The following is a 144,179-nucleotide window of genomic DNA, read 5'->3' on the forward strand; positions in this document are numbered from 1 at the left end:
TTCCCGGTGAGTATGCGCGACAGTTTTCGCGTAGGCGGTTTGATAGAGAGGTGAGGAGGGTGAGGGAGTAGCGGATTCAACTTACTTACTGCTGGAAAGGTCGGGCTATGCGATTTGATGATGCATTACTGCTGGAAAGACTTGTGATATGACTACTCACTATAGTCATGAATTACTGGCGCTACGACTGGGGTGATGCCCCCTTCCGTTCTACATTCTATTCTGGTGCATGACACGTTGACCCAGATGCTGGCTCTCCCACATGTCGGCGAAGTATGTAGTAAGAAGGAGCAAAGAGTCATGCGGTATATAGTAGTACTACTACTCACGTTGGAGGAGTGCGAACCATGATAGCCCAATGAACCAGCAGTTTGAACCACGACTGCCCAATGAACTAGCAGTAGAAAACAAATGTGGTGATATGGCCATAAAAAATAATGTGCTACGGTCCAGACTGTAGCATGTACAGTACTACTCCACTTTTTGTTTGGATCCCTGAGTTAGAGCTAGTGTGGGTTGAAATAGCCTCAAATTATCCAAACAGGAGGGGTTAGTTTGAGCTAGTTTGCTCTAACCTAGCTAAAAAACTAGCCCAGTGGAGTGGTTCTAATTGGGTTAGTTCTTCTTGGTCCCACTAAAAGAGAACAAAAAAACCCCCTGCCCCCACCAGATCGCTCCCTCCGCCCCCTCGCACGACGCCTCTCTGTTCCCCATCGGGCCGCCCGCCCAAGTGCCGCTCCGCCGCTAGCCCTCTCTCTCCTCCGGCCACCCTCTCCCTCTGGCCTTCGAAGCTCGCCCTGCTCCCCCTTCACCGGTCGTTTTTCTCCCTCTGTCGTGCGCAGCAGCGATGCATCTACCAGGGAGGTCACGAGAGGGGTGAGTTTGTTCATTCCTTCTGTCTCACAGCCATATCATTGATCTTGCTCGCTCTAGCGCTAATTCTGATTTGGAAAAGTAGATCCTGATTAAACTTGGTAAGATTTTTGGTGCATGCATGGAAATGTTTGATGCTGCTTGAGGAGGTAATAAATCTTTCTAGAGGCCCAACAATTCAGTTCACCTTTCTAGGTATTTTAGTTTTAGGCTTGCATTATTTCTAGAGGCCCAAAGATTCAGTTCACCTTTCTAGGTGTTTCAGTTTCAGGCTTGCATTATTTCTAGAGGCCCAAAGATTGGGTTCGCAGTCGTCGGCAAGCGGCCCTGCTACCCATGCCAGTGTCGACCTCAACTCGCAAGCGCCAACGTCGGAGGGGTTCCCGGGGCTTGGGCTCTACAAAGCCTTCTTCCAGAGCGACGATGGTGAGCTCCTTCCTGGGTGCTTGAGGGGCTCCGGGCTCCCTCCCTATTATGAATGACTTCAGTGATGAGTTAGCTCATGCTTTGTTTCATGGAGCGTATTTTTTTGTGAAGCCTGATTGCCGACATGTATGTTTAAGTGGGATATCTCATTTGTATGGACAACGTAAAATTTATCATGTTTTGCATGCTTGATTTGCAAAGATGGTTCGTTTATGTCAATTGTGAGCAGGAGGAGGCCACTCAAGAGCCGGCCATAGCAAATCCGGTAGGAAAGAGGGTCCAAAGTAGTCAAATGATTGAGAAAGAGAATTTATTGTCAATCTAACCCTGCCATCCATACACCTCTTCGGTTTAGAGTTAGTTCAAGGTTAGTTCAGGGTTAGAATCTAACTCTAACCTCTAACTGAGTTGGAGTTCTCCTCGTCTCGGTTCGTCGCCATCATACTTTCCCCATTCCTATGTTTTCAGTATCCTGCGAATCAAAGAGGCCCTTTGACTGGTTTAGGTACGGTCGTTTTTTATAAATGCGTTATGTCCAAAATTTATTGAACGTGCTCTGGTTTCTATGAAAATAATCCGGTTTCATGTAGTAATTTATTTATTTATTATGTGGGGGTTTGCATGTAATTCGTGAGGTCTGAAATGTAAAGTACCCCAGCATATGCTCCGAGTCATGCATGCACTACGACCCAAATGCTCTATGTCCCACATGTCGGCGAAAGGGAGCACATGGAAATAGCCTAGGAGTACATATAGGAGGATAAATGCGTGAAAACAATATGTACTGTGAAGCGTAGCTGCGGTTCGAAAAGGAGACCTAAAGTGATGACAGGTATAGGTCCCATGCACCCAACTAGTGGTACTAGACATACAACTACTTTTTCCCTCAAAAAAGAGGTATGAGTGCTCAGTACTCCTATTCTATCAACACGAGTCCCATCTGACAACAGCGTCCGTGCTACAGCTAGCTCGTCTCCCTCGTTTCTCTCGTCTAATTCTAAATTGAGCCGACACCCGGTGGGCGGGGTGGGGATTTGCCGATGGTCGGTTTGCTCAACTGCGCCCCCACCTCATAGTGAAAACGTTACAACTGGAATAAAAATGCCATATACTCCCTCCGTTCCTAAATATAAGACTTTTTAGATATTTCAAATGGAATACAACATACAGATGTATGTAGACCTATTTTAGAGTGTAGATTCACACATTTTGCTCCATATGTAGTCACTTGCTAGAATCTCTAGAAAGACTTATAGTTGGGATCGGAGGGAGTACTATACTAATAAAACATTAAGGCCACAAGGTGATGCAGTGGTGGTTACAAGACGCAAGAAGAAGAGATGCATCCATCGACGACGTCCACCTCCTCGAATCAGGGTGCCGGCCCACCAAACTGAAGGAAATATGCCCTAGAGGCAATAATAAAGTTGTGATTTATATTTCCTTATATCATGATAAATGTTTATTATTTATTCTAGAATTGTATTAACCAGAAATTTAGTACACGTTTGAATACATAGACAAATAGAGTGTCCCTAGTATGCCTCTACTTGACTAGCTCGTTAATCAAAGATGGTTAAGTTTCCTAGACATGGACATGTGTTGTCATATGATGAAAGGGATCACATCATTAGAGAATGATGTGATGGACAAGACCCATCCGTTAGCTTAGCATAATGATCGTTTAGTTCTTTTGCTATTGCTTTCTTCATGACTTATACATGTTCCTCTAACTATGAGATTATGCAACTCCCGAATACCAGAGGAACACCTTGTGTGCTATCAAACATCACAACGTAACTGGGTGATTATAAAGATGCTCTACAGGTGTCTCCGATGGTGTTTGTTGAGTTGGCATAGATCGAGATTAGGATTTGTCACTCGCAGTATTGGAGAGGTATCTCAGGGCCCTCCCGGTAATGCACATCACTATAAGGCTTGCAAGCAATGTGACTAATGATTTAGTTATGGGATGATGCATTATAGAATGAGTAAAGAGACTTGCTGGTAACGATATTGAACTAGGTATGATGATACTGACGATCGAATCTCGGGCAAGTAACATGCCGATGACAAAGGGAATAACATATGTTGTTATGCGGTTTGACCGATAAAGATCTTCGTAGAATATGTAGGAACCAATATGAGCATCCAGGTTCCACTATTGGTTATTGACCGGAGATGTGTCTCGGTCATGTCTACATAGCTCTAAAACCCGTAGGGTCCGCACGCTTAACATTCGATTATGATTTATATTATGAGTTATGTGATTTGATGACCGAAGTTTGTTTGGGGCCCGGATGAGATAACGGACATGGCGAGGAGTCTCGAAATGGTAGAGAGGTAAAGATTGATATATTGTAAGGCTATTCGGACACCTGAATGGTTCCGAGTGATTCGGGTATTTTTCGAAGTACTAGAGTGTTATGGGAATTCACTGGGGGATGTTAATGGGCCTTATTGGGCTTTAGTGGAGAGAGGGAAGAAGGGCCATGAGGTGGCACGCGCCTCCCCCGTGCCCAAATCGAATTGGAGAAGGGGTGGGGGCGCGGCCCCTCCTTTCCTTCTCCCTCTCCCTCCTTTCCTTGTCTCCTACTCCGAAAAGGAAAGGGAATCCTACTAGGACTTGGGAGTCCTAGTAGGACTCCCTACATTCGGCGCGCCCCTAGGAGGGCCGGCCTCTTTCCCTCCATCCTTTATATACATGGGTAGAGGGCACCCCAAAGGCACTCCAAGATTTGTCTTAGCCATGTGTGGTGGCCCCACTCCATAGTCACACACCTCGGTCATATCGTCGTAGTGCTTAGGCGAAGCCCTGGGCCGGTAACTTCATCATCACCGTCGCCACGCCATTGTGCTGACGGAACTCTCCCTCGTCCTCAACTGGATTAAGAGATCGAGGGACATCATAGAGCTGAATGTGTGCTGAACGCGGAGGTGCTGTACGTTCGGTGCTAGGATCGGTTGGATTGCGAAGACGTTAGACTACATCAACCGCGTTACTAAACGCTTCCGCTTTCGGTCTACGATGGTACGTGGACACACTCTCCCCTCTCGTTGCTATGCATCTCCTACATAGATCTTGCGTGATCGTAGGTAAATTTTTGAAATACTACGTTCCCCAATAGTGGCATCCGAGCTAGGTCTATGCGTAGATGTTATATGCACAAGTAGGACACAAAGAGTTGTGGGTGATAATAGTCATACTGCTTACCACCAACCTCTTACTTTTATTCGGCGGTATTATTGGATGAAGCGGCCCAGGCCGACATTACATGACCGCGTTCATGAGACTGGTTCTACCAATGTGCGTCGCACACAGCTGGCTCGCGGATATCAGTTTCTCTAACTTTAGTTGAATCGAGTTTGACTATGACCAGTCCTTGTTGAAGGTTAAAACAACACACTTGACGAAAAATCGTTGTGGTTTTGATGCGTAGGTATGAACATTCTTGCTAGAAGCCCATAGTAGCCACATAAAACTAGCAACAACAAAGTAGAGGACGTCTAACTTATTTTTGCAGGGCATGTTGTGATGTGATATGGTTAAGATGTGATGAGATATAAATTGTTGGATGAGATGATCATGTTTTGTTAAAGTTATCGGCAACTAGGAGGAGCCTTATGGTTGTCTCTTTGTTGCATAAGATGCAAGTGCCATATAATTGCTTTACTTTATCAAGATGTGATAGCAATAGTTGGCGAGACGACCATGTGGCAACACGTTGATAGAGATCGTGGTGTCATGCTGGTGACGATGGAGATCATGACCGTGCTTTGGAGATGGAGATCAAAGGCACAAGATGATGATGGCCATATCATCTCACATATTTTGAAACATGTGATGTTTATCCTTTATGCATCTTATTTTTCTTAGTACGGTTGTAGCATTATAAGATGTGTCGGATGTGGGGTTCCGGCAAACCCTTAAGGTTCGAACACTGCGGTGCGCACGAAGTCTTTTCCTCCCACCGACCTATGCCCTAGCTCACTAAGATCTCGCGGGCGAACTCGATGCACTTGCAACATAGAAAGACACAAGATGTATACTAGTTCGGGCCACCGTTGTGGTGTAATACCCTACTCCAGTGTGGTGGTGGTGGATTGCCTCTTGGGCTGATGATGAACAACAAAATGGGAAGAATAGCCTCCTGAGGTTGAGGTGTTCTTGTGCTAGGCTAACTTGTGTGGGTGAGAGTGGTCTACGATGTCCCCTATGCCTATGGTGGTGGCTAGTCCTACTTATAGAGGCGCTGGTCCTCTTCTCAAATACTGAGCGGGAAGGGAGCCAACAATGGCTGGAAAATTTGAAGGGGGACAACTAGTACAAGCTATCCTGACAAAAGGTGGTCTGCGCTTGTGAAAGGCTCTGGTGATGATGCCGTCTTGGGCTCCACAATGACCTCCGTCTTGCCGTCCTTCTGGTCTTGATCTTGTTTCCCCAAAATGGCAACCTTTACCTGAGGCCTCGGTACTCCTCGCATGCGCTGGTTTCCTTAGCACCAAAGAGGAAACAAGGATGCTGCACACGCTGGCGCCCGCCTGGTGTCGATCGTCATGGCTCACGTCATGAGAGCCTCGTGAGGTTCGCCTCGCCTTGATATCTCTGCTCCTCGTGAGCCTGCCCTACTACGCCACTCCAGAGGAGGTCTTGTGTTATCCGCTTCGCGAGGCTTGGCCCCTCGCGAGGGTCTTGGATGCCTTGTTGGTGAATATGGGCCATACGTCCTGCTAGCTTAGCCACGCCGCGGGCCGCAGGCAAGCAAGTCTGGGGACCCCCGTTCCCAGGACGCCGACAATAGCCCCCGGGCCCAAGGTGCGCTCGGGCTTGGCTTCGCGGCGAAGCCAAGGGTCAAGCACGGATCATCGCGGGCCCCAAAAGCCTACGGCCTTGGTTGACGCCTGATGGTTAATTAGACATGGGCGTCTCTGCTTCCCCACGCTGCCTCGGCAACTCCACGACTTGACGAGTCCCTGCGACATGCAAGGAAAACCATCATTACCAGCAATCGTGGGAGGTGCCAGTTGGCCTTCTCTTGCTATAAATGGGGAGGGGGGGCGGAGCCCCTGTTGCCCATCTCTTCCTTGCTTGCCTGCTTCTTCCTCCTCGCTTTGTTGCTAACACCAATGGCGCCTATCAGAAGGTTCTCCGCCGAAGAAAAGGGGAAGGCCCGGAGCAACTTCCGCCGAAGAAGAGGTCGATCCATCGCCGTGAAGAAGCGGCGATGCAGGTGGTGACGAGGCCTTGGTGTGAGCGGCCTCCCCCAGGGTATCTGCTACCCTTGTATGCCCAAGCCGAGGACTCAGGAAGGCGGAGCGACGAGCAGCGCCGCCGGTACCGCACCCGAGGTCGCCGTAGACTCCTCGCGCAAGATGGTGCTGTGGGCGCCGATGCCGCCAAGGGGGCCTCTTGAGCTCTGGTTGCAGAACGCTGATTGAGGAGCTCCGGCAACGGGAGTAGAGATCGAAGCGGTCCCCACCGGCAAAATCTTCATGACTCGCGGCTGGGGCTAGATCGCGCGGGTCTGCCTCGCGAGGGGTGCCCTTGCAATCCATCTTGAATACGACGGCGTCTCCACGCTCTTCTTCAAGATCTTCGATGCCGAGGGGCCCTGTCACATCCCTAGTTGTGGTATGACCTAGGCTATCCTTCTTGTGAGCATCATGTTTAAATTTCATTTAAATTTGAAATGGGGATTTGTGAAACCCTCAGAAATCATTTATGGAAATGATCCAGATAAAAATTTCTCCAAAAGGGTCCAAGAAAATGTTCATGTTGCTCCCTGAAAATATTGGCTAGAGGTAAAATTCAAACCAATATTTTATTGAGCTCATAAATATTTATTTTGGCCATTTGGAATTAATGCAATACTTATTTGCATTGGATATATAAGTGTTATATACTTTATATATGTTCAAAAATTATGCTAGTTGATGAGGAGCTCTGGAATAATATCAGTAGCTCCTACAAAAATTGGCATAAGTAGATAAATTAGTTTGGTATTGTTTTTAAATCAAACAAATGTCAGAAAAATTAGAAAAGAAAACAAAAGAAAGTGAAATACTTACCTGGGCCTCCTACCTGGCAGCCCAGCGGCCCAGCAGGGCAGCCCAGCCAGCTGGCCGCGCCAGACACCCCCTACCTCTCGCCAGGAGGCCAGGGGCGCGTGGTCACCGTGCGCACGCATGCGCTGCGCCACCTCCTGCTTCTGCCGACATCTGGACGAGGGAATAAGCTTCCCCTTGCGTCTGGATCGCCCCCACCTCCTCTGTTCTTCTTCCCTCCTCTCTCTCGCTCTCTCCCGCGAATGCCCGAGCGCCGCTATCGCCACCGTTCACTGTTGCCGAGAGGCTCCGCCACGTCTCCGTCTACCTCTCCGCCGAGCCACGCGCCTCGGGAGGCCCTGGAGCGCCGCCATCGCCATCGTCTTCGTCTCCGGACACCCGAGATTGCCGTCACCATTCCGCCGCGTTCGGCCTCACCGGGGGCTAAACACCGGCGGGTTGGCTGGGTTTGACCCCCCAGTTGACCAGATTTGACCCGTATGCGTCAATGACATGTGGGGCCCGACCTGCCAGGTGATTAGCTTAAGGCTATTCTGTTGGAAATATGCCCTAGAGGCAATAATAAAAGGATTATTATTATATTTCCTTGTTCATGATAATTGTCTTTTATTCATGCTATAATTGTGTTATCCGGAAATCGTAATACATGTGTGAATACATAGACACCAACAAGTCCCTAGTAAGCCTCTAGTTGACTAGCTCGTTGATCAACAGATAGTCATGGTTTCCTGACTATGGACATTGGATGTCATTGATAACGAGATCACATCATTAGGAGAATGATGTGATGGACAAGACCCAATACTAAACATAGCACAAGATCGTATAGTTCATTTGCTAGAGTTTTTCCAATGTCAAGTATCTTTTCCTTAGACCATGAGATCGTGTAACTCCCGGATACCGTAGGAGTGCTTTGGGTGTACCAAACGTCACAACGTAACTGGGTGACTATAAAGGTATACTACGGGTATCTCCGAAAGTGTCTGTTGGGTTGACACGGATCAAGACTGGGATTTGTCACTCCGTATGACGGAGAGGTATCTCTGGGCCCACTCGGTTATGCATCATCATAATGAGCTCAAAGTGACCAAGTGTCTGGTCACGAGATTGAACGAGGTATTGGGATACCGACGATCGAATCTCGGGCAAGTAACGTACCGATTGACAAAGGGAATTGTATACGGGGTTGCTTGAATCCTCGACATCGTGGTTCATCCGATGAGATCATCGAGGAGCATGTGGGAGCCAACATGGGTATCCAGATCCCGCTGTTGGTTATTGACCGGAGAGCCATCTCGGTCATGTCTACATGTCTCCCGAACCCGTAGGGTCTACACACTTAAGGTTCGGTGACGCTAGGGTTGTAGAGATATGAATATGCAGTAACCCGAAAGTTGTTCGGAGTCCCGGATGAGATCCCGGACGTCACGAGGAGTCCCGGAATGGTCCGGAGGTGAAGAATTATATATAGGAAGTGCAGTTTCGGCCATCGGGAGAGTTTCGGGGGTCACCGGTATTGTACCGGGACCACCGGATGAGTCCCGGGGGTCCACCGGGTGGGACCACCCATCCCGGAGGGCCCCATGGGCTGAAGTGGGGAGGGGAACCAGCCCATAGTGGGCTGGTGCACCCGCTTGGCCCACCCCCTGCGCCTAGGGTTGGAAACCCTAGGGTGGGGGGGGGAGGGCGCCCCACTTGCCTTGGGGGCCACTCCACCCTTGGCCGCCGCCCCCCTAGGAGATCCCATCTCCTAGGGCCGGCGCCCCCCCTTGGGGAGCCTATATAAAGGGGGGGAGGGAGGGGCAGCTGCACCCTTGAGTCTTGGCGCCTCCCTCTCCCCTGCTACACCTCTCCCTCTCGCAGAAGAACGGAGAAGCCCTGCTGCGGTGACTCCTGCATCCACCACCACGCCATCGTGCCGCTGGATCTTCATCAACCTCTCCTCCCCCCTTGCTGGATCAAGAAGGAGGAGACGTCACGCTGACCGTACGTGTGTTGAACACGGAGGTGCCGTCCGTTCGGCGCTAGGATCTCCGGTGATTTGGATCACGTAGAGTACGACTTCCTCATCCCCGTTCTTTGAACGCTTCCACGCGTGATCCACAAAGGTATGTAGATGCAATCCGATCACTCGTTGCTAGATGAACTCATAGATGGATCTTGGTGAAACCGTAGGACAATTTTTGTTTTTTGCAACGTTCCCCAACAGTGGCATCATGAGCTAGGTCTATGCGTAGTTCGTTTTGCACGAGTAGAACACAATTTGTTGTGGGCGTAGATGTTGTCAACTTTCTTGCCGCTACTAGTCTTATTTTGCTTCAGCAGTATTGTGGGATGAAGCGGCCCGGACCAACCTTACACGTACGCTTACGTGAGACCGGTTCCACCGACTGACATGCACTAGTTGCATAAGGTGGCTGGCGGGTGTCTGTCTCTCCCACTTTAGTTGGAGCGGATTCGATGAAAAGGGTCCTTATGAAGGGTAAATAGAAGTTGACAAATCACGTTGTGGCTTTCACGTAGGTAAGAAAACGTTCTTGCTAGAACCCTATTGCAGCCACGTAAAACTTGCAACAACAATTAGAGGACGTCTAACTTGTTTTTGCAGCAAGTGTTTTGTGATGTGATATGGCCAAAGTTGTGATGAATGATGAATGATATATATGTGATGTATGAGATGTTCATGCTATTGTAATAGGAATCACGACTTGCATGTCGATGAGTATGACAACCGGCAGGAGCCATAGGAGTTGTCTTTATTTTTGTATGACCTGCGTGTCATTGAGAAACGCCATGTAAATTACTTTACTTTATTGCTAAACGTGTTAGCCATAGTAGTAGAAGTAATAGTTGTGATGTTTATCATGTTTTTGCATCTTGTTTACTTAGAACGACGGTAGTAAATAAGATGATCCCTCATAATAATTTCAAGAAAGTGTTCCCCCTAACTGTGCGCCATTGTGACAGTTTGTTGTTTCGAAGCACCACGTGATGATCGGGTGTGATAGATTCCAACGTTCACATACAGTGGGTGTAAGACAGATTTACACATGCAAACACTTAGGTTGACTTGATGAGCCTAGCATGTACAGACATGGCCTCGGAACACAGAATACGAAAGGTCGAGCATGAGTCGTATAGAAGATACGATCAACATGAAGATGCTCACCGATGTTGACTAGTCCGTCTCACGTGATGATCGTACACGGCCTAGTTAACTCGGATCATGTTATACTTAGATGACTGGAGGGATGTCTATCTAAGTGGGAGTTCATTAAATAGATGAACTTAATTATTATGAACTTAGTCTAAAATCTTTACAGTATGTCTTGTAGATCAAATGGCCCATGTTGTCCTCAACTTCAACGCGTTCCTAGAGAAAACCAAGCTGAAAGATGATGGCAGCAACTATACGGACTGGGTCCAGAACCTGAGGATCATCCTCATAGCTGCCAAGAAAGATTATGTCCTAGAAGCACCGCTAGGTGACGCACCCGTCCCACAGAACCAAGATGTTATGAACGCTTGGCAGACACGTGCTGATGATTACTCCCTCATTCAGTGTGGCATGCTTTACAGCTTAGAACCGGGGCTCCAAAAGCGTTTTGAGAGACACGGAGCATATGAGATGTTCTAAGAGCTAAAAATGGTTTTTCAAGCTCATGCTCGGGTTGAGAGATATGAAGTCTCCGACAAGTTCTTCAGCTGTAAGATGGAGGAAAATAGTTCTGTCAGCGAGCACATACTCAAAATGTCTGGGTTGCATAACCGCTTGACTCAGCTGGGAGTTAATCTCCCGGATGACGCGGTCATTGACAGAATCCTTCAGTTGCTTCCACCGAGCTACAAGAGCTTTGTGATGAACTTCAATATGCAGGGGATGGAAAAGACCATTCCTGAAGTATTTGCAATGCTGAAATCAGCAGAGGTAGAAGTCAAAAAGGAACATCAAGTGTTGATGGTGAATAAAACCACTAAGTTCAAGAAAGGCAAGGGTAAGAAGAACTTCAAGAAGGACGGCAAGGGAGTTGCCGCGCCCGGCAAGCAAGCTGCCGGGAAGAAGCCAAAGAATGGACCCAAGCCCGAGACTGAGTTCTTTTATTGCAAGGAGAGTTGTCACTGGAAGCGGAACTGCCCCAAATACTTAGTGGACAAGAAGGCCGGCAAAATGAAAGGTATATGTGATATACATGTAATTGATGTGTACCTTACCAGTACTCGTAGTAGCTCCTGTGTATTTGATACTGGTGCGGTTGCTCACATTTGTAACTCAAAGCAGGACCTGCGGAATAAGCGGAGACTGGCGAAGGACGAGGTGACGATGCGCGTCGGGAATGGTTCCAAGGTCGATGTGATCGCCGTCGGCACGCTACCTCTACATTTACCTACGGGATTAGTTTTGAACCTCAATAATTGTTATTTAGTGCCAAGTTTGAGCATGAACATTGTATCAGGGTCTCGTTTAATACGAGATGGCTACTCATTTAAAACCCGAGAATAATGGTTGTTCTATTTATATGAGAGATATGTTTTATGGTCATGCTCCGATGGTGAATGGTTTATTCTTAATGAATCTCGAGCGTAATGCTACACATATTCATAGTGTGAGTACAAAAAGATGTAAGGTTGATAATGATAGTCCCACATACTTGTGGCACTGCCGCCTTGGTCACATAGGTGTCAAACGCATGAAGAAGCTCCATGCAGATGGACTTTTAGAGTCTCTTGATTACGAATCATTTGACACGTGCGAACCATGCCTCATGGGTAAAATGACCAAGACTCCGTTCTCAGGAATAATGGAGCGAGCAACCAACTTATTGGAAATCATACATACTGATGTGTGCGGTCCAATGAGTGTTGAGGCTCGCGGTGGTTATCGTTATGTTCTCACCCTCACTGATGACTTGAGTAGATATGGGTATGTCTACTTAATGAAACACAAGTCTGAGACCTTTGAAAGGTTCAAGGAATTTCAGAGTGAGGTTAAGAATCAACGTGACAGGAAAATCATGTTCTTGCGATCAAATCGTGGGGGAGAATACTTGAGTCACGAATTTGGCACACACTTAAGAAAATGTGGAATAGTTTCACAACTCACGCCGCCTGGAACACCTCAGCATAATGGTGTGTCCGAACGTCGTAATCGCACTCTATTAGATATGGTGCAATCTATGATGTCTCTTACCGATTTACCGCTATCATTTTGGGGCTATGCTTTAGAGACTGCAGCATTCACTTTAAATAGGGCTCTGTCAAAATCCGTTGAGACGACACCGTATGAATTATGGTTTCGGAAGAAGCCTAAGCTGTCGTTTCTAAAAGTTTGGGGATGCGATGCTTATGTCAAGAAACTGCAACCTGAAAAGCTCGAACCCAAGTCGGAAAAATGCGTCTTCATAGGATACCCTAAAGAAACTATTGGGTATACCTTCTACCTCAGATCCGAAGGAAAGATCTTTGTTGCCAAGAATGGATCCTTTCTAGAGAAGGAGTTTCTCTCGAAAGAAGTAAGTGGGAGGAAAGTAGAACTTGATGAAGTATTACCTCTTGAACCAGAAAATGGCGCAACTCAAGAAAATGTTCCTGAGGTGCCTGTACCGACTAGAGAGGAAGTTAATGATGATGATCATGAAACTTCAGATCAAGTTTCTACTGAACTTCGTAGGTCCACAAGGACACATTCCGCACCAGAGTGGTACGACAACCCTGTCCTGGAAATCATGTTGTTAGACAATGGTGAACCTTCAAACTATGAAGAAGCAATGGCGGGCCCTGATTCCAACAAATGGCTTGAAGCCATGCAATTCGAGATAGGATCCATGTATGAAAACAAAGTATGGACTTTGACAGACTTGCCCGATGATCGGCAAGCGATAGAAAACAAATGGATCTTTAAGAAGAAGACAGACGCGGAAGGTAATGTTACCATCTATAAAGATCGACTTGTCACTAAGGGTTATCGGCAAGTTCAAGGGGTTGACTACGATGAGACTTTCTGTCCCGTAGCAAAGCTGAAGTCCGTCCGAATTATGTTAGCAATTGCCGCATACTATGATTATGAGATATGGCAAATGGACGTCAAAACGGCATTCCTTAATGGTTTCCTTAAGGAAGAATTGTATATGATGCAGCCGGAAGGTTTTGTCGATCCTAAGAATGCTGACAAGGTGTGCAAGCTCCAACGCTCGATTTATGGGCTGGTGCAATCATCTCGGAGTTGGAACATTCGCTTTGATGAGATGATCAAAGCATTTGGGTTTATGCAGACTTATGGAGAAGCCTGCGTTTACAAGAAAGTCAGTGGGAGCTCTGTAGCATTTCTCATATTATATGTAGATGACATACTTTTGATGGGTAATGATATAGAGCTTTTGGACAGCATTAAGGCCTACTTGAATAAGAGTTTTTCAATGAAGGACCTTGGAGAAGCTGCTTATATATTAGGCATCAAGATCTATAGAGATAGATCAAGACGCCTCATAGGTCTTTCACAAAGCACATACCTTGATAAGATATTGAAGAAGTTCAATATGGATCAGTCTAAGAAGAGGTTCTTGCCTGTGTTGCAAGGTGTGAAATTGAGCTCAGCTCAATGTCCGACCATGGCAGAAGATATAGAAGAGATGAGTGTCATCCCCTATGCCTCAGCCATAGGGTCTATTATGTATGCCATGCTGTGTACTAGACCTGATGTAAACCTTGCCGTAAGTTTGGTAGGTAGGTACCAAAGTAATCCCGGCAAGGAACACTTGACAGCGGTCAAGAATATCCTGAAGTACCTGAAAAGGACTAAGGAAATGTTTCTCGTTTATGGAGGTGACGAAGAGCTCGTCGTAAAGGGTTACATAGACGCTAGCTTCGACACAGATCTGGATGACTCTAAGTCACAAACCGGATACGTGTATATTTTGAATGGTGGGGCAGTAAGCTGGTGCAGTTGCAAGCAGAGCGTCGTGGCAGGATCTACATGTGAAGCGGAGTACATGGCAGCCTCGGAGGCAGCGCATGAAGCAATTTGGGTGAAGGAGTTCATCACCGACCTAGGAGTCATACCCAATGCGTCGGGGCCGATCAAAGTCTTCTGTGACAACACTAGGGCTATTGCACTTGCCAAGGAGCCCAGGTTTCACAAGAAGACCAGGCACATCAAGTGTCGCTTCAACTCCATTCGTGAAAATGTTCAAGATGGAGACATAGATATTTGTAAAGTACATATGGACCTGAATGTAGCAGATCCGTTGACTAAACCTCACCCTAGAGCAAAACATGATCAACACCAGAATTCCATGGGTGTTCGATTCATCACAATGTAACTAGATTATTGACTCTAGTGCAAGTGGGAGACTGTTGGAAATATGCCCTAGAGGCAATAATAAAAGGATTATTATTATATTTCCTTGTTCATGATAATTGTCTTTTATTCATGCTATAATTGTGTTATCCGGAAATCGTAATACATGTGTGAATACATAGACACCAACATGTCCCTAGTAAGCCTCTAGTTGACTAGCTCATTGATCAACAGATAGTCATGGTTTCCTGACTATGGACATTGGATGTCATTGATAACGAGATCACATCATTAGGAGAATGATGTGATGGACAACACCCAATCCTAAACATAGCACAAGATCGTATAGTTCATTTGCTAGAGTTTTTCCAATGTCATGTATCTTTTCCTTAGACCATGAGATCGTGTAACTCCCGGCTACCGTAGGAGTGCTTTGGGTGTACCAAACGTCACAACGTAACTGGGTGACTATAAAGGTATACTACGGGTATCTCCAAAAGTGTCTGCTGGGTTGACACGGATCAAGACTGGGATTTGTCACTCCGTATGACGGAGAGGTATCTCTGGGCCCACTCGGTAATGCATCATCATAATAAGCTCAAAGTGACCAAGTGTCTGGTCACGGGATCATGCATTACGGTACGAGTAAAGTGACTTGCCGGTAACGAGATTGAACGAGGTATTGGGACACCGACGATCGAATCTCGGGCAAGTAACGTACCGATTGACAAAAGGGAATTGTATACGGGGTTGCTTGAATCCTCGACATCGTGGTTCATCCGATGAGATCATCGAGGAGCATGTGGGAGCCAACATGGGTATCCAGATCCCGCTGTTGGTTATTGACCAGGGAGCCATCTCGTTCATGTCTACATGTCTCCCGAACCCGTAGGGTCTAGACACTTAAGGTTCGGTGACGCTAGGGTTGTAGAGATATGAATATGCAGTAACCCGAAAGTTGTTCGGAGTCCCGGATGAGATCCCGGACGTCACGAGGAGTTCCGAAATGGTCCGGAGGTGAAGAATTATATATAGGAAGTGCAGTTTCGGCCATCGGGAGAGTTTCGGGGTCACCGGTATTGTACCGGGACCATCGGATGGGTCCCGGGGGTCCACCGGGTGGGACCACCCATCCCGGAGGGCACCATGGGCTGAAGTGGGGAGGGGAACCAACCCATAGTGGGCTGGTGCGCCCCCTTGGCCCACCCCCTGCGCCTAGGGTTGGAAACCCTAGGGTGGGGGGGGGGGCTCTCCACTTGCCTTGGGGGCCACTCCACCCTTGGCCGCCGCCCCCCTAGGAGATCCCATATCCTAGGGCCGCCGCCCCCCCTCAGGGAGCCTATATAAAGGGGGGAGGGAGGGGAAGCCGCACCCTTGAGTCTTGGCGCCTCCCTCTCCCCTGCTACACCTCTCCCTCTCGCAGAAGAACGGCGAAGCCCTGCTGCGGTGACTGCTGCATTCACCACCACGCCGTCGTGCTGCTGGATCTTCCTCAACCTCTCCTTCCCCCTTGCTGGATCAAGAAGGAGGAGACGTCACGCTGACTGTATGTGTGTTGAACACGGAGGTGCCGTCCTTTCGGCGCTAGGATCTCTGGTGATTTGGATCACGTCGAGTACGACTTCCTCATCCCCGTTCTTTCAACGCTTCCGCGCGTGATCTACAAAGGTATGTAGATGCAATATGATCACTCGTTGCTAGATGAACTCATAGATGGATCTTGGTGAAACCGTAGGAAATTTTTTGTTTTCTGCAACGTTCCCCAACATATTCACCACTTTGCTAACCACCCCTAACACTGACAGTGGGCCCGGCGCCCACTAATCCTAATTAGACCAAATAAAACCCCCATGTTAACTAACTGAGTCACTGACGTGTGGACCCCACACGCCAGGTTTGACTTGGTCAGCGACATTGACCTGCTGACGCAAGCTTGACGCTGTGCTAATGCAGTTATTCATTTTCTGGTTTAAAAATAAATCAGGAAAATCCAGAAAATGATATAAACTTCTAAAATTCATAGAAATTCAACAATAGCTCAGATTTAAATAATTTATATATGAAAAATTATCAGAAAAATTCAATCTATCCATCTGTACCAGTTTCATGCATGTCAAACCAAGTTATACCTGATGTATATGTGAAAACACATAAATGGCTTTTAAAGAGAGTTAACTTGGAGTTGCATTTGAATTATTGGTTCAAATGCATTAGCTCAAACAACATCACATATCAATGCCATGTTCATACATCATATTGTTGCATATGCTTGTGTTTTGATTGCTGACATCGTTCCTTCTCGATAGGTCCTGCTCCGGAGAGTGTTCCAGAGTACCTGTCTGAGAAGCAATGCCCCTCTGTTGATCTACCAGGCAAGCAAACCCCCTTTGTTCATTCCAATACAATCCCACTCTCTCGCTCCTGCTCTATTTATTGCATTAGGACAACATCGATTGAACTGCTACTTTATGCTGCGGTAGTTGAACCCATTCCTCTGCATGACCTGTCATTGCCACAGTAAATAGTTGAAACTCACTTGCATGTGTATGAGTTGATTGAGCCATGTTGTGTTCCTACCATGCCATGCCTGCTATTGCTTAGAGTTGTGTCAGGTCTAATTCTTTGGGAATGAATTGGAGTGTTACGATATGTTCTGGTGCTGAGAGTTAAGTGTGTGAACACAATTTGGTAAAGGTAGCGGTGAGAGGCCATGTATGAGTACATGGTGGGTTGTCTCACTGGAACCATCCTTAAGCACTGAGTTCTGTGTATGTTGTCCAATGACTAGCTACTACCACACATTGGAATGCTTAAGTGCCCCTCTCGACTTATTAACCAACTTGATCTCTGTCCAGGAGTTGCAACTAGTTTCTGGTGTTTGTATGTAGTGTTAGTAGTCTACCAAGTGGCACCCGACCAGGTGGGCTTGGGACAGACTAGGCACAAGTGGCACGGTGTACCAAGCATAGATCCATCCGGCGAGGTGGGCTTGGGAACCCTGCACACATCATTTGGGGCCGTGAGTGAAACCCCGGTTGGATCTCCTTGCGGATGGAACCCAAATAGGCGATAAACCTGGACTAGAGTCTTGTGTGGTTAGTTAGGTCATGGCCGACTCCCTCGCCAGGCTTCCGCTTGAAGGTTGCCGAGATACATGATGTGTACATGGCGGTAAGTGGCGAGAGCGTGTGTGAAGAAGTACACCCCTGCAGGGTTATCGTGATCTATTTGAATAGTCGTGTCCTCGGTTATGGACTTCTTGGATGCTTACGTGGTGCATAGACAACTTGAAGTGGATACTCTAAAATGCTCAAGACAAGTGTGAGTGCTATGGATGGCCTCCTCGTAGGGAGACGGGAATGAATCCATAGTAGAGTATTAATGTGGTGATTAGTGGACTCGTGTGCGCTGCCTCACCTCAAAGAAGTTTCTCGTAGTTGTAGAACAAGATAGCCACTGAGTCAAAGATGGCTTGCTGCAACTCAACCCCACATTGCCTCCTTGATACTAATGCATGCATGATAGGATCTGATGTAAGTCTTGCTGAGTCCCTTTGTACTCATGTTTGCTTTATTTATGTTTTGCAGGTGAGACATCTGTCTCACTAGTAGTACCACTTGGACTTCGACGAGTAGCTTGTTACCTCAGCTACGATCTTGTACCCTTGGGAGGGTCTTGTAGATAGTCAGGCTTATCAAACTTTTTCTTTTGTACTTGTCTGTACTCAGACATGTAATGCTTCCGTTGCTTGTATGCTTTGAATGATGGGTCATGAGACCCCTGTTTGAATTAAATGCTATGTGGCTCTTCTGGGCCTTTATCTATATGAGTTTCCATTATGTTGTGATGCCATGTTGTACAGCACATACTTGCATGTTATGTGTACGTGTAACGTGTATTGCTATGTGTGGGATCTGACAACCTAGTTGTCTATCCTTGGTAGCCTCTCTTATGCGGAAATGTAGTCTAGTGCTTCCACCGAGCCATGGTAGTCCGCTACAGCCCGGTTTACTGGAGTCCTCCTAGCCCAGCATTACTGCTTTAGAACACTTAGACTGGCCGGCATGTGATTCACTTCGTTCCTGTGTCCATCCCTTCGGGGAAATGTCATGCGGTGACTTCCGGAGTCCTGCTAGCCTGCTACAGCCCGGATTTCTGGAGTCCTGTTAGCCCAGTTGCTACAGCCTGAATTCACACGCTGATGATCAACATGCTCGATGTTGTTTCATGTATGCCTGTTCCCGTAAGTTAATGCCACTTTGGGTTCACGACTAGTCATGTCGGCCCGGGTTCTCTGTCATATGGATGCTAGCAACACTATCATATACGTGAGCCAAAAGGCGCAAATGGTCCCGGGCCAGGTAAGGCGACACCCGTGGGAATACCATGCGTGAGGCCGCAAAGTGATATGAAGTGTTACATTCTAGATCGGTGTGACTTAGAATCGGGGTCCTGACAGCCGCCACCTGGAGTGCTACTCCGGAGAGGAGCGCGAGGCTGATGCGCACTCCGCTCACGACCACTCCAGCAGCAACAGCCCTTGGGAGTCCAGCAGCTCTCCTGAGCTCTACGAGACTCCGTAGATGAGCGACGACAGCTACGTGCCCCTGAGGTCTCACCGCGCTCGGAGCAGTGCTACCGCGTCCGGCCGTCGCCGCCGCTGATCTGGATGGGGTCGGCGCCAGCCTCCCGTGGCCCACTGTTGATGATGGAGTCTGCCACGGGGGGGGGGGTGTAGATAGGATCCTCCTTTTGTTCTATCTTTTGTTTCGTGTGAAGAATCTGAAGCGCCCCGTGGGGGCATGTAATGGTTTGTAATGTATTTTGTGCTTATCTTCCCTATTATGAAGATTTGATGAACACGCGTCCTGTTAAGGCTCGGTCCCCCCTTTCTTTCCTTGCGATAGCTTGTTGCTCTACGCCAACAGGTCTCGGTCCCTAGGCAGGCTACAGCCGTCGCTGGTATGCCAGGTCACGTGCCGTGGTCAAGGCCAGGAGGTGTGCAGCCCGAGGTCCAGTAAGAGCCCCTGAGGCGCGATGCTCAGGAGGTCCCCCTTAGCGCCCAAGCGGCCATGGTAAGGGAAGAAAGGGAGTTGACATGGCCGCAACGGGATTGCGGCAAGGCATGAGTATCCATAAGGCCCAGACATTTAGCCTATCCGAGGGTGAGACTTATCTTGTGAACTTTGTGGCGATTCCTGACGTTGCGCTGGGGCTGCGCGCCAACTTGTGCGACATAGCCAGGCTAGCCCATACAAGTTTCCCTCCTCCCATGCTCTCCTTAGTGCTCTACGTCCTCAGGTCCCGGCCCTCGAGCGAGCTTAGCTGCCGCTGGTATGCCAGGTCCCGATGCCGTGGTCAAGGCCAGGGGGTGAGGGCTGGAGAGCCAGTAAGAGCTCCTGAGTCGCGATGCTCAGGAGCCCCCCTTTTAATGTGGAAGCGAATTGCACGAGAGAAAAGGAGACTCGCGGTGCCGCCTGCTATCCTCCCCACAGGGTCCCTGTGAATAGGCACAAGAAGAACATGGTTTGCCGTTACAGCCGTCAGCCTGCCGCTGGTTGGTCCGGATGAAGTGAAGGCACTGAGGGCCTGGTGAGGTGACGTGCGCGGGGCATGCCACGAGCCAGAGCTCGACCGCTCAGATTTGTCGACGTGGCAGGGACGGACCCATGGACCAGCGCCGTGCCTGTGAGGAGGCCCCATGGGAGGCGATGATCAAGCAGGTGATAAGCATGGGCAGGTTAAGGAGGGAAGGCAAATCAGCTTGGGTAAATGCAGGAAGATACATGCCACTGGGTCCGGCCCTAGCGGCTTGGGGATGATGTAGCACAAGGGGCGCCCCCAGCAAGGTAAGCTAAAGACATAAGCAAAAGGGATACATGCCGTAGGGACGGACCCACACGGCCTGGGAATAATGCAGCCCAAGGGGCGGTCCCAGCTTAACGAGCTTGGAAGATGTCACCTGGTTCTGTAGACGAAACAGAGTTGGTGTAGCTGAAGGCATGCGTCGAAGAAATGACTCCTCATGAGCAACCGGAGCCCTGATCCTCGGGAGGCTCTGGGGGCTCAGGAGGCTTCCTGAAGACCATCTCCATTCCCTCCAGGACGACATGGTACCTGGCCTCTTGAGCTGCTAGGTCATGCTGCATGGCGCGCTGATAGGCCGATGCCACGCTCGGCAAACCGAGGGGCATGTGAATGTAGCTGTGTGGCGGACCCTCGCCACAGCCCACACGCGAAGGCCAGAAGCGCTCCTGAGACGCGACCCTATTGAGCCCCGGGACATCGATGCAGACACGCAGCTTAGCACCCTCGCGTGGGTGGTGAGCCGCGCCCTGTGAGCGGCTGTCTCCGCGCATGGCTCTTGTGTCTTGCAGTTCCTGTGTGGTCTTGGTGATGAACTCCTAAGTGGTGGGCACCCCTTGCCCTGCGTTCTCCTGAGGAAAACATGCCGCATGGCATGCCTCCAAGTGGCGCCCAAGCGCCTCCCTCATGAGGTTGGCAACGCCTGAGGCCCTCCACAAGAGAGCCCCCGAGCCCTGCGCGAGGAGGGCGCTGGGCGCGCTTTCCTATGCGATGGAGGGAGGCGCCCCTGGGACGGACGCTGATCCTGACGAGGCTCCTATCGCGATGCCATCCTCTTGAGATCTTGCATGGCGCAGCTGCTTCCTCTTTGGGGATGGCCTCTGGAGGTCCCTCACTTCTACTGTCGGGTCGTCGATTGCTGCAGCTTGGAAGGCGCGCTCGAGGGAGCACACCGCATCCCTTCCTTTACACGGGACCGTGATGACCCCACCACTTCCAGGCATCTTGAGGACATTGTAGCAGTGGTGGGTGATCGCCATGAACTTTGCCAGGGCCGGATACCCGAGGATGGCGTTGTACGGCAGGCAGATGTGCACGACGTCAAAGTCGATGAGCTTGGTGTGGTAGTTGTCACGCGTGCCGAAGGTGACAGGCAGGCGGACCTGCCCTATCGGTGTGGTGAAGCCGTCGGTCACTCCTAAGGAAGGTTTGGTTGGTTGGAGCTGCTCATATGGCACTTGGAGGTTGTTGAAGATGTCGACGGACAGGACGTTGAGCCCTGCACCGCCATCGATGAGGGTCTTGGTAACCTACACATTGCCGATGACTGGGGAACACAACATCGGGAGGACGTCGACGGTGGCCGCGCACTTGAGCTGATCTGCCGAGTCGAAAGTGATGGCGCATTGGGACCACTTGAGCGGGCGCGCGGCCTCGAGCTTGGGGAGCGCTGCGTTCACCTCGCGATTGAACCGTTTGAAGATGCGCTGAGAGGGTGGGGCCTGGGCCCCTCCCAAGATGCAGGCAATTGCACGCGGCTCCTGGAAGCCCCCAAACCCCTCGTCCTGATGATGGTCCTCGTTCCTTCTTGGTGGCGGCAGTGGAGGAAGACCTACCTTAGGGGCGATCCTCACGCGGCTGGTCCCTCCAGGGCCCCTCGTGAGGATGGTCCTGCCAGCGGTCCTCACGAGGCCTATCGTGCCATTCCTGGCGCGGGCCACGGTCGTCCCAGCGTCCGCCTCCTCGTCCTCCTCCACGGCCGTAGCCCCGATCGCTGCGCTCGGGGCGTCGACCATAGCGCCCCTCGCGTAGGGCTCGGAGCTCTTGGCAGTCGCTGGTGTTGTGGGTGTTCAGGTTGTGGAAGGCGCGGAACGGTCGGCTATTCTTGGGCGACTCGGGCTGATCTCTACCCCGTTTGGTGTCGGGCTCCGCAGCTAGCACTATCGCTTCCTTGCGCTTCACGTCCTTGGCCTTGGCTTACTTCTCCTCTGTGCCTGCGGCTGGAAGCTCAAAGAGGGAAAGGCACCCCTCCTCAGCTCTTGTGCACTTGGTCGCCAGGCTGAACAGCTCCTGAGACGTGCACAGCTCCTCGTGGATAGCAAGCTCTTCCTTCATCTTGACATCACGGACGCCGTCGGAGAACGTGGAGATGATGGCCTCATCTGTGACCTTGGGGATCTTGAAGCGGGTGTTGTTGAAGCGCTGGATGTACTTCTGGAGGGTCTCCCCTGGATGTTGCTTGATGTGGCGCAGGTCGTTCGCGGCTGGCGGGCGGTCACGAGTGCCCTAGAAGTTGGTGAGGAAGCGGTCGCGCATCTCGTCCCAGGAGGAGATCAAGCCGTGTTGCAGGTTCAGGAGCCAGGTGTGGGCCCCATCCTTGAGAGCCATGGGAAACCAGTTCCCCATGACTTTCTCGTCGCCATTGGCTGCTTCGATCCTCAGCTCATAGAGCTGCAGGAACTCCGCGGGGTCCGCGGTGCCGTCATAGCGAGGAGGCAGATCCGGCTTGAACTTGCTTGGCCAGGCTACGCTGCGCAGCCAGAGGGTGAAGGCGCAGCAACCGGCCGTGGTTACAGGGGCCCGCCTTGGAGGTGGAGCTTGGTCTTGTCGAGGTACGCGCGGCGCCGCCGCAAGCGGCACACAGTCTTGACGAGGCGGTGCAGGAAGTGCGGGTGCAACTTCTCACGGTCGTGGGATTTCTTGGCAGCTTCTCTCTTCGTGCGCGGGCATCGGGCGTGGTGGATCGCACCGCGGGGCCGCACACCTTGGTGCCAAGGTGCTGTCTTTGGGCTGGGGTGGTGGAGGCGCGCCTCGGGCCTCATCGCCCGTGGCTGGCTGAGGGTGAGGCCGAGAGAGGGACGGCGCCAGGGAGCCCCCTATTGCACAGACGAGCTCAGCGACGCGGTCAAGCCACTCGTCGTAGAGGTCGTCGACTGGGCGGTAGCGCAAGAGCTCGTTTGCGGGGAGGAGTGTGGCCCGTGCCTCCACGGGAGCGCGGTGTGCATGAGACGAAGAACTAGCTGGGGCTAGCGATGGAGTGGCGGTGCGGCCGTCCTGCCGCTCCAAAGGATGCAGCGAAGACGCTTGCTGCTCGTTCCCCACCGGGCCGGTGGAAGCTTTGGCGGCAGGAGACGGAGAACGACATGGTGGCCCGCCGATGGGAGCCGTCTGAGCAACGCGGGCGGTGAGGGCAGCCCGATGCTCAGCTCAAGCACGGCGAGCGTCCGCCATGGAGATGATGGAGCGACGGAGCGATGAACTGATGGAGGGAAAGCTACGGCCCACCCCTACCTAGCGCACCAAATGTCGGATGTGGGGTTCTAGAAAACCCTTAAGGTTCGAACACTGGGGTGCGCGCGAAGTGTTTTCCTCCCACCGATCTTGTGGGCACCCCTGTGAAAGGCTCTGGTGGTGACGCCGTCTTCGGCTCCACGATGACCTCCGTCTTGCCGTCCTTCTGGTCTTGGTCTTGTTGCACCAAAATGGCAACCTTTGCCTAAGGCCTCGGTACTCCTCGCCTGCGCTGGTTTCCTTAGAACCAAAGAGGAAACAAGGACGTTGCGCGCGCTAGCGCCCGCCTGGTGTCGATCGTCATGGCTCACGTCACGAGAGCCTTGTGAGGTTCGCCTCGCCTTGATATCTCTGCTCCTCGTGAGCCTGCCCGACTAGGCCACTCCAGAGGAGGTCTTGTGTCGTCCGCCTCGCGAGGCTTGGCCCCTCGCGAGGGTCTTGGATGCCTTGTTGGTGAAGATGGGTCGTACGGCCTGCTAGCTTAGCCACACCACGGGCCGCAGGCTGGTAAGTCTAGGGACCCCCGTTCCCAGGACGCCGAAAAGATGACCCTCACTAAATTTCAAGGTATAAGTGTTCTCCCTGAGTATGCATCGTTGCTATAGTTCATCGTGCTAAGACACCACATGATGATTGGGCGTGACAAGCCCTACATTCACATACAACAGGTGCAAGCAAGTTTTGCACACGCGGAATACTCAGTTAAACTTGATGAGCCTAGCATATGCAGATATGGCCTTGGAACACTGAGACCGAGAGGTCGAACGTGAATCATATAGTAGATATGATCAACATAGAGATGTTCACCATTAAAAACTACTCCATCTCACGTGATGATCGGAGATGGTTTAGTTGATATGGATCACGTGATCATTTAGATGACTAGAGGGATGTCTATCTAAGTGGTAGTTCTTAAGTAATATGATTAATTGAACTTTAATTTATCATGAACCTAGTCCTGATAGTATTTGCATATCTATGTTGTAGATCAATAGCTCGCGTATAGCTCCCCTGTTTTATTTTTGATATGTTCCTAGAGAAAACTATGTTGAAGATGTTAGTAGCAATGATGCAGACTAGCTCCGTGATCTGAGGATTATCCTCATTGATGCACAGAAGAATTATGTCCTTGATGCATTGCTAGGTGACGGACATATTGCAGGAGCAGATGCAGACGGTTATGAACGTTTGGCAAGCTCGGTATGATGACTACTTGATAGTTTAGTGGCCCATGCTTTACGGCTTAGAACCGGGACTTCAAAAATGTTTTGAACGCCATGGAGCATATAAGATGTTCCAAGAGATGAAATTGGTATTTCAGACTCATGCCCGAGTCGAGAGGTATGAGACCTTTGACAAGTAGTTTGCCTACAAGATGGAGGAGAATTGCTCAACCCAGTGAGCATGTGCTTAGAATGTCTGAGTACTACAATCGCTTGAATCAAGTGGGAGTTAATCTTCCAGATAAGATAGTGATTGACAGAGTTCTCTAGTCACTTTACCGAGTTACTGGAACTTCGCGATGAACTATAATATGCAAGGGATGACGAAAACGATTCCCGAGCTCTTCGTGATGCTGAAATCAACGAAGGTAGAAATCAAGAAAGAGCATCAAATGTTGATGGTTAACAAGACCACTAGTTTCAACTAAAAGGGGCAAGGGAAAGAAAGGGAACTTCAAGAAAGAATGGCAAGCAAGTTGCCACTCCCGTGAAGAAGCCCAAAGCTAGACCTAAGCCTGAAACTGAGTGCTTCTACTACAAAGGGAATGGTCACTGGAAGTGGAACTACCCCAAAATACTTGGCGGATAAGAAGGATGGCAAAGCGAAAGGTATATTTGATATACATGTTATTGATGTGTACTTTACTAGTGTTCATAGTAACCCCAAGGTATTTGATACCAGTTCAATTGCTAAGATTAGTAACTCGAAACAGGAGTTGCAAAATGAACAGAGACTAGCTAAGGGCGAGGTGATGATGTGTGTTGGAAATGATTCCAAGGCTGATAAGATCACCATCGCCACTCCTTTTACCTTCGGGATTAGTGTTGAACCGAAAATAAATGTTATTTGGTGTTTTGCGTTGAGCATGAATATGATTGGATCATGTTTATTGCAATATGGTTATTCATTTAAGTCAAAGAATAATTGTTGTTCTGTTTACATGAATAAAACCTTCTATGGTCATACACTTAGTACAAATGGTTTATTGAATCTCGATCGTAGTGATACACATATTCATAATATTGATGCCAAAAGATGCAAAGTTGATAATGATAGTGCAACATACTTGTGGCACTACCATTTACGTCATATTGGTGTAAAGCACATGAAGAAACTCCATGCAGATGGACTTTTGGAATCACTTTATTATGAATCACTTGATGCTTGCGAGCCATGCCTCATGGGAAAGACGACTAAGACTCCATTCTCCGGAACAATGGAGCGAGCCACTGACTTATTAGAAACAATACATACTAATGTATGCGGTCTGATGAGTGTTGAGGCTCGCGGCGGGTATCGTTATTTTCTGACCTTCACAGATGATTGAGCAGATATGGGTATATCTACTTGATGAAACACAAGTCTGAAACATTTGAAAAGTTCAAAGAATCTTAGAGTGAAGTGGAAAATCATCGTAACAAGAAAATAAAGTTTCTATGATCTGATCGTGGAGGTGAATATTTGAGTTATGAGTTTGGTCTTCATTTGAAACAATGTGGAATAGTTTCGCAACTCACTCCACCTGGAACACCACAGCATAATGGTGTGTCCGAATGTCATAGTCGTACTTTATGAGATATGGTGCGATCTATGATGTCTCTTACCGATTTATGACTATCATTTTGTGCTTATGCATTAGAGATAGCTGCATTCACGTTAAATAGGGCACCATCTAAATCTGTTGAGACGACACCGTATGAACTATGGTTTGGCAAGAAACCTAAGTTGTCGTTTCTTAATGTTTGGGGCTGCGATGCTTATGTGAAAAAGCTTCAACCAGATAAGCTCGAACCCAAATCGGGGAAATGTGCCTTCATAGGATACCCAAAGGAAACTGTTGGGTACACCTTCTATCACAGATCCGAAGGCAAGATATTCATTGCTAAGAATGGATCCTTTCTAGATAAGGAGTTGCTTTCGAAAGAAGTGAGTGGGAGGAACGTAGAACTTGATGAGGTAATTGTTCCTTCTCCCGAATTGGAAAATGGTTCATCACAGAAATCAGTTCTAGTGATGTCTACACCAATTAGTGAGGAAGTTAATGATCACGATCATGAAACTTCACATCAAGTTACTACCGAACCTCGTAGGTCAACTAGAGTACAATCCTGTCAGGACCCCAATCTTAAGTCACATAGATCTAGCATGTAACACATCATATCACTTTGCGGCCTCACACATGGTATTCCCACAGGTGCCACCTTACCTGGCCCGGGACCGTTTGCACCTTTTGGCTCACGTATATGATAGTGTCGCTAGCATCCATATGATAGAGAACCCGGGCCGACATGACTAGTCGTAAACCCAAAGTGGCACTAACTTACAGGGACATGCATACATGACCCAGCAACGAACGTGTCGGTCATCAACGTATGAACCCAAGTCATAGCAAGGTACAAGGACTTAAAGGAACAACGCGTGACATTTCCCCGAAGGGACAGACACGGGAACGAAAAAGGACACATGTCGGCGAGCCTAAGTGTTCCAGAGTAGTAGCAAGCTACTATGGCTCAGTGGAAGCACTAGGAGACATTTCCCAGCAAGAGAGGCTACCAAGAATAAACAACTAGGTTGTCGGATCCCACACATACCAAGCATTTTAGAATCATACACACAATATGCTCGATATGTGCAAATACAACATGGCATCACAACAAAACTCTATGACTCAAAGTATTTATTCATTAGGCTCCGAGGAGACAGATATTACAAACATGGGTCTGATGACCCAGCATTCAAGTCATACAAGCAATAAGCACATGCAGAAGCTTAACTTATCTGAGTACAGACAACTACAAATGAAAAAGGCTGAGAAGCCTGACTATCTACAAGGCCCTCCCAAGGGTACAATATCGTAGCTGAGGTAATAAGATAAATGTCGAAGTCCATGCGGAACTACTAGTGGGACTGAAGTCTCCCTACAAAAACATAAATTAAGCAAACGTGAGTACAAATGTACCCAACAAGACTTATATCAGAACTAGCTACATATGCATCAGAATCAACAAAGGGGTGGTGGATTTTAACTGCAGCAAGCCAGCTTTGACTCGGTGGCTATCCTGAACTACGACTGGAAGTAACTCTTTTGGGGTGGCACACACGAGTCCACATATTCACCATATCAATACACCACTATGGATGCGCTCCCGTATCCCTACGAGAAGGCCATCCATAGCACTCACGCTTATCTTGCGCATTTTAGAGTATCCACTTTCACTTGTCTATGAACTGTATAGGCAACCCAGAAGTCCTTTACCGCGGATGCGGCTATTCGAATAGATCATGTTAACCCTGCAGGGGTGTACTTCTTCACATACACTCTCACCACTTATCGCTGTTTACACGACATGTAGTCGACAACCTTCAAGCGGAAGCCCAGCGAGGGTGTCGACCACGATCTGACTAACCACACATGTCTCTAGTCTAGGTCTATCGCCTATCGGGTTCCATCCACAAGGAAATCTGGCCGGGGTGTCCTCAACGACCCCAAACGATGTGTACAGGGTTCCCGGGTCACCAAACGGGCCACTCGGTACACCGGGCCACGTGCCTACCGCATCACAGCCCACCCCTCATGTCAGCGCTGCATACAGCCTCCAGCATACTACAAACACCAAAAACTAGTTGCAACTCCTAGACAGAGATCAAGGTGATTAATAAGTTGAGAGGGGCACTTAAGCATTCCAATGCATGGTAGTAGCTATTCATGGATCACATACACAGAACTCGGTTCCTGAGGACGGTTTCAATGAGACAACCCACCATGTACTACTACATGGCCTGTCACCGCTACCTTTACCAAATCGTGTTCACACACTTAGCTCTTAATAGTAGGACATGTTCACCACATTCCAATTCATCCATGATTAATCAGACCTGACTTAACTCTAAGCAGTAGCAGGTATGACAACAAGCATGAATGAGTTTGCACAGCAGGGCTCAAACAACTCCTACTCATGCTAGTGGGTTTCATCTATTTACTGTGGCAATGACAGGTCATGCAGAGGAAAGGGGTTTAACTACCGCAGTAGGTAACAGTTGAAGCGTTGTTGTCCCAATGCAGTAAAAGAGAGCAAAATCGGGAGAGTGGGATTGTATCGGAATGAACAAGGGGGTTTTTCTTGCCTGGCACTTCTGAAGATAGTAATAGCTCTTCATCGGTGTCAATGATCACAATGTCGGAACAACGTCCTCTAAGAGGGAACAACACCAGCAAACACAGAAGGAACACAATCAATGTAATGCAACAGTATGATGCTTGATCATGGTATGTATATGTGATGTTGTTTGAGCTAATTAAACTAGCATTCATGCTGGATAAAGTTCATTTGAACCAAGCGTTCAAATGCAACTCTAAATAAATCATTTATAAATGCCATTTATGTGTTTTCATATGTTCAGTAGGTATAACTTGCTTTCTCATGCATGAAAATGGTACAGATGGATAGATTGCATTTTTCTGATAATTTTTCATATATAAATTATTTCAATCTGAGCTACGGTTGATTTTTTTTGAATTTTTGAAGTTTTGATCATTTTCTAAAATTCATAAATCATTTCTAATTTATCTAAAATCCCCAAAAAATCAATTATTGCATCAACACTACCTCACAGTGATGTCAGCAAGTCAACAGGGGTTGTCCAGGTCAAACCTGGCCGGTGGGGCCCACTGGTATGTGACCCATTTAATTAGGAGTGCTATTTGTGTTAAATTAAACATAGTCTAGCTACTGTCAGGTGTCGGGCCCACCTGTCATTGGCATAGGGGAGGCCATTAGCGCTAAGTACCTAGGGATTAGGCCGGTGGCTGATCACCGGTGTGGCCAGAGGCGACGATGGGGCTTGGGATTGTGCTACGAGGCATGGTTCGAGCCGCGGCTGGGCGCGTTGGAGAGCCCTCACTGGCGCGCGTCCAATGGTGGTGGTGGCCAGGCCTGTGGTGGCCAGAACCAACGATGACGAGCTCATGAGTGGCGGCCGAAGCTCGGGTGGTGCGGGGTTTGTGCTGCGTTTTGCAAACGAGCCGACTGTCACGCGAGAGTTGATCTATGGGACATTGTGAGTGCAACGGACGCACGCGCATGACCAATTGGTCAGTGGGGCTTCGCGGCGACGAGCCCGTGCGACGGTGCATCGTGGTCATTATGGGACTGATGTCTATGACACGAAATTAGCCACGGGGTTAGGGGGATCGGAGGAGGAGCTCACTGGGAGTCGGACTAGACGATCACTGGGCTCGGGGACGGCTTGGTGACGGCGAAACAACGACGGTGATCTCCGGTGGCCAACGAGGAAGAAGACGGCGATGGCGGCTCCATAGGGCATCCAGGTTGCGTGGCTTGGTGTCGGGGACGTGGACGTCGCGATGCTTCTCTTGGGCACATCGAAAGAGCGAGGGAGGCCGGTGGCCATGGTGAACGTGACGACGGCGACGGGCGTGTTCGGGTGTGCTTGAGAGAGCGAGATAGAGGAGGGGAGCGAGGGCGAGAGTGAGAGGGTCCCGCTTGGGAATGTGCGTGGTGCACTTAGGCGTCTCTAGTGGCGAGCTAGCAAGCAGGAGGTGGCCAGGCGCGTGCCAGCGCACTACGACCACGCGCTCATCCTCCTGGCAGGGGAAGAAGACGACAGGGGAGGCCTAGGTGGGCTAGGCTGCCAACTATAGTGCTGGCCCGCACTGTAGTTTACCAGGTGAGTCTCTCTCTCTTTTGTCTTTTATTTCTGTTTTTCTATTTCTGTAATTTGTTTTGGCTTTATTAAAAATGCCAGAGCATTTTCAAAAATCCTGAAAATGTTTGTGGGCACTGTTTGGATTATTTCCAACAGCCATCAAATGCTTTCAAGATTATTTGGACATTTAAAATATTTTATAGAATTTAAATGTCCAAATTCAAATACTTATGATTTAATTCAAAAATCCAGATTGTCCTAGAGAAGTGTGCACCATTTTTGGCAGAGGTTCTAGACCAATGCAAAAATGATGAACATTAATGAAGGGCATTTTAGGTTCATTGAAAATATTTCATTTGATCCTAGTCGGATTTCATTTGGTGATAGGGTTTGAAAAATACCCATTTCAATTTTCAAATAAATTTAGGCATGATGCATGGATGCTTGTGCAACTATTTGCAATCAAATTCTAGGGCTGTGACAACTTGTCAGGACCCCGATTCCAAGTCACATCGATCTAGCCGGTAACACCTCATATCACATTGCGGCCTCACGCACGATATCCCACGGGTGTCGCCTTACCATGGCCCGGGACCGTTTGCGCCTTTTGGCTCACGTATATGATAGTGTCGCTAGCATCCATATGACAGAGAACCCGGGCCGACATGGCTAGTCGTGAACCCAAAGCGGCTCAGGCCTATGGAGACAGGCATACATGAATCACATCGAGCATGTCGGTCATCAGCGAGTGATTCCGGGCTGTAGCACTAGGCTAACAGGACTCCGGGGAACCCGGGCTGTAGCAGGCTAGGCAGGACTCCGGATGTCACCCCGTGACATTTCCCCGAAGGGACAGACACAGGAACAAAGTGAAACACATGCCGACCAGTCAAGTGTCCTGAGCAGTAGTGCTGGGCTAGCAGGACTCCGGTGAACCGGGTTGTAGCGGACTACTATGGCTCGAGGAACACTAGACTACATTTCCCCATAAGAAAGGCTGCCAAGGATAAATAACTAGATTGTCGGATCCCACTCATACCAAGCATTTCAATCATACACACAATATGCCCGATATGAGTACATACAACATGGCATCACAACAAAACTCTACAGCTCAAGTACTTTATTTAAAGGCCCCAGAGAGCCATACATAACATGTTCATACAGGTAGGGGTCACATGACCCGACACTCAAGTCATACAAGCATACAAGCACAAGCGGAAGTAAATAGTCCGAGTACAGACACTATAAAGCAAGAAGGCTTTGAAGCCTGTCTATCTACATAGGGCCCTCCATGGCGAGGATAACCACCTGGGTGGCTAGTCACTCGTCGACATCAAGGTCTACATAAAACCCATCAGAGGGGGCGGTGTTGTCGTCTGAAAACAATAAATAAGCAAACATGAGTACAAGGTACTTAGCAAGTCTTACAATAGAACCTACTATACGTGCTCATTCTCAAGAAGGTGGTGGGCTTATTGCAGCAAGCCAGCTTTGACTCTTGGCTAGGCTATCCTACGGAACTCCACTAGTAAAATAGTTATCGCACACGAGTCCACTACTGACCAACACAATACTACACCGGGGATCCTCCCTCGTCATCCTACGAGAGGGCCATCCTCGGTACTCAGACTTATCTTAAGTCTTTTAGTAGTAACCATTAACTTGTCTATGAACTGTATAGGCAACCAAGTAGTCCTTTACTGTGGACGCGGCTATTCAAATAGTTTGATACCCTGCAGGGGTGTACTTCGTCACACATGTTTCCACAACTTAGCGTCTGCACACAACATGTGCTCGGCAGACTTCAAGAGAAAACCGACGTGGGTGTAGACCACGACCTGACTAACCTCACAAGTCTCTAGTCCAGGTTTATCGCCTATTCAGGTTCCATCCGCAAGGAAATCCAGCCGGGGTGTCCTCAACGGCCCCAAACGATGTGTACAGGGTCCCGAGACGCCAAACGGGCGACCGGCATACCCGGCCACAGTGTATCTACTGCATCATAGCCCATCCCTAGGGTCAGCGCTACGCACGGCCGCCAACACATAACCTACAAACACCAGAAACTAGTTGCAACTCCTGGACAGACGGCGAGAGGGGTCAGTAAGTCGAGCGGGGTCATATTTCAGGGCCCAATGTGTGGTAGTAGCTGAATCTTAAATCACGCATACATATCTCAGCTCTTATGGACGGCCTCAATGAAACAACCCACCATGTACTCCTACATGGCCTCTCATCGATACCTTTACCAAAACAAGTTCAACACATCCCTCACATTACCGACATAATCATTTCACTCTAGCCCATCACCCGGATGGACCAGACCTGACATAACTCTAAGCATAGCAGGCATAGCAAGGTAGGAGTCACATACATGGCTCAATCAACTCCTACACATGCTAGTGGGTTTCATCTAGTTACTGTGGCAATGACAGGTCATGCAGAGGATAGGGTTTAACTACCGTAGCACACAGCAGTTTGAATCGCGTTGTCTTAATGCAGTAAACAAGAGCAGAGGCGAGAACATGGGTTTGTATCGGAATGATCAATGGGTTGCTTGCCTGTTGTAGTGGTAGTAGGGTACCGCCCTTCAGACGGATACTCGGGGTTATCCTCGGAGGCAGAACCTACCACGAAAGACACACCGAACATAATCAACACATGACAATATGCAACAATATGATGCATGCTATGACATGGCAAAATGAATGTGTCTTGGCCTAATGCAAGCTAAAACAGGATGGAATGAACTCATTTGAATCAAAGATTCAAATGTTAGCTCATTTAACATGGCCTTATTAGTGCATTACCTTATTCTGCTTAAACAGCAAGGTTAACTTGTTTTGTCATGCATGAAACCATTACAGATGGATAGATTGAATTTTTCTGATCATTTTTCATATATAAATCTTTGCATTTGGAGCTATGGTTGATTTTCTATGATTTTTAGAAGTTTTGGCTATTTTCTACAATTTCCTATTAAAGAATAAATCCAGTAATTGAATTAATGCGTCAGCATGACATAAGTATGATGTCAGCGGTCAACTGGGTCGGCCAGGTCAAACCTGACTAGTGGGCCCTGTCTGTCAGAGTCACAACTAATTAACAGAATTAAATTAACACTAATTAGCTATCAATGGGGCCTGGCCCCACATGTTAGTGACTAAACTAACTAAATTTAGTTAAAACTAATCCTAAACTAATTAGCAGACCGACCCCACCTGTCATAGACTTAGGGGGGTCAACCTGGGCCCACACAGGGGTCAAACAGAGTCGAACTCGCCGGCGTCTAGCCGCCGGCGAGACCAGACGCGGCGGAGCAGTGGGGGATTTGCACTCCGGCAACCAAATGGGTGGCAGAGACTATCTACGTGATGCAGGGAGGAAGCCGCGTCGAGTGGTGGCAGTGGGTGGAGCTGGGGTGGCCGGAAACGTCGTCGGCGATGAGTTTGGCGGCGGCCGGAGCTCGGGTGAGGTCGAGCTAGTCGCTAGGGGGCACGGCGAGGGGCGTGCGGGGGTGCTACGGGCTCCTGTGAGTGCATGGAAGACGAAGGCGTGCTCGGTGGCGTCCCAACATGGCTATGGCCACGACGGCGACGTGCGGTGGCGGCAGCGAGCTTCGGCTTCGATGGCAGAGGTGGTTAGAGGACGCGGACGAGCGCGGGGAGAGGGGGAAACGGTGGCGGAGCTCACCGCGGTTCCAGGGGAGCGAACGGCGAGCTCGGGGAAGGGCTGGAGAGAGCGGGGCGGTGAAGGGGATATCCGGTGGCCGGAGTTGAGGACGAGCTCGGTGCAGCATCTCCGGGGTGAGCGAGCGCTCGGGGCTCAGCCTACTTGATGTAGTCGACGACGGCGGAGCTTCCTTGCATGACGGTGCAACGAATGGACGGTGGTGGCTACGGTGAAGCTTGTCGGCGGCGACGGCTGCGCTCGGCAGGAAGATGGGGAGAGAGCCAGAGATGGGGAGAGGCCACAGGGAGAGTGGGAAGAAAGTGAGGGAGACGTGGGGGTCGGCGTGGCACTCGTGGACGCCTCCAGGGCGTCGGCGGAAGCAACAGGTGGCCGGCGTGTGGCCACGGGCGCCAGCCACACGCTCCTCGTCCTCTTGGCGAGAGGAGGGGGACGACTGGCATGAGCCAGTGGACTGGGCCAAGCCGGGTGGGCTGGTGGGCTGCGCTAGGTAAGTCCCTGTTCTTTCTCTCCTTTTCTGTTTTTTTTATTTATTATTTCTGTAACTTCAGGGCTTTATTAAAAATGCCAAGGCATTACCAAAAATCATAAAATTAATCATGGCCACTGCTTAGAATATATCCAACAGCAAACATTTTAGTTTGTGATTATTTGAGCATTTAAAATATTTATAGCATTTAAATGCCCAAATGCAAATACCATAAGGATTAATCCAATGACCTTTGATGTCCTAGAAAAATGTGCACCATTTTTGTCAAAGGTTTTAACCCAAAACAAAAAGGGTGGGCTTTTTAGAAGGGCATTTCAGGTTCATTGGAAAAGTTTTTAGTAAACCCTAGTTGTTCTAGGGGGGTGCTGGGGGTTCTGTCTTCCCCATTTCAAATTTAAGAGGAATTTAAACATGATGCACACTCTAATGCTTGAACTAGCTAGGGTGTGACACAACTCACCCCCACTAAACAAGAATCTCGTCCCAAGATTCAAGAGGTGAGGTAAGAAGACAGAGGAAACACAAGCTATCACAATCTTCTCGATCCAGCTTCCCTGCTTGAAGATGTTGATTCAATGATTCAAATTGATCTTGACGTCCTTGCTTTCGAGATCTTCGTCCAACACGATGGCGATAGAAGGAAACTCTACATGAACTGATCTCCTTGAAGATCGAGCAACTCAAAATCAACTCATGGAATAAGACGTGGAAAACATCTCTTAAGCTGGGACACAAAACATACATCAAGATGGATGGATAGTAATAGATGACGAAAGTTCGATTTGGTAGGCAACAATTCCACGCTTAAGAAGATGGTGCACTAGTTCCAAAGTAGCAAGGAGATAATTGCCATGATTCCATAACAGGACACCTTGGGGAAGGTGACTGACAGAACTATTCCCTTAAGTGGCAAGAAGAATTAATTTTGGTACAAGAATCATTGAAACTCCTCATACCAACCTGAGGAAATCATAATCGATCATTTGAAGGAGTTCGAGAGAATGACATACTCGGACTAGGATGGATGATGTGGACTACCTTGTTGAAGACAACACAATGGATTTTTTTTGCTTATCATCGGAAATGGATGGGACCCATGGTAGGACGACTTTTGAAGATGATCTTGAACAGTAATTACTGAGAGGGCAGCCCATAGTAAAATGTCACAATGGTGGTGCAAGCTGGGGACAAAATGCAAATGTTAGGATTGTTCCAACCATCATATCTCCCTGAAATTCAGATCTGGTTGGTGTCAGGATATCTAGACCCAACATGTCTGGAAGGAAAGTTTGCAACACAAATCGAAGAGATGACGTCGCAAGATTCTCGGGAAATTGACCATGGTAGTAAGCTCCAAAACATGAACTAGATCTGCTACACACATGTGAACACCCTGTCCCAGACAAGCTGCCAGAACCCCGATTCCAAGCCACATCGATATAGCCGGTAACACCTCATATCACTTTGCGGCCTCACGCACAGTATCCCACGAGTGTCGCCTTACCATGGCCCGGGACCATTTGCGCCTTTTGGCTCACGTATATGATAGTGTCGCTAGAATCCATATGACAGAGAACCCGGGCCGACATGGCTAGTCGTGAACCAAAGCGGCACAGACCTATGGAGACAGGCATACTTGAATCACATCGAGCATGTCGGTCATCAGCGAGTGATTCCGGGCTGTAGCACTGGGCTAACAGGACTCCAGAAGTCTCCGCGTGACATTTCCCCGAAGGGACAGACATAGGAACGAAGTGAAACACATGCCGGCCAGTCAAGTGTCCTGAACAGTAGTGCTGGGCTAGCAGGACTCCGGTGAACCGGGCTGTAGCGGACTACTATGGCTCGAGGAACACTAGACTACATTTCCCCATAAGAAAGGCTGCCAAGGATAAAAAACTAGATTGTCGGATCCCACTCATACCAAGCATTTCAATCATACACACAATATGCCCGATATGAGTACATACAACATGGCATCACAACAAAACTTTACAACTCAAGTACTTTATTTAAAGGCTCCAGAGAGCCATACATAACATGTTCATACAGACAGGGGTCACATGACCCGACACTCAAGTCATACAATCATACAAGCACATGTGGAAGCAACTAGTCTGAGTACAGACACTAGAAAGAAAGAAAGCTTCTCGATGCCTGTCTATCTACATAGGGCCCTCCATGGCCAGGATCACCACCTGGGTGGCTAGTCACTTGTCGACGTCAAGGTCTATGTAGAACCCATCGGAGGGGGCGGTGTTGTCGTCTGAAAACAGTAATTAAGCAAACATGAGTACAAGGGTACTCAGCAAGTCTTACAACAGAACCTACTATAAATGCTTATTCTCAAGAAGGAGGTGGGGTTATTGCAGCAAGCCAGCTTTGACTCTTGGCTAAGCTATCCTACGGAACTCCACCAGTAAAATAGTTTTCGCACACGAGTCCACTACTCACCAACACAATACTCCACCAAGGATCCTCCCTCGTCATCCTACGAGAGGGCCATTCTCGGTACTCACACTTATCTTGAGTCTTTTACTAGTATCCATTAACTTGTCTATGAACTGCATAGGCAACCAAGTAGTCCTTTACCGCGGACGCGGCTATTCGAATAGTTTTATACCCTGCAGGGGTGTACTTCGTCACACATGTTTCCACCACTTAGCGTCTGCACACGACATGTGCTCGGCAGACTTCAAGCGAAAACCGACGTGGGTGTAGACCACGACCTGACTAACCTCACAAGTCTCTAGTCCAGGTTTATCGCCTATTCAGGTTCCATCCGCAAGGAAATCCGGCCGGGGTGTCCTCAACGGCCCCAAACGATGTGTACAGGGTCCCGAGACGCCAAACGGGCGCCCGGCATACCCGGCCACAGTGTATCTACCGCATCATAGCCCACCCCTAGGGTCAGCGCTACGCACGGCCGCCAACACATGTCCTACAAACACCAGAAACTAGTTGCAACTCCTGGACAGAGGGCGAGAGGGGTCAGTAAGTCGAGCGGGGTCATATTTCAGGGCCCAATGTGTGGTAGTAGCTGAATCTTAAATCACGCATACAGATCTCAGTTCTTATGGACGGTCTCAATGAAACAACCCACCATGTACTCCTACATGGCCTCTCATCGATACCTTTACCAAAACATGTTCAACACATTCCTCACATTACCGACATATCATATCACTCTAGCCCATCACCCAGATGAACCAGACCTGACACAACTCTAAGCATAGCAGGCATAGCAAGGTAGGAATCACATACATGGCTCAATCAACTCCTACACATGCTAGTGGGTTTCATCTAGTTACTGTGGCAATGACAGGTCATGCAGAGGATAAGGGTTCAACTACCGTAACACACAGTAGTTTGAATCGCGTTGTCTTAATGTAGGAAACCGGAGCAGAAGCGAGAACATGGTTTTGTATCGGAATGATCAATGGGTTGCTTGCCTGTTGTAGTGGTAGTAGGGTACCGCCCTTCAGACGGATACTCAGGGTTATCCTCGGAGGCAGAACCTACCATGAAAGACACACCGAAACATAATCAACACATGGCAATATGCAACAATATGATGCATGCTATGACATGGCAAGATGAAGGTGTCTTGGCCTAATGCAAGCTAAAACAGAAAGGGATGAACTCATTTGAGTCAAAGATTCAATTATTAGCTTATTAAACATGGCTTTATTAGTGCATTACCTCATTCTGCTTAAACAGCAAGGTTAACTTGTTTTTTCATGCATGAAACCATTACAGATGGATAGATTGAATTTTTCTGATCATTTTTCATATATAAATCTTTGCATTTGGAGCTATGGTTGATTTTCTATGATTTTTAGAAGTTTTGATTATTTTCTGGAATTTCCTATTAAAGAATAAATCCAGAAATTGAATTAATGCGTCAGCACTGCATCACTGTGACGTCAGCGGGTCAAAGGCGCCAGCCCAGGTCAAACCTGACTAGTGGGCCCCTTCTGTCAGTCTCTCAGCTAACTAACAGAGTTGGTTAGTGTTTAGTTAGCACTAAACTGGGTTAGTTAGGCTCTGGGCCCACATGTCAGTGAGAGAGGGGTAGTTAACAGCGTCATTAACCTCTAACAGAGTGATTAGCTCTAATTTAAACTAATCTAAATTAGTTAGAAGCCGGCCCCACACATCAGTGTCTCAGATGGAGTCAAACTGGGGTCAAACCCCTGGTCAGCGGGGCTAATCCCGCCGGCGTTGAGTCGCCGGCGAGGCCGAGACGGCAGAGAGCTTCGGATTTGGTCCTCCGGTGACCAAATCGCCGGTGGAGACGTGCTACGCATAGCTGGGGAGCTACCGCATCCAGTGGTGCAAGTGGTTGGACACGGGAACACTGGAAACGACGCCGGCGAGCTCGGCAGCGGCGGCCGGAGTTCGGACGGGGTTGGGTTCGACGCTACGGTGCACGGGAGAAAGAGCTGGTGGTGGCTATGGGCTCCTGGTGCTGCGCTGAGCACAACGGTGAGCTTGGCTTCGAGCCACTATGGCTCTAGCCACGACGGCGCCATGGCCGGCAGCGGGGAGCTTTCGGGTGCGGTGGAAGTGGCGACTACAGAGGCCAAACGAGCACGGGAGCTAGGGGAAGAGGAAGAGGAGCTCACAGCGGGGTCGGAGAGGGGGTCAGCGAGCTCGGGGAGGTCCTGGCGGCGACAAATCGACCGGAGACGGCTCGGGTGCCCGAGGTTGAAGACGAGGGCGAAGACGGCGTTCGGCGGCATTTGGAGTCGCGTGGGTCAGCGGAGAGGTCCAGGGCGACGAGGCGGATCTATTGGGCTTGTCGGAGGGGCGAGGGGGTGGCTCTAGTGACGTCTACGGCGAACGGCAGCGAGGATCGCGCTCGGCCATCGAGGGAGAGGGTGAGGGAGACGAGGGGGAGAGTGAGGGAGGATGAGAGGGGGACGTGGGGGTTGGCGTGGCATCCCTGGACGTCTCCAGGGCGTCGGCAGAAGCAGGAGGTGGCCGGCGTGTGGCCGCGGGCGCCGGCCACGCGCTCCTCGTCCTCCTGGCGGGAGGAGGACGACGACTGGCAAGGCCAGTCGGCTGGGCCGAGCCAGGTGGGCTGGGCCAGCACAGGTAAGGCCCAGGTGGGCTTCCCTCTATCTCTCTTTTTTGATTTGTTTCTGTTTTTCTATTTAACTGCAACTGTTGGGCTTTATTAAAAATACTAAAACGTTTCCAAAAATCCTGAAAATAAATGTGGGCTCTGTTTAGAATATTTCCAAGAGTATACATTTATTTCCAAAATTATTTGAGCATTTAAATTATTTTATAGCATTTAAATGCCCAAAATCAAATACTTATGATTTAATTCAATGACCTTCTATTGACCTAGAAAATTGTGCACCAATTTTGCCAGAGGTTCTAACCCAAGACAAAGAGAGTGAACTTTTTAAAAGGGCATTTCAGGTTCATTGAAAAATAATTTTAGTAAACCCTAGTTGTTTTCAGGGGGGTGTTGGGGGTTCTGTCTTCCCCATTTCAAATTTAAGAGGAATTTAAAAATGATGCACACTCTAATGCTTGAACTAACTAGGGTGTGACACAAGCATGGCCACATAGTAGCCTTACAACGAAACACTACCGAGTTCTGGCTAGGAACCATCATTGCGGATAACGAAGTCCTTAGATAAGTCATATGATTAGCTCTTATGAAAGAACTTCTTCTCCTTGAGCAAATCAATTAGTGGCTTGGTGTGCTACGGAATTCATATGGAACGAACATGATCAGTCTAACAGACCACATAATACTTTGCACACGCATGGCTGACTTGGGATGATTCCAGAGGAAGAAAAAACAAGATTTCTTGAATTCACGGCGGCGAATTGCATCAAATTCACATGAACTAGAGGAAGTCACTTCTTACATCAAAACATCTACTTCACGAGCTAACACAAAGATGATGCTTACAAAAGTTTCCAATGCTAGCTTTAATGTTCAAAATGAATCATGAGGAGGATAAACATGTTGCCGATGGGCTCGACAACAATTCATCAAGGCATGCATGTAGATGGAACTCCATAATTAGGTGAACACGGGGATAGCATTGGTCAGACCAAAAGATATAATGGTGTATGCCCCAGGAAACAACCACGAGTAAGACAACATTACGAACATCGTTGGTTTTGATTTGATTTGGCAATAGCCCACACTCAAATCAAGTTCTGACAAGACAATAGATCCAACAACTGATACGAGCACCAATTGATGAAGATGTCATCTTTCTTCAACACACACACAAAAAGATATCCCTTAAAATGAACTAAGTCAGAGAAGCTTTTATCTTCCAACTCTCCAAGTTGTTATTTGTCTTAACCAACTAGCTCAGGGGTATCCAACACAGATTCTTGGAGAAGAGTGGTTTATTGGAAAAACCTACTTGATCATGAACTCAACATATCGGGTCAGGGGACAACTTGGCGATACTTCAAAGAAGGTATTTGGAAAATCATGAACCACCGACATGTTATTAAGCTCAAGAATAATCTTGATTTTTAGGGCAAGATGATATGATCAAATGAGAGAGGATTTTACAAAATCCTAACTCATCAATCGAAGAGTGCACCAGGTGAGTGGACTAAGTAGCACGATCAATCTTAGAACGGTGATTCCGTAACCAACACGCTAAGAATGAAATTATCTTCCATTAACTCCCAAGCAACAAGGTTGCTAGGAGTATTGATTTCACACATCACGGTTCACTTGTCAGTATTCCGGTTGCAACAACACGGAAACCGAGGAATGAAAAATGATGGCAAGGAGTATCACTGCATCAAGAATTCATAAGAGATTTTGCAATTCTCACTTCATTCTTGATATGAAAATGCCGGTGTTCTAGGAATGGGGGTCCCCAGGCTTGCCTGCCTGCGGCCTACATCATGGCTCCTCCAGCAGCCCCTTATGGCCCATCTTCACCAACAAACATTCAAGACCCTCGCGAGGGGCCAAGCCTCGCGAGGCGGACGACGCAAGACCTCCTCAAGGGCAGCCTCTCTAGGCTGGCTCGTGAGGGGTGGAGAGATCAAGGCAAGGCAGACCTTGCGAGGTTCCAATGACGTAAGCCATGACGATCAAGACCAGGCGGGCGCCAGCGCGCATAGTGTCCTCGTTCCATCTTTGGTGCTAAAGGGGCAAGCGGAGGCGAGGAGTCCAGAGGCATCAGGCAAAGGTTTCCATATCGGTGCAACAAGACCAAGACTAGCAGGACGGCAGGACGGAGGTCATCGTGGAGCCCAAGTCGGTGTCACCACTAGAGCCTTTGGCAGGCGAGGACTACTTTTGTCAGGATAACTTGTACTAGTTATCTCCCTTCGAATTTGGCTGTTGTGGGATCCCTTCCCGCTCAATATTTGGGAAGAGGACCAGGGCCTTTGTAAATAGGACGAGCCACCAGCATAACATGGGACGGATCATCCAGATCATCCTCGACCACACGAGCTCACCAAGCACAAGAACACCTCTCCTCAGGAGGCTGTTCTTCCCTTGTAACTGTTCATCCACATCCCAAGAGGCAAGCCACCACACCACACTGGAGTAGGGTATTACACCACAACGGTGGCCCGAACCAGTACAAATCTTGTGTCTCATGTTCTTTGGGTCCGTGAAGCTAGGCCGTGAGATCGTTGAGTGTGCGAGCTAGAAAGGGGGGAGATCTTCGTGCGCACCGTAGTGTTCGAACCTCAAGGGTTTTGCCATGACCCAAAATCTGACATTTGGTGTGCCAGGTAGGGGTGCGCCGAAGTCTCCCTTTCGCCAGTCGATCCACCGATGCTCCACAGCTCCAATGTCCGGCGACCCCAGGACCAACACCGACCGGTCGGGAGCTTGGCCGGCCCGGGCGGCCTCGCCTGCCCAAGAAGACCTCAATCCCGTGCCCCAGGTAGCACGCGCACCGCCAAGCGCTATAGGGCACGGGTGGCACGGTCAAGCACCATCCACCCTTACTCCACGCCAAGTACGGGCAGCTGCAAGGGCTTCAGGCCACGGTGCGGCTACGACGCCGCACACCCGACGGGAATAAGCAAACATGAGGGCCACGCTCACGGTGGCTTGTGAGCTGCTGCAATGCCGGCTGATAGAGAGCGGCCGAGATGCACTGTTGGAGCGCGTCGCCGAGCTACTGGACGCCGCGACCTCGGGAGTGCCTCCCTTCTGCTCCATGCTTACACCTCAGGCCACGGCCGGATCGCACGGCGGGCCTCGTCGCGCCCGCGCGCCCCCAGGCACGCCTCTAGGCTCCATCGACACTGGCGTGGCCAACGACACCAGACGCCCAATCGCACCCCCGCCACCTCCAACGAGCGCAGGTATGAGCGTCGCCGCCTATGGCCCCGGTGGGATGCCGCCCTACCATCCTCTAGGTTGTGCACTGGGCCGAGCAAGATGGAGCGTCGGGAACTACGGCGAGGTCTTCAAGGCGGCGGCCTCGGAGGCCTATGTACCCCGCATGATGGACTAGGAGTACGCGCTGGAAGACGACCCAGCTCGTTCCTCGAGCCGTGCTGGGAGGAGCAGATGCTATAAACTAGGGCCTTCCAGGAGCCTCTCGGAAGCGTAACCAACCAGGCCAGCAACCACAGCTACAGGGTACCACTAATCTCTCAGGAGCAAGCTTACGCTAACCATGGGTCGCAGGATCAGGTCATGGTGGCGGACGGCAGCCGCAGCTCGGCGGCCCCCCTTCCGCCAGGGGGAACGCACTAGGGACTGTAGGGGAGGAGCCGAGAGCAAGGCCCCTCCTCGCACCGCACGGAGCAAGACATCCCCCGGAGGTAGGCCCTCTGCTGGGGAGGTGCCAGCGACCCTTCCCCCGGCAGAGGACCCATGGTCGCCGAGGGTGCCGCTGGCGTCCCCTTTTCCCCTGGTGTCCTCCTGGTTGCCGGTCGCTCCCAGTGGTGGTCGAGGGCGGCGCAAGGGGGGACCTCGTCTGGTGATATGAAGTAAGGCTCGCGCCTGTGAAGATCTCCGCTCGTGACAGTCTCACGTAATAATGTGTGGGGTTGTGCATGCCCCAGAGTCTTAGGAGTGCCGCCCTCGGGCCTCGGGGGCTCCCTCCCATGACTAGTGGAAGCACTTAGCTCCGTGCTGGTGAGAATACAAGAAGACTAGACTAGGTGCCGGATGCGGCTGTTTGCTTTCAATCTCTCTTTTTGTAGCCCTGTTTCTGGCTTTGGATTTAAGTTCAAGCTGAATTTTTGTTGATAAGCGCGAAGGGTGCCTTTTCTCGTTTGTGCGGTTTCTTGCGATTTGGCTCCTAGCCCTGGTCCGGGGTTCACCCCTGCTGCCTCCCCCCTCGAGAGCTCCTCGCGAGCGGGGGCTGGGCACAGCACGCGCGTGCTGCGCACACATCCTTCGATGGCTAAGCGATTGCTTCTCGCGAGGCCCCCTCAGGCGGATCGAAAGGCTCCTCTGGAACTCAAGATCTCGGGCCTGGTCCAGAACTGGCCCGGACAAAGGTAAACTACAGCATTAGGCTCATGGCAGGACTCACGGATTTATGAAAACACATCTTTAGCCTATCCTAAAGAACAAAATCAATAATCTATTTACATGAGGGGCTTCTCCTCCCAAAATTCTCTTACACCCTTCAGGGCTGTGCCCGAGCTTTCATATGGAGGGTCAATGACAAGGAAGCGCGGGTTCAATCGGACATATCGCTCACAATGTCCTCCGGGTCGCCCTCAGACGCGTTGCTGTCACCATCGCCGACGTCTCCGTCATCATTACCGGCATCGTCGCCGCCATCGCCGGCGCCACCCTCGCCACTATCCACCACGTTGCCTTCATTCGCAGCGACCACCATTGCGTCATCCTCGAAGGTGAGGGCCCTGACTAGGGCATACACATTGTCCTCAACCCAGCGCGCCAGGTCGTCCCGGATGGCCTAGGGCATAGGGGCAATGGCGGCGTCAAAGTCAAAGTTGGGGTAGGTGTTATGGAGATGGCTGAAGACGCAGGAGAACGCACGCTTGAGCAGGGCGCGACTCCTCTCCTCGACAAGCATGCGAGCCCTCTCAGATCGATTCTCCAAGCGCGTCACCACGTCGGTGAAGAAAAGGTGGTGACTGGCATAGTCATCTGATACGTCTCCAATGTATCTATAATTTTTTATTGTTCCATGCTATTATATTATCAACTTTGGATGTTTTATATGCATTTATATACTATTTTATATGATTTTTGGGACTAACCGATTGACCTAGAGCCCAGTGCCAGTGCCAGTTTCTGTTTTTCCTCATTTTAGAGTATTGCATAAAAGGAAAATCAAACGAGTCTAATTGACCTGAAACTTCACGGAACTTATTTTTGGACCAGAAGAAGCCCACGGAGTATCAGAGATGGATCAGAAGAGTCCCGAGCTTCCCACGAGGGTGGGGGGCTCGCCCCCCTACCTCGTGTACTGCCAGGAGATCCACCGACGTACTTCTTCCTCCTATATATCCATATACCCTAAAAACTTCGGGGAACACAATAGATCGGGAGTTCCGCTGCCAGAGGCCTTCGTAGCCACCGAAAACCAATCTAGACCCGTTCCGGCACCCTGCCGGAGGGGGAATCCCTTTCCGGTGGCCATCTTCATCATCTCGGTGCTCTCCATGACGAGGAGGGAGTAGTTCTCCCTCGGGGCTGAGGGTATGTACCAGTAGCTATGTGTTTGATCTTTCTCGCTCGTGTTCTTGAGGTGGCACGATCTTGATGTATCACGAGCTTTTCTATTATATTTGGATCCTATGATGTTTCTCCCCCTCTACTCTCTTGTAATGGATTGGGTTTTCCCTTTGACATTATCTTATCGGATTGAGTCATTAAGGATTTGAGAACACTTGATGTATGTCTTGCACGTGCTTATCTGTGGTGACAATGGGATATCATGTGGTCAAAATTATCCTTAGAAGACTAAGGAGATATTTCTCGGTTATGAAGGTGACAAAGTGTTTGTCGTAAAGAGTTACGTCGATGCAAGCTTTTACACCGATCTGGATGACTCTGAGTCAATCTGGATACATATTGTAAGTGGGAGCAATTAGCTAGAGTACCTCCATGCAGAGCATTGTAGACCCATTGACTAAACTTCTCTCACAAGCAAAACATGATCACACCTTAGTACTCTTTGGGTGTTAATCACATGGCGATGTGAACTAGATTATTGACTCTAGTAAACCCTTTGGATGTTGGTCACATGGTGATGTGAACTATTGGTGTTAAATCACATGGCGATGTGAACTAGATTATTGACTCTAGTGCAAGTGGGAGACTGAAGGAAATATGCCCTAGATGCAATAATAAAGTTGTTATTTATATTTCCTTATATCATGATAAATGTTTATTATTCATGCCCGAATTTTATTAACCGGAAACTTAGTACATGTGTGAATACATAGACAAATAGAGTGTCCCTAGGATGCCTCTACTTGACTAGCTCGTTAATCAAAGATGGTTAAGTTTCCTAGCCATGGACATGTGTTGTCATTTGATGAATAGGATCACATCATTAGAGAATGATGTGATGGACCAGACCCATCCGTTAGCTTAGCATAATGATCATTTAGTTTTATTGCTATTGCTTTCTTCATGACTTATACATGTTCCTCTGACTATGAGATTATGCAACTCCCGAATATGAGAGGAACACCTTGTGTGCTATCAAACGTCATAACGTAACTAGGTGATTATAAAGATGCTCTACAGGTGTCTCCGGAGGTGTTTGTTGAGTTGGCATAGATCAAGATTAGGATTTGTCACTCCGAGTATCGGAAAGGTATCTCAGGGCCCTCTCGGTAATGCACATCACTATAAGCCTTGCAAGCAATGTGAATAATGATTTAGTTACGGGATGATGCATTACAGAACGAGTAAAGAGACTTGCAAGTAACGATATTGAACTAGGTATGATGCTACCGATGATCGAATCTCGGTCAAGTAACATACTGATGACAAAGGGAATAACGTATGTTCTCATGCGGTTTGACTGATAAAGATCTTCATAGAATATGTAGGAACCAATATGAGCATCCAGGTGCCGCTATTGGTTATTGACCGGAGATGTGTCTCGGTCATGTCTACATAGTTCTCCAACCCATAGGGTCCGCACGCTTAATGTTCAATGACGATTTATATTATGAGTTATGTGATTTGATCACTGAAGTTTGTTTGGAGTCCTGGATGAGATCACGGACATGACGAGGAGTCTCGAAATGGTTGAGAGGTAAAGATCAATATATTGGAAGGCTATATTCGGATATCAGAATTGTTCCGAGTATTTTCAATGTACCGGAGAGTTACGGGAATTCGCGGGGGGGGGGGGGGGAGTTAATATGCCTTATTGGGCTTTAGTGGAGAGAGGGAAGAAGGGCCACGAGGTGGCGCGCGCCTGCCCCCTTCCCAAATCGAATTGGACAAGGGGTGGGGGCACGACCCCTCCTTTCCTTCTGTCTCTCCCTTCTTCCCTTCTTTCCTACTCCGAAAAGGAAAGGGAATCCTACTAGGACTTGGGAGTCCTAGTAGGACTCCCTAAACTTGGCGCGCCCCTAGGAGGGTCGGCCTCTCTCCCTCCATCCTTTATATATGTGGGCAAAGGGCCCCCGAAAGGCACTCCAAGATTTTTCTTAGCCGTGTGCGGTGCCCCCCTCCACAGTTACACACCTCAGTCATATCGTCGTAGTGCTTAGACGAAGCCGTGCGCCGGTAACTTCACCATCACCGTCGCCGCGCCGTCGTGCTGATAGAACTCTCCCTCATCCTCGACTGGATCAAGAGATCGAGGGACATCATCGAGCTGAACATGTGCTAAACGCGGAGGTGTCGTACGTTCGGTGCTTGGATCGGTTGGATCGCGAAGATGTTCGACTACATCAACCGCGTTACTAAACGCTTCCGCTTTCGGTCTACGAGGGTACGTGGATACACTCTCCCCTCTCGTTGCTATGCATCTCCTAGATAGATCTTGCGTGATCATAGGTATTTTTTTGAAATACTGCGTTCCCCAACACGAACAACGGCTAAGTAGCAGTGGCTTTTGTGGCCAGGTCGACGTGCTTATGAACAATGGCGTCCAAAGATTCCAGCCGCTGGAAGAAGGCCAACGTCTTTCTGTCCTTGTTGTCCTTGTAGTGGCCTATGTAGATGATTTCCTCGTAGACATGGATGTGCAAGTTGATGGTTTATTTCATGGTGAGGCACTGCGTGGTGAGCGCGGCCTCGAGGTGCACATTCTTCGTCGCGACCTTCGACACTTGCAGGGCCACCAGGGCTTGAAAGAGTTCGTCACCATGGTGGCCTATGAGGGTGGCAAACAATGAGGAGCCTGTGCACGAAGGCTGGAGTAGTATGGAAAGGTCATCCGCACGCTTCTTGATGGCGGTGAACTTGCGGATGGAGTGGACCATCATGTCGTTCATGCGAGAGGCGAAGCCGGCGTCGGCGAGGGCTATGACGCCGGCGATCGCCAGCACCGTCTGGAAATGCTGCGCGGTGCAGGGCCGCAGGACGGCATGTTGGATGATTTGGCATAGCCGACTGCCACTCGCGTCCATCGCCTCCATAAGTGCTTGTGGCTTCTGGTCACTTCGTCTTGGATTGGAGTGAGCAGTGTTGCGTAGAGACTAGGAGTAGATGGATTGGAGTGGCGGGGCGCCTTTATATGAGAGTCCAAACTCTGTTGCATTCACATCGTGCTGGCTCTATTCTGCTTCTGCAATTAATTCCCTCCGCATGCTAATTAAGGATGCATCATTGACCATTCAACGTCGCGGGAACCGCTACCCTCTCCCTCCTTGCCATTCAAGCCGTATCAATGTAAATGCGTGTCAGGAGACGTTCCCATTGATGACGAGGTTCCACTAGCGACTTCGTAAATTTCAAGATGATATGCTAGCTAAGTCTTTCAGAGATGCTCATAGGGGTAGGGTGTGCGTGTGTGCATTCATAGTGGTGAGTGTATGCGCGTGTATATGAGCGCTTGTGTCTATACTATGTTAAAAAACGTAAATGCGTGCCAAAAAGAGACTAGTCAGTACTAGTATACTCAATATTGTGCAACGCGACCAAGGCAGAGAGGAAAATGAGAGAACTAATAATTTATTTACGGTGTAGATTCACTCATTTTGCTCCATATGTACTCCGTCTCGGTGTAGTCTAGTCACTTGTTGAAATCTCTAGAAAGGCAAATACTCCTTTCTGGTTTACAAGGCTCACATAGCAATTTTGTCTCATGCAAGAGCCTGGCTATATGCGTGCTCCAAGGTTCGCATCTGCCACGTTCGGGTTGCACTTGGATCTTCGCCTCTTCTAGAAGATGAACAATGATGTTACTACTACTACTACTACTTCTACAGTATCGAATCCACTGCTGCATGTCCATCCACCGCGTGCGGAAGGGATAGCTTGTTGCCTGTCCTCGTCTGTGAGCCACCGCGCAGATGGGCGAGGGAGAAGGTATGTAGTACTAAAATCATAGCACTGTTCCCACATGGTTGCCTCTAAACTTGGCTGAAAGACCCACAATGTACAATATATTTGCTGCAACCTCTAACATTTACCCCACCACAATATATTCCTGTGTTGACCAGATGAGCATGCCAACTATAATCACCAGGATGACAGGTAGGGCCAGAAGATTATTTTAATCAAAAAAAGCTTCAAGACAGCCTTATAGCATGGAGCCGACCGCAATGATTTTAAGCTTAGAGGCATGGTACATGCTACTCTAGACTACTCTAGACATGAAACTGTCACACGAGCGTCTAGGCTGTGCTTGGCTCTTCGCCTCTTCGGGAAGTCGAACAATGGAGTACTACTGCAGTGGATGAGTACTACAATATGCTTCTGGGCATCTGACACCGAATGAACTGCTGCATGTCCACCGCGTGCGGGAGGGAGAGCGTCTCATGAAAGCTTCTCCTAGACCTGCCAGCCACCACGCTCATGGGCAAGGGAGGGACGCAGCTTAATTGACTTAATGCTCCTGCCTTAGCGTGTATGACAGGTGGGCCCAACAGGTGGGTGGCCCACCTGTCATGCAGCCAAAGGCAGGTGCAGTTAAGGCACCAGAGCTCAGTCCGCGAGGGAGAGGGCGTTGTAGTAACCAAACTTCTCGTTGTTGTACGAGTTAATGCGACACATCAAATCACTGCACTCTATATATTTCAATAATTTGCGTTTACTGATGCATTAATTACAACGCATGCATGCATGCCGTGACTCTCCTTTTGATACTTGCATGTGTTGATTTAATTCACCTTGAAGTAGTATGAATATGTGACGTTAAAGCTTTGTAATGCCCCATCCCTAAAGCGAGAGATGGTTGTGCACGAGGAGGGCGAGGTCATGCAGACAGAACAGTACCCGACGATGGAGCTCTCTATGGTCTCTATGGACCTCACCTTGCTCCACTGCCCCTTGTGCCTCCGCCCCCTTTAAGACTCTAGTGTATCAGGTTCGAATACACCTCGTCTGTTCGGCTGATCGAGCAAGGTGCAGGTTTCTTTATTGATGTGTTGTTCAATTGATCTGTGCAGTGCAAGGGAGGGCACCTGGCCTGCGCGGACTGCCGCGTCGAGCACCCCGGGAACAAGCAGCAGTGCCAGAAGTGTGAGCACGACGGTGGCTTCGACGTGCGGAACATGGCAGTGGACGCCGTCCTCTCCTCGGTGAGGGTGGAGTGCCTGCACGAAGGCTGTGGAGTCTACGTCACTTACCACAAGCTCACCGATCACCAGAGGGTGTGTCCGCTCGTGCCCTGCAAATTCCCCATTCCCGTCTGCGGCTACGAAGGCCCGCCGCTGGTGCTCTCCCACCACATCAGCACTGTGCATCCCATGCCCGTGCATAGGATCCGGTACGGCAAGGTGCTCCAGCTGCAAGTGCCACTATCGGAGCCATGTCTCTTGCTGTTCGCAGAGGTGGACAACCGCGCATTTTTCTTGGTCGGCGGCGTGCTCGACATCGGCGCACCTATCACCGTGTCGGTCGTCTGCATCAGAGTGGGGGTGTCCCCACTGCAACACTACGTGGCCAAGTTGTGGGTGAACGGCCTGCCGGGGGAGCCCAAAGGCAGGACCGACGCCGTCAAGGTGGAAATGGAGGTGACAAGCAGCAAGGATCCTGGCAACATCTCCATGCAGGAGTTGACCTTCTTCACAGTTCCGCCCAAGCTGCTGGCCAGGGCTAAGCTGGTGTTCCTCCACATTCAGATTGACAAATTCACGTCCTAAATGATTCTACAGTACCTTCTATTTATCCTAGTAATATGCTAATATAGGGGTTAGCTCGGCCTACTTTAGCTTAATATATGGTGGGTTTTGGTGGCGATGCAGCAATTACTTCGACATCAGATCAACAGTTAAAGTAATTCCAACAGTCGAACGTATATTTTGTGTATGTTGGATATAAAGATCGTTTGGGTAAGAAGTATAACGGAAAGAAACTATATGCTTGTTTGTTTAGGAAGTGTTGCATACTTGTGTGAGTTGACGCGACACATCAAAGTAGTACTGTACTACTACTAGTAGTACTCCCTCCGATCCTAATTTCTCTGCGCATAAGTCGAGGTGCAGATACCAAGGAGGTCTTGCTTGTGTCTATACTTGGACAACTCATCCAACTGCGCACTAGGCAGACGAAGCTCGTGTCGTGTTGGTGCCGTGTGTCTCCATCTTAGCCTCCGTGTTTTAGACTTCTCAATCTCAAGGCCAAGGAGCAACATGAAACCTATGATAGAGCAAATCGGATGGTTTAGAACACTACAATTCGTAGCTACAGATGCGTGTGTGAGAGAGGACGAGTGCATGCGTCCACCTCTTCTCTTCCTGTATAACATACTAAACTCAGAGTACAAGTGTATGTGGGTGGCATCGACCTGGGGAGCTAGTGATGGTGTGTGCGAGAAGTACCAAGAGATGTATCTAATGTGTCTGAAAAAAAGACTAGTCTATAGCTCGCCATGAGGCTATTCCTGTCGAATGCCCCAATAACCGTAAGATAGGTATCTGATGGTGCCAGTTTTGCACGTACACAATAGTAGAAAAAGAACTACCATGGCATATACTACACCACGGCCGAGAACACGTGCCCACGTTACGCCATACGGGAATAGTGCCACACTTCGAAACTAGAACTGTTAATAAATTTTGAGCTTGCGTCTCGTCACATTGCAAACTACAAAAAAATTTCCACCACTCATCATCTACCTTGGTTGGTGAGATTTTTAAATTGAGCCCTATAAACCGGAAAGGAGGTACTACTACCACGCTATATTTAACTGCAAACCTGTTCACACCGATGACAACCTACATGGTTTCCCACTTAGGAACGTATCAGTACTCGGTTATAAATACTACTATGCCAATATGACGGCATGTTCCTCCTCAACTCCTCATCCACAAAAACAAACAAGTCATTCAGGATCCTTCCCATGCGTCTGCCATGGCCAGCACCAGTTCTGGGCCGAGAGATTACCACCAGGGAGAGGCGAGCATGGAAGCGGAAGCACGAGAGATGTCCCGCCTCGCCGCGAAAGCAGCCTTCATGTCCCACCGTTCGGAACTAGCAGCACAGAGGTCCTTTCGCGCCACCGAAGAAGCACGGATGTCCCGTCGTGCCGTCGATGCAGCAAAGTGGTACGGCCGCACCGCGGAAGCAGCAGAGATGTCCCGGCGCACCGTGAATGCAACAGAGATGTCCCGCCGCGCCGCGGCCGCCTGGGAAAATGTCTCATGGGTAGACGACGACTCTTACAGGTGCATGCATGCGACCGTCCATAGCCAGATGGATCAGATCTCCGGCTGGGCGAGGTTGCAGGATGACATGAAAGCCTCGTTTGAATAGGCTACCGGCGTCATCCGGCAACTAAGGAAGGGAAATGAGAGGCTCCAAGCCGAGCGCGACCTGTTGAGGGCGAAGATCGTCCAAAGTGCGGAGCAGCAGGAGGAGACCAGTGCCTTGTTGAAGAGGACCAGCGTCATTGTCAAGAAATTTATGGACGAGAATGACATGCTCCGCATCGAGCACCAAAGGATGGTGGATGAATTTGTGGACGCTCTCAAGTAGCGTCTTGAGGACACAACCAAGCTCATCGCTACTCGCCGCGAAGACTAGTTCCTGCGGCCTACAGCAATGCATCAAGAAAGTAGAGATCAGCGAGCCAGATCGTTGTCTTCCTTCTTCTTTTTCCCTTGTGTATTTCAGGCGTAGCCGCATGTGGATTTTTAATTATCTTCTTAATTATGTAAGACAATTATTATCCATTGTCGTCCTTATATATTCGTCAGTCTTGCTATAAGTCATAGTAGATGCTATATAGGTCCGTCAGATCTTACATCAAGATCCGTGCAAAATTTTCTTTTCAGATTTTCTTTTTTTTTCTCTCTTAAATCTCAGTCGAGTGAGACATAGCCATGCCATTAAATAGAGGCTCGGGTGCCATTAATGGAGACCTTGGGAGAGAAGTGGACGGCAGATGGACGTCAGAGGGCTCTCCTCCCAATAAGCACGCGCAGGGGTCTGATCGCACGCCTGCTGTACTCAAATAGCTACCCTTACGGAGCCTCCTAGCTAATAAAAAAAGGGGACGCATGGCGGCACACACATGGTAAATAGAACGCCCATGGTTTCAATAATAGTTGTGTTTCCGATTATAATGTGACAACACTTGTTCCAAAATGACTTTGTTGATTGTTAATGTGTGCGCCTTCGCAAATCGGACAGCAAAATTACCACATCATGTTGGTGCCATGTCATGACACCAGGCCAAGTTTCATGATTTTCATGCATGTTTTGGATTTACAGGAATTAAAAAACCAAGTTTCTCAATGTTTCTCAATGTTTCTCAATGTTTCAAGACGAGCCACGACGCACACATGTTTGAACTTCATTCCCATTTCTTGCATGTGACCTAGAAATTTACCTGAGGACACACATGTCATTTTTTAACCAATTTTGGTGCACTGGAGCATGTGCTTGTATTTCAAATTTGAATTATGCACACAAAGGTGACACGTTCCCTCACAGAACCACGAGCCTTCTTGAGAGAAGCTCCGGTTTGCAAGAAGCTTATACCAAAATGTGTTCCTATTCGGCAAATTTTTTTACCACGGCATGGTAGTACCATGACATGACACCATGCCAAGTTTCATGATTTTCAGACGTGTTTTGGATTTACAAGAATTTTTAAACCATGTTTCTCAATGTTCTCAGCCGAGCCACGATGCCCAGATGTTTGAATTTCATTCCCATTTCTTGCATGGGACCTAGAAATTGAGGACACACATGTGATTTTTCAACCAACTTTGGTGCACGGGAGCATGTGCTTGTAGTTCAAATTTGAATTATTCACATTAAATGACCAGAAACTCAAAATGTATAAAAAAGGCCAAACGAACCCGGAATAATTCCAAAATTTAACAGGGCATGCATGTAATTCTCTGTTGCCTCTGTAAAGAAACTCATGGGGGGCCACGTATATCGTTTCGCACTCAAAGGTGACACGTTCCCTCTCAGAACGATGAGCCTTCTTGAGAGAAGCTTCAGTTTGCAAGAAGCTTATACCAAAACTTATTCCAAATCGGCCCAATTTTTTTTACCACAACATGTTAGTGCCATGACATGGCACCATGTGAAGTTTCATGACTTCCAGGTGAGTTTTGGATTTACATGAATTTAAAAACCAAGTTTCTCGATGTTCTCGACCGAGTCGCGACGCCCAGATGTTTGAATTTCATTCCCATTTCTTGCATGGGACCTAGAAATTCACTCAAGGACACACATGTGATTTTTCAACCAACTTTGGTGCACCGGAGCATGTGCTTGTAGTCAAATTTGGATTATGCATATTAAATGTCAGAAACTCAATTAATGTATAAAAATGGCCAAATGAACCCAGAATAATTCCAAAATTTAACATGGCACTCATATAGTTCTACGTTGCCTCTATAAAGAAAATTAGGGGGGAGGCATCGTATATCATTTCACACACAAAGGTGACACGTTCCCTCTCGGAACCACGAGGCTTGTTGAGAGAATCTCCGGTTTTGCAAGAAGCTTATACCAAAACCTGTCCCAATTCAGCCAAAAATTATACATATGAAAACAGGGTTTAGATTATCCCGAACATCTCTCTACCTAGAGCAATGTACTCTGATTTGAATTCAACATAAAATGGATACAAATATTTGAATTGGAGACCGTATGGTACATGTAGTTCATAGTGAAATATGATTACTGCTATATGCATGTTTTTTATTATCAAGATAATACTTAAAAATGATTGTATAACTTGACAACAATCATATTCAAATTTAGTACATATGGAAGATGACAATATATATGTTAATAGGGTGGACTAAAATGTTCATATATGATGGAAGATCAAAATGGAGGACTACATCCATTATAAACCGAAAGGTCACCTAGCGATATATTCAAATTCAACATAATGTGGATTCAAAAATTGAAATTCGAGATCCTGGCATTTGTAAGCATATAAAAAGGGACATGACTCTTTATTTTGGTGGGAATTGATTTGTTTTTTCTTTTTGTTGAGGGAAGTGCAAATCGATTTGGTACTATAGAGGGTAATCTTATTCTCCCGATTTTTTTACATTTTTCTTGTAGTTTTTTCAATGGCATTTATAGCAATATAGTAAAACAGGAGATGACTCTCTTGTGTCTTGTATGAATTTTTTTGTACACGTTAAGTTTGTTCTGCCAAACAAGGAATCTGTGCCTTGTTATCGCAAAATTTTCAAGCTCAACTTTCTTTTGTCTCATCTTCTTTGAAACTCCCGCCTCTTCAACCCGTGTCGTGCCTTGTTATCCTAAAATTTCGACGCGCGCGAAAACTCCCTCCTCATCTGATATCGGTCCCACAGCCCAGACACGCGAAATCCCCCTTCTACCCCTCAGTCGAAAATGCCGGCTCGACGTCGCGGCATCAAAACCGATGGGCGTACGCTGGTAACTTACCCTACATTTCGGACAAGCACGTCCCTAAGACATGGCTCCCCCTACCTTCCCCTTCATCCCCCCCATTCATACACCGAGGCCACCAAAACCCGTGAAACCCCATGCTCCTCCGTCGGCCTCCCGACTGCCACCCAGCCGGAGACTCTTCCCTGACGACGTCGTCCACTGCAGTAGCTCATCGTCCCTCATCCACCGTAGTGGATGAGGATCCATCGTCGATCTCGTCGTCCCGCCGGATCAGCCATCCTGTCCTCCACCTCCAAGTTGATGCCTAGACATTCGCCTCGTATATCGCACCACCTCCATCCCCATAGCGCCATCTTGACCTGCCCCACCATAACTACAGCACCCTCACCAATTCCTCCAATGAAGCCGAGGCCAACTCGGCGCCACCAAGGAGGTTCTGCACTCACCGTTGCATTTTATCTTTTATTCGATCTCACAGGGCTGACGGTGCTCTATACCGAGAAGCCATGGCGGTTCTCCATCAACGGCACTGTCGCCAGCCACTTCATCCATGGCGTCTCTCCCCCATGTTGTTGCTTCCTCGGCGGTGACTTCTACACCGGCTCTACTGCTGCTCCGTCTCTTGCTTGTGCTGCTGCTGCTGCTCCGGCTCTCGCTCGCAGTTCGGCTTTGTTCTTGCTGTTGGTCGTGCTACTGCACTGCTCTTGATTTCATTCGTGCTACTGCTCTGCTGTGCTATTGCGGTCAGTCGCGCTGCTGCTCTGCTCTTGCTCTCGCTCGCACTGCTGTTGCTGCACGACCTCCGACAGCTATAGGAGTTGCTGCTTTAGCACTCGCTCACGGTGCTGCTGCATGACTTGCTCTCTGCTAATGTGTTCCCTACTCGAGCGTTTGCTGATTTAGATCACTTCTTTTCTACTACTAGTGCTCGAATGCCCTAAACATGTATTGCAATGCTCTGCTACTAGTTCAATCAGTTTCTACAGTAAAATTCAGTTTCAACTATAAAGTTCAGTTTCTTGAGTTAAGCTCAGAGTGAACAGTATTTACAGCATCTGTTAGAGTGGCCGTGGCGCGGCTGATGCATTTTACATCTAGCACTTTTTGGTGACGTATTTTACAGTATCTATTGCAGATGATATTAGAGTCCCACTTCAGATTAACGTTGTCCTGCTTCAGCCTCGCCGCCGTACACCTTACCAGAGCTGCTCCAACGATGGAACTGTCCATCACAACGGAGCAGTACCCTCGGCACCGTTTCCAAAGGCCTCAGATCTTCTTCCCCGCCTCCGACAGTTACACCACCATCACCATCCTCCACGTCCAACCCAATGATGTTGAGGTCAACAAGGCTATGCCAGAGAGGTTGTACACTCATCGCATCACTTTGTTACTCTGCATTCATGTTGATCCCTCATGGATCATTTTCTATGGAACTACTATGGTACTACTATTCGTGCATTTGGTTAGAAGGGATTTTTTTCCTTTGGTGTCTCTTCAAAGAAAAAAACAATGGAATTTTAATATCCACTTGGATGTCCTTTTCAAATTAATATGCATGAAGAACATGACTAATTGCATTACTAACATAATTAGATTCTTATTTTTTCATTTTCACATGGTTTGACTTTAATTTTACTATGTTTCTCCATTCCTGTGTTCCTCCAATTCATGTGAACCAAACACCCAGGTTGACAGAAATCCTATGTTTCCAAATGCTCTGTTTTGCACGCGCATTCCTATCCTATTCCCGTGTTTTTCATGTCCCCGCGTTTATAGAATCCTCCAATTCTAAGGAGCCCTTACAGATTTACTTCATTTTCAGATAGGCATCCAAGAAAACTCTGTGTGTTATGTCTTGCTTCTGCCATGCCGTCATCCACCCCACCTGAGGTGCACCATTTATAGAAGCGTTCACTGCAGTAGAGATTCCCCCTGCAGACTTTCTTTCACCGCCTCAGATCATCTTCCCCGTTGCCGGTAGCCACTCCAACTGCATTACCATCATCGACTGAGCAGATGAACCTAAGGACTACATAGTTCTGAAAGAGAGGTCGCAATCTTTTGTGTTTGCTTATGTTATACATCGATTATTATTACCTGCAACTTTATCGTTCAAACTTGAGTTTTAAAATGCCCGTGAGTCTCATATCGAGGAAGCAACAAATAGTATATGTCTACTATTAGGATCATCTGGGGTCTTCTATGTGGTTCATGTTGGGGGGGGCAATAAACAGAAGATGATCCATTGTCTATCTTTTTAAACTGAAGCTATAATCTACCTGCTATCATTAGTTTTGGATCTATCCACTTGTTTGGTACCATCAGTCTTGATATCTGCATGCACCCCTTAGGCCTCACAAAATCTAACTATTTTTTTATTATGCATGTCAGTTATTGTACACAAGCGTACTGAACATGTAGAGAAAAAGACAAGACCGTTGGGTGGGAATATAATGTCATGCAGATGCTGCTCCATGGTGGGCGAAGTGCCCCCCTCCTGCCATTGTAAATTGTATTCCAGAGGAAGATAACTCACTAGTACAATGATGTCCTAAACAAATGGTTTAAAACCCATTTCCGTGACGGCATTTGGAACCGTCACCAAGTGAGTGTGGGCGATAGGGGGGGTCCTTCCCACACGACCCAGAAATCGTCGAGGACAGGCCCTCATGGGACCCAGGCTGGGGCCGTGTGCAATCGGGCGAGGCATGGAAACCCAATCATTTCCGTAGGTATGTACATCCCACACGGTGAGTCCCAGAAATCATTTCGGTAGGTATGTACATCCCAGATGGTGAATCCCAGAAATCATTTCCGTAGGTATGTACATTCCACACGGTGAATCCTAGAAATAATTTCCGTAGGTATGTACATCCCACACAGTGAATCTCAGAAATCATTTCCGTAGGTATGTACATCCCACAAGGTGAATCCTAGAAAATCATTTCCGTAGGTATGTACATCCCACACAGTTCTTTGTGTCGAAACGTTTGTGCAAGGTGGGCTAACGCAAACAGTTCACTGCCGGAAGCCGTGTGTGATTGTTAGTTGATCGAACACGCCTACTTTCTAGAAACCGTGCGGGTTGTTTGAGTTCATTGCCCACGGTGCTGTCTAAGTAACCGTTTGCAATAGAAAACCCCAATAAGCAGGGTAGTTAGCCTATTATAGATAATCCATGTACTAATCAAACTGATATTTCTTATAAAACACGCCAGATATTTCATATCCGTATAAAAGCAACCAGGATTTCATAATGGAATTACATCAGATACCTTTAGCACTCAGTTACGCCATTACACAACAGCACCAAGTTTCACATGAAACATTGAAAACCTTTGGAAAGTAGGATCATACACGGTAAATAGACAGATGAATCTCATCTGGGAAACTGCAGAAGCGGAAGGCAAATATTGATCCTTCAGTGATGTTGAATGTCCTTGCAACTTTAGGCCAGTGGCTATGGATAATTGCTCGCCCAACCTTCATCCTCTTCAGCAAGACTTCAATATTGTACCGGGGGTGTTGAATGAATACCTTCCTCGCCTCTTGACCATGCAGGTGGTTTGAGAGGTAATCATAGGTGAACTGCTTTGAAAAGTACTGAAAACAAAGCTATGCATAAATCATTGTTGTAAATTTTGCGATGGCGCAAGGGGTAAAAACAAGGTAAAAGACTTGGTACCATCCTATAGCTGATTGATGTCTTCTTCATTGTGCAAACAAAGATCTTGCTGTTATTCGTCGCAAGCTTCTTCATCCTAAAAATCTTTCTGAGTTTCTTGACTTGACCGATATTCATGGATATCTCATTTCCCCATATGCAAAATGGGTCAAAAAGTGCGTATAAGCCTCTGACAGTAGGACCTACATGTGCAAGAGCAAATTGTAAGAAACCTAAATATTAGAATGATTCCTGCAACTGCACAATAATGTGCTATTAGCCAAAGGACCCTGCTTGAACAAACCTCCATAGAAAACCGTAGTGTCTCCCATTGTTTCCCTGCAGCACACATAAGGAAGATCTTGATCAGGTTAAGTGAGAGTTGCCATACTATCTGTAGAATATGTATTAAGTACAGCCAAATTCGATTGGTGTCACATGCATAACAATACAAAATTGTACCACAACAAATGAAAATCAAATTGCAAAACTGAACGAAACAGTTAAATGGACAGCAGACCAAATGAACCAAAGTAGTTAACTGAGCACAACATTGCAGAGTAGAAACATGTATGAGAAGATAAGACAGTTAACAAAACAAAGAATGCTTGAGAACAGTACTACGAAATGTAGCAATTGTTGGACCAAAGTGTTAACTGAACATTACATTTCGGAGGACCAAACTGTTAATTGAACATCAGATTCCATATTAACATTACAGAGGACAAATCACTAGAAGGCACTAGCGATGGCATCGAGAAAACATCACGAACTATATTTTAAAGTAGATAACTACGCGGCGGCGTTGACGGTGGCTTCGAAGACGAGGTGCTCCTCCAAGATCTGGCGGTCGACACGCATGTCAGCCATAGCGACCTCGTTCACGCGTGCAGCCGCATGCTACTCAGCTCCATGTTATACTGCATGTAAAATGGCTGTGGGTGTCGCTTAATTGGAGGAGGGGGGCAATGATTTCGGTGGAAGGTGTCACTCTGTCAATCGGGGCATGTGGGACGGGAAAGGAGGAGGATGGTGTGGGTGGGGTGTGGATTACCTGACCATATCAAAGAGGCCGCACAGCAAGAAGAAGGGTCGGCGGCGAGGAGGCTGCACAGCAAGAGGAAGGGTCACCGGCAAAGAGGCGGCGCAACAAGAAGAAGGGTCGCCGGCGAGGAGGCGTCGCTTCAAGAAGAAGGGTAGCCGGCGAGAAGGCGGCTCTGCAAGAAGAAGGGTCACCGGCGAGGAGGCTGAGCTGCCCGTAAGTAGCAGTGAAGGATTGAACTTGGAAAGCAAGGAGGAACAATGGAAATGTGGCTTTTGGTAGGAGTTAGGGGGCGGGGAGATAGATATTTCCGCGGTGGCAAAAAAATTTCGGTTGCTGCCGCGAGAAACTGGCGCGCAAGTGTGGTTCAAGCGGGGGCGGTGGACTGTAGAGGACGAAGCTTCCTATGTAAGCCAAACAAAACGGTGCGCCAAGATATTTCATATCGCATCCCACATGATTCTTTCTAGTAAACCGTTTGTGGTATACCTGATTTTTTCATTATGTTTTGAAAGACAAAATGGTGTTACAAAGGGAAAGGATGGTGTTTGAATTGCTACAACATTTATGTACAGTGAACATGCAACTAGTACATGAGTGTCGTGTTTAAATTTGGAATAATTCCAGGTTTGTTTGGCATTTTTATGCATTAATTGAGTTTCTGGGCATTTAATGTGCATAATTCAAATTTGAACTACAAGCACATGCTCCAATGCACCAAAGTTTGCTGAAAAATCACATGTGTGTCTTCGGATGAATTTATAGGTCCCATGCAAGAAATGGGAATAAAATTCAAACATCGAGGTGTCGTGGATCGGCCGAAATGATTGAGAAACTTGGTTTTTTAATTCCTGTAAATCCAAAACACGGATAAAAATCATGAAACTTGGCATGGTGTCATGACATGGCACCAACATGCTGCAGTAAATTTTTCGGCCGAATTGGGACAAGCTTTGGTGTAAGCTTCTTGCAAACCGGAGCTTCCCTCAAGAAGGCTCCTGGTTCCGAGAGGGAACGTGTCACCTCCGTGTGCGAAACGACATACGTCCACTGCCTTCTCCCGCCTTAAGTTTTTTACACGGGCAGATTAGACCAAATAGAAGTATTGTGCTAAATTTTAGAATTATTCCGTGTTTGCTTGGCCTTTTTATACATTAATTGAGTTTCTGGGCAATTAATGTGCATAATTCAAATTTGAACTACAAGCACAGGTTCCAGTGCACCAAAGTTTTTTGAAAAATCAAATGTGTGTCCTTGGGTGAATTTCTAGGTCCCATGCAAGAGATGGGAGTGAAATTCAAACATCTGGGCGTCGTGGCTCGACCGGAAAGATTGAGAAACTTGTTTTTTTAATTCCTGTAATTCCAAAACATGCCCGAAAATCATGCAACTTGGCATGGTGTCATGACATGGCACCAACATGCTGCGATAATTTTTTTGGCCGAATTGGGACAAGCTTTGGTCTAAGCTTCTTACAAACCAGAGCTTCTCGCAAGAAGGCTCGTGGTTCCGAGAGGGAACGTGTCACCTCCATGTGCGAAACGACAAACGTACACTGCCTTCTCCCGCCTTAATATTTTTACACAGCCAGATTAGACCAAATAGAAGTACCGTGCTAAATTCTGGAATTATTTTGGGCTCGTTTCACCTTTTTTATACATTAATTGAGTTTCTGGGCATTTAATGTGCATAATTCAAATTTGAACTGCAAGCACATGCTCCAGTGCACCAAAGCTGTTTGAAATCACATGTGTGTCCATGGGTGAATTTCTAGGTCCCATGCAAGAGATGGGAGTGAAATTCAAACATCTGGGCGTCGTGGCTCGACCGGAAAGATTGAGAAAATTGATTTTTTTTAATTCCAGTAATTCCAAAACACGTCTGAAAATCAGGAAACTTGGCATGGTCTCATGACATGGCACCAACATGCTGCGGTAATTTTTCTGGCCGAACTTGGACAAGCTTTGGTGTAGGCTTCTTGCAAACCGGAGCTTCCCTCAAGAAGGCTCATGGTTCCGAGAGGGAACGTGTCACCTCCATGTGCGAAATGACATACGTACACTGCCTTCTCCCGCCTTAATATTTTGACACAGCCAGATTAGACCAAATAGAAGTACCGTGCTAAAATTTGGAATTATTCCGGGCTCGTTTTGCCTTTTTATACATTAATTGAGTTTCTGGGCATTTAATGTGCATAATTCAAATTTGAACTGGAAGCACATGCTCCAGTGCACCAAAGTTGTTTGAAAAACACATGTGTGTCCTTGGGTGAATTTCTAGGTTCCATGCAAGAGATGGAAGTGAAATTCAAACATCTGGGCGTCATGGCTCGGTCGGAAAGATTGAGAAACTTGGTTTTTTTATTCCTGTAATTCCAAAACATGCCTGAAAATCATGAAACTTGGCCTAGTGTCATCACATGGCACCAACATGATGCGCTAATTTTTTTGGCCGAATTGGGACAAGCTTTGGTGTAAGATCCTTGCAAACCGTAGCTTCCCTCAAGAAGGCTCGTGGTTCCGAGAGGGAACGTGTCACCTCCGTGTGCGAAACGACATACGTACACTTCCTTTAGCTGCCTTAGTTTTTTTACACAGCCAGATTAGACCAAATAGATGTACCCTGCTAAATTTTGGAATTATTTCGGGTTCGTTTCGCCTTTTATACATTAATTGAGGTTCTGGTCATTTTATGTGCATAATTCAAATTTGAACTAGAAGCACAGGCTCCAGTGCACCAAAGTTGTGTGAAAAATCACATGTGTGTCCTTGGGTGAATTTCTAGGTCCCATGGAAGAGATGGGAGTGAAATTCAAACATCTGGGCGTCGTGGCTCTGCCGGAAAAATTGAGAAACTTGGTTTTTTAATTCCTATAATTCCAAAACACGCATGAAAATCATGAAACTTGGCATGGTGTCATGACATGGCACCAACATGTTGCGGTATTTTTTTGGCCGAATTGGGACAAGCTTTGGTGTAAGCTTCTTGCAAACCGGAGCTTCCCTCGAGAAGGCTCGTGGTTCTGAGAGGGAACGTGTCACCTCTGTGTGCAAAATGACATACGTACACTGCCTTCTCCATCTTAATTTTTTTACACATCCAAATTAGACCAAATAGAAGTACCGTGCCAAATTTGGAATTATTTCAGGTTCGTTTGGCCTTTTTTATACATTAATTGAGTTTCTGGGCATTTAATGTGCATAATTCAAATTTGAACTACAACCACATGCTCGAGTGCACCAAAGTTGTTTGAAAAATCACATGTGTGTCCTTGGGTGAATTTCTAGGTCCCATGCAAGAGATGGGAGTGAAATTCAAACATTCGGTCGTCGTGGCTCGGCCGGAAAGATTGGGAAACTTGGTTTTTTAATTTCAATAATCCCAAAACACGCCTGAAAATCATGAAACTTGGCATGGTCTCATGACATGTCACCAACATGATGTGGTAATTTTTCTATCCGATTTGTGAATGCGCACACATTAACAGTCAACAAAGTCATTTTGGAACAAGTGTTGTCACTTTACAAATCGGAAACACAAGTATTATAGAAACTGTGGGCGTTCGACTTACCAATTACGTGCGGCCACGCGTCCCCTTTTTTTATTGGCTAGGAGGTGACGTGCAGGTAGCTATTGGAGTATGAGAGGCGTGCGATCAGACCCCTGCGCGTGCTCATCGGAAGGAGAGCCCTTTTGACAGCTACCTGCCACGCACCTACTTCCCAACGTCTCCATTAATGGCGCCCAAGCACCTGTTCTACGGCGTGGCTATATGTCTCACTGGACTGAGATTTAAGAGAGAAACATGAAAATCTGGAAAGAAAGTTCTACACGGATCTTGATGTAAGATCCGACGGACCTATATAGCATTGACTGCGACTTATAGCAAGCATGATGAATATAAGGACGATGACATTGGATAATAATTGTCTTACATATTTATAAACATAATGAAAAAAGCCACATGCGGCAACGCCCAATATACACAAGGGCAACAGAAGAAGGAAGACAACTAGTCTCCACGGCGGGCGGCGACGAGCTCTTTCTTGTCCTCAAGATGTTGGTTGAGAGCATCCACAGATTCCTCCACCATCCTTCTGCGCTCGATGCACAGCATGTCATTCTCGTCCATAAGTTTCTCGACGATGACGCCGGTCCTCTTCAACAAGGCAGTGGTCTGCTCCTGCTGCTCCGCACTTCCGACGATCTTCGCCTTCAGCAGGTCGTGCTCGGCCCGGAGATTCACATTGCTCTCATTTAATTTCCGGATGACATCGGTAGACTGTTCAAACGAGGCTTGCAGGTCATCCTACAACCGTGCACACCTGGAGATCTGATCCATCTGCCTAAGGACGAGGGCACGCATGCGCCTGTAAGAGTCCTCACTTGACAGCGAGGCATTTTCCCAGCCTGCCGCGGCGCGGGAGGACATCTCTACTGCATTCGCGGCGTGGCGGGACATCTCTTCTGCTTCCGCGGCAAGGACGAACCAGTCTGCTGCTTCAACAACGCAGCGGGTCCTCTGTGCTGCTTCGGCGGCGCGGCAGGACCTCTCTGTTGCTACGGTCGTGTGGCGGGACATATCGGTTGCTTTCGCGGCGAGGCGGGACATCTCTTGTGCTCCCGCTTCCAGGCTCGCCTCTCCCTGGTGGCAATCTCTCGACCCAGAACTCACGCTGGCCATGGCAGATGCAAGGGAACAATGATGAATGACTTGTTTGTTTTTGAATTTTTGTGGATGAGGAGTTGAGGAGGAATGTGCAGTCATCTTGGAGTTTAGGTTTTGATCGGTGTGAACATGTTTGCAATTTGGAATGTGACGGGACGCGGCCTCCCTGTTCTTCTAAAAAAATTGTGATGGGACGCATGCTCAAAATTTACTGACGGTTATAAGTGTGGCACTATTCCCAGAAGACGTAACGTGGGCACGTAAGCCTTCTCGGCCGCGTACGTGGCGTTTGCACCATAGGGTGCATCGCAATAGGCAATGTCAGCACCATCGCGCATGGTTCTTTTAATTAGAATGTGTGTGCCCGTCTAGCGCACACACGTTGATCTATCTAACTATTTCAGTTTGTTGTGGCTAATCGCAAACAGTTCATCCATGTGAAGTGTATGCCATCAATCGCAGACACTTTGATCTGGCTGACCCGTTTCCGTTCTGTTGCCTAATCGCAAACAGTTAATCCTCCTGAAGAGTATGCCCTCAATCACACACACCTTGATCTGGCTGACCGTTTCTTTTGTGTTACCTAATCACAAACAGTTCATCCAAGTGAACCGTATGCTGTGTATCACACACGCCTTCATCTGGCTGCCCGTTTCTTTTGTTGCTTCTCATCGCAAACAGTTGATTGAACTGAACCATATGCCCTTCATCGCACATGCAACTAAAACCTGAACCATGTTTGATGCATCTGTCATCTCAAATGTTTTACACATTTCTGACGGTTTTCATACAACACCGTTTGCGATTATGGCATCGCACACAGTTTCTAGAAGGGTCTCTGATCGTAGTGTCGCGTTAGCAGCATCCTGCAGTAGTGACTATTCAGATGAGGATTCATAGGGAGCCGACCACTCCTATTTACCACCTGAGGTGTTTGCTCTAACCTGGCATGTTTATGTTGGTCATATCATGCATATGGCGCCTCGCATTACTTACATTATACATCTTGTATGTCATCAACTTAGTTTAGATTTGCTTTGTGTGAATGCCACCTGTTTGGTTTCTATATCATATTCCCACCATTCCTAAATATTTGTATTTTTAGAGATTTCAACAAGTGACTACATACGGAGCAAAATGAGTGAATCTACACACTAAATTATGTCTATATACATCTGTATATGGTAGTCCATTTGAAATCTCTAAAAAGACAAATATTTAGGAACGGAGGGAGTATATGGGAATTATGCAATGCCATCTTCTTTAGCCAGGCATCATATACGTGAATCATGCAATGCCATCCTGTTTAGCCAGTCATTGTATATGTGAATTGTATCATGCCATATTTTTTCATAATGTATTCCATTTGTCGACAATGTTTATACATTCATCTACTCTTCATGTGCATCAGGCATTTGAGTCGGTCATGTTAAAATTTGGAGTGAAAACAAGGTCTTCTGAGCAGTCAATGCTACTTCTCGATGCATATTTCTTGTTGGTTACAGATAGCTCCTCAGAGGATTCAGAGACAGATGACCAGTCTTATCCCCCCCCCCCCCCGAGGTGCATGCTCTAACTTGGTAAGGTTATATTGCTCATATCATGCATATGGTGTCTTGCATTGCCATGCCATATTCTTAGGTTAGACATGCTTTGTGTGAATTTCTCCTATTTGCTTTCTATATCAGATATGTGAATTATGTAATGCCATGTTTTTCAGCTAGTTATCATATATGTGAATTATGCACCGCCATGTAGCCAGGCATCATATATGTGAATTATCTCATGCCATCTTTTTCTTTCATTACGTATTCCATTTGTCGATAATCTGTGTATATTGAACTACTTTTCATGTGTATCAGCCATTTGAGTCGGTTATGGAAAAATTAGGAGGGAAAACAAGGTCTTTAGAGTAGGAAATGGTACCTGTTGAAACATACATCTCGATGGTTACAGGGAGCTCCTCAGAGGAGGATTCAGAGACAGACGACCAGTCCGATATCCCACCTGAGGTGTATGCTCTAAGTAGCAATGTTTATATTTCTCATATCATGCATATGGTGTCTTGCATTGCTTAGTTTAGACATCATATGCACAATATTGAATTCCATCTGCTTAGTTTAGAGATCATACATGCGAGTGCCAGCTGCTTAGTATATGAATCAATTATGTCAATTATATCATGCCATCCTGTATTCTTAGACAAGATGTATGTGAATTATTTCATCCCAACCTATTCTAGAAATACATCATATAGTTTTGTCATGTCAACCTGTTTAGATACTCATCATATGTTGAATTTTGCCACTATATCCTGTTAAGTTATCCATCATATATCTGAAACTATGTAATGCTATCCTGTTTAGTTAGGCATCATATATGTGAAATTGTGTCATGCTATCCTGTTTGGTTAGACAACATATATGTGAATTACCACATCTGTCTATCATACAATGTCTGTATGTTCAATTTCTTTTCTTGTTTATCCTCCATTTGAATTGGAGGGGGTGATGGCAGTATCTAAGGGAGCAAAAACCCGTTCTTCACAAAAGATAGTGCTACCCGTCGATGCAGATAGAACCATGGTTGTACTAGCCCACAAAGTAGCCCCACCAGACATAATCGAGACTCTTCCAGATTGCACAGTTACACCGTTGGGCAGATAACCAGCTACAACCCATCTATCCCCAACCCCAACGGATAGTAACCCACTTCTAGTTGACAAAGCACCATGTCCACCACAGAGTACCACCACACCAGCAATTTGTAAAGCAACTGCAATGTCCAAAGCATGAAGACCACCAGATCGAACCCAAACTCCATGTTTAAAGCAGAAGAGAAATTGTTCTCAGGTCAGATTCCATAGCTATGGTCCATACTCCTTTCCTATTGCATCATTGTATTTACTCATACCAACTACTTTCGAATTTGAGTGATCCAATTGAAACTCCAATGGCGCAACAGGTATGTTTTAAACCTATTTCTTTAATTGGATTGCTGTTCTAACTTATTGCTCTATGTTGATTTCAGTTTCAGTTGCATAAACAGTTATGTTCTCACGTGATGCACATTACAAGTGTTGCCAATGTTGTGTAGTTTCTCACACTTGTCTATGCTACTGTGTCTTAAAAATATATGAGTTGAACTATGTCTCTATCTTGATTTGGCAACATAAACTAGAATGATATGGACAATACAGTGACCATAGTACATAGATATATGTTTGTTTCATGCTGTTATCCTGTCCACCTTACTACTAAACCAGTTTACCAAAATGAGTTTCGTATACTACATGCTAAACCTGTGATGTGTCTGCTTGTTTCTCTTGTAGTATGCGAACAAAATATTGGAGAAGAGCACCCCACTATGCAATGGTAGAGAAAGTAATGCATATAAGGTTCAAGATAGTGAGACAACCCTTTTGGTCTCCAAGAAAGGTGATAAAAAACGATCTTGTGGACAGTGAGAAAACCCCATAGTCCTGCGTTGATGTAGTGTACGAGTTACTGCCAGTACCGCTGGCACAAGCTCTTCGAACTCGGTGCCTGAATCACTTCCGGTTCTTCAGTCTCAGCTACAAGATGAAAGGCATCAGTCAGCTGTGCTACAGCAAGAAGCCGAAGAACTAAGGAATTCCCTGTAGAATTCAGATGCATACTTTCTCAAGCAACACCAAGTGCTGGAGGATTTAAGCGCCAAACAAGAGAAAGTTAATAAGCTTGCTAAGCATCTTGCCAACATTATGGGTACCCAGGATATTGTTTCTTGAGCTCTTCTAAAGTGGTTTCAGTTCTGGACTTGTTTTGTTGCGGCGTTTATTTGCACTGGTCGCTAACTTTGATAACCAGTGTATATGATATGCTGCTTTGTTCCCTATATTTGCACTGGTGGCGAACTTTGATGCCTAGTGGACGTAATATGTCTAATAGCCATGATAGCCTAGCCTAAGTTGCTTTCTTATTTACTTCCTTGTTGTCTTGTTTATTTGTTTGCTTTTAGTCCGTGCAGTTCTTTTTCCGCGGTTTGCTAGTGGCCGCAATAACCTATTTTTTAAAACTAGGCCACAATAACCATGGGCTACATATTTACTATAGTTACCATGGGCCTCCTACGGGCCATAGAAACAATGGGCCTTCTAAGGGCCATAGAAACAATGGGCCTTCTACGGGCCGTAGCATCAATGGGCCTTCTACGGGCCATATGATCGATCGGGCCAAACATGGGCCAATAACATACCGCATTATGGGCCGTAAACGGGCTAGATTTGGAATCGTCCATTCGTGGGCCGACAATAACGGACCATCGTTAATCGGCCATATTTGATGACACTATGAAAACGTCCCAACGGATTAACGGGCCGCAAATACGCCGATTGTAACCACGGGCTGAGTTTGGCCCAGAAGCAGAAAAGGACAGTAATGGGCCATAAGTAACCGAATGCTGGAAATGAGCCCAAGAATAAATGGGCCCTGAGAAGGCCGAAAGATAACACGGGTTGGAAATGGCCCAATGGAATAATGGGCCATTAATGGGTATAAAGCGGTACAATGTTCATTGTGGGCCAGATTCACCATAGGCCGTTAATGGGCCAACAGTTACAAATGGCCTCGCATGGGCCGAAAGACGTCATGGGCCATACATGGGTCGGAAGTTATAACGGGCTGGAATCATATTGGACGACCTAGATGAAGCTACTAGGCTTAATTCCAATAGGCTGTAACGGGCCGTGAGTTAGCGGGCCGTAAATGGGCTATATACGAACATGCCGTTAACAGGCTTTCCGTGGGTCGGCTCGTTACCTTTTGACCAAGTCAAATGGGCCGGCCTTTTCATCGAAATGGGCCTCTGTTGGGCCTTGCCACTTGTCAACGTATCATAGGTGCCTCCTGTTCAATGGATGGATGACATCTGTCCCAACGGTGAGCCAAAACGTGTTTCCTCCGGCCAATGATAATTTTACATGTGGAAAATCCTCATTGGTCCGGGCTGTTAGCGGGTTATCGGATCCAAAACCGGACCCTATAGCTTAAAGGGGACCCATTACGGTGGATGCCACGTGTGGGTCACCCTTGACGAAAGCACTTCCATGACGCACCATTTATCGTCATGGAAGTGGACACTTCCATGATGATAATTTTGGTAATGTCATGGAACACTTCTACAACAGCACAGGTATGACTATCTTAATTCTATCATAAAATCATCATGGATGTACATGCATGACAGAAAACGTGACCTACTATGAAAAACATGTATCATCACAAAAGTGTATTTTTTGTAGTGTGTGGAGCTCCGTGACCCGCTGTGAAGTCGGCTGCAGCTCCCCCATCCCTTTGCCAAGGTAATGGAGGTTGACCAGCTGCTCGATCAGTGGTTGCATGTGAACGGTTGCTGCAACAGCTCCGTTTGGGTGAACATTGAGTTCCCCACCAACGGTGTCATGTACCTCATGCATGGATGGAAATCCTTCGCTCATGACCATTATCTGGGGCAGGGGCATCTCCTCCACTTCAAGCTGGTGGAGTCTGATACGCTCTCTGTGAAGTTCGTCGGGACTTCAGGCGCTCGCATGGAGTGCTGCGTGGAGAGCTCCAGCAATAGCGAAAGCTCCTCCTTGAGTGACATCGACAAGGAGGACGATGGTGAAGGCGACGACGACGGGTCCCCCAGCATGAAGACCGAGGATGATAGCTCTGACTCAAGCTGATCGCCGACCGCACAATCATCTCTAGCTGAGCACCGAGAACACCATCATCTCTAGTTGAGTGCCGACAGCACCATCATCTGGTCTGCCGGGAGCGCCCTGCCTAGGCGCCCCTATTTCCCTGGGTTGCACTTGATGTAAACCCTGGGAAGAAAGGGCTAAGAAAAACATTATTGAGCACTTTTCATTTTCAATAAATATATGATATTTGTCCCGCTAAAATGAATGTTTATTGTTTCCCTTATCCATTTTTGTATGATTCAAATCTGACACCCTACGCAGTTTAGAGACTTGCTAGAACACATACTTGTCGCGAGCGCTTTGAAAGACTCGTCCTTCGCAGCCTGCTGGAAGTACGGTATCCGGCAAGCAACTTGCCTGTCTTAATGCAGCTACAAAAAATCTTGCCGAGTAGGCTCGAGGCAGACATAAGAGCGCGAATAAACACAATATATTCCTTTGCGTGCAGGTTTTTCATACATGTACAAATCCGAATCAAGGGAAAAATTATGTAACAAAGAAATTTTTAGTTGAAAAAATTCCAACTTAGCTTTCTTTGCTATACTTCTTGTCATATGAAATGCGCATCAATGCCATCTGAAATGGCACTACATCATCACTCCCTGGGAAACATGCACATGAGGAATCCTTCTGTCTTTGAGAAAAATAAAGAAGAGAAAGAATGGTATGGATATCTTGGAAGTTTGTTAGACATTTCATACAAAAAATGTAATCACAATGTTACGCGTGATGACACATGGGCAAATATGCACAAAAGGTTGTGAAACACTTAGCTTTATTCACATATGCATAGGGTATGCGTCTGGCTTCGTACAAAGGGTTACAAGTCTTTGGAGACAAAGCTTGTACAAAAGGGGGTTGCCAGGGCAAAGCCTGGAAAGCATGTGTATGGCTAAAACCTGCGAAGATGCTCGATATTCCACGACTTTTGCACACGAGTGCCATCTTCGGTCTCCAGATGGACTACGCCAGGTCTGCTGATCAACTTTTTCTACTTGCACCATTTTTGTCTTGCAAACATCGGATTCTGCCGAGGAAAACCCTGCCTTGTCCTAGGATGGGCTTACCGCTGTAGTCTCCTCATCACCAGCTTCTCTTTGTGCAACTAGCGCAACACTGACCACTTGGTTTGTTGCCGCTAAGCATAGCAGCAATGACTTTCGTGGCCTAGGTGTAACCAACATTGGCGTAGAGGATAGGTACTTTTTCAGATCTTGCAGCACAACCTCCGCTTCAAGAGTCCATTTTACTAGACCTGCTTTTTTCAATATCTTAAAAAATGGCAGGGTGTACTTAGTAGAACTTGAAATGAACCTACTGATAGTGGTAACACAGCCGACAAGACACCATACATCCTTGTGTCAGGACCCCGATCCTAAGTCACACTGATCTAGCATGTAACACATCATATCACTTTGCGGCCTCACGCATGGTATTCCCACGGGTGCCACCTTACCTGGCCCGGGACCGTTTGCGCCTTTTGGCTCACGTATATGATAGTGTCGCTAGCATCCATATGACAAAGAACCCGGGCCGACATGACTAGTCGTGAACCCAAAGTGGCACTAATTTACGGGGACAGGCATACATGAATCAACATCGAGCATGTTGGTCAGCAGCGTGCGAATCCGGGCTGTAGCACTGGGCTAACAGGACTCCGGTGAACCGGGGTGTAGCAGGCTAGGCAGGACTCCGGATGTCACCGCGTGACATTTCCCCGAAGGGACAGACACATGAACAAAGTGAATCACATTCCGGCCAGTCAAGGGTTCCGGAGCAGTAGTGCTGGGCTAGCAGGACTCCGGTGAACCGGGCTGTAGCAGACTACTATGGCTCATGGAAGCACAAGACTACATTTCCCCATAAGAGAGGCTACCAAGGATAAACAACTAGGTTGTCAGATCCCACACATATCAAGCATTTCAATCATACACACAATATGCTTGATATGTGTAAATACAACATGGCATCACAACATAACTCTACGACTCAAAGTATTTATTCATTAGGCTCCGAGGAGCCAAGTATTACAAACATGGTCTCATGACCCAACATACAGAGCATACAAGAAACAAGCACATGCGGAAGCTTAACTTGTCTGAGTACAGACAACTACAAAAGAAGAAGGCTAAGAAGCCTGACTATCTACAAGACCCTGCTGAGGGCACAAGATCGTAGCTGAGGTAACAAGCTAAACGTCGAAGTCCATGTGGAACTACTAGCGAGACTGAAGTCTCTCTGCAAAACATAAATTAAGCAAACGTGAGTACAGATGTACCCAGCAAGACTTACATCTAAACTAACTATATATGCATCGGTATCAACAAAGGGGGGTGGTGGATTTTGACTGCAGCAAGCCAGCTTTGACTCAGTGGCTAACCTGAACTACGACTGCAATCAACTATTTTGAGGTGGCACACACGAGTCCACATATTCACCATATCAATACACTACTATGGATCGGCTCCCGTCTCCCTACCAGAACGCCATCCATAGCACTCACGCTTATCTTGCACATTTTAGAGTATCCACCTTCACTTTTCTATGAACTGTTATAGGCAACCCAGAAGTCCTTTACCGCGGACACGACTATTCGAATAGATGTTGTTAACCCTGCAGGCGTGTACTTCTTCACACACGCTCTCGCCACTTACCACCATGTACACGTCGTGTATCTTGGCAACCTTCAAGCGGAAGCCTGGCGAGGGAGTCGGCCACGACCTGACTAACCACACAAATCTCTAGTCCAGGTTTATCTCCTATTCGGGTTCCATCCACGAGGAGATCCGGCCAGAGTTTCGGTCACAGCCCCAAACAATGTGTGAAGGGTTCCCGAGACACCAAACGAGCGCCCGGTGCACCATGCCACGGTGTATCTACCGCATCATAGCCCACCCCTAGGGTCAGCGCTACGCACGGCCGCCAACACATATCCTATAAACACCAGAAACTAGTTGCAACTCCTGGACAGAGGACTAGGGTAGTAAATAAGTCGAGAGGGTCATCCCAATGAGTGGTAGTAGTTGTTCATGATCACAAACACAGAACTCAGTTCCTGAGAACGGTTTCAATGAGACAACCCACCATGTACTCCTACATGGCCTCTCACCACAACCTTTACCAAATCGTGTTCACACACTTAGCTCACACATAGTAGGACATGTTCATCACCGTTCCAATTCATCCCCGATGAATCAGACCTGACTCAACTCTAAGAAGTAGCAGGCATGACAAACAAACATGTATGAGTGGGCACATTAAGGCTCAAACAACTCCTACTCATGCTAGTGGGTTTCATCTATTTACTGTGGCAATGACAGGTCATGCAGAAGAAAGGGGTTCAACTACTGCAGCATGTAACAGTTGAATCATTGTTGTCCTAATGCAGTAAAAGAGAGCAGGAGCGAGAGAGTGGGATTGTATCAGAATGAACAAGGGGGTTTTGCTTGCCTGGCACTTCTAAAGATAATATAGCTCTTCATCAGTGTCATCGATCACGTCATCGAAAACACCATCTATTGAGAGGGGATGGTTACCGGCAAATAGAGAAGGACACAATCAATGCAATGCAACAATATGATGCATGATCGTGACATGGCAATATGATTGTGTTTGAGCCAATGCAGCTAGAGTCCAGATTAGATGAAGTTGGTTTGAACCCAAGGTTCAAATTCGAACTTCATATGTGAATAAACAAATGCCACTTACATTGTTTGTCATAAACAGTGATGTTAACTTTCTCAAACATGCATGAACATGGCATAAACAGATTCTTCATATTTTTCTGATCATTTTTCATATATAATTTATTTCCATTGGAGTTATAGATTAATTTCTATGATTTTTCAAAGTTTTGGATATTTTCTGAAATAAATAAATCATTTAAGATTTATTTAAATTCTAGAAAAGGATTACTGCGTCAGCCTGACATCATCATGACATCAGCAGGTCAACGAGTCACGGTCCAGGTCAAACCTGACCAGTGGGTCCCGTGTGTCAGTGTCTAACTAAACTAACCTAGTTTAATTAGCACTAACCTAGGTTAAACTAATTAAATTTAAACCTAGACTAGATTAATTAGCCGGGCGGAGCCCGCATGTCATAGACCCAGGGGGTCAAATCCCCTGGTCAACTGGGGCTAAACCACCGGCGGTCAAAGCAGTCAACCCGCCGGCATTTAGCCGACGACGACCAACCAGAGCGGCGGCGGCTCGCCGGAGTGGTGCTAGGGGCAGCAGTTGGGCGCGCTGAGGGCACCAGTAGGGAGCCCGTGCTCCCGCACATCGAGGGGAGGCAGCGGCAGGTCGTGGGGAGCCCGGAGTCGACGACGGCGAGCACTTGGGCGGCGGCCGGAGCTCGGCTGTGCACGGGGGCGCGGCTGCAGCGGGCAAAAGCGCGAACTAAAGCACGGGCAAGGCACTACGCAGTGCGGCAGGCATGTTTGGCACATTGGCGCAACCAAATGGTTGCCGGAGCAACGCCGGCGACGAGCTCTTACGGCGGAGCGTCTCGGCTCCGGTGGGGGAGGCGGTTAGAGGGCGCAAACAAAGCAAAAAATAGGGGGAGGCGGCGTAGAAGCTCACGACGGTTGCGACGGCCGTCGAAGCGGGCACGGGGGAGGTCAGAGCTGAGGAGGGCGGCGAGGTCGATCTCGGCGGACCGATGTTGAGGAAGACGGCGTGGTCGGCGTTCAAGGGCGTCCGACGGGGCATGGCTCGGTGAGGGGGTCTAGGATGACATCGGGGAGCTTGTGGACTAGTCGGGGAAGCGAGGGAGGGCCGGTGGCTACGAGGGAGACAAAGGGCAGCGACAGTGCCGCTCGGCCGGTGAGAGAGAGGGAGCTAGGGGAGAGGAGAGGCTTCGGTGCACGTGAGAGAGAGAGAGAGAAAGGTCAGGGGGTGCGTGGCGTCGTCTAGAGCTGTGCAGAGCAAGCAGGCATGCTAGAGGTGGCATGCGGTGGCCGTGCGCCCGTCGGGCACGCGCTGTGCATCCGACTGGCGGGAGGATGAAGACCTCCCTGCTAGATGGGCTGCCAGGTGAGCGCCAGGTAAGTGCGTGTAGGTATTCTGTCCTTTTTCTTTTGTTTCAGTTTTCTATTTATTTCCTCTCTGTTTTGATTTACTTTTAGAACTAAATCATTTTATTAAATTCTGAACATGAATATGGGCACTAACTGAATAAATCCAGAGGACCTCAAGTGACTTCAGAATATTTGGAGCATTTAAAATGTTTATAAAATTCAAATGCCCCAATTCAAATATAGTATGGGTTAATTCAAAAATCCATAAATGGCCAACAATTATGCTCATGATTTTTGGCAGAGGTTTTCACCTTTAAAGAAAATCATGAACATTTTTAAAGGGAATTTTGGGTTCTTGAAAAAGATTTTCTTTCATCCAATTGAATTCTTTCTGGTGCTAGGGTTTAATCGATCCCCATTTCAAGGTTTCATGAATTTAAGCATCATGCATGGATGCTTATGCAAAGACAGACAAGGTTTAAGCTAGGGCTGTGACACCTTGACAGTCTTGGGTGCTTGAATCTGCTCGATAGCTTAAATCTTGTCAGGGTTTGCTTCTATCCCACGCTGAGATAGAAAGAACCCAAGAAGCTTGCCGGATAGGACACCGAACATACACTTCTCTGGGTTGAGCTTCATGTTGATTCTATGCAAGTTCATAGAAGTTTCTTCCAAGTACTGAATGAGGGTTCATTTGTCCTTGGTTTTGACCACTATATCATCTATATAAGATTCTATATTCCTATGCGATAGTGGCTCAAAACCAATCTAGACAGCCCTCACAAATGTTGAACTGGTGCTCTTTAGTCCGAAAGGCATTCGTACAAAACAGTACGTGCCATGTAGAGTAATGAACGCGGTTTTATCCTCATCTTCCTTGGCCATGAATATTTGATGGTACCCAGAATATGCATCAAGAAATGAGAGCAACTCACATGCAGTAGTGGAGTCTACAATTTTATCAATATGCGGCAAGGGGAAAGGATCCTTCAGACATGCTTTATTGAGATCAGTATAGTCAATACAAAGTCTCCACTTCCATTTGCTTTGGGCACTACGATTAGATTTCCCAATCAAGTTGGGTGTAGCACTCCTCTAACCAGACCTGCTGCTTCAAGTGTCTTGATTTCTTATGCAATAAACTGATACCGTTCCCATCTAAATTCGGCCACAGGAAGGCAATGAGCACACTTTCCTATTTTTTGTCAAGAGTGGCACTGACGGTGAAAGTATCGGCAGCGCCGTCCTCCTTTGCTGGCACCTTCTTTGTAGCAGGTGGGTGATATGTCTTCAACATATCTATAATTTTTGATTGACCCATGCTATTATATCATCTATTTTCGTTGTTTTATATGCATTAATACGTTATTTTATATTATTTTGGGACTAACCTATTAACCTAGAGCCCAGTGCCAGCTTCTATTTTTTTCTTGTTTTTGAATTTTACAGAACAGGAATATCAAACGGAATAAAACTTTACGATGATTTTTCTTAGAACAGAAGACATCCACGAAACTTGGAGAGGGGGTCCAAAGATGGCCAAGGAGGCCACAAGCCTGGCAGGCGCGCCCTTGGGGGCAGCCCTGAGGGCTTGTGGGCCCCTCGGGGGTCCTCCAACCCTAATTCTTGCACTATAATTCCCAAATATTCCCAAACCACCAGAAGTGTCCACCAAAATACTTTTTCGCCGCTGCAAGCCTCTGTTCTCGTGAGATCCCATCTTGGGGCCTTTTTCGGCACCTTGTCGGAGGGGGATTCGATCATGGAGGGCATCTACATCAACCTTATTGCCATTCCGATGAAGCGTGAGTGGTAGAGCACAGACCTACGGGTCCATAGCTAGTTGATATATGGATTATTCTCTCTTTGATCTTCCATACAATGTTCTCCTCGATGTTCTTGGAGTTCTATCCAATGTAATATTCTTTTGTGGTGTGTTTGTCGAGATATGATGAATTGTGGATTTATGATTAGATTATTTATGAATATTATTTGAGTCTTTTCTGAAATCTTTTATGCATGATTATATATCTCTGTATTTCTCATCGAATTATCGGTTTGGTTTGGCCAACTAGATTGGTATTACATGCAATGGGAGAGGTGGTTAGTTTTGGGTTCAATCCTCACCGAGTGACATAGTAGGGGTAGCAAGGCATGTATTGTATTGTTGCCATCAAGGGTAAAAAGATGGGGGTTTTCATCATATTTCTTGAGTATATCCCTCTACATCATGTCATCTTACTTAAGGCCTTTACTCCGTTCTTATAAACTTAATACTCTAGATGCATGGTGGATAGCGGTCGATGTGTGGAGTAATAGTAGTAGATGCAGGCAGGACTCAGTCTACTTGACATGGACGTGATGCCTATATTCATGATCATTGCCTTGGATATCATCATAACTTTGCACTTTTCTATCAATTGCTCGAAAATAATTTGTTTACCCAACATGTGTTTTCTTTCAAGAGAGAAGCCTCTAGTGAAACCTATGGCCCCCGGGTCTATTTTCCATCATATATTTTCAGATCAATAAACCAAAAAACCCAAAAATATCTCGCTGAAATTTATTTATATTTACTTTAGTTTTCCTTTCTATTTACCTTTTATACCTATCTCTATTGGATCTCAATCTTGTTCGAGACCGTGAAGGGATTGACAAACCCTTTTTCGCATTGAGTGCAAGTATTTGTTAGTTTGTGCAGGTGTATAGATTGGAGACTGGCTTGTGCCTCCTATTGTATTGATACCTTGGTTCTTAACTGAGGAAAATACTTATCTCTACTTTGCTGCATCACCATTTCCTCTTCAAGGGAAAATCAATGCAAGCTCAAGAAGTAGCAGGAAGAATTTCTGGTGCCATTGCTGGGGAGGCTGTACATCAACCCTACCAAGTACCCATAATAAACTCTCATCTCTTGCACTTACATTATTTTCCATTTGCCTCTCGTTTTCCTCTCCCCAAATTCTAAAACGTTTTTAGAAAAACAAAAAAATTACTTGCCTTTTCATCCGCCCTCCTTTCCGTTCGTCTTTTCGTTTGACTTTATGTCTTACTTGGTTAGTTTGCTCGTTCGGTTGGTATAATTGTGTGCTTATTAAAAATTGAAAAGAAAAAAGTTTATGGATCCTCATCCACTTGCTAATATTTTTAAAACATCCAATTATGATAAACCAATTGCTAGTGAGTTGAGTGCACTAGATTATATTTATGAAGTTTTGCTTGAAATTCGTGAATCTGAAATTTGTGATGAAGTGTTAAAAGAAGAAATTTATGAAGTGATTCACGATAGCTCCTTGAAAGAAAAGCATGATTGCAATGATGTTATTATAAATTATATTAATGTCAATTGTGCTAATAATATGCAAACCCCCAAGCTTGGGGATGCTAGTTTTGCTATATCCACTACTTATTGTAATGATCATGATTGGGGTTATAATGCTTCTTACGATCTTGAAAATTTATTTAACCCTCATGATGAATATGTTTGCTACAATATTGAAAGTGGGTTTGTAAGAGCATCAACTTTAGTAAATAATGGTCCCACTACTTTGGATAATGATCAATCTTATGATTTTTTTGATAAAAGTGGGCTGGGAGAGGTCATGACTTTATTTGATGACAATCTCACTATTTTGGAAGAGTGTTAACTTTGCATGCATGTGGATCATGTAGAGAATAAGTTATGTGATAGATATATTTTAATTTGAATATGATCCCACATGTAATTATTATGAGAGAGGGAAATATGGTTGTAGAAGTTTTCATCCATACCAACTTAAAAAGACCCAAAGAGGCAGATCCAATTAATCTCGGCCATCAAATCATGTCAATCCAATGACCTAGACCGCTTCAATGTCGAGCGCTCAACATGTTTTGCGTGCAGTTAATTTCATGCCAAATATAGTGCTTGACTTGATAATTTGTTTGCCTATAAGATGCCTATGCATAGGAACTATGTTAGATTTAGATGTGTTTTTCACATGCTATATGATGCTCTCTTTGTGCATCAATTCTTGTGTTTCATGTGAGCATCATTAAAATTATCAATGCCTAGCTAAAATGCTTTAAAGATAAGTGCTTGTTGGGAGATAACCCAATATTTTTATTTTCTATTGTCATGAGAATACACATTATTACCTATGTAGTAATTTTGTTTTGGTGTTTCAATTAGTGTTTGAGCCAAGCAAGACTAGTTGATTTGATCTTGCTGAAAAACAGAAACTTCTACACTCATTGCTAGAATTTTAAAAAATCATAGAAAAGTTTTGATCTGAATTTGTAACACAAGATTGATATACAAATTTCATAGATTGTCCTATTTTTTAAGAATTTTTGGAGTTAGAGAAGTATACGATGCTTTCAGATTGCTATAGACTGTTCTGTTTTTGACTAATTCTGTTTTCAATGTGTTGTTTGCTTATTTTAATGAATCTATTGGTAGTATCGGGGGTTATGAACCATGGAGAAGTTGGAATAAAGTAGATATAACACCAATATAAATTTTGAATGAGTTCACAATGGTACCTAAAGTGGTGGTTTATTTTACTATACTAACGGATCTCATGAGTTTTGTGTTGTGAAGTTTTCATGTTTTGGGTGAAGATTTGATGGACTATGGAATAACGAGTGGCAAGAGCCGAAGCTTGGGGTTTCCCAAGGCACCCCAAGGTAATATTCAAGGGCAACCAATCATCTAAGCGCGGGGATGCCCCGGATGGCATCCCCACTTTCATCTTCGTTCATCGGTAAATTTAATTGAGGCTACACTTTTGTTCACCACAAGATATGTGTTTTGCTTGGAGCGTCTTGTATGATATGAGTCTTTGCTTTTTAGTTTTCCACAATCATCCTTGCTGTACACACCTTTTGAGAGGGACAAATATTAATCGTGAATTTATTAGAATACTCTATGTGCTTCATTTATATCTTTTGAGCTAGGCAGTTTTCTCGAGTGCTTCACTTATATCTTTTTAGAGCAAGGCGGTGGTTTTCTTTTATAAAAATTGTTGAACTCTCATGCTTCACTTATATTATTTTGAGAGTATCTAAACAGCATTATAATTTTCTTAGGTTGAGAATTTAGTCCTAATATGATGGGCATCCAAGAGGGGTATAATAAAAACTTTCATATAAAGAGCATTGAATACTATGAGAAGTTTGATTTTTTTATGATTGTTTTGATATATAAAGATGGTGATATTAGAGTCATGCTAGTGAGTAATTGTGGATTGTTATAAATACTTATGTTAAAGTTTGTGATTCCCGTAGCATGCACGTATGGTGAACCGTTATGTGATGAAGTCGGAGCATGGTTTACTTTTTGATTGTCTTCCTTGTGAGTGGCGGTCAGGGATAAGCCATGGTATTTTCCTACCAACCTACCCCCTAGGAGCATGCGTGTAGTGTTTTGTTTTGATGACTAATAAATTTTTGCATTACGCCCACCATATACCTTCCTCAGAACAGCCACCATGCCTACCTATTATGGCATTTCGATAGCCATTCCGAGATATATTGCAATGCAACTTCCACCATTCCCTTTTACTATGACACGCGCCATCATTGTCACATTGCTTTGCATGATCATGTATTTGGCATAGTATTTGTGGCAAGGCCACCGTTCATATTTTTATACGTATCACTCTTGATCAGTGCACATCCCGGTACACCGCTAGAGGCATTCATATAGAGTCATATTTTGTTCTAGTGTCAAGTTATAAGTAAACAAAAGTGTGATGCTCATCATTATTAGAGCATTGTCCCATGTGAGGAAAGGATGATGGAAGCTATGATTCCCTCACAAGTTGGGATGGGTCTTCGGACTTTATAAAAAAACAAAAATGGCCTAAGAAGCCCAAATAATAATTAAAAAGAGGCCAAAGAAGCCCAGACAAAAAAATAAAAAATAAGAATGAGATAAAAAGAGAGAAGGGACAATGTTACTATCCTTTTCCACACTTGTGCTTCAAAGTATCACCATGATCTTCATGATAGAGAATCTCCTATGTTGTCACTTTCATATACTAGTGGGAATTTTTCATTATAAGAACTTGGCTTGTATATTCCAATGATGGGCTTCCTCAATTTGCCCTAGGTCTTCGTGAGCAAGCAAGTTGGATGCACACCCACTTAGTTTCTTTTGAGCTTTCATACACTTATAGCTCTAGTGCATCCGTTGCATGGAAATCCCTACTCGCTCACATTGATATCTATTGATGGGCATCTCCATAGCCCGTTAATATGCCTAGTTGATGTGAGACTTCCTCCTTCTTTTTTGTCTTCTCCACAACCACCATATTCTATTCCACCTATAATGTTATATCCATGGCTCACGCTCATGTATTGCGTGAAAGTTGAAAAATTTCGAGAGCGCCAAAATTATGAAACAATTGCTTGGCTTGTCATTGGGGTTGTGCATGATGAAATACTTTGTGTGATGAAGATGGAGCATAGCTAGACTATATGATTTTGTAGGGATAACTTTCTTTGGCCATGCTATTTTGAGAAGACATGATTGCTTTATTAGTATGCTTGATGTATTATTGTTTTTATGTCAATATTAAACTTTTGTTTTGAATCTTATGGATCTGAATATTCATGCCACACTAAATAATATTACATGGATAAATATGTTAGGTAGCTATCCACATCAAAAATTCTGTTTTTATCATTTACCTACTCGAGGACGAGCAGGAATTAAGCTTGGGGATGCTTGATATGTGTCCAATGTATCTATAATTTTTGATTGTTCCATGCTATTATATTATCTGTTTTGGATGTTTTATATGCATTAGTATGAAATTTTATATTATTTTTGGGACTAACCTATTAACCTAGAGCCAGTGCCAGTTTCTGTTTTTCCGTGTTTTTGAGTTTTACAGAAAAGGAATATCAATTGGAGTCCAAACGGAATAAAACTTTACGATGATTTTTCTTGGACGAGAAGACATCCACGGAACTTGGTGACGGGGGTCAGAAGATGGCCGAGGAGGCCACAAGCCTGCCAGGAGCACCCTTGTGGGGGGCCACCATGAGGGATTGTGGCCCCTCGGGGTTCCTCCAACCCTTATTCTTGCACTATAAATTCCCAAATATTCCCAAACCACCAGAAGCGTCCACCAAAATACCTTTCTGCCACCGCAAGCCTCTGTTCCCATGAGATCCCATCTTGGGGCCTTTTTCGGCACCCTGCCGAAGGGGGATTCGATCACGGAGGGCATCTACATCAACCTTATTGCCCTTCCGATGAGGCATGAGTAGTTTACCACAGACCTACAGGTCCATAGCTAGTAGCTAGATGTCTTATTCTCTTTCTTAGATCTTCAATACAATGTTCTCCTCGATGTTCTTCGAGTTCTATCCGATGTAATATTCTTTTGTGATGTGTTTGTCGTGATCTGATGAATTGTGGACTTATGATCAGATTATCTATGAATATTGTTTGAGTCTTTTCTGAACTCTTTTATGCATGATTAAATATCTCTATATTCCTCTTCGAATTATTGGTTTGGTTTGGCCAACTAGATTGGTATTTGTTTCAATGGGAGAGGTGCTTAGTTTTGGTTTGAATCTTACAGTGTCCTCACCTAGTGACATAGTAGGGTTAGCGATGTTGGGGAACGTAGCATGCAATTTTTAAAAAATTCCTACGATGACGCAAGATCTATCTATGAGATGCATAGCAACGAGAGGGGAGAGTGTGTCCATGTACCCTCGTAGACCGAAAGCGAAAGCGTTAGGTTAACGCGGTTGATGTAGTCGAACATCTTCGGGATCCAACCGATCAAGTACCGAACATACGGCACCTCTGAGTTCAACAGACGTTTAGCTAGATGACGTCCCTCGAACTCTTGATCCAGCAAAGTGTCGAGGGAGAGTTATGTCAGCACGATGGTGGGGTGATGGTGATGGTGATGTGATCCGCGCAGGGCTTCGCCTAAGCACTACGACAATATGATTGAAGGAGTAAACTGTGGAGGGGGGCACTGTACATGGCTAAGAAACAACTATTGTTCCTTGGGGTGCCCCCCTGCCCCTGTATATAAAGGAGGAGGGGAGGAGGCGGCCGGCCCTAGGGGGCACACCACGGGGGGAAACCGAATGGGACTCCAAGTCCTATTCGACCCCTTCCTTTCTTACGGTAGGGGAAAGAGGAAGGGAGAGGGAGGAGGAGAAGGAAAGGGGGGCGCGCCCCCTCCCCTAGTCCAATTCGGACTCCCCATGGGAGGGGGCGCGGCCACCCCTTGTGGGCTGCCTCCTCTCTCCCCTATGGCCCATGTAGGCCCATTACTTCCCCGGGGGTTCCGGTAACCCCTAGGTGCTCCAAAAAATACCCGAACCATTCCGAAACCATTCCAGTGTCCGAATACCATCTTCTAATATATCAATCTTTACCTCTCGACTATTTCAAGGATCCTCGTCATGTCCGTGATCTCATCCGGGACTCCGAACAATCTTCGGTCACCAAAACACATAACTCATAATACAAATCGTCATCGAACATTAGGCGTGCGGACCCTACGGGTTCGAGAACTATGTAGACATGACCGAGACACATCTCCGGTCAATAACCAATAGAGGAACCTGGATGCTCATATTGGTTCCTACATATTCTACGAAGATCTTTATCAGTCAAACCGCAATGACAACATACGTAATTCCCTTTGTCATCGGTATGTTACTTGCCTGAGATTCGATCGTTGGTATCCTCATACCTAGTTCAATCTCGTTACTGGCAAGTCTCTTTACTCGTTCTGTAATGCATCATCCCGCAACTAACTCATTATTCACATTGCTTGCAAGGCTTATGATGATGTGCATTATCAAGAGGGCCCAGAGATACCTCTCCGATACTCGGAGTGACAAATCTTAATCTCGATCTATGCCAACCCAACAAACACCTTTGGAGACACCTGTAGAGCATCTTTATAATCACCTAGTTATGTTGTGACGCTTGATAACACACAAGGTGTTCCTCCAGTATTCACGAGTTGCATAATCTCGTAGTCAAAGGAATATGTATAAGTCATGAAGAAAGCAATAGCAATAAAACTTAACAATCATTATGCTAAGCTAACGGATGGGTCTTGTCCATCACATCATTCTCCTAATGATGTGATCCCGTCCATCAAATGACAACACATGTCTATGGTCAGGAAACTTAACCATCTTTGATTAATGAGCTAGTCAAGAAGAGGCATACTAGGGACACGGTGTTTTATCTATGTATCCACACATGTATCAAGTCTCCAGTTAATACAATTCTAGCATGAATAATAAACATTTATCATGAAATAAGGAAATTTAAAATGACAACTTTATTATTGCCTCTAGGGCATATTTCCTTCAGTCTCCCACTTGCACTAGATTCAATAATCTAGTTCACATCGCCATGTGATTTAACACCAATAGTTCACATCACCATGTGATTAACAATCATAGTTCACATCGCCATGTGACCAGCACCTAATTGGTTTAGTAGAGTCAATAATCTAGTTCACATCGCCATGTGATTAACACCCAAAGAGTAGTAAGGTGTGATCATGTTTTGCTTGTGAGAGAAGTTAAGTCAATGGGTCTGCCACATTCAGATCCGTATGTATTTTGCAAATTTCTATGTCTACAATGCTCTGCATGGAGCTACACTAGCTAATTGTTCCCACTTTCAATATGTATTCAGATTGAGACTTAGAGTCATCTAGATCGGTGTTAAAGCTTGCATCAACGTAACTCTTTACGATGAACTCTTTATCACCTCCATAACCGAGAAATATTCCCTTAGTCCTCTAAGGATAATTTTGACCGCTGTCCAGTGATCTACTCCTGGATCACTATTGTACCCCTTTTCGAAACTCATGGCAAGGTACACAATAGGTCTGGTATACAACATGACATACTTTATAGAACCTATGGATGAGGCATAGGGAATGACTTCCATTCTGTATCTATTTTCTGCCATGGTCGGGTTCTGAGTCTTACTCAACTTTACACCTTGCAACAGGCAAGAACTCCTTCTTTGATTGTTTCATTTTGAACTACATCAAAATATTGTCAAGGTATGTACTCATTGAAAAAATCTTATCAAGCATCTTGATCTATCTCTATAGATCTTGCTGCCCAATATGTAAGCATCTTCACCGAGGTCTTTCTTTGAAAAACTCCTTTCAAACACTCCTTTATGCTTTCCAGAAAATTCTACATCATTTCCAATCAACAATATGTCATTCACATATACTTATCAGAAAGGTTGTAGTGCTCCCACTCACTTTCTTGTAAATACAGGCTTCACTTCAAGTCTGTATAAAACTATATCCTTTGATCAACTCATCAAAGCGTATATTACAACTCCGAGATGGTTGCACTAGTCCATAGATCAATCGCTAGAGCTTGCACATCTTGTTAGCACCTTTAGAATTGACAAAACCTTCTGGTTGCATCATATAAAATTCTTCTTTAATAAATCCATTAAGGAATGCAGTTTTGACATCCATTTGTCAGATTTCATAAAATGTGGCAATTACTAACATGATTCAGATAGACTTTAAGCACCGATACGAGTGAGAAAATATCATCGTTGTCAACACCTTGAACTTGTTGAAAAACCATTTTGCAGTTGAGCTTTGTAGATAGTAACCCTACCATCAGTGTATGTCTTCCTCTTGAATATCAATTTATTCTCTAAGACTTGCCGATCATCGGGTAAGTGAACGAAAGTCCATACTTTGTTCTCATACATGGATCCTATCTCAGATTTCATGGCCACAAGCCATTTACCAAAATCTAGGCTCATCATCGCTTCCTCCTAGTTCATAGGTTTGTCATGGTCTAGTAACATGACTTCCAGAATAGGATTACCGTACCACTATGGTGCGGAACATGCTTTGTTTGACTTACGAGGTTTGGTAGTAACTTGATCTGAGGTTTTCATGATCATTCTCATTAACTTCCTCTCTACTTGGTGTAGGCATCACTGGAACTGATTACTATGATGAACTACTTTCCAATTCAAGAGAAGGTACAATTACCTCATCAAGTTCTACTTTCCTCCCACTCACTTCTTTCAAGAGAAATTCCTTCTCTAGAAAGGATCCATTCTTAGCAACAAAGATCTTGCCTTCGGATCTGAGATAGATGGTGTACCCAATAGTTTATTTTGGGTATCCTATGAAGACACATTTCTCCGATTTATGTTCGAGCTTATCAGGCTAAAGCTTTTCCACATAAGCATCGCAACCCCAAACTTTAAGAAACAACAGCTTAGGTTTCTTGTAAAACCACAGTTCATATGGTGTAGTCTCAACGGATTTAGATGGTGCCCTTTTTAACATGGATGCAGCTGTCTCTAATGCATAACCCCAAAATGATAGTGGTAAATCGGTAAGAGACATCGTTGATCGCACTATATCTAATAAAGTATGGTTACAACGTTCGGACACACCATTACGCTATGGTGTTCCAGGTGGCGTGAGTTGTGAAACTATTCCACATTGTTTTAAATGAAGGACAAACTCGTAACTCTAATATTCGCCTCCGCGATTAGATCGTAGAAACTTTATTTTGTTGTTACGATGACTCTCCACTTCACTCCGAAATTCCTTGAACTTTTCAAATGTTTTCAGACTTGTGTTTCATTAAGTAGATATACCCATATCTTCTCATATCACTTGTGAAGGTCAGAACATAATGATACCCGCTGCGAGCCTCAACACTCATCAGACCACATACATCGGTATGTATTATTTCCAATAAGTCAGTGGCTCGCTCCATTGTTCTGGAGAATGGAGTCTTAGTCATCTTGCCCATGAGGCATGGTTCATAAGCATCAAATGATTCATAATCAATTGATTCCAAAAGTCCATCCACATGGAGTTTCTTCATGCGCTTTACACCAATATGACCTAATTTGCAGTGCCACAAATATGTTGCATTATCATTATCAACTTTGCATCTTTTGGCATCAATATTATGAATATGTGTATAACCATGATGGAGATTCAACAAACCATTCACATTGGGTGTATGAACATTGAAGGTTTTATTCATGTAAAACGAAAAAAATTATTCTCTGACTTAAATGAATAACCATATTGCAATAAACATGATCCAATCATATTCATGCTCAAGGCAAACACCTAATAACATTTATTTAGGTTCTACAATAATCCCGAAGGTAGAGGGAGTATGCGAAGGTGATCTTATCAACCTTGGAATCACTTCCAACACACATCGTTACCTCGCCCTCAACTAGTCTCTGTTCATTTTGCAATTCCTGTTTCGAGTTACTAATCTTAGCAGTAGAACCGGTATCAAATACCTAGGGGTTACTATGAACACTAGTAAAGTACACATCAATAACATGTATATCAAATATACCTTTGTTCACTTTTCCATCCATCTTATCCGCCAAGTATTTGGGGTAGTTCCGCTTCTAGTGACCATTCCCTTTGAAGTAGAAGCACTTAGTTTTAGGCTTAGGTCTAGCTTTGGGTTTCTTCATGGGAGTGGTGAAAGGATCGAGAAGAGGTGTCTAGAGGGGGGGGGGTGATTAGACCCTCAACAAAGAAAAGTAGCAGGCTTTAATTTCTTTAAGTCAAGGTGGAGTTTTGGCACAAGTTTAAACATCCACAATACATTTCAAGCAAGCATGGCAAGAGTATATGAGTAGCAGAAAATAAAGCATGACACTTGCAGGAAAGTAAAGGAATGGGATTAGAGTGTGCAAACGCAATTGGAGACACGGAGATTTTTGGCGTGGTTCCGATAGGTGGTCCTATCGTACATCCACGTTGATGAAGACTTCAACCCATGAAGGGTAACGGTTGCATGAGTCCACGGAGGGCTCCACCCACGAAGGGTCCATGAAGAAGCAACCTTGTCTATCCCACCATGCCCATCGCCCACGAAGGACTTGCCTCACTTGGGTAGATCTTCACGAGTAGGCGATCTCCTTGCCCTTACAAACTCCTTTGTTCAACTCCACAATCTTTACAGAGGCTCCCAAGTGATAGCTAACCAATCTAGGAGACACCACTCTCCAAAAGGTAATAGATGGTGTGTTGATCATGAACTCCTTGCTCTTGTGCTTCAAATGATAGACTCCCCAACACTCAACTCTCTCTCACACAGATTTGGATTTGGTGGAAAGATGATTTGAGTGGGAAGCAACTTGGGGAAGGCTAGAGATAAAGATTCTTGTGGTTGGATTGGAATATCTTGGTCTCAACACATAAGTAGGTGGTTCTCTCTTAGAAAATGAATGCTGGAAGTGTAGGCATGTTCTGATGGTTCTCTCCACGAATGGAGGAAGGGTGGAGGGGTACATATAGCCTCCACACAAAATTTGACCGTTACACACAATTTACCAAACTCGGTGGGACCGAATTGAGAAACTCGGTCAGACTGATATGGTTCAAAATGTTAACGTTAGAGTTTTTGGTGGGACCGATATGATCAACTCGGTGGGACCGATGTGCTGGGGTTAGGGTAAAACCTTAACTCCATTTGACCAATTACATAAACTCGGTGAGACCGATTTTAGTAATGAGCAAAACAGAGAGTTGGTCAGGCAAACTCGGTGGGACCGACTGCATATCTCGGTGGGACCAAAATGATTGCAATAGGCAACAGAGAGTTTTCAAGCCCATCTCGGTGAGACCGAGATCCCATCGGTGAGACCGAATTGATTAGGGTTTATAGAGTGGCTATGTCAAGTGAACTCGGTGGCGCCGGATAGATCAAATCGGTGGGGCCGAGTTTGACTTTACGTTTGGGACATCTGTGGAAATGAGAAAGTGGTTGAGGGATTTGGAGCATATCACTAAGCACTTTTAGCAAGCAAGCCATTAAGAAACACCTTGCCCCTTTTTAATAGTATTGGCTTTTCCTACGGACTAAATGTGATCTTGGATCACTAAAATGAAAATGTATAGTCTTGAGCTTTTGCCAATGTTTGTCCTTAGCATCTTGAAGGGGTTCCACATCCTCTTGTCCTTGCCACGCCTTTGTTGAACTTTCTGAAATATACTAGATAAAAATATTAGTCCAACAAGAGATATGTTGATATTAATTACCAAAATCACCCAGGGAGCACTTGTGCTTTTAATCTCACCCTTTTTGGTCATTGATGAGAACATACATCAAAGCTTTAGATAAAGATATGAAGGATAACAAGTAAAGCTTTGGAAAGACATGTAACATGCATATGCTCCCCCTACATGTATGCAATCATGTGAATATGAATATAAGAGCATGTGAATGCATGCCCATGACCGATCAAGCGAGTTACATGTATCTTGGCTATATGCATCAGAGCAAATGATGTAGCTATAGGAAATGTACCTCCATGTTCATGATTTCTTCTTGCAAACAATATGTATAGTAGCAAGAAATCATCATGCACATGGATGTGATGCATGTAATTACCTTCTGGTCTTGAGGTGGATTGGGTATAGGTGAACCTGAGTAAACAAGGTTAGATAACACACGAACACCTACATGATAAAGCAATTTGAGAAACCACAAGAGTACCAAGATTGGGATGACATGTAGAGAGTGAGTACTTAGTACTCTATTGGATATAGAGATGTCCCCAAGAGTAAAGATATGCAATTAATTCAAAGATTTCCTTCCCTTAGACGTCTTTCTCCCCCTGAATCTGATATTGGATAATGGGAGAAGATAGGGAAAAGAAAATCAGAGCAAAACAAACATAACAAACTTAACACATGCTAGCATGTCTTTCCCCTCTTGAAGACATGTGACTTCTCTCCTCTATCGATAAAAAGCATTTGGAGAAGCTTAGTGTCGGATTGTGAGTTCCGGCAAACCTTGAGGTTCGAACACTGGGGTCTGCACGAAGATCTCTCTCTCTCTCTCCCTAGCTCGTTCTCACAATGATCTCAAGGCTAGCTCGCCGAAGCCATGGAACAAGAGACACGAGAATTAATACTGGTTCGGGTCACCATTGTGGTGTAATACCCTACTCCAGTGTGGTGTGATGGCTTGCCTCGTGGCCTGAGGATGAACTAGTACAGTGGATGAACAGCCTCCCGAGGCGAGGTGTTCTTAAGCTCGATGAGCTGGTGAGATGGCCTAGGTGGAGTGGATCCGATGCAAGATGAGCCGATCCCTGACTATGGTGGTGGCTAGCCCTATTTATAGAGGCCCTGGTCCTCTTCCCAAATGTTTAGGCAGGAAGGGATCCCACAATGGACAATTTCGAAGGGAGACAACTAGTATAAGTTATCCTGACAGAAGGTGGTCTTCGCCTGCCAAAGGCTCTGGTAGTGACGCCACCGTGGGCTCCGTGGTGACCTCCGTCCTGCCATCCTGCTGGTCTTGGTCTTGCTGCGCCGATATGGAAACCTTTGCCTCATGCCTCGGGACTCCTCACCTGTGCCCGCCCCTTTAGCACCAAAGAGGAAACTAGCACCCTATGCCCGCTGGCGCCCGCCTGGCCTTGGTCGTCATGGCTCACGTCATGCGGACCTCGCGAGGTGCCCCTTGCATAGATATCTTTGGTCCTCAGGAACCAGCCTAGCGAGGCTGCCCCTGGGGAGGCTTGGCCCCTCGCGAGGGTCTTGAGTGGTTGCTGGTGAAGGTGGGCCGTACCAGGCCGTTGGTGGAGCCACAGCCTGGGCCATAGGCAGGCAAGTCTGGGTACCCCCATTCCCAGGACGCCGACAGTAGCCCCTGGGCCTAAGGTGCACTCGGACTTGGCTTCGAGGCAAAGCCAAAGGGCAAGTGCGGAGCGCCGTGGGCCCCAACCGCCTGTGGCCTTGATTGATGCGTGGCGATTGATAGGTCGTGGGCGTCTTTGCTTCCCCATGCTGCCTCGGCACTGCCCGACTTGACGACCCATCTGCATGGAGAAGAAAACCATCATTACCTTAGATCATGGAGGCATGTGGTTGGCCTCTCTCTGGCTATAAATAAGGAGAGGGGCGGAGCCCCCGTTGGTCATCTCTTCCTCTATTCCGCTTGCTTATTCTTCCCCTCCTTGCGGCGACACCCATGGCGCTGATACAGAGGTTCTCCGCCGCTAAGAAGGGGAAAATCCCCCGCGAGGAGCTTGGGAGACTCCCACCAAACAAGAGGTTGGTCCGCTCCCGCGACATCGTCGTGAGGCTAGAGGTGACGAGGCCTTGGTATGAGCAGCCTCCCCCGTCTACCCGCTGCCCTTGTATGCTCGGGCAGAAGGCTCCAGAGGAGGAGGCGGCGACCGACGCCGCTCACGCCATGGCCACGGTGGCCCTACTGTGGTGGCGCGCGCCACCGCCCCGCAAACCCACGCCGAGGGCTCCTCACGAGAACTCGTTGTGTGGGCAGTGATGCCGCCGCGCACGTGGATCTGATTCCCGCCGTTATTTGCCAAAGTAATGCCTCCAAGGGGACCGCTTGAGTTATGGTTGCAGCACGCCGAGTGCGGCACCCCGGCGATGGGAGTAGAGGTTGAGGTCATCTCCCAGGGCAAGATCTTCATGACCCACGGATGGGGCGAGGTTGCCCGTGTATGGCACGCGGAGGGGGCCCTCGCCATCCATTTTGAGTACGAAGGTGCCTCCACCATGTTCTTCAAAGTCTTCTATGAGGAAGGCTGCCACCTGGAGTGTTGTCCTGAAGGGGATCGCCAGGACAACGCAGGGGCAGGCGCCTGGCCCGCCCACGGTCCTGCCGACATCTCCTCTAGCAACAGTAATGGTGCATGGGAGGCCAGCGACTCTCCCGAGTCTGACGAGACTCCGAAGACGAGCAATGACAGCTATGTGCCCCCGAGCTATCGTCGCGCTCAGAGCGCAGCAGCGACGTCCGCTCATCGTCGCCGCCAATCTGGATGGGGTTGGCGCCGACCCCTCGTGGCCAATTGTTGGTGATGGCTCCGGCGGCGATACTTGTAGATAGGGCTCCTAGAAACTTCCTGCTTTTGTTCCCTGCGAGGAATCAAGACGAACCCCGTGGGTGTGTGTAAAGAATCTGTAATGCTTTTGCATCGATATTATTTTCATTGCGAAATCCGTGATTGCACGTCTTGCTCTAGCACTGTCCCCATTTTCGTCCCTACGGTAGCTTAGTGCTCTACGCCGACAGGTCCTAGTCCCCAGGCAGGCTTCAGCCATCGCTGGTATGCCAGGTCGTGATGCCATGGTCAAGGCCAGGAGGTGAGCGGCCCGAGGTCCAGTAAGAGCTCCTGAGGCGCGATGCTCAAGAGCTCCCCCTTGGCGTGCAAGTAGCTCCCTAAAGGTAGAAAAGAAGGCGGCATTGCAGGAGCAAGGCTGCAAGAACTGAAAATCCTAAGTCATGAGCTGGGCTGCCTTGGATGAGTGACTTATCTTAACAATCATGGATCGGTTCCTTGCATGGTGCCCGGTTTGCGGGCCGCTGACGGCGATGCTACCAGGTTGTGTCCGTGCCAGCTTCCACCCCTCAAACTCTCCTGAGTGCTCTGCGTCCTTGGGGCCCGACCCTCGAGCGAGCTCAGCCACCGTTGGTATGCCAGGTCGCGATGCCATGGTCAAGGACAGGGGTGAGGGCTGAAGAGCCAGTAAGGCCTCCTGAGGGGCGATGCTCAGGAGCCCTCCCTTTAACGCCCGAGCGAAAAGCGTGAAAGGGGGCAGCTAGTGGGACCACCTGTAGCTCGGCTCCGGAGGTTCCTGCGGATTAGTGCGAGAGGGAGTAGCCCATAGCTGTGCTTGCCTGTCAGGACCCCGATTCCAAGTCACATAGATCTAGCTGGTAACACCTCATATCACATTGCCGCCTCACGCACGGTATCCCCACGGGTGTCGCCTTACCAAGGCCCGGGACCGTTTCCGCCTTTTGGCTCACGTATATGATAATATGATAGTGTCGCTAGCATCTATATGACAGAGAACCCGGGCCGACATTGGTAGTCGTGAACCCAAAGTGGCACTAACCTATGGGAACAGGCATACATGAATCACATCGAGCTTGTCGGTCAGCAGCGTGTGAATCCGGGCTGTAGCACTGGGCTAATAGGACTCCGGGAACCCGGGCTGTAGCAGGCTAGGCAGGACTCCAGATGTCACCGCGAGACACTTCCCCGAAGGGACAAACACAGGAACGAAGTGAAACACATGCCGACCAGTCAAGTGTCCTGAGCAGTAGTGCTGGGCTAACAAGACTCCGGTGAACTACTGTAGCGGACTACTATGGCTCATGGAAGCACTAGACTACATTTCCCCATAAGAGAGGCTGCCAAGGATAACCCACTAGATTGTCGGATCCCACACATACCAAGCATTTCAATCATACACACAATATGCTCGATATGTGTAAATACAACATGGCATCACAACATAACTCTACAACTCAAGTATTTATTCATTAGGCTCTGAGGAGCGAGATATTACAAACATGGGTCTCATGACCCAACAATCATAGCATACAAATCAGGGCACAAGCGGAAGCTTAACATGTCTGAGTACAGACATCTACAAATGAAAAAGGCTAAGAAGCCTGACTATCTACCAGATCCTGCCGAGGGCACAAGATTGTAGCTGAGGTATCAAGCTAAACGTCGAAGTCCATGCGGAACTACTAGCGAGACTGAAGTACTAGCGAGACTGAAGTACTAGCGAGACCGAAGGACATAAATTAAGCAAACTTGAGTACAAAGGTACTCAGCAAGACTTACATCAGAACTAGCTACATATGCATCGGTATCAACAAGGGGGGTGGTGGAGTTTGACTGCAGCAAGCCATCTTTGACTCAGTGGCTAACCTGAACTGCGACCGCAAGCAACTCTTTTGAGGTGGCGCACACGAGTCCACATATTCACCATTCAATACACCACTATGGATCCGCTCCCGTCTCCCTACGAGAAGGTCATCCATAGCACTCACACTTATCTTGCGAGTTTTTGAGTATCCACTTTCACTTGTCTATGAACTATTATAGACAACCCGAAAGTCCATTCCGCGGACACGGCTATTTGAATAGATGATGTTAACCCTGCAGGGGTGTACTTCTTCACACACGCTCTCACCACTTACCCCCGTTTACATGACATGTACTCGGCAACCTTCAATCGGAAGCCCAACGAGGGTGTCGGCCACAACCTACCTAAACACTCAAGTCTCTAGTCCAGGTTTATCGCCTATCCAGGTTCCATCCGCAGGGAGTCCGGCCGAGGTTTCCACATACGGCCCCGCACAATGTGTACAGGGTTCCGAGACACCAAACGGGCGCCCGACATGCCCGACCATGTTGTGTCTACCGCATCATAGCCCACCGCTAGGGTCAGCAGTACACACGGGCCGCCAACACATATCCTATAAACACCAGAAACTAGTTGCAACTCCTGGACAGAGGACAAGGATGATCAAGAAGCCGAGACGGTCCATTGGTTTCGGGCCCAATGTGTGGTAGTAACTGTTTCATGGATCACAAACATAGAACTCAGTTCCTAAGAACGGTTTCAATGAGACAACCCACCATGTACTCCTACATGGCCTCTCACCGCTACCTTTACCAAATCGTGTTCACACACTTAGCTCCTCCGCAGTAGGACATGTTCATCACTGTTCCAATTCATCCCCGATGAATCAGACCTGACTCAACTCTAAGCAATAGCAGGCATGACAAACAAGCATGGATGAGTAGACACATCAGGGCTCAAACAACTCCTACTCATGCTAGTGGGTTTCATCTATTTACTGTGGCAATGACAGGTCATGCAGAGGAAAGGGGTTCAACTATCGCACCATGTAACAGTTGAATCGTTGTTGTCCTAATGCAGTAAAAGAGAGCAGGAGCGAGAGAGTGGGATTGTATCGGAACGAACAAGGGAGTTTTGCTTGCCTGGCACTTCTGAAGATAGTATAGCTCTTCATCGGTGTCATCGAACTCATCGTCGAAACCACATTTATCGAGAGGGGACAACTTCCGGTAATAAAGAAGGAAACACAATCAATGCAATGCAACAATATGATGCATGCTCATGACATGGCAATATGTTGTTGATTGAACTAATGCAACTAGCAACCATATTAAATGAAGTTGGTTTGAACCCTAGGTTCAAATTCAAACCCCATATGGGCTTTCTTAAATGACATTTAATTGAATTTTCCTAAACAAAGGATATAAGTTTCTCTAACATGCATGAAAATGCCATAAATAGATTCCTTGAATTTTTCTGATAATTTTTCATATATAAATTATTTCATTCTGAGCTACAGTTGATTTTCTATGAATTTTTAAAGTTTTAAACATTTTTTGGAATTTCCTGAATTAAATTAAATCCAGAAAATGTATTACTGCATCACCATCAGGTCATGCTGACATCTGCAGGTCAACAGGGGCTGGTCCGGGTCAAACCTGACCAGTGGGTCCCGTGTGTCAGTGTCATTAGACTAACTAATTTTTGTTAGTCCTAATTCTAGGGTAATTAGCAGGGCGGGCCTGCATGTCAGTGGCTCATCTAATTAGCTAAGTTAATTAACACTAACTAAACCTAACACTAATTAAACAGGTGCCTCGGCCCACACGTCAGGGGAGGTCAAACCCTTGGTCAACCGGGGCTAAACCACTGGCGTTTAGCCGCCGGCGATGACGAGACACGGCGGAGGGCCGCGGGAACGGGCTCTGTGGCCTCGTTCGCAGCGTGGTTGGGCTCGTTCGAGAGCCCAGACCAGCGTGCGTTGGATGGTGGCACCAGCCGGGCCTGGGGCGGCCGGAGGCAACGACGGGGAGCTCGGCTGCGCCGGCCGGAGCTCGGGCGTGCTCGAGTTCGGCGCTGGGATGCACAACAGGGGCGTGGAGAGGGGCTACGGCCTCCTGGGAGTGTGGCAAACGCAGTGACGCGCTCGGTTTCGAGCCCGCATGGTTGTGGCCACGACGACGGCTTCGCCGACGGAGCAGAGTGCTCGGGCTCGGTGGAGATGGCGGCTAGGGGGCGTAACTGAGGCATAGAGGAGCGGGGTTAGGGGCAGGGGCTCACGGTGGATGTAGTGGAGCGGACGGCGAGCTCGGAGGAGGTCGGAGTAGAACGAGGCGGCGAGAGGGATCTCCAGCGATGAGAGGTCGAGGACGATGTTGGTGAGGGCAGAGGAGTGCGTCCGGCGACGTGTGGCGACGCGAGGAGGTCGAAGACGTCGAGGCGGAGCTCGAAGGGACGGCGAGGGGTTGGGGGGAAATGTGGTGCCGTCAACTACGGCGACGACGGCTTACGGGCGCGTCAGCCATAGCGGGAGAGGACGAGGGAGAGAGAGAAGGGGGAGAGTGGTGTCCAGGGGGTCGAGGCAGCGCTAGGGAGAGGACGCGAGGCGTCGCGGTGGCCAGGCGAAGCAGGCAGGCAGCCTGGTGGGGTGGCGCCCGCGCGCGGGCCGTGTGTTGTCCCTCCTCTGCCTACTGGCAGAGGTGGGTGACGACGGGCATAGGCCAGGTGGGCCGGCCCAGCCGGGTAAGTGGCCCTGGGGTCCTTCCTCTCTCTCTCTCTCTCTCTCTCTCTCTCTTTTGTTTTTTGTTTATTTCCTCTGTTTTGATTTAGTTTTAAAACTAAACCATTTTTTTGCTGCCGAAAATTATTGTATGGACTACAAATATCACTCCAGAGCCCCACAATAATTTCCAAAATAATTGGACATGTATTTCTTTTATAACAGAAATAAAGCCAATTCAAATACATTATGGTTTAATTCAAAATGCCCAAATTAATTACCCTTAATGCCCTAAAATATTGGTTTGGATTTTTACCTCTTGCCAATATTTTCAGGGATCAAAGTGAACATTTCCTTGGTCTCATTTGAAGAAATTTTTAGATTGCTCATTTTTAAAAGATTTCTGAGGCTTTGGGAATTCCATCAATTCAATTTTCCTTTGAATTTAAACATGATGCAACAACCAAGATAGTCCAATGCCAAGGTAAAGCTAGGGATGTGACATTGCTAGCCCGCCATTGCTCTTTCCGCGAGAAGATGGGGGCACTGAGGATCTGTGAGGTGGCGTACACGGAGCGGGCCGCGAGCCAGAGCTCGATCACACATGTTTATCAGTGTTGCAGGGACGGACCTGAGCACAAGCACCGTACCAGCATGTGAGTCTCCCGATGCGGGATGAGCAAGTGACCGATCAGTAGCACGGGAGGCCGCGTTGAGCAAGCACGAGGTGAGCGGTTATTATAGAGCAATTCATGCGAGGAGGCAAATTAGTTCAGATAGATGCAAGAACGACACATGCCACTGGGACGGACCCGAGCGGCCTCGGGATGATGCAGCCCATGAGGCGCTCCCAAAAGAGTAGGCTAAAGATGCAAAAGGATACACGCCGCAGGGACAGGCCCATGCAACTTGGGGATAATGCTGCCCGAAGGGCGCCCCTCACTGAATGAATTGGAAAGAGTCACCTGATGCCTAAGGTGACAGGGAGGCGGACCTGCACTATCGGGGTGGTGGAGCCGTCGATCACTCCTGAGAATGGCTTGGTAGGCTGGAGCTGATCGTATGGCACTTGGAGGCCATCGAATGTCTCGACAGACAAGACATTGAGCCCTGAGCCACCATCGATGAGGGTCTTGGTGACTTGAACATTGCTGCTGAGAGGTGAGTAGAGCATCGGGAGGGCGCCGACAGTCGCCGCGCACTTGAGCTGGTCCACCGAGCTGAAGGTGATGGCGCACTTGGACCACCTGAGCGGGCGCGTGGCCTCGAGCCTGGGAAGGGCCGCGTTCACCTCGCGACAAAACTGCTTGAAGACATGTTGAGAGGCTGGGGCTTGAGCACCACCCAAGATACATGCGATGGCACGTGGCTCATGGAAGCCCCCAGCCCCCTCGTCCTGATGGTGGTTGTCGGTGTCAAAACCGGCGGATCTCGGGTAGGGGGTCCCGAACTGTGCGTCTAGGCCGGATGGTAAGAGGAGGCAAGGAACACGATGTTTTCCCAGGTTCGGGCCCTCTTGATGGAGGTAAAACCCTACGTCCTGCTTGATTAATATTGATGATATGGGTAGTACAAGAGTAGATCTACCACGAGATCAAGGAGGCTAAACCCTAAAAGCTAGCCTATGGTATGATTGTTGTATGATGAAATTGTCCTACGGACTAAACCCTCCGGTTTATATAGACATCGGAGAAGGTTAGGGTTACACAAAGTCGGTTACAATGGTAGGAGATCTTGAATATCCGCATCGCCAAGCTTGCCTTCCACGCCAAGGAAAGTCCCATCCAGACACGGGACGAAGTCTTCAATCTTGTATCTTCATAGTCTTGGAGTCCGGCTGAAGGCATAGTCCGGCTACCCGAACACCCCCTAATCCAGGACTCCCTCAGTAGCCCCTGAACCAGGCTTCAATGACGACGAGTCCAGCGCGTAGATTGTCTTCAGCATTGCAAGGTGGGTTCCTCCTCCAAATTCTTCATAAAAGTTTGTAAACACCAAGAGTAGTGTTCGGCTCTGCTAAACAAGTTTCCACGTATTGCCACAGAGAGAATAATATTAACACAAATCTAATATGCTGACGTATTCCGCAGCGTGACATCACACTACGGCCAAGCCTTTATTCGAATCGTTTTCACTTTTCCACCTCAGCGTGTTTTGCGAAGCGGTTTCCTTGGCACGTCTTGTCAAAGCAGAGATCGTGTCCCCCATTTACGGGATTCTCATCAATACGGACGTGGGTAACCCAACCACGCCATTTATCACGGCGCTTGGGAGGCAAGCGAGTTTTACTAGGCTGGTGGGGACGCATAGTCGCATCCGCTCATATAAGGGGATAAGGATCCACCTTTTTACCTACGTCTTCTTCCTCCTTTGCCTATCCATCTTCTGCGCACCGGAGCTCCAGTGCCCAAGCCCGCACTTCCTACCTCAACCTTCTCCAACAATGTCCGGAGCGGGAGGCAAGTGGATGGTCCCCTCCGTCATGGAGGTCCATGTCAAAAGGCTAAGGAAGGCCGGATACCTGTCCAAAGACATCGCGCACCGGCTTCCTGAGGAGGGGCAGCTTCTCCCCACCCCAAGGCCCCAAGAGAGGGTAGTATTTCTTCCCCACTTCCTCCGCGGACTGGGTTTTCCTCTCCACCCTTTTGTCCGCGGGCTCATGTTCTACTATGGACTAGATTTCCACGATCTGGCCCCGAACTTCATCCTCAATATCTCAGCGTTTATCGTCATGTGCGAGGCTTTCCTCTGCATCCGCCCCCATTTCGGCCTCTGGCTCAAGACCTTCAACGTCAAGCCAAAGGTGGTGCGCGGCAACCAGGCGGAGTGCGGAGGTGCCATGGCGGGCAAAATAGCCAATGTCCTATGGCTCGAGGGCTCCTTTGTGGAGACCTTGAAGGGGTGGCAGTCAGGGTGGTTTTACATCACCGAGCCACGCGATCTGAAGTGGATCGCAGCCCCTGATTTCCGATCCGGACCCCCTACGTGGCTCACGTCCTGGAAGGAGACGGGCTTATCATGGGGAGACGAAGAAGAGGTGACCGGTCTGCAAAAATGCATCTAGTCCCTGGTGAACAAGCAGCTCAAGCTTGTCAACGTAGTCCAGGTCATGCTCGTCCACCGGATCCTTCCGTGTCAAGAACGGGACTTCAATTTGTGGGAGTTCAACCCGGCGCAGCACCAAACTCTAAGCAGGCTCTTCGACACGACGTACGCAGATGTCTGGAAGGGGCTAACCAAAGGCGCCGAGGCTCCCACATCCACCTCCGAAGACCGTGGATTCAGCTCGCAGCGTCCTGCTGGCGAGGTAAAATATTTTCACCTTTTACAGGATGTTAAGTTTTCTTCATAGTTTGATTCTATGCGGGATCTAAACTCCCTCACCTTTGACAGGATTGGCAGGCGAAGTCCGGACTGATTAATTGTCCGGCTCCCTTTCCCGAAGACCCAGCCCCTGCTCTCTTAGTGAAGCTGCTGGTTCCGGCACCTTATGTGGTGCTGGAGAAGAAGGCCACGGGGACTCGAAAGATTTCCCGGCATATGGTGGTGTCGGACTCGTCGTCTGATGAGTCCGAGACGCACTCCTCCCGTGAAGCCGAGGAGGAGGAAGAACAGACCTCTCCCCCTCCAGCAGGGGGAGGAAAGAAGAGGAAGGCCGCCCTAGTAGGGGAGGCCAAGGGGTCCAAGAAGAGGAAAACCCCTTCGCCGGACTACGCCCCCGACGCCGACGAGGACGAAGAGGAGTGGCCGGACAGGGCCAAGCGTCCGGTGAAATCGTAAGTGTTCGGATACCAGAGTAACTCATGATATTCTTTTTGTTGCGCAGCTTTCCCTAATGTCGAATATAATCATGCAGCCCGCCCAAGGACGTGAATTCAGTTCCGCCCGCTGCCTCCCCCTGTGCTGCGGATGACGCCAAAGTGGCGTCGCGACAAGCTCCAGGGCAAGAGGAGGTGGTCCAGGAGGAGCCGCGAGGCGACCTCCCGGACTCCAGGAGTAAAGGGGACAAGACCCCCCCAGGGCTCCAAGTCTGGCTTTAAGCCGGACACCGCGCCGGAATCATCAACGGTTCTGGACCGCGGCAGGCGAACTCCTGCCAAGAGGAGCAAGCCTATTGAGCCTGCATCCTCCGTCCAACCGGAGGCGCCGGACAATCTGCTGGGGGTGCTTAAGGGCGCCTCCATCGACGAGGAGCACCGTACCATCATGAGTACGGTGGTCCAGAAGGTTCGGTCCGCCAAAAGCGGACTTACTGAAGCTTGTGCTAGCCTTCTAACAGGCTTCGAGGTAAGTAGAAATATGTAAAAATATTACCGCATAGATAGTAGCCCCTGATGCTCTATTTGGCGTTCAGAAAGAAAAGCCAAATAGAGGATCTATTAAATATCACAGGAGTCTAACTAAAATGTAGTCAATATATGTTTGCAGGCTTCGCTGCTGGCCACCGCCGCACTGACTGCGGAGGTGGGTGCCCTGAAGCAGGGCCTCGAGCGGACCAAGCAAGAGCTCGGCCTTGCCAAACGGCAGCTCGAGGAGAAAGAAGGTAAGAGAGACCTTATAGAAAAAATGCCTATAAGAAGACGCAATTGCAAAAAATGACAGGAGTATACTGCTTATTGTAGGGGCCACAACTGAGGTGGCGACCCTCAAACAGGCGCTATCCGAGGCCAAGAAGAGAGCGGCCACGGAGCGCACCGAGCGGGAGACATTTGAGGCGCAGGTCGGTGAGGTGCAGCAGGAGCTTCAAGCTCTCATGAAAAAACATGAGAGTTTGGAGCTCGACTCGAAGACGCGAGCGTCCGAGCTTGCTGCGGCCCTTAAAACTGCCAAATCTGCCAAGGACGAAGCCCAGAAGGCCCTCCAGGAATTGGATGCGGTGAAAAAGATAGCAGCGGGTAAGCCATTCTCTATGCAAAGCAGACATATAAAAGTAAACTACTTGTTACTTACCCGAATCCGGAGCTCTCCAGGGGCATTCGCAGATATTCCCCGCAGCGTATCCGTTGCCGCCGCATTCTACCGAGTCGAGGAGGGAAGCTCGACGGAGAAGGTGTTCTGGTCTCAGTACGCTGAGGCCAGACACCCTGTGCCCTTGAGCGACCAGCTGAAGCAGCTGGTCGAGCTCCACAAGGCAGCCGAACAGGCCCTGAAGGGCTTCATAGTTCGGCTGTGGCCTGGAGAGGCCCTGCCTGGGAGCTACTTCGGACTGGTGCGGTGGCTGGTGGAGGCTTGTCCAAGGCTCGAGGTCATGAAGCACTCCGTCTACATCGAAGGTGCCTGTAGGGCCCTTGCCCGTGCAAAGGTGCATTGGGGTAAGCTGGACGGTGAGAAGCTTGTGAGGGACGGGCCGCCGCCGGGGAAGGAGCATCGCAAGCCCGAGAACTATTACAAGGATGTTCTGGCCGGTGCCCGCCTTATGGCGGATGAATGCACCAAGGATGTAATTTTTGAATGAACTCGCTCGTGTTATCCTGTGCGCTGAAAACTTGTTCATATGCGCTAAGCAATGCTTGAATTTAAAATATTACTTTTTGTCCGGCCATTTATCAAAAAATTGAGAGATGGCCAGTCGTCGGCTTCTGCCCCCATGCCACTAGTGCTGGGGTATTCGGGATAAACTTGAGCGCTCTTTTTCCCATGATTGGGTCCGTCGAAGAAGGCAATCGGACTATAATGCTTGAACACTCTCACTTAGCCATAGAACTCTATAATTTTAAATTTCAGCGAAGCCCCTAGTATTCGGAAGACCGTGTTCGGGGAGCTATCCACGCCTTGGCCGGACAAAGCCAGTTCCTCGCTCGAAGCGGCATAAGTCTTTAAAGACTCGAAAAACCTCTCGAACAGTGACCGGTCTCTCGCCTCATCATGATAGTCAGTTTTAGCTTTCTCTACTAAGGTGCTCAGCCCAGCTCAACTGGGGCACAATCGCAGTAGTTCTCCTAGTGCTACCTTAGCCGATATAGCGGAACATAAGGCACCAAAACATAGGAGCCGGGCAAACCCAACTATTGACCCAAATCATGATTCGGAGCCGATGCATATAGTGCTATAAGTTCGGGGTGCCGCACTTGTGAAAGTGTATGGACTTCTCACGCCATATTGATGGGTACTGAAGCCCCTGGCGTATTTTTGCCGTACCACAGTGTACGGATGTAACATGTTATTGATAAACATACATATAAAAAGAGGATAATGCAAAAAATAGACAAAAAGTTATGCATTGTTTATAAGAAGGCTGGTATGAAAGCGGAACGATACAAATAGTGCGATAAGCAAAAGAAATTGGACTATTTGACATGTCCTGGCCAGGGGCAGGCCGCGGAATTGTATTAAAAACAGGTATACTGCTCGTAATAGAGACCACCTAGGAGTTCAATAATGTGGCGTGGCTAGTCTGCTTTCCTGGATCTTGCATCATTTGTGCGGCAGTTGAATTGCCGAACGGGTCATCCGAAGTATGGAGTCCTGAGAGTAAGAGAAAAAAGGAAAAAAAGGAATCCGACAGCCCCTGGTGCGTTTTAAGCCATATTTCGGGCGTGCCATGATAGTGCCCCTTCCCCTGTGCCCATGGTATTTCAAGAGCGTAGTTATGTACGTGAAGCACTGGTTTCGCTATATCGCGAGGGCTAGGGTTGGGGCCGCATTGCTACGCTAGCTCAGAACGTGCCAGGCGGTCTTGTTGTAGGGTACTCCGGGCGCGCTTGACAGTGTCCGGCTTTTTGAAGTCCGAACTGGAGAACTGCCTAGAGAGGCTACTTTGTACTTCTGCTGCGAGCGCTGCCGTGTGCTCCTCCGGAGATCCGAAGACCACTTCCAGTGTGACTGAGCCTGTACGGTTGGCTTCTACACCTGGTATGACGCCTTTAAAGGTTGTTTTGGTGGCCTTGATCCTTGAGGGATCTATGCCCATTTTTCGCACTGTATCCTGGTAAAGCAGGTTCAGGCTGCTGCCGCCGTCCATGAGGACTCTTGTGAGATGGAATCCGTCAATGATTGGGTCTAGAACCAATGCGGCGAAGCCGCCGTGACGGATGCTAGTGGGGTGGTCCCTTCGATCAAAGGTGATCGGGCAGGAGGACCATGGGTTGAACTTTGGGGCGACTTGCTCCATCGCATATACGTCCCATAATGCACGCTTCCGCTCCCTCTTGGGATGTGGGTTGCGTATATCATGTTCACCGTCCGCACTTGCGGGGGAAATCCTTTCTGTCCACCATTGTTTGGCGGCCTGGGCTCCTCCTCGTTGTCGCTATATAGCCCCTTGTCTTTGTTTTCGGCTCTTAACTTGCCTGCCTGCTTGAACACCCAACAATCCCTGTTGGTGTGATTGGCTGGCTTTTCGGGGGTGCCATGTATCTGGCACAAGCGGTCGAGTATTCGGTCCAAATTGGATGGCCCCTGAGTATTTCTTTTGAATGGCTTTTTTCGTTGACCGGATTTGTAGCCTCGGAATCCGGCATTAACTACCGTATCCTCGTTGTTGTCGCTGTCAACGCGGCGCTTTTGTTTGTTCCGATGCGACCTGTCCCTTTTGTCCTTGGTATTCGAATTACCAGGGTTCTTGGTTAAATTGTTGTTGCGAGCTAGCCAACTGTCTTCTCCCGCGCCAAAGCGGGTCATGAGTGTCGTGAGGGCTACCATAGATTTCGGCTTTTCCTGTCTGTAACACCCTCGATGCGACTATATCTCCCACGTGTCGAGGCACAACTTAGAGGCATAATCGCATTGAAGGCATATGTCGCAAGTTAGGCAATCTTCACAACATCCCATGTAATATAGATAATAAAAGGGGAGATCCGAAAATTCGGGGGGAGACACATATTTATAGGTAGAGGGAGCTAGGAAGCTCCAAATGAGGTGCGGTTTTCGGCCACGCGATCGTGATCGAACACTCTAGATGATGGAGAGGGTTTAAGTGGGTTTTGGCCCAAAATGGAGGGGTGTTGGGCTGCAACACACACAAGGCCTTTTCGGTCCCTCGGTAAACCGTTGGTGTATCAAACGAAGTCCAAATGATACGAAACTTAACAAGCGGTCTACCGGTAGTAAACCAAGGCCGCTTGGCAAGTCTCGGTCCAATCCTGAAATGTTTAATCCCCACACACGAAAGAAAGCTAGAAATGACCACCGGAGGAGAACAAAGCGCCGGAATGCAAAACGGACAACGGGGAAAATGCTCGAATGCATGAGATGAACACGTATGCAAATGCAATGCACATGATGACGTGATATGAGATGCATGACAACGACCACAACACATGGAGACAAAAACCTGAACCCAAGAAAATAAAATAACTTAACGCCGGAAACGACAAGAGTTGGAGTACAAATTGGGAAAGTCATATCCGGGGTGTTACAACACTCCACCACTACGAAAGGATCTCGTCCCGAGATCTAGGACTGAATGAACGCCGAGTACTCAGAACGGAGGTGATCCTCGCATTCCCAGGTAGCTTCACGGTCGGAATGGTGTGACCACTTGACTTTGAGGAATTTGATTGCATTGTTGCGAGTCTTGCGTTCAGTCTCTTCAAGAATAGCAACAGGGTGCTCACGATAGGAGAGATCTTCTTGGAGCTCAATGTCCTCGAAGTTGACGGTGCGGTCAGGAGTCTTGAAGCACTTTCAAAGCTGAGAGACATGGAACACATCATAAACATTTGCAAAGTTTGAAGGAAGCTCGAGTTGATAGGCGAGGTCGCCTCTCTTGCTGACAATCTTGAAAGGTCCCACGTATCTAGGGGCAAGCTTCCCTTTGATACCGAAGCAACGAGTACCTTTCATAGGAGATACGCGGAGGTAAACATGATCTCCGATCTCGAAAGCCAAATCACGGTGCTTACTGTCATAGTAGCTCTTCTAGCGGGATTGGGCTGCTTTGAGGTTATCTCGAATGACTTTGCACATTTCCACTGCCTCTGTGATTAAGTTATTTCCCAAAAGCTGACGTTCACCGGTTTCAGAACAGTTGAGAGGGGTACGGCACTTCCTGCCATACAGAATTTCAAATGGGGCCTTACCCGAACTTGCTTGAAAACTGTTGTTGTAGGAGAATTTAGCATAAGGAAGACAATCCTCCCACTTCATGCCGAAGGAGATCACACAAGCCCTAAGCATATATTCAAGAATCTGGTTGACTGCTAGTTTGAGGATGGAAAGCTGTGCTGAAGCGGATGTTGGTGCCCATGGCCTTCAGAAAAGAATCCCAAAACTTGGAGGTAAAGATGCTGCCATGGTCTAAAGAGATCACCTGTGGAATACCGTGAAGAGAGACAATCTGAGAGGTATAGAGTTCCGCCAATTGAGCTGCAGTGATTGACTCTTTGATAGGCAGAACATGAGCCACTTTGGTGAGTTTGTCGATGACAACGAATATAGCATCATTGCCACGCTTGGACTTTGGAAACCCAGTCACGAAGTCCATTTCAATGTGGTCAAACTTCCATTCTGGAATGGCAAGAGGTTGCAGGAGACCCGCTGGCCTTTGGTGTTCTGCCTTCACTCTTCTGCAGACATCACACTCATTCACGAATTGAGCAATCTCGCGCTTTATTCGAGTCCACCAATAAGCCTACTTGAGGTCCTGATACATCTTCATGCTCCCAGGGTGGATGGAGAGGAGAGAATTGTGAGCCTCGTTCATGATCACTTTACGGAGCTCACCTTGGGTTACAACAATACAATCCTCGAAGAAGAGAGTGTCCTTGTCGTCAAGGCGGTAGCACTTGTACTTGGGTTGACTCTTGGCAATCCCAATCTTCACCTTTTTCACCATAGCATCAAGAAGCTGGGCCTAGCGAATCTAGTCTTCCAAGGTAGGAGAGACTTGAAGGTTGGTGAGGAAACCTTGAGGAACAACTTGCAGATTAAGTTTGCGGAAACCTTCACAAAGCTCGGGTTGATAAGGCTTGAGAATCAGACTCTTGTAGTAAGCCTTTCTGCTCAATGCGTTAGCAATCACATTGGCCTTGCCTGGAGTATACTCGATACTCGGATTATACTCTTGAATCATTTCAACCCATTGAGTTTGCCTGAGGCTGAGATTAGGCTGAGTGAAAGATGTACTTGAGACTCTTGTGGTCAGCAAAAATGTCCAATTTTCTTCCCAATAAGAGATGTCTCCATGTCAAAAGAGCATGCACAACTGCCGAGAGGTATAAGCAACAACTTTCTTCTCTTGCATCAACACTGCGCCAAGACCTTGGAGAGAGGCATCACAAAAGACCTCGTACGGCTTGGATTCATCAGGCGGAGTCAGAACTAGAGCAGTGATCAATTTCTCTTTCAAAGTATTGAAAGCAATGTCACACTCCGGAGACCAAACGTACTTGACGTGCTTCTGGAGAAGATTAGAGAGAGGCTTCGTGATATTAGAAAAGTTTTCAATGAATCTTCGGCAATAGCTTGCGAGACCGAGGAAGCTACGGAGTTGCTTCATGTTCTGAGGAGGTTCCCAATTCACAATTGCAGACACCTTCTCAAGATTCGCTGCAATGCCCTTGGCAGAGATGATATGACCAAGATAAAGAACCTCATCGAGCCAAAATTCACACATGGAGAACTTGGCGTAGAACTGATGTTCCCTCAGCTTATCAAGAACCAAATGCAAATGCTTGGCATGATCTTCCTTGTTCTTCGAGAAAACCAGAATGTCGTCGAGATAGACCAAAACGAAGTCATTGGTGTAGGCGTTGAAGATGAAGTTCATCATGCGAGAGAAAGTCGGAGGAGCGTTGACGAGGCCAAAAGACATGACAGTGTATTCGTATGAACCATAGCTTGTCCTGAAAGCCGTCTTGGGAATATCTTGCTCACGGATTCGAATCTGATGATAACCCATACGAAGATCAAGCTTGGAGAATACTTGGGCACCTTTGAGTTGTTCGAACAGCTCGTTGATGTTGGGAAGTGGGTATTTGTTCTTGATGGTCTTCTTGTTCAATGGACGGTAATCAACACAAAGTCGGTCCGTTCCATCCTTCTTCTTCACAAAAAGAACACCACAACCCCACGGAGAAGAACTAGGCTGGATGAGACCCATTCTCTCTTGAATATCGAGTTGCTTCTTCAGCTCCTTCAAGTCTTCAGGTCCGAGCTTGTAAGGATGCTTCCACGCAGATTCCGTGTCGGGCTCAAGATCAATAACGAATTCAACTGGCCGGTGCAGAGGCATTCCTGGAAGCTCTTCTGGAAAGACGTCTTGATATTCGCAAACGACTGGAATTTGCAAGATGGCATCGAGTTCACCCTTCTCATTGAGAGAAAACAGACGGATGGTATTATCCCGAGCGGCAAAGAAAATTACATCCTCAGACGAATGAGTCAATTGAATCTGTCTGGCAGCACAATCAAGCTGAGCCTTGTGCTTAGAGAGCCAATCCATCGCGAGAATAAGATCAATATCCAAGTTACCAAGAACCATTGGAGAAGCCAGAAACTTGAAATCACCCATCATGATAGAAATATCCGGAATCTCGTGGTTAGCGAGCAAACATTTACCCGGAGAGACAACTGCTAACGGACTATGCATAACTTGGGAAGTCAACTCATGCTTAGATGCAAAAGGTTTCGAGATGAAACAATGCGATGCACCCGTGTCAAAAAGAACTTTTGCTGGAACATCGTTAACTGGAAGGTTACCCATGATGACATCTGGCGAATCCTCTGCCTGAGCTGCATTCATCAAGTTGACCTTGGTGTGCTTGGGGTTATGCTTCACCACAGCTGTACTTGCCGATCTCACAAGAGGAGGAGGAGGAAGATGCCTCTGGTTGAAGCATTTGTTGGCATAGTGACACTTCTGTTGGCACTTGTTGCACGTGACCTCTGAAAGCGGACGGTGATACTAAGCACTCGATCTTGGAGCTTGAGACGAAGTCTTGTTCTGAAAGCCAGGGTTGGGTGGGTGGGAAGATCCACTGCCACCTTTGCTGTTCTGCTGATACGGCTGACGGAACGGAGGAGGAGGAAGCCAAAACTTCTACTGCTTGGCCACTTGAGTAGAGGAAGAAGGAGTAGCATCTCTGACTCGCTTCTTGGAAGCATCACACTTCAATTGAGCGGCCTCTTGCTTCAATGCCATGTTGTAGAACTCATCGTATCTCAAGGGCTCAAAGAGAACAAGAGCGAGCTGGATTTCTTCTCTGAGACCACCCCTGAACTGGTATATCATGCTCTTCTCATCAGGGACGTCCTACTTAGCAAAGCGGGCGAGCTTCTGGAACAACTTGTTGTAGTCATAGACAGACAAAGAGCCTTGCTTCAGGTTGCGGAATTCCTCACGCTTTCTTTCAACCACGCTCTGAGGAATATGGTGAGCTCTGAAATTTTGACGGAATTCATCCCAAGTGATAACACGTCCGCCTCTGGAATCCTTGTACTGCTGGAACCATTCTGCAGCTTGATCTTTGAGTTGGAAGGAAGCGAATTTGACAAAGTCCTCAGGCCTGACGTTACTGCACTCGAAATGCTTGCACAGATCCACAAGCCAATTGTCAGCATCGGTTGCCTCAACACAATTGCTGAAAGTCTTTGGCCCAATAGCAAGGAACTGGTTGAGTGTAGCAAAGTGATTCTGATTGTAGCCTTGGTTCCCTTGGTTGCCTTGATTGCACTCTTGAAGAATTTGCATGATCAACTGTGTGTTTGCATTGGTTGCGGCCATCACAGCTTGCCATGCCTCCGGAGGAGGTGGAGGTGGTGGCGGATCAGGATTCAGAGTCGTGCGCGTTGGAGGAGCCATCCTGAAGAGGTTGACATCCATTAGCACATTGATAGACAAATATTGAAGCTGAATCCAATGGAATGAAAATTGCAACATATAGTATTCACATCCGAACAAAATGAACGAATGCATTCCTCTTGAAATGGTCACATATCCATAAATTGAGAAGCCACTTAGAATTTAGGTAGAGAAATAAATCAAAAAGGTACGGATCAAGAATGAATAATCGGTAAGAAATCCCAATCTCAAACCAACTATCCGTGGAAGAAGAACTAGAGCTACTAGAATTCCCACCTATGAAACTCCCGAACCTTTGCGGTTATGCAATCAGGTGTTGGGGATACAGGGGAAGCATAATATCTCACCCAAATCTAGCAAATCCTACATCCAGCTGTATCCATCCTTCAACACATAACCGAGAAAAACTTCGGAAACCATCTACCTCAACCTTCGAAAAGCATCCGTTATACAAGTTATGGCGATATTCCCGAACTCCCGCCCCAGGACTGGGTGGCGTCGAGGTTATCTCACCAACGAACTGCATAAAAGAGATTTTCGATGTCTGCGTACTAAACTCAGGTATTCCAGAACTGCAACGATAAAATTATGACGGCAACACCTCAGAGCTCAACTCCCCGGGAAACTTCCACAAAACCCCTGACAGGAGGCACCAAGACAATGTTCTCATCATAAAACCATCGGAACGATTCCAAGATAACCGCGTGATCCTAAAAAAACTTTTTAGTGAAATTTGAGAAGAGAAGAGTCAAAACTCTACATCAGGATGCCTTACCAGAGCGATGAGGAGACTGGGAAGTAAAAAGAATTCCTAAACTCTCCGATATATAATTTCTAAATGACTCAAAACATTTTTCTAGACACAACTCAGCCGCTAATAACGATGAAGCAATGGGGCTCCTAAGGTCGGGGAAGGCTCTGATTGCCAACTTCTAACACCCTCGATGCGACTATATCTCCCACGTGTCGAGGCACGACTTAGAGGCATAATCGCATTGAAGGCATATGTCGCAAGTTAGGCAATCTTCACAACATCCCATGTAATATAGATAATAAAAGGGGAGATCCGAAAATTCGGGGGAAGACACATATTTATAGGTAGAGGGAGCTAGGAAGCTCCAAATGAGGTGCAGTTTTCGGCCACGCGATCGTGATCGAACGCTCTAGATGGTGGAGAGGATTTAGGTGGGTTTTGGGCCAAAATGGAGGGGTGTTGGGCTGCAACACACACGAGGCCTTTTCGGTCCCTCGGTTAACCGTTGGAGTATCAAATGAAGTCCAAATGATACGAAACTTGACAAGCGGTCTACCAGTAGTAAACCAAGGCCGCTTGGCAAGTCTCGGTCCAATCCGGAAATGTTTAATCCCCACACACGAAAGAAAGCTAGAAATGACCACCGGAGGAGAATGAAGCGCCGGAATACAAAACGGACAGCGGGGAAAATGCTCGAATGCATGAGATGAACACGTATGCAAATGCAATGCACATGATGACATGATATGAGATGCATGACAACGACCACAACACATGGAGACAAAAACCCGAACCCGAGAAAATAAAATAACTTAACGCCGGAAACGGCAAGAGTTGGAGTACAAATTGGGAAAGTCATATCCGGGGTGTTACACTGTCCCAGGTGCCGGGCAAGCCACTCGTCACGGATATTATGCTTGAAGGCCGCTAGGGCCTCTGCGTCCGGACAGTCGACTATCTGGTTTTTCTTTGTTAGGAACCGTGTCCAGAATTGCCTGGCCGATTCCTCTGGCTGCTGAATTATGTGGCTTACGTCATCAGCGTCCGGTGGTCGCACATAAGTGCCCTAGAAGTTGTCAAGGAATGCGGCTTCCAGGTCCTCCCAAGAATCGATTGAGTCTACTGGCAAGCTGTTAAGCCAATGCCGGGCCGGTCCCTTAAGTTTGAGTGGGAGGTATTTGATGGCGTGTAGATCATCACCGCGGGCCATGTGGATATGAAGGAGATAATCCTTGATCCATACCGCAGGATCTGTTGTGCCATCATATGATTCGATGTTTACGGGTTTGAAGCCCTCAGGGATTTTATGATCCATTAATTCATCTGTGAAGTATAGTGGGTGTGCGGCGCCTCTGTATTGGGCTATATCACGACGCAGCTCGAAGGAGCTTTGTCTGTTGAGTTCGGCCCGGCCGGATTTATTGCATCTGGAGTGACGATCACCGTCACGTGCCGTGGGGCGCCTGCGCGATCCGTAGATCGATCTTGTTTGCCTTGCCTTGTCCTCCAGTATGTCGCGCAGGTCGGGTGTATTTTCCCGTGCCTTAGTATGCTTGACGCGGCGTCGGGGCATGGCTTGAGTGGAGGGCCAAGAGGCCTCTTTGTCGCTGCCACGAGGTGGCCGGTCGGCCATGTCATGCGCTGGTGATGTAGGTGCTTCCTCCTCTAGTCGGGGTAGCAGCCTGCGCTTTGGGTAACTCTTGGAGGGGCGTTCGAGTTCATGCTCTTCGGCCGCAAGGACTTCAGTCCATCTGTCAGCTAGCAAATCCTGATCAGCTCTAAGGTGTTGCTGCTTTTTCTTGAGGCTTCTTTTCGTGGCCATAAGCCTGCGTTTAAAACGCTCTTGTTCCGCGAGATCCTATGGCACGACGAACTCGTCGTCGTCGAGGCTTGCCTCGTCTTCGAAGGGAGGTGTATAATTATCATCCTCAACCTCTTTGTCCGCCGCCCTCTCATGAGGGCTGGCTTCTCTGTCCTCCTGTGCTGAATCTTGATGGAGGGGGTGTTCTTCGGCGCTATCCGGAGTAGCATTATCTCCCGTGCTGGAATCACCGTTTTTGCTTTGGCGGGATTTAGAGCGGCGCCGCTGACGCCGGCGCTTGGGCTGTTTCTTAGAGGTATCGTCCACCGCTGTTCCGTCGCCATCTCCATCCTTTGGAGTGTCCACCATACATATGTCATATGACGAGGTGGCCTTCCAGCGCCCTACAGGTGCTGGTTCTTGTTCATTTCCTGCATCGTCGTCCATGCTGTCGATGTCTTCGGAGTCGAAGTCAAGCATGTCGGTTAAGTCGTCGACATTGGCTACGAAGTGGGTGGTGGGTGGGTTTTGAATTTCTTCATCGTCCGTATCCCAACCTTGCTGACCATAGTCCGGCCAGGGCTCTCCTGATAAAGAGAGAGACTTTATAGAATTCAGGATGTCACCAAAGGGCGAGTGCTGAAAGATGTCCGCGGCGGTGAACTCCATTATCGGCGCCCAATCGGATTCTATCGGCAGGGGCACGGGGGGCTCAGAGTTCGGAGAGGAATCCGGCTCCTCGGAGTTACGGGCCATGCGGAGTGCGGGGCTGGAGTTCGGCTCGATCGCCTCTGAGATTGCAGCCCCTGAGTCAGCGTCCAACCGCTGATCCTCGATCGGCGCAGTAGGCTTCGAATCAATGGTCGGAACCGATGCGTGTGCGGCCTCCAAGGCGCTGTTCGGCGGCAGAGCTATATCATGCCCATCGAGACAGTGCGGCGCGCTTGGCTGTGGCTCGAATCCGTCGAAGATCAAGTCCCCGCGGATGTCAGCCATGTAGTTTAGGCTTCCAAACCTGACCTGATGGCCAGGGGCGTAGCTTTCGATCTTCTCAAGGTGGCCAAACGACTTGGCCCGTGGTGCGAAGCCGCCGAAGACGAAGATCTGTCCGGGGAGAAAAGTCTCACCCTGGACTGCATCGTTGTTGATGATCGAAGGAGCCATCGGGCCTAAAGGCAACGACACAGAGGAACTCTCGATGAAAGCACCAATGTCGGTGTCAAAACCGGCGGATCTTGGGTAGGGGGTCCCGAACTGTGCGTCTAGGCCGGATGGTCACAGGAGGCAAGGAACACGATGTTTTACCCAAGTTCGGGCCCTCTTGATGGAGGTAAAACCCTACGTCCTGCTTGATTAATATTGATGATATGGGTAGTACAAGAGTAGATCTACCACAAGATAAAGGAGGTTAAACCCTAAAAGCTAGCCTATGGTATGATTGTTGTACGATGAAATTGTCCTACGGACTAAAACCCTCCGGTTTATATAGACACCGGAGAAGGTTAGGGTTACACAAAGTCGGTTACAATGGTAGGAGATCTTGAATATCCGCATCGCCAAGCTTGCCTTCCACGCCAAGGAAAGTCCCATCCGGACACGGGATGAAGTCTTCAATCTTGTATCTTCATAGTCTTGGAGTCCGGCTAAAGGTATAGTCTGGCTACCCGAACACCCCCTAATCTAGGACTCCCTCAGTGGTCGTCATTTCTCCTTGGTGGCGGTGGCAGCGGAGGGAAGGCAGTGTTACCCTGAGGGCGGTCCTCACAAGGCTGCTCCCTCCAAGGGCCCTCATGAGGCTGGTCCTGCTAGTGGTCCTCACGAGGCCGGTCACGCCACTCCTGGTGGGGGCCGCGGTCGTCCCAACGTCCTCCACTTCATCCACCTCCTCGGCCATAACCTCGGTTGATGCGCTCGGGGCGTCGACCGAAACACCCATCTCGGATGGCCCTGAGTTCCTGGCAATCGCTAGTGTTGTGGCTGTGAACATTGTGGAAGGCGCAGAATGGGCGGTTGGCCCTGGATGATTCGGGGTGGTCGCGGCCACACTTCATCTCTGGCTCCGCCGTGAGAACGGCTGGCCCCTTGCGCTTTACGTCCTTGATCTTCGCCATCTTGTCCTCCTGGTCAGCAGCTGGAAGCTCGAGGAGAGAAAGGCACCCTTCCTCAGCCCTTGTGCACTTGGTTGCCATGTTGAACATCTCTAGGGCCGACCATAGCTCCTTGTGGATCGCGAGCTCCTCCTTCATCTTGACATCATGGACACCATCGGAGAACGCGAAGATGATGGCCTCATCCATGACCTTGGGGATCTTGAGGTGGATGCTATTGATGCGCTGGATGTACTTCTGCAGGGTTTCCCCTGGTTGCTGCTTGATGCGCCGCAGGTCACCCGCGGCCGGCCTACAGTCACGAGTGCCCTGGAAATTGGCAACGAAGAGCTCACGCATCTTGCCCGAGGAGGAGATCGATCCCGCGGGGAAGTTCAGGAGCCATAAGCGCGCGCCATCCTTGAGGGCCATGGGAAACCAGTTCGCCATGACCCTTATCATCCCCGTTGGCTGCCTCGATGCTCAGCTCGTAGAGCTGCAAGAACTCCACGGGGTCGTGGGTGCCGTCGTGGTGTGGAGGCAGGTCTGGCTTGAACTTGCCTGGCCAGACGACGGTGAGCAGCTCAGGAGCAAAGGCACGGCAGCCTGCTGTGGTCATCGGAGCCCCTCATGGTGGGGGAGCCTGATCCTGATATCCACGCACCACCGCCGCAGGCAGCACACGGTCTAGGCGCAATGGCAATGGGAGTGCAGGAACGTTTTCTTGCAGCCTCGAGACTTCTTGGCAGCTTCCTTCTTCATGTGCGGGCGCCCGGCGTGGCGGGCCATGCTGCGGGATCGGGCGTCTTGGTGCGAGGGCGTCGTATTGACGCGGAGGCGACGGAGGCGCTCCGTCAGCCGTGTGCCTTGGTGCGAGGGCGCCATCTTGATGCAAAGGTGGCGGAGGCGCTCCATGAGCCACGTCGCCCATACCTGGAGGTGGGCGTGGCAGCAAGAGGGATGGCGCAGGAGAGCCCTCGGCAGCTCTGACGAGCTCGGCGATGCTGTCCTGCCACTTGTCGTAGAGATCGTTTGACCGTGATGACTCCTCGAGGGCCTGGCATCTTGAGCTTGAGGTATGCGTATTGCGGCACCGCATTGAAGTTAGCAAATGCGGTTCGCCCGAGCAGTGTGTGATAGCCACTGCGGAATGGGACTATGTCGAAGATTAACTCCTCGCTTCGGAAATTATCCGGAGATCCGAAGACCACTTCAAGTGTAACTGGGCCTGTACAGTTGGCCTCTACACCTGGTATGACGCCTTTAAAGGTCGTTTTAGTGGGTTTAATCCTCAAGGGATCGACGCCCATTTTCCGCACTGTATCCTGGTAAAGCGGGTTCAGGCTGCTGCCGCCGTCCATAAGGACTCTAGTGAGGTGAAATCCGTCAATAATTGGGTCTGGAACCAATGCAGCGAATCCGCCATGACGGATTCTAGTGGGGTGGTCCCTTCGATCAAAAGTGATCGGGCAGGTAGACCATGGGTTGAACTTTGGGGCGACTAGCTCCATCGCGTATACGTCCCTTAGCGCACGCTTCCGCTCCCTCTTGGGGACGTGGGTTGCGTATATCATGTTCATCGTCTGCACTTGTGGGGGAAAACCTTTCTGTCCACTGTTGTTCGGCGGCTGGGGCTCCTCCTCGTCATCGCTATGCAGCCCATTGTCTCTGCTTTCGGCATTTAACTTGCCTGCCTGCTTGAACACCGAACAATCCCTGTTGGTGTGATTGGCTGGTTTTTGGGGGTGCCATGTATCTGGCATGAGCGGTCGAGTATTTGGTCCAAACTGGACGGGCCCGGAGTATTTCTTTTGAATGGCTTTTTCCGCTGACCGGGTTTAGAGCCTCTGAATTCGGCATTAACTGTCGTATCCTCAGCATTGTCGCCGTTAATGCGGCGCTTTTGCTTGTTGCGACGCGACCTGCCACTGCTGTCCTTGGTATCCGAATTACCAGGGCTCTTGGTCATGTTATTGTTGCGAGCTAGCCAGCTGTCTTCTCCCGCGCAAAAGAGGGTCATAAGTGTCGTGAGGGCTGCCATAGATTTCGGCTTTCCCTGTCCTAGGTGCCGTGCAAGCCACTCGTCGCGGATGTTATGCTTGAAGGCTGCTAGGGCCTCTGCATCCGGACAGTCGACAATTTTTTTTCTTGGTTAGGAACCGTGTCCAGAATTGTCTAGCCGATTCCTCTGGCTGCTGAATTATGTGGCTTAGGTCATCGGCGTCTGGTGGTTGCACATAAGTGCCCTGGAAATTGTCGAGGAATGCGGCTTCCAGGTCCTCCCAACAACCAACTGATTCTGCTGGCAAGCTGTTAAGCCAATGCCGAGCTGGTCCTTTAAGCTTGAGTGGGAGGTATTTGATGGCGTGTAGGTCATCACCGCGGGCCATGTGGATATGAAGGAGATACTCCTCGATCCAAACCACAGGATCTGTTGTGCCATCGTATGATTCGATGTTCACGGGTTTGAAACTCTCGGGGATTTGATGATCCATTACTTCATCTGTGAAGCATAGTGGGTGTGCGGCACCTCTGTATTGGGCTATATCACGATGTAGCTCAAACGAGCTTTGTCTATTGTGTTCGGCCCGGCCGGATTTACTGTATCCGGCGTGACGTGTACCGTCTCGTGCCGTGGGGCGCCCATGTGATCCGTAGATCGATCTTGTTTGCCTTGCCTTGTCCTCCAATATATCTCGCAGGTCTGGCGCATTTTCCCATGCCTTGGTATTTTTTGAGCGGCGCCGGGGTGCGGCTTGAGTGGAGGGCCAAGAGGCCTCTCTGTCGCGGCCACGGGGTGGCCGGTCGGCCGCATCATGCACTGCTGATGTAGGTTTAGGTTCTTCCTCCTCTAATTTGGGTAGCAACCTGCACTTTGGGTAGCTCTTGGAGGGGAATTTGAGTTCATACTCTTCGGCCGCAAGGACTTCAGTCCATCTGTCGGCTAGCAAATCTTTATCAGCTCTAAGCTGTTGCTGTTTTTTCTTGAGGCTGCTCGCGGTGGCCATAAGCCTGCGTTTGAAACGCTCTTGTTGGACGGGATCCTCCGGCACGACAAATTCGTCGTCATCGAGGCTTGCCTTGTCTTCGGAGGGAGGCATATAATTATCGTCCTCGACCTCTCTGTCTGCCGCTCTCTCATGAGGGCTGGCTTCTCTATCCTCCTATGCTGAATCATGCTGGAGGTGGTTGTCTTTGGCACTGTCCAGGGTGTTATTATCTCCCGTGCCGGAATCACCGTTTTTGCTTTGGCGGGATTTAGAGTGGCGCCGCTGACGCCGGTGCTTAGGCTGCTTCTTGGAGGGGTCATCCTCCGCTGTTCCATCACCATTGCCTTCTTTTGGGGTGTCCACCATGTATATATCATACGACGAGGTGGCTTTCCAGTGCCCTATAGGCGCTGGTTCTTGATCGTCTCCTGCATCGGCGTCCATACCGTCGATGTCTTCGGAGTCGAAGTCGAGCATGTCGGTTAAATCATCGACAGTGGCTATGAAGTGGGTGGTGGGTGGGCTTTGAATTTCTTCATCATCCGCATCCCAACCTTGCTGACCATAGTCCGGCCAGGGCTCTCCTGATAAATAGAGAGACTTTAGTGAATTCGGAATATCGCTGAAGGGCGAGTGCTGAAAGATGTCCGCGGCGGTGAACTCCATGATCGGCGCCCAATCGGGTTCGATCGGTAGGGGCGCGGAGGGCTCGGAGTCAGGAGAGGAGTCCGGATCCTTGGAGTCAGGGGCTTCGCAGAGGATAGGGCTGGTGTTCGGCTCGATCGCTGTAGAGATTGCAGCCCCCGAGGCGGTGTCTAACCACCCATCCTCAATTGGTGTGATCGGCTCCGAGCTAGGGGTCGGAGCGGACATAGATGCGGCCTCCAGGGCACTGTTCGGCGGCAGAGCTAGATCATGCCCATCGTGACAGTGCGGCGCGCTCGGCTGTGGCTCGAATCCGTCGAAGATCAAGTCTCCGCGGATGTCGGCCGTGTAGTTCAAACTTCCAAATCTGACCTGATGGCCAGGGGCGTAGCTTTCGATCTGCTCCAAATGACCAAGCGAATTGGCCCGCAGTGCAAAGCCGCCGAATACAAAGATCTGTCTAGGGAGAAAATTCTCACCCTGGATCGCATGGCTGTTGATGATCGGAGAGGCCATCGGGCCTAAAAGTGACGACACAGAGGAACTCTCAATGAAAGCACCAATGTCGGTGTCAAAACCGGCGGATCTCAGGTAGGGGGTCCCGAACTGTGCATCTAGGCCAGATGGTAACAGGAGGCAGGGGACACGATGTTTTACCCAGGTTTGGGCCCTCTTGATGGAGGTAAAACCCTACGTCCTTCTTGATTAATATTGATGATATGGGTAGTACAAGACTAGATCTACCACGAGATCAGAGAGGCTAAACCCTAGAAGGTAGCCTATGGTATGATTGTTGTTCGTCCTACGGACTAAGACCCTCCGATTTATATAAACACCGGAGAGGGCTAGAGTTACACAGAGTCGGTTACAATGGTAGGAGATTTACATGTCCGTATCGCCAAGCTTGCCTTCCACGCCAAGGAAAGTCCCTTCCGGACACGAGACAAAGTCTTGAATCTTGTATCGTCATAGTCCAGGAGTCCGGCCGAAGGTATAGTCCGGCTATCCGGACACCCCCTAATCCGGGACTCCCTCAATCACACTTTTTTTCTTACAACTCAATACTTAGAACAAAATATGACTCTATATGAATGCATCCGGTGGTGTACCGGGATATGCAGTATGACAATGACGGAGTGTGTCATGATAAACAGAACGGTGGAAAGTTGCATGGCAATATATCTCGGAATGGCTATGGAAATGCCATAATAGGTAGGTATAGTGGCTGTTTTGAGGAAGGTATATGGTAGGTGTATGATACCAGCGAAAAGTGCGCGGTATTAGAGAGGCTAGCAAAGGTGGAAGGGTGAGAGTGTGTATGATCCATGGACTTAACATTAGTCATAAAGAACTCATATACTTATTGCAAAAATCTAGAAGTTATCAAAGCAAAGTATTACGCGCATACTCCTAGGGGGGTAGATTGGTAGGAAAAGACCATCGCTCATCCCCGACCGCCACTCATAAGGAAGACAATCAATAAATAAATCATGCTCCGACTTCATCACATAACGGTTCACCATACGTGCATGCTACGGGAATCACAAACTTTAACACAAGTATCCTTTAAATTCACAACTACTCAACTAGCATGACTTTAATATTATCACCTCCATATCTCAAAACAATTATCATGCTTCAATCTTTTCTTAGTATTCAACACACTCAAAAGAAAGTTTCACAAATCTTGAATACCAAGCATATTATTATTAAGCAAATTACCATGCTATTAAGAGACTCTCAAAATAATTTAAGTGAAGCATGAGAGATCAATAGTTTGTTTAAAACAAATCCACCACCGTGCTCTAAAAGATCTAAGTGAAGCACATAGAGAAAAATTATAACGCTCAAAAGATATAAGTGAAGCACATAGAGCAAAATTAACTAGCTCAAAAGATATAAGTGAAGCACATAGAGTATTCTATCAAATTTTAATTCATGTATGGCTCTCTCAAAAGGTGTGTACAGCAAGGATGATTGTGGAATACTAAGACACAAAGACACAAATAATATAAGATGCTCCAAGCAAAACACATATCATGTTGGTGAATAAAAATATAGCTCCAAGTAAATTACCGATGGAAGTGGACGAAAGAGGGGATGCCTTCTGGGGCATCCCCAAGCTTTTACTTTTTGGTGTCCTTGGATTATCTTGGGGGTGCCATAGTCATCCCCAAGCTTAGGCTCTTTCCACTCCTTGTTCCATGATCCATCAAAAGAATTCACCCAAAACTTGAAAACTTCACAACACAAAACTCAAAATAGAAAACTCGTGAGCTCCGTTAACGAAAGAAAACAAAAGACCACTTCAAGGTACTGTAATTAACTCATTGTTTATTTATATTGGTATTAAACCTACTGTATTCCAACTTATATATGGATTATAAACTATTTTACTAGCCATAGATTCATCAAAATAGGCAAACAACACACGAAAAACAGAATCTGTCAAAAACAGAACAGTCTGTAGTACTCTGTAGCTAGCGCAAGATATGGAACCCCAAAAATTCTAAAATAAATTGCTAGACGTGAGGAATTTATCTATTAATCGTCTTCAAAAATAATTAACTAAATATCACTCTTCAAATAAAAATTACAGCAGTTCTTGTGAGCGCTAAAGTTTCTCTTTTTTACAGCAAGTTCAACAAGACTTTCCCCAAGTCTTCCCAACGGTTCTACTTGGCACAAACACTAATTAAACACAAAACACAACCAAAACAGAGGCTAAATAATTTATTTATTACTAAGCAGGAGAAAAAAGAAAGGAATAAAACTAAAATTGGGTTGCCTCCCAACAAGCGCTATCGTTTAACGCCCCTAGCTAGGCATAAAAGCGAGGATAGATCTAGGTATTGCCATCTTTGGTAGGCAATCCATAAGTGGCTCTCATGATAGTTTCATATGTAATTTTATTTTCTTTCTAGGAAAGTGTTCCATTCCCTTTTTTAATGGAAATTGAAATCTAATATTCCCTTCCTTCATATCAATAATCGCACCAACCGTTCTAAGGAAAGGTCTACCAAGAATAATAGGGCAAGAATGATTGCAATCTATATCAAGAACAATGAAATCTACGGGCACATAATTCCTATTTGCAACAATAAGAACATCATTAATCCTTCCCATAGGTTTCTTAATAGTAGAATCCGCAAGATGCAAGTTTAGAGAGCAATCATCAAAATTACGGAAATCTAGCAAATCACATAAAGTCTTGGGAATAGTGGAGACACTAGCACCCAAATCACACAAAGCATAAAACTCATGATCCTTAATTTTAATTTTAATAGTTGGTTCCCACTCATTATAGAGTTTTCTAGGGATAGAAAGTTTCAACTCAAGTTTTTCTTCATAAGATTGCATAAAGGCATCAACAATATGTTCGGTGAAGGCTTTATTTTGACTATAAGCATGTGGAGAATTTAGCACGGATCGAAACAAGGAAATACAATCAATTAAAGATCAACTTTCATAATTAAATTCCTTGAAATCCAATATAGTGGGTTTAGCAACATCTAGATTTTTATTTCTTTCAATCCCACTTTCATCAATTTCATCATTAAGATCTAAATACTCCGAAATTTTAGAACGCCTTCTAGGTAAAGGAAGATCATATTCAGTTTCATCAAGATTCATATTGCAAAACAAAGATTTAATAGGGGACACATCAATAACTTTTAGATCTTCATCTTGATTTTCATAGGAATTGGAAGAACACGCTTTAATAAAGGCATCTTTGGAAGCACGCATCCTAGCGGTTCTTTCCTTGCACTCATCAATGGAAATTCTCATGGATTTGAGAGACTCATTGATATCATTCTTAGGAGGAATAGATCTAAGCCTTAAAGAATCAATCTCAAGATAAATTCTATCAATGTTTCTTGCCAAATCATCAACTTTAAGCAATTTCTCTTCAAGCAAAGCATTAAAATTCTTTTGTGAATTCATAAACTCTTTAACACTATTCTCAAATTTAGAGGGCATCTTATTATAATTTCCATAAGAGTTGTTGTAGGAATTCCCATAATTATTAGAAGGATTACTAGGATATGGCCTAGGATTAAAATTCCCTCTATAAGCGTTGTTACCAAAATTATTCCTACCAAAAAAATTCACATCCATAGATTCATTGTTATTCTTAATCAAAGTAGACAAAGGCATATCATTAGGATCAGAAGAAACACTCTTAGTAGCAAATAATTTCATAAGTTCATCCATCTTTCCACTCAAAACATTGATTTCTTCTATCGCATGCACTTTTTTATTAGAATATCTTTCAGTATGCCATTGAGAATAATTAACCATAATATTATCTAGGAGTTTAGTAGCATCTTCTAAAGTGATTTCCATAAAAGTGCCTCCCGCGGCCGAATCTAAAAGATTTCTAGAAGCAAAATTCAATCCGGCATAAAAATTTTGTATAATCATCCACAAATTCAAACCATGAGTAGGGCAATTACGTATCATTAATTTCATTCTCTCCCAAGCTTGTGCAACATGTTCATGACCAAGTTGCTTAAAATTCATAATATCGTTTCTAAGAGAGATGATCTTAGCGGGAGGAAAATACTTAGAGATAAAAGCATCTTTGCACTTGTTCCATGAATCAATACTATTGTTAGGCAAAGAAGAAAACCAAGCTTTAGCATGATCTCTAAGCGAAAAAGGAAATAGCTTCAATTTAGTGACATCATTATCGACATCTTTTTTCTTTTGCATATCACGTAAATCAACAAAGCTATTCAGATGAGTAGCGGCATCTTCACTAGGAAGGCCGGCGAATTGATCTTTCATAACAAGATTCAACAAAGCAGTATTAATTTCACAAGATTCAGCATCGGTAAGAGGAGCAATCGTAGTGCTAAGGAAATCATTATTATTGGTATTGGCGAAGTCACACAATTTAGTATTATCTTCAGCCATCGTGACAAACAAGCAATCTAACACACGAGCAAACAAAAAAGCAAGCGGGCAAAAGAGGCAAATAGAGAGGGAGGATAGAGAGAGAGGGCGAATAAAACGGCAAGGGTGAAGTGGGGGAGAGGAAAACGGGATGCAAATGGCACATAATGCAATGCGAGAGATAGGGATTGTGATGGGTACTTGGTATGTTGACTTTTTGCGTAGTCTCCCCGGCAACGACGCCAGAAATCCTTCTTGCTATGTCTTGAGCTTGCGTTGGTTTTCCCCGAAGAGGAAGGGATGATGCGGTAGAGTAGCATAAGTATTTCCCTTAGTTTTTGAGAACCAAGGTATCAATCCAGTAGGAGGCCACGCTCAAGTCCCTCGTACCTGCACAAAACGATAGCTACTCGCAACCAACGCGATTAGGGGTTGTCAATCCCTTCACGGTCACTTACGAGAGTGAGATCTGATAGATATAATATTTTTGGTATTTTTGGTATAAATATGCAAAGTAAAAAGTAAAAGCAAAGTAAAAATCAAAGCAAGATTAAAGTGATGGAGATTGATATGATGAGAATAGACCCGGGGGCCATAGGTTTCACTAGTGGCTTCTCTCAAGAGTGTAAGTATTCTACGGTGGGTGAACAAATTACTGTTGAGCAATTGACATAATTGAGCATATTTATGAGAATATCTAGGCATGATCATCTATATAGGCATCACGTCCGTGACAAGTAGACCGAAACGATACAATACTATTACTCCACTCATCGACCGCTATCCAGCATGCATCTAGAGTATTAAGTTAAAAATAGAGTAACGCCTTAAGCAAGATGACATGATGTTGAGAGATAAATTCATGCAATATGAAATAAACCCCATCTTGTTATCCTCGATGGCAACGATACAATACGTGCCTTGTTGCCCCTTCTGTCACTGGGAAAGGACACCGCAAGATCGAACCCAAAGCTAAGCACTTCTCCCATGGCAAGAACTACCAATCTAGTTGACCAAACCAAATGGATAATTCGAAGAGACTTGCAAATATAACCAATCATACATAAAAGAATTCAGAGAAGATTCAAATATTATTCATAGATAGACTTGATCATAAACCCACAATTCATCGATCTCAACAAACACACCGCAAATAGAAGATTACATCGAATAGATCTCCACAAGAGAGGGGGAGAACTTTGTATTGAGATTCAAAGAGAGAGAAGAAGCCATCTAGCTACTAACTATGGACCCGAAGGTCTGAGGTAAACTACTCACACTTCATTGGAGAGGCTATGATGATGTACAAACCCTTCGTGATGACGGCCCTCTTCCGGCGGAGCTCCGGAACAGGCCCCAAGATGGGATCTCGTGGATACAGAAAGTTGCGGCTGTGGAATTAGGTTTTTGGCTCCTCCCTGATTGTTTTGGGGGTATGTAGGTATATATAGGAGGAAGGAGTACGCCGGAGGAGTACCGAGGGGCCCACGAGGCAGGGGGCGCGCCCTAGGGGGGGCGCCCCCACCGTCGTGATCGCCTCTTTTGTTCCTTGGAGCAGGGTCCAAGTCTCCTGGATCACGTTCGATGAGAAAATCATGTTCGCGAAGGTTTTATTCCGTTTGGACTCCGTTTGATATTCCGTTTCTTCGAAACACCGAAATAGGCAAAAAAACAGCAATTCTGGGTTGGGCCTCCTGTTAATAGGTTAGTACCAAAAATAATATAAAAGTGGAAAATAAAGCCCAATATAGTCCAAAACAGTAGATAATATAGCATGGAGCAATCAAAAAAATATAGATACGTTGGAGACGTATCACTCAACAATTTGTTGGGTTTGCTACAGCTGCTGACGTTGCTGCCGGGGCTTTTGTAGTGGAGGCGATCGCACCGTTGGTGCACGCCTACAACAAGTCCATCAGTCTGAGCTACTGGTCCTGCTTGCTGGCACTATGAGGGTTCTACCAACTGGGATTTGTTTGCTTCTGCAAATGCAATTAAACATTGGATGGTGGCCCGCCACTCATCCATCTTGTCTGCTGTTGGAGGAAAGTTCAACAGCATTTGGGCTCCCGCCATTGCCTCTGTTGCCGTCGAAGGCATGTTGGAGCAAGAAGAACATGACGTTGTTCAACTCCTGGCAGAGCCAGCAAGAACGCCGTTGTGATCATGCCATCGTACTACCGGTGTGACAAAAGGTTGGCATGGTGGGAGAGGCACCTGAGAATCTTGGGCCTTATACACATGCGTCTTGCCATGTGGGTGCTGCTGTGCATGATCAAGAGCGCCGCTTGGAGTCACGTCATGTCCATCTCGTGATGGACATGGCGTGTGCTTCGATGTTGCTTCCCTCGTTGCCGCTGTTAACGTTGTAGTGGGAGGATCTCGGCTTGCGCCTGACCAGATGGTGTTGCTCCAATGGCTGCGCTCACCGGTGCGCTAGGGAGGCCACTGTGCCATTGTTGTTATCTTCACCAGAGGGTCGAGAGAGGTGACCGCCCTCAGCGCCTCCATCGCCCATCCCAACATAGTGGGTACAATGACCGTGCTGCCTGCACTTGTCGTGCCTACTGCAACATTCGCACCCTCCTGGGCAAGAGCGCTGCTTGCGCCGCCCGTAGAGATGTGGGAAGGAACCTTGTACATGGAAGGTCTCGTCACCATGGAACCCTTCTTAGGCACCATGGATGATGAAGATGGTGAGGAATCTAGATGAAATCGTCATGCCATCTGCTATCCAGGTTCATACCAATGACCCCCCTACGTGGTGCGCCAAAGATGTCGGTGTGGAACGATGATCTATGGGGCAATCCATCCCCTTTGTGGTTCCGTGAGGGGAATGCACAAAACGCACAGAGCAGGACTAGTAGAGGGCACATGGATCTTTACCCAGGTTCGGACCACCTTTGAGGTGTAATACCGTACTCCTACTTTGATATATTGGATGTGCGTAAGCACAAGTGCAAGGAGCGCTCTCCCCTAGCAAGGCACAAGGAGAGGGAAACTACACGTGCTTGTGTGCATGGAGTTGCAATGGGTTGGAACCCTTGTAAAGGTTGCCATGGCCCTACTTTTATAGCTTAAGGGGTAACCATAGTGGCAAAAAGGTAATTACATGTTAATTAGACTGCAACCATGCTAACATACCTAACTCTGTCGAGTGCTGCTTCTTGAGCTTGCATTGGTTTTTCCCTTGAAGAGGAAAGGGTGATGAAGCACAGTAGAGATATGTATTTCCCTCAGTTAAGAACCAAGGTATCAATCCAGGCAAAACACATATCATGTGGTGAATAAAAATATAGCCTCAAGTAAATTTACCGATAGACGAAGACGAAAGAGGGGATGCTATCCGGGGCATCCCTGAGCTGAGGCTCTTGGTTGTCCCTGAATATTACCGTGGGGTGCCTTGGGCATCCACAAGCTTTGGATAGTGCCACTCCTTATTCCATAGTCCATCAAATCTTTACCCAAAACTTGAAAACTTCACAACACAAAACTCAACAGAAAACTCATGAGATCCGTTAGTATAAGAAAATAAATCACCACTTTTGGTACTGTTGTGAACTCGTTCTTTATTTATATTCGTGTAACATTTACTGCATTCCAACTTCTCCATGGTACATACCCCCTGATACTACCCATAGATTCATCAGAATAAGCAAACAACACATAGAAAACAGAATCTGTCAAAAACAGAACAGTTTGTAGCAATCTGTAAACTTAGAATACTTCTGTAAGTCCAACAATTCTGGAAAATTAGGATGACATAGGCAATTTGTATATCAATCTTGTGCAAAAATAATCAGTATTTTATTGCGCTCCTGTTAAAAATGAGAATTATTTTACTGGGCGCAAAAGTTTCTGTTTTTCAGCAAGATCAAATCAATTATCACCATAAGCCATCCCAAAGGTCTTACTTGGCAGAAACACTAATTGAAACACCAAAACACAATTACTATAGAGGTAATAATGTTTATTTTATTCAAGAACAGTAGAAAAACAGAAAACACAAGAATAAAATTGGGTTGCCTTCCAACAAGCGCTATTGTTTAACGCCCTTAGCTAGGCATAAAAACATAGATCTAGGTATTGGCATAATAGTAAGGGAGATCATCCATGCTCATCTCATACTCCCTTCTTCAGCAGCAAGTTTCCTTTGTGGTATGAAAAAATAATCAGAAGGGCTAAATTTAATAGGGTAAGGATCCCTAAGATCGAGTGTGGAAGGAATAGGTTCCTCCTTCAGCCCCTTATAGTTTATAATCAACTCATCATTATAAGCTTTTCTTTGGTGAAACGTCATAAGCTTATCTCCTAACACAAACCCTAGTCCGTTGTTTTGTGTAGAAAAATTATCATTAAGTTCCGAGATCTTATCAACCAAAACCTTGGTAGGGACCCTTTTTCTCAAATTTTCATTATAGGCAACAAAATCAGGAGATTGCAATCTCATTATTTCCTCTTGATTAAAAAGGACCTCCTCTATGGGAGGACATCCACCATTAATTCTATAATCAGAAAATTTTTGGCTAGCTTCTTTCATGATAAATCTAAACTTGTGAGCTAAAAATATAGTAGCGACACAATTAACGGGAGCATGCTGAATATTAGAAAACTCTAGAAAAATCCTTTTATGCAGGGATGCATGCAAACGAATTGTCTTTCGAGTTCAATTATGAGCAAAGTTATAACATCCACAAAGACTATTGTTTTATTAAGAATAGGTCCTCCTAACATAGGTAGTGTGCCAGCACAAGTAAAGAAATCTTGAATAACACCTTTTCCAATAATATTACAGCTACCTATGCGGAATTTTTTGTATGCATGATAGTAGGTTCTTCATGGGGACCATCATTAGCAAAGTCACCAAAATTTTCCTCGAGATTACTAATATCTTTTTTGATAAAAACCTCCTCAGATTCAGACATGCTGGCAACAAACCAATCTAGCAAACGAGCAAACAAAAGGCAAGCGAAAAGACGAACGAAAGAAGGGCGAATAAAAAGGCAAATCTTTTTGTTTTTTCTGAAGATCATTTTAGAAGTGGGGGGAATGAGGGGCAAATGGCAAACAATGTAATTTAAGAGATGAGAGTTTTATGATGGATACTTGGTAGGCTTGACGTAGATCTCCCTGACAACTGTGCCAGAAATTGGCAAGTTGACGGGAGACTAGTATTGACTTGGTGTGAATTTCCCCAGCAACGGCGCCAGAAATTCTTCCTGCTACTTCTTGAGCTCGTGTTGCTTTTTCCCTTGAAGATGAAAGGGTGGTGCAGTACAGTAGAGATATGTATTTCGCTCAGTAAGAACCAAGGTATCAATCCAGTAGGAGAAACAAGCAAGTATCCAATAGATGCACCTACACAAACAATCAAACACTTGCACCCAACACCATAAAGGGGCTGTCAATCCCTTCACGGTCACTTGCACAGGTGAGATCTGATAGAGATAGATAAAACTAAACAAAAGATAAAATATTTTTGGGATTTTTGGTTTATAGATCTGAAAATAAAAGATTGCAAAATAGTAGATCGGAAACAAATATGATGGAAAATAGACCCTGGGGCCATAGGTTTCACTAGAGGCTTCTCTCTTGAAGGAAAATAATGTAGTGGGTGAACAAATTACTGTCGAGCAATTGATAGAAAAGCGCAAAGTTATGACGATATCCAAGGCAATGATTATGCATATAGGCATCACGTCCGTGGCAAGTAGACCAACTCCTGCCTGCATCTACTACTATTACTCCACACATTCAATGCTATCCACCATGCATCCAGAGTATTAAGTTCATAAAGAACGGTGTAACACCTTAAGTAAGGACATGATGTAGAGGAATAAACTCAAGCAATATGAGGAAAGCCGCATCTTTTTATCCTCGATGGCAACAATTCAATACGTGTCTCGCCACACCTACTTTCCACTAGGTGAAATCACGCAAGATTGAACCCAAAGCTAAGCACCTCTCCCATTGCAAAAAAAAAAACCCAATCTAGATGGCCAAACGAAACCAATAATTCGAAGAGAAATACAAAGATATCAAATCATGCATATAAGAATTAAGAGAAGATTCAAATAATATTCATAGATAAGCTGATCATTAATCCACAATTCATCTGATCTCGACAAACACACTGCAAAAGAAGATTACGTCATATAGATCTCCAAGAACATCGAGGAGAACATGGTATTGAGAATCAAAGAGAGAAGAAGCCATCTAGCTACTAGCTATGGACTCGTAGGTCTAAGGTAAACTACTCATGCTTCATCAGAAGGGAAATAGGGTTGATGTAGATACCTTTTGTGATCGAATCCCCCTCCGGCAAGATACCGAAAAAGGCCTCAAGATGGGATCTCGTGGGAACAGAAGGTTGCGGCGGCGGAAAAGTGTTTTCATGGCTTTCTTTGAGGGTTTTGGAATATATGTGAATATATAGGACGAAAAAGTAGGCCAAGGGATCCTCGAGGGGGCCACAAGGCAGGGGGCACCCCCTTAGGGCGCGCCCTCCACCCTTGCCGCCGCCTCGTGGCTCTTCTGGCTTGGACTCCAAGTCCCAGGGTGTCTTCTGGTCGAAGAAAAATCATCGCGGAAGTTTTATTCCGTTTGGACTCCATTTGATATTCCTTTTCCACGAAACTCAAAAACAAGGAAAAAACATAAACTTGCACTGGGCTCTAGGTTAATAAGTTAGTCCCAAAAATAATATAAAATAGCATAATAATGCATATAAAACATCCAAAACAGATATTATAATAGCATGGAACAATAAAAAAAATTATAGATATGTTGGAGACGTATCATTGGGCTAGGAGAAAAGCATTTAATGCTCATTTAGGTGTTGAGAGAAGGAGCCTCGGCAAAACTGCTGCACCGCTAGCCTAGCCGCCTCCTATTATCTTGACACGCCTATTGGACAGGTGTCATTAAAGGTAATTTTCCCTCCAGCAAGCTGCCATATGCCTGATAGACTCCACCAAACCATGTGTAGCCTTGACACCTCATCAATTGGTGACTAGCTGGCCTATGAGGTGGAGCACTGGTGGTTGGCAAGAGCTTGCTGGCCACGGAGGTTTGCCGGGCCTTCATCTTGTTGGCTCAGCCTTGAAAGCAGGGGCTGCTTCTAATGCTCTATCTTGTTCTTCTCTACAAGTCATTTCAGCCCTAAATCTTGGTATTCTTCATGCACTCTTTGATCTCTCAAAGGGTGGTTCTATTTGTTTGGGAATCTTCTTCATAGCTTGTTGACTTTGGTTTGGGTCAATCCTTGGTAAGTCCTTTGGCCGGTAAGGGACTTCTACTTGTCTGTGCATAAGTCAGGGTGTAAAACACCCATGTTTTATAAAAATTAAACATGATTGATATACAAATTGCCCATCTTGTCCTAATTTTGCAGAAGTTTTGGAGTTATAGAAGAATGGTCATTATTCGAATTACTACAGACTGTGCTGTTTCTAACAGATTCTATCTTTGATGCATTGTTTTGCCTGTTTTGATGGAACTATGGATTGTATCGGGGGTATAAGCCATGGAGAACTTAGAATACAGTAGGTATAATACAAAAATAAAATAAGAATACGTTTGCAACAATACTTAAAGTAGTGATTTGCTTTGTTGTACTAACGGATCTCACAAGGTTTTATTGAGTTTTGTGTGATTGAAGTTTTCAAGTTCTGGGTGAGATCATGGTGGATGAAGGAATAAGGAGTGGCAAGAGCTTAAGCTTTGGGATGCCCGAGGCAACCCAAGGTAATATTCAAGGATTCCCAAGCAGCGAAGCCTGGGGATGCCCCAGAAGGCATCCCCTCTTTCTTCTAACGACCATCGATAATTTTACTTGGAGCTATATTGTCACACCCAGCATTTTGTAGCATTTCATTTGCATTAATAAAGCATGAAAATTTGGACCAACAAAAACTTTTGCATTATTTGGCTTTTTATTTTTGGAGTTGGTTTTCTCTCTGCGATTTTCAAGTGCTCTTTAAAGTCACCTACTCCACCTTGTGTACTTCATCTCCCTGCTCCAGACTTCTGCCCAATGATCATGCCATGTGTACAGTGCAATATAGTATTTTCTTATAAAAATAATTTGGCCAAATAGTATTTTCAAAAATTAGTTTCCAAAAACCCCTGAATTGAGGTTTGCACTACAAGTAATTGATCTGGGGTATGAAAAATATTTCAAAGAGGTTATTTGAAACCTATTAGATATAGGATTCCCATAAACCACAAAAATATAATTTTATATGTTATTTTCCTATTTTACTTAAAAGCTTTTTCTTAAGGCCAGAAATGGTCTTTAATAGGAAAAAATTATTTTATTGTTTCAAAAATATTTGAAAAAAATCAGGGAAACTCAGTGGACATATATTTTCCATATATAAGAGTTTCAACACATGGTCATGTTCAAAATATTGGACAAAACCTCCAAAACTATTTCTGCCCATTTCAAGGATTTGAAATATTTCTACAGGAAATATATTCATAAAAATCCAAGGAAAATCTAGCAAGTCACAAATGCATATTGTGATCACCTTGCAAAGCCTCATATCAATCAAGGTCATTTTGGCTCACCAAAATGCCCCAAAACCCTCTCTGACCAGAATCAAATCTGAACAAGTTTGTACTACCAACTTTCACTCCTTGATCCCTACTTTTGTGAGAATGTTCACATGACCAAATGAGGCCACTACACCAAGTGGAGCATCAAGGGGTAGTGATTTGCTCAACTAGATCTACACAAGTCCATTTTTGCTAATTTTTAGGGTTTACGGAAGTTGCACTGGCAACTTTGCCCAAATGAGCTCAAATTTGGTGGCACACCCTATTTCTAAGTGTCATTCCATCCTGTTAAGTATCATAGAAATTGGAGTTCATTTTCTTGCCCAAACCAAGAACAAACACCTTCTGCCATTTTTCTAAAAACACCATTTTTACCCCTTCCACTAATCTCCATGGGCTCAAAGTTTTACCACAGCCCCTCCTAGTCCCCTTCCACCTCCAGTAACAATGGCAAATCCACAGTTCAATTACTGGATGGGTAAAACCCCACTTTCTCTCTCTGGACAGCCCATTTCTCCCTCTTCTTCTACCTCTCTCCTCTCCTACTGGCCACCCAGGGCATCCAAGGCCATCTCCTACTTCTTTACTCCTCCCTAGAGCTACCAGACACCTTTGGGCGCGCCCACATTGCATAAAAAATGACCATGCCGGCCATTTGGGCGCTCTGGAGCACGCTACAGTGCGCTCCCGCACTGTAGCTGCCCCCTTCCAACCGCCTCCGGCCACATCGGGCCTCCCCAGCGTGCCCGACAAGACGCCTCGACGTCCGCAACACGGCAGCTGGTCGGCCCCCTCCTCCTTCTCCCTCCTCTCGCCCCAGCTCGCACGCGCGACCGGCCGAGCGCACCAGTGAGTGTGCTCACACGCGCGGTGCCTCTGGCCCCCTGCTCCCTATCTCTCTTCTTTCCCTCGCTCTGGACCAAACCCACGAGCACCCCAGACATGCCCACGCGCGCCCCCATGACCCACAGCAACGGCAACAACCTCGCCGGCGCACGGGTCTACGGTGACCCGTGGCTCGCCTACTTAAAGGCCTCCCCGAGCTCTCCTCTCCTCACCACTCGCTCTCTGCATCACCAAATCACCCCCTGCACCCCCAGTTCTTCTCCAAAGCTGCCCGAGCTCGAGATCGAGCTCGAGCTCCGCTGCTTCGGCTCACCGGAGTTCACGAGGTACAGGCCTCCCCCGTTCCTCCTCTGCCTCGATCTGGAACCCCCGAGCACCCCTGATCATGTCCCCTTTCTCCCCCGCTTCTTTTGCAACCGGAAACGGCCGGGACCGACGACACCCGAAGGTCCTCCACCGCGAGACCTTATCACCGGCGAACCAGGCCACCCTGGCGACCGCAACCACCTCCACCCGAATGGTGACTCGACGCTGAGTCCATCTGTACCCTCGCCCGACCTCGCCATGCCCTACATCGACGTCGGCGAGCTTGCCGGCCCTCTGTCACAGGGTTAGGGATGACAGGCGGGCCCCGCCTGTCAGCCTCTCCTCTCCATCGCCCCTCTCTCTCGCTGACGCTTGGGCCCCGCCCGTCAGGTTTAAACCTGGCGCGCGCGTGCACCAGTGCGCTGGGCCGCCTCTCTGACTGGGCCTGCTGCGCTGCGGCTGTTCTGGCCCAGCAGGCAGAGAGCCCTTTTTCCTTTTCTTTTTCTATAACTTTTCCAAAAAATCCACAGGATTAAGTAATAATCCAAATGCAATAATTCCAACTCCTAAATTCTTGTAATAATCCCACCTATTTATTGGTGCAATTTTCATTCATATCAAACCAACTTTTCTTCATTGTTCAAATTTAAATTTGAATTTAAGCATTTATGCCTGTCGTTTAAAATTCCTAGCACTGTTTCCATGACTCCAAATCCAAAACTAGGAATCTTCCGCTTCTTAGTTTTCACCCTATTATTTAACAAAAATGAGTTGACATTTTTCTGAGCACTTTGGTTTTTCTGTTTTATTATTGCCTTATTTTCTCGTTATTATTTTGCGACGATAGATTGCATTGCTGACGAAGGGGTTGGACCAGAAGACTTTGTTGAGCCAGGCAAGCAGCCCTTTGACCATGTCTATGAAACCCTTTTTATGCATGTCATATAGCACTTATTAGTGTTGCATCGGAATCATGATGAGATGGTAACCACTTTTATGGGCTGCCTCTCTTACTTCCTCGTTGATACTTGCATTGTGCATGACCCAACCTCCTTATAAGGGTTATGCCGGTGGGAGTAGATAGGATGCTAAAGTAGATGCTACGCGAATGGGGCGGGTATATGGATGGTGATGGAGACAAAGTATTTTCAAAAGACTTTTCGAAAACCCCATCGGGTGCCACTTATGCTCGAGGGAGATAATGAGATGGGTAACCACTTGATGACGAAGTGGTGTACCGAAGGAAGTGTGTGTGTTGTTTTCGAAAATGGATTAGATTTAAGATTTGTCGACTGTCCCAACCTTACATGCGCAACCACTCTACCCTTGTATGGGAAAGGGCATTATTGATTACCTAGGCCGATACTAGCTTGGAGCCCGCATTACTAGTGACGGGGGAGAGTTGGTGCTCTCTCTCGGGACGGGGTCATGCCAGGTAGGGCGGCCATGACTGTTTTCACAGGGCACCGGATACACCGTTGTGTCCCCTCTCGGATGTTACGATCTCGAGTAAATCTCGTACGATGTACATCGTGAGGATATGGAACAACGAGTGGACTCCTTGTTAGTGTCGTCTAGGGAAAGATAGTGATTGGGTGCTTACCCCGGGTACTTTAGGTACCGTGGGTCGTGGATGACACGGAAGTTCCCCGGTTCTTGTGGGTAAAGTGTGCAACCTCTGCAGAGTGTAAAACTATTCGAATAGCCGTGTCCACGGTCAAGGACAGTTGGGCGGCACTGCTTAAACTATGCCCAGAATTTTACAAACCACGTGTGTGTGTGTGTGGGTGTGTTGACGAAGCTAAATGGCTTAAGTCAGATGACTTGACACGATGATCAAGTTGGATTGGTGTCTAACTCTGATAACTGTTACTTGTTCATACGGATGTCTGTACTCTCATGATGCATACTTTACATGTTGATAGATCATGTCATTGCACTCAAAACTAGCTTTCTGCAAACTACCTACTTAGTGTTATATCATTGCATCATTGTGCCCTGTTCCAATGGTGGGTTGCTTGCGAGTACATTCAAAGTACTCATTGGCTTGCTACTGGTTATTTATTTGGCCAGGCATGGAAGAACAAGAGTTCGAAGAAGAGTTCTTTGGAGACGAACATGTGAACTAGGACGTTTCCCAGTCAGAATGCCTATAGGGTTAAGGCAGATGGCATGGGTTCTACTTATCAACGAAGATTTCTGCTGCTTAAGTTTATTTGGTATTCAGCCCTTGTGGCTTTATCTATGTAAGACTTGACCATAATGGTCATAATTTGTGTAAGACGATATGTATGGATGTAAGACTCTTGTTATTCAGCTTCTGTGTGTTCAGTGAGCATTGATCTCTGGGATCACTGTACACGTGCATTCGGTGATCTCGACTTATGAGTCGGGGTCCCCACAGAGCTGGTATCAGAGCCATCCTGACTGTAGGAAGCCTTAGTTAGCATGGACATTAGTTAGCTTGAGACCATCTAAACTTCTCTTCTTTTCTAAAGCTTACTCCACCCTAGATATATTTCCCTTATTGACCTCTCCCATTCAACCCTTGTAGATGGCTGCCATACCCGAAGACTTCCTGACCACCGGATTTCCCGTGCTTCTCGAGGATAGCCTCAAGAAGTGCCAGTTTCATCGAGCCCCCATTTTCACCTACCATGAGCACTGGATCAATGACACTGAGACAGAGTATCATGTGGAAGTGATCATGAAGGCTAATGACTCTCCAACAAGCTGGTTCTTCGAGGGACCCCAGATGTCAACACTGGTTCTTGCCGTCGAGACGGCAACCCTCAAGGCACTCACCCGCCTTCGAGACCTTCTTCTAGAGATGGCAGACGAGTTGGCAACCAGCTTCTTGCCTTATCGGAAGGAAGGTGAGGATGAGAGCAGTGCGCCAGCTCCACCATTAGAAGAAGGACTTCCACTCCGATTCCAGACATACTTCAGCCTTTGTGTAGATAGTTTGGCACAACACTTGGCCTCGGAATCAATGGAGCTCTGAAAGGAACTTCATGAGACCAAGGCACTTCTTCGCCAAGCACAAGGGAAGACGGATAGGATCAAGAAGGAAGGTGCTCCCCCTGGTCAGCCTGCAATCGCATACCGAGGCGGAAGACCCCCAAAGGATGGGGAACCACCACATCAGCACCGCATGAGCGCAAGGGATTACCGCAAGCTCTTCACACCACCGGCAAAGCAACGCCGTGTTGAGCTCCTCCACTCCCCCACCACTTAGAGCAATGAAGGAAGTCAGGCCACCGATGACGAGGAGGAAGACCCAGAAGAGCCAGACTACGCGACCGAGCATTCCACCACTTAGGCATCATTCGCAACCAGGATATGCCCGTTAGTAACCCCTACAGTAGGATAGGTCATGTACCCCTATGCAAAGTCGAGTCCTTGTAATGGTTCATATGAAACCATGTAGTGTTGTGTTTGCCTTTGATGTGTTTGATGGACGTCGTGCTTTCCTACGGGAACTTGTAAGTGACTACATCACCCATTTGGATTTTAATGAATGTGTTTGGCCTTTTGGCCCTTGCATGAAAACAATTAGTGTCATACCAACCCCCTTACTAGGCATCCCATCTATATTGCTTTCCCTATCTTTCCCAATCATGAGACCTTGACCGCTCCAACAGGATGCCTGTTGTAACTCGTACTGGTACCTCTACCCAGCAGCAAGAAGCCGGAGGTTCAGCCGGAACAGAAGCTAGTCAGGACCAAACCCAAGGTCAAGCTCCACCACCGCCACCACCTCCAAACATGGACATGGCTCAGCTTCTCCATGCCTTCCGAGAGGAACGCCCAGCCAACACTGCAGCCCTCCAGATGATTGATCAAGCTGTCAATCGCCAACCGGCGGGAAACGGCAATGGACGTTCCACATTGGTGGAGTTCAAGAAGCATGCACCACCCACCTTCATCGAGACTCCTGAACCCCTGGATGCAGACGACTGGGTCCGCACCATTGAGGATCTGCTGGAACTAGTCGGATGCACTGAGGACAGTGAGAAGGTGGCATATGCTGCTCACTGTCTCGTGAGAACTGCCAGAGCTTGGTGGGATGGATTCAAGGCCATGCATGCTAAGCAAAACATCACTTGGAATGACTTCAAGGCAGAATTCTGCAAGGCCCACATTCCTTCCGGAATCATGGCCATAAAGAAGCGTGAGTTCTGAGCCCTGAAGCAAGGAAGTAGAACTGTCAAGGAGTACATGCAGAAGTTCAGTGTTCTCTCAAGGTATGCTCTAGAGGATGTCAGCATTGATGCTGCCAAAAGGGAGCGCTTCATGGAAGGCCTTAACCAGACTCTACAGTACTCGCTTGTTGTGTGTGACTGCCCGACCTTTCCTGATCTGGTGAACAAGGCACTCATGCTCGAAGACAAGCGATGTGCTTTGGATGATACCCGTAAGCGCAAGATGATCAGCAAGGGTAGCTCCAGCAACCAGAAGCCTCGCCCGTGGCAGCCAGCCCCGGTCAAGCCAACCTATCAGCAGCCAAGAGCCCCTGCACCTCGCACCAACTATCAGCCTCAGCCGTATGCCAACCCCAGGCCAACTTACAACAACCCCAATAACAATGCCGGCAAGAGCAGCAACCCCAATCAAGTCACTTGCTTCGGATGTGGTCAGCCAGGACACTACACCAAGAATTGCCCTAACAAGAAGCCCGACGCCCCACGCCCTAATGCGTAGAACCCAGGGCAATGCCGTGGAATGCCACCAAGGAACCAAGCTCCCCGCAACCCGCCCAACTACGGCAAGGGTCGTGTGAATCATGTCACTGTAGAAGAAGCCCAGGAAGACCCGGACGTCGTGCTGGGTACGTTCCTTGTTAACTCAGCACCTGCAACTGTCTTGTTTGATTCTGGAGCCATGCATTCATTTGTCAACCATGAGTTTGCATTAAAAAGTGGCATGACCCCTACACCCCTGAATAACCCTATGGTGGTACAAAGCCCTGGAGCAGAGATGAGAGCCAAGATAGGATGTAAAGGAGTTGGGATTGACATTAATGGGGTAGACTTCCTAGCACACCTTATAATCTTAAGATTGCAAGGCTTGGATGTGATCTTAGGAATGGATTGGCTCATCAAGCACCAAGGCTTGTTAGATTGCGCCAACCGAACCGTCACTATGACCAATGACCAAGGAGTCGAAGTTAAGTTTGCTCCCAACCCTGCTCAAGGCACCCAAGTCAACTGTCTGTCAGAAGTTGGATTGGAGCAAGTGCCGGTAGTATGCGAATACCCCGATGTCTTTCCTGAGGAGCTACCGGGAATGCCTCCTGACCGAGACATTGAGTTCATCATCGAGCTCATACCCGGAGCAGGACCCATCTATAAGAAGCCTTATAGAATGGGATCGGAAGAGTTAGCAGAGTTGAAGAAGCAACTGGAAGAGCAGTTGAGGAAGGGATTTATCCGCCCTAGTGCCTCCCCTTGGGGATCACCTGTTCTGTTTGTGGCAAAGAAGGATGGTACCATCCGCTTGTGCATTGACTACCGCTCCCTCAATGAAGTTACGATCAAGAACAAGTATCCACTTCCCAAGATTGAAGATCTGTTTGATCAACTCAATGGGGCCAAGGTGTTCTCCAAGATCGACCTCAGATCTGGGTACTACCAGCTGAAAATCAGACCCCAAGATATTCCGAAGACGGCATTTGTAACCAGATATGGCCTGTATGAGTGCACGGTCATGTCCTTTGGATTAACCAATGCCCCAGCTTACTTCATGTATCTCATGAATAAGGTCTTCATGGAATATTTGGACAAGTTTGTCGTTGTCTTCATTGATGACATTCTTGCCTTCTTGAAGACGGAAGAAGAGCACGAGCAACACTTGAGGATGGTCCTAGACAAGCTTCGAGAGCACCAACTGTATGCCAAGTTCAGCAAGTGCGAATTTTGGCTGCGTGAAGTTGGATTCTTGGGTCATGTTTTGACCGAAGAAGGATTGTCGGTCGATCCCGCTTAGATTGAAGCCATAACTGAATGGCAATCCCCAAGCAATGTGAAGGAAGTTAGAAGCTTCCTCGGACTCGCAGGATATTACCACAAGTTCGTTGAAGGATTCTCAAGCATTGCACGACCCATGACTCAGCTCCTGAAGAAGGACAAGAAGTTTGAATGGACGCCGAAGTGTGAAGAGAGCTTCCAGGAGCTGAAGAAGAGACTGACCACCGCCCCAGTTCTGGCCACACCAGATATACACAAGGAGTTTGTGATATATTGTGATGCGTCAAGAACTGGACTGGGAGGTGTTCTGATGCAAGAAGGCCGAGTCGTAGCTTACCTTTCAAGGCAACTACGACCTCATGAAGAGAAGTATGCTACTCATGACCTCGAGTTGGCAGCTGTAGTTCATGCCCTGAAAACATGGCGACATTACCTCCTAGGGAAGCGGTGTGAGATATACACAGATCACAAAAGTCTGAAGTATATTTTCACTCAGAAGGAATTGAACATGAGGCAGAGAAGGTGGCTAGAGTTGATCAAGGATTATGACCTCAATGTTCAATACCACCCTGGGAAGGCTAATGTGGTAGGAGATGCATTAAGCAGGAAGGCTTGTTCCTTGAATGTTATGCTTAAGGAAAGGCTACCCGCCTTGTATGAAGAACTTGAAAGCTTCGGGATGGAACTGGTTGCACCAGGATTCTTGGCCAGCCTCGAAGTTAGGCCTACCCTGATGGATGATGTTAAGGAAGCCCAGAAGGGACACGAGAGCATTGAAGGCATCAAGAGGAAGATCAAGGCAGGAAAGGCCCCAGGATTCTCAGAGGATGAGCAAGGAATTGTGTGGTTTGGGAATCGCATTTGTGTACCCAATAAGATTGAGCTCAAGAATCTGATCTTGCAAGAAGCTCATGACACCCCGTATTCCATCCATCCTGGAGGGACCAAGATGTATCACGACCTGAAGGAAAGATTTTGGTGGCACGGGATGAAAAGGGAGATTGCCACCTATGTTGCAAAGTGTGATGTATGCCAAAGGGTCAAAGATGAATATCAGTGACCTGCTGGATTGCTCCAACCACTCAAGGTTCTCGAGTGGAAATCGGATAAAGTCGGAATGGATTTCATCACTGGACTACCTAGGTCAAACAAGGGACATGACTCCATCTGGGTCATAGTCGATCATTTGACTAAAGTAGCCCATTTCCTTCCTGTTAAGACTACCTATGATGGCAACCAGCTAGCAACTTTATACATCAACAGAATCGTAAGTCTTCATGGTGTTCCCAAGGAGATTGTGTCAGATCGAGGAACCTAGTTTACCTCAAGGTTTTGGAAGAAGTTCCAAGAGGCCATGGGGACCAAGTTGTCCTTCAGCACTGCTTTCCACCCACAGACTGGAGGTCAGACAGAGCGAGTGAATCAGATACTCGAAGACATGCTCCAAGTCTGTGTCTTAGCATATGGAACTAGGTGGGAAGATTGCCTCCCTTTTGCCGAGTTCTCCTACAACAACAGTTATCAGTCAAGCCTCCAAATGGCACCACTTGAGGTATTGTACGGACGGAAGTGCCGCACACCCCTCAATTGGTCAGAAATCGGAGAAGGACTAGTATTTGGGCCCGATATCCTCCGTGAAGTAGAAGAGCAAGTTCAGCTAGTTAGAGAGAAACTGAAGACCGCCAAGTCCAGATAGAAGAGCTATGCTGACACTCATCACCGACAAGTAGACTTCCAAGTCGGAGACCATTTATACCTGCGAGTAACTCCTCTTAAGGGAACCAAGCGTTTCCACGTTAAGGGAAAGCTCGCACCAAGATTTATCGGCCCCTTCGAGATCACTGCACGGTGCGGAGAAGTGGCTTACCAGTTGGAACTGCCACCTGAACTATCCGATGTGCACTATCGCGAGAGACCCATCTGCATTTTGGACGAGGCTGAACGACGCACTCGAAGCCGGACCATCATGGACTTCAAGGTCCAGTGGAGCAACCACACTGAAGCAGAAGCAACCTAGGAACGTGAAGACTACCTTAGATCTGAGTTTCCGTATCTCTTTAAAGCCTAGTTTAGGAATCTCGGGGACGAGATTCTTGTAAGGGGGGTAGGTCTGTCACACCCTGCATTTTGTAGCATTTCATTTGCATTAATAAAGCATGAAAATTTGGACCAACAAAAACTTTTGCATTATTTGGCTTTCTATTTTTGGAGTTGGTTTTCTCTCTGTGATTTTCAAGTGCTCTTTAAAGTCAACTACTCCACCTTCTGTACTTCATCTCCCTGCTCCAAACTTCTGCCCAATGATCATGCCATGTGTATAGTGCAATATAGTATTTTCTTACAAAAATAATTTGGCCAAATAGTATTTTCAAAATTAGTTTCCAAAAACCCCTGAATTGAGGTTTGCACTACAAGTACTTGATTTGGGGTATGAAAAATATTTCAAAGAGTTTATTTGAAACCTATTAGATATAGGATTCCCATAAACCACAAAAATATAATTTTATAAGTTATTTTCCTATTTTACTTAAAAGCTTTTTCTTAATGCCAGAAATGGTCTTTGTTAGGAAAAAAATATTTTATTGTTTCAAAAATATTTGACAAAAATCAGGGAAACTCAGTGGACATATATTTTCCATATATAAGAGTTTCAACACATGGTCATGTTCAAAATATTGGACAAAACCTCCCAAAACTATTTGTGCCCATTTCAAGGATTTGAAATATTTCTACAGGAAATATTTTCATAAAAATCCAAGGAAAATCCGGCAAGTCACAAATGCATATTGTGATCACCTTGCAAAGCCTTATATCAATCAAGGTCATTTTGGCTCACCAAAATGCCCCAAAACCCTCTCTAACTAGAATCAAATCTGAACAAGTTTGTACTACCAACTTTCTCTCCTTGATCCCTACTTTTGTGAGCATGTTCACATGACCAAATGAGGCCACTATACCAAGTGGTGCATCAAGGGGTAGTGATTTGCTCAACTAGATCTACACAAGTCCATTTCTGCTAATTTCTAGGGTTTACAAAAGTTGCACTGGCAACTTTGCCCAAATGAGCTCAAATTTGGTGGCACACCCTATTTCTAAGTGTCATTCCATCCTGTTAAGTATGATAGCAATTGGAGTTCATTTTCTTGCCCAAACCAAGAATAAACACCTTTTGCCATTTTTCCAAAAACACCATTTTTACCCCTTCCACTAATCTCCATGGGCTCAAAGTTTTACCACAGCCCCTCCTAGTCCCCTTCCACCTCCAGTAACAATGGCAAATCCACAGTTCAATTATTGGATGGGTAAAACCCCACTTTCTCTCTCTGGACAGCCCATTTCTCCCTCTTCTTCTACCTCTCTCCTCTCCTACTGGCCACCCAGGGCATCCAAGGCCATCTCCTACTTCTTTACTCCTCCCTAGAGCTACCAGACACCTTTGGCCGCGCCCACATTGCATAAAAAATGGCCATGCCGTCCATTTGGGCGCTCTGGACCATGCTACAGTGCGCTCCCGCACTATAGCCGCCCCCTTCCAACCGCCTCCGGCCACCTCGGGCCTCCCAGCGCGCCCGACGAGACGCCTCGACGTCCGCAACATGGCAGCTGGCGGCCCCCTCCTCCTTCTCCCTCCTCTCGCCCCAGCTCGCAAGCGCGACGACCGCCCAATCGCACCAGTGAGCGTGCTCACACGCGCGGTGCCTCTGGCCCCCTGCTCCCTCTCTCTCTTCTTTCCCTCGCTCTGGACGAAATCCACGAGCACTCTAGACAAGCCCACGCGCGCCCCCATGACCCACATCAACGACAACAACCTCGACGGTGCATGGGGCTACGGTGACCCGTGGCTCGCCTACTTAAAGGCCTCCCCGAGCTCTCCTCTCCTCACCACTCTCTCTCTCTGCATCACCAAATCACCCCCTGCACCCCCAGTTCCTCTCCAAAGCTGCCCGAGCTTGAGATCGAGCTCGAGCTCCGCCGCTTCGGCTCGCCGGAGTTCGTGAGGTACAGGCCTCCCTCGCTCCTCCTCTGCCTCGATCTGGAACCCCCGAGCACCCCTGATCATTTCCCCTTTCTCCCCCGCTTCTTTTGCAGCCGGAAATGTCCGGGACCGACGACTCCCGAAGGTCCTCCGCCGCGAGACCTCGTCGCCGGTGAACCAGGCCACCCCGGCGACCGCAACCACCTCCACCCAAACGGCGACTCGACGCTGAGTCCATCCGTACCGTCGCCCGACCTCGCCGTGCCCTACGTCGACGTCGATGAGCTTTTCGGCCCTCTGTCACAGGGTTAGGGATGACAGGCGGGCCCCGACTGTCAGCCTCTCCTCTCCATCGCCCCTCTCTCTCTCTCGCTGATGCTTGGGCCCCGCCCGTCAGGTTTAAACCTGGCGCGCGCGCGTGCACCAGTGCGCTGGGCCGCCTCTCTGACTTGGCCTCCTGCGCTGCGGTTGTTCTGGCCCAGCAGGCACAGAGCCCTTTTTCCTTTTCTTTTTCTGTAACTTCTCCAAAAAATCCACAGGATTAAATAATAATCCAAATGCAATAATTCCAACTCCTAAATTCTTGTAATAATCCCATCTATTTATCGGTGCAGTTTTCATTCATATCAAACCAACTTTTCTTCACTATTCAAATTTAAATTTGAATTTGAGCATTTATGCCTGTCATTTAAAATTCCTAGCACTGTTTCCATGACTCCAAATCCAAAACTAGGAATCCTCCCCTTCTTAGTTTTCACCCTAGTATTTAACAAAAATGAGTTGACATTTTTATGAGCACTTTGGTGTTTCTGTTTTATTATTGCCTTATTTTCTCGTTATTATTTTGAGACGATAGATTGCATTGCTGACGAAGGAGTTGGACCAGAAGACTTTGAAGACCCTGAAGACTTTGTTGAGCCAGGCAAGCATCCCTTTGACCATGTCTATGAAACCCTTTTTATGCATGTCATATAGCACTTATTAGTGTTGCATCGGAATCATGATGAGATGGTAACCACTTTGATGGGCTGCCTCTATTACTTCCTCGTTGATACTTGCATTGTGCATGACCCTACCTCCTTATAAGGGTTATGCCGGTGGGAGTAGATAGGATGCTAAAGTAGATGCTACGCGAATGGGGCGGGTATATGCATGGTGATGGAGACAAAGTATTTTCAAAAGACTTTCCGGAAACCCCGTTGGGTGCCACTTATGCCCGACGGATATAATGAGATGGGTAACCACTTGATGATGAAGTGGTGTACCGAGGCAAGTGTGTGTGTTGTTTTCTAAAATGCATTAGATTT

Source organism: Triticum aestivum, chromosome 7A, assembly GCF_018294505.1.
Source record: "Triticum aestivum cultivar Chinese Spring chromosome 7A, IWGSC CS RefSeq v2.1, whole genome shotgun sequence".
Classification (NCBI taxonomy): Eukaryota; Viridiplantae; Streptophyta; class Magnoliopsida; order Poales; family Poaceae; genus Triticum; species Triticum aestivum.